Source organism: Pipistrellus kuhlii, unplaced genomic scaffold (genome assembly GCF_014108245.1).
Source record: "Pipistrellus kuhlii isolate mPipKuh1 unplaced genomic scaffold, mPipKuh1.p scaffold_m20_p_4, whole genome shotgun sequence".
NCBI classification, from domain to species: Eukaryota; Metazoa; Chordata; class Mammalia; order Chiroptera; family Vespertilionidae; genus Pipistrellus; species Pipistrellus kuhlii.
Window position 1 is genome coordinate 29,450,255 of NW_023425540.1, and position 121,896 is coordinate 29,572,150.

At 38.5% G+C, this 121,896-nt stretch overlaps 1 protein-coding gene across 3 annotated transcripts; it reads left to right on the forward strand.

Moving 5' to 3' along the window:
• Positions 1 to 28,585: 28,585 nt before the first annotated feature.
• Positions 28,586 to 117,216, forward strand: RNF180 (ring finger protein 180). Of its 3 annotated transcripts, none has more exons than XM_045571554.1 (7): positions 28,586 to 28,608; positions 48,685 to 48,819; positions 56,976 to 57,071; positions 58,720 to 59,679; positions 97,920 to 98,145; positions 102,181 to 102,309; positions 116,226 to 117,216. In XM_045571554.1, exons 2-7 carry the CDS (start codon positions 48,685 to 48,687, stop codon positions 116,423 to 116,425), a joined length of 1,746 nt encoding a protein of 581 aa, XP_045427510.1. In that variant the 5' UTR covers positions 28,586 to 28,608; the 3' UTR covers positions 116,426 to 117,216. The 3 variants fall into 3 exon arrangements, with proteins under 3 accessions (XP_045427510.1, XP_036266315.1, XP_045427511.1); XM_036410422.2 differs by lacking the exon at positions 28,586 to 28,608 and adding an exon at positions 29,364 to 29,552; XM_045571555.1 differs by lacking the exon at positions 28,586 to 28,608 and adding an exon at positions 29,364 to 29,552 and having other exon boundaries at positions 56,985 to 57,071.
• The last annotated feature ends 4,680 nt before the right edge of the window (positions 117,217 to 121,896 follow it).

The following is a 121,896-nucleotide window of genomic DNA, read 5'->3' on the forward strand; positions in this document are numbered from 1 at the left end:
ACTAATTGGCATCATTCCCACCAACAGTGCACAAAGGTTCCCTATTGAGATAGTCATTTTTAGCTATCTGAATGCTGATAACTAAGCAGAAAAAATATATTTGCAAAAAGTGGAGTAGCATTTAAACACAAGCAGAGTCAAAAGACCAAAAGCTCCTTAAAGGGTGGGTGAAGAAGCCTTGGCTTCTGGTTTCTTAATTCCTAGTTTTACAAGCCTGCCTGTATCTCAGTTTCTATATTGTTATGCAAAGTGCCGAGGTCCCAGATTCCAAAAAAAATAACCCAGAGGACTGGTGGTAAAGACATGGTTTTATTGTATTAGGATTATGCATGCACCAGTGGCTGCTGACTGGTGAAGTTTACCACGGTTCTGGCTGCTACTGGTGAGACAAACTGCACTAGGGGTGGCAAACTGGTGCTGTTGTTTTGCCACCACTTTTCCTATACAAGGTTTTATAGAGTACAGAAAACAGAAAAACAGGGCATGCAGTGGGGAGTGGGGATGGGGGTGGGGATAGGCCCCTGTGCAAGGTGTTTGAGATCAAAACACCAGCTGTTTACAATCCAGGCTCACATCTAGGCTCACAGATGCCCTTCACTATTATCCCCATAGGGTGGGAGGGAGAGTTGGAGCATGGGAAGTGGCCCAAGTTCCCAGTTACCATGCATACACCCTTGAGGCGCCTGTGGAATCCTTACAATTAATCTTCCTTCACTGGAACTAGCTTGAATAGCTTTCTTGCAATAAATATTCCCTGACTAAGCTGCTCAACCATCTGGGCCTAATTATCCTTTTAAAAAAAATTAGAATAAACAATAAACATCTAAATTTTAAAAATTTCTCTGGAAGTGATTATCCCAAAAAGGAAAGAGGTGGCCCATCCACTTACCTAGGTAAATAAATTCTGTGGTCTCTTCAAAAAAAAAAAAAAGAGCCATAATTACATGTGCAATAGATGAGCCGCTATGTTTCACTACTTAGCTGCCTACACAATCAGGGCCAAGAGACTGATACCAAGTAGCTACCAAGTCTGATATCAAATAAAACTCAATCCACTAAAAATGGAGATGGAATCTGCTGTTTGGTTTCCAGGTAGCTCATGGTAATTAGCTTTTCATTCTGTCAGGACAAGAATTATATTAAAATACCAATGGTTCTGTGCTTCTGTCTCCTATTTCTGTCAGGACATGTAGATAATTTTCACTAACAGAGCTTTCTATGTTGACTTTCGTGACTTCATTAGGCTTAGATGTCCTCAAATGTTAATGTACCAGAACAGAATTTGAAATAATTTCTTTCCTTTACCTCATTGCATTTGCAAGCATTAAAAACAGTCATTGTAATTGGATATTTGCAATAAGACCTCCCCTGAGACTACCGAATCAACTTCTTCTAAATCTAATAGTATCTGTTGTTTGCAAGCATTTTAAAGTTTCTAAGTCCTTTCCCATGTAGCATCTCATTTTGTCCTTGGTAGGAAAGGAATATTGATTATCTCTGCTTTGCAGATGAGGAGATAAAGGCCAGGCAAGGCCAATGCAGGCTCTTTCTCCCTTTGTCAAGTGTTAATTGACCCTAGAGCATGGTTTGACTTCTAAATTCTCTGTGTTGTTCATTTGATCTATGTGTGTATTCTTATGCCAGTACCTGGCTGTTTTATAATTATAATGCCATGGTATTATAGTATAGCTTGATATCCAGTATTATGATACCTCCAACTTTGTTCTCCTTTCTAAAGATTGTTGAGGCTATTTGGGGTCTTTTTGGGTTACATATACATTTTTGGAATATTTATTCTATATCTGTGGTATATGCCATTGGCATTTTAATAGTAATTGCATTGAATTAATAGTATTGCTTTGGGTAGTATGGACATTTTAATGAGGTTAATTCTTTCTCTCTATAAACTTGGTATATGCTTCAAGTTATTTGTATCTTCTGCAACTTCTTTCTTCAATGGATCCATAACATTGTCACCAATGTGGCAGGACCCTGAGTATTGTGGGACTTATAGCCCAACCTCTGTGTACATGTGTTTTACCAAAGCACTCTGAGCTTCTTGCTCATCAGATGTTTTTAAAATATTGCCATCAACATCTTGGTTGAAAGGAATGTCCAGTTCCCTTCTGATTATATTGTACAGCATGTGGAAGAGCTGGAGACAGATTGCGAGATAACTATTCAGTGTAAAGATGAATCACTTCTTCCTGATGGAGATGGAAAGAATGCATTCACAAGATCAATAGCTACAAACTATACACTAGAGACTTTGATGGGGGTACCACTTGGTTAGGTATATAGAAACCTACTGACGTATGTCATGATCCATCCAGTTTTTGCAAGTGTCACACCTGTCTAAATGGAGATATGGCTGAGATCACCATCCTTGCATCTTTTAAGTCTTTGAATATTGTGATAATCTCTGTAATATTCCCTGGAATGGATTATTCTTTAACTTACTGTAGTGGCAGAGGGAGGGCAGGGACATCTTCAAGGGCTTCTCTTTGGCCTTTCCTGATAAAATAGCTTGGGTTCAATGGGTCAAAGGATAAGTGTGAGAGTTCCATTATGAATATACACTGAGTGGCCAGATTATTATGATCTCTAAATGCATAATAATATGGCCATTTAGTATTTATATATATGAGGCCCGGTGCATGAATTCGTGCAAGGGTGGGTTCTGGCCAGCCTCGCTAGGGAGAGGGGACATAGGCTGTTGGCCAGCCAGCCTGCTGATCGAATTCCTGGTCGAGGGGACAATTTCCATATTAGCTTTTTATTATATAGGATATACAAGGAATGGCCATATTATTATGCATTCAGAGATCATAATAATCTAGTCACTAAGTGTATATTAGAGACTGGATACATGACCACTAGATGGGTCCATAGACCTAATGGACTTTATTCAATGGGTGTAGGTTAGAGCTCCATTTATATTAAACCCCAATGGGCCCCTATTCTAACAGGATGTCAGTGATGGTGCTTCAGTTTCCTGGTGTCAGTGTCAACTTAGACCCTGAGTCCACCATCCACCAGCCTTTAAATATTGTGGGAATTCTCTTTTTCTTTTCTTTTTTAAAATATATTTTATTGATTTTATTATTATTATTATTATTATTATTATTTTATTTATTTATTTTTTTACAGAGAGGAAGGGAGAGGGATAGAGAGTTAAAAACATTGATGAGAGAGAAACATTGGTCAGCTGCCACCTGCACACTCCCTACTGGGTATGTCCCTACCTATATACATGCCCTTGACCAGAATCAAACCTGGGACCCTTCAGTCCACAGGCCGATGTTTTATCCACTGAGCCAAACCGGTTATGGCAGGTATTCTCTTTTTCATTGTTTATTTTTTACACTAGCCTGTGGCGACAAGGATATTTGGGGAAAAGATTGCTAGAATCAAATATATACATTACTGTATACTTTTCCCTTACTGTTGTAGGATGTTTCCTCATAGGGATCCAGACTCCCCTTTAGTTTATAAATCCTAGGTGCAAGAGCTAATTCAGAGATAGAGACTGATAAGGAATAATGACTTTTCATTAATTTGTGACTTCAGCCTTCTGGTCATCCAATCTTGATTGCTTCTAGATATATATATGGTTTCAATCTAACCTTGGTCCAATCCATGCAGCTGTGGAAGCTTTAGACCAGTGTAGTCCAAAGAAATATACTGTATGCCACAGGTGTAAAAAGAAACAGATGAAATTATTTTGATATATTTTGCTTCATCCCAAACATATACAATATTGTCTATTCAACATGTAATCAGTATTTTAAAGATAATTAATGAGACATTTACATTTTTTTCTCAGTAAGTCTTCAAAGTTAGTGTGCATTTTATACTTCCAGCACATCATCTCAAATCCAACTAGTCATTATTTCAGGGGCTCAGTAGCCACATGTGGCTATAACTGTATTGGATGGCACAGCTTTAGGCTGTAAACAGCACCACAGAGATGTCCCACCTGAGTCAAGCCTGGCCAGTCAGTCAGTGACTACCTCTATGTCAGTCAGTCAGTCCCTGTTTTTAAGAAGGCTTCCCAATGTGAGCTACTCCCCAAAGCTGCAAGGGCTGGGAGATTGCAAATGGAGACGGAGGAAACAGGGCAAATCTAATACCTCTAGCGAAGTAAGTCTGCCAAGTTAAAAACAATTCTTAAGTTAAAATAGTGGCTCATTAGCTAGGAACTTGCCAGAATGCAAATTCAGAAATCCTGAACTCAGAAGGTGGGGAGCAGCCCTCCCGGTGATTCTGAAGCTCTCGCTCAAGACTGATAACCACGGAGTTAAATGCACAACCACCTTGAGAAGGCAACCTCTGCGTAGCACAGAAAGGAAGACATTACATATTGATGTCCTTTGACTCCTTTGAAAAGTCAGACTAGCTGTCTAGATGAACAACTCTGCTACTGTGTGCACTTTCCATGAGAGATCCAGAAGGGGCAAAAGGCCTTCGTATTTGATGTATTCATGGTTAGGATAGCACAACCTACTGCTTCTATATGGTAGAGTGCTTGAGGCTAGTGTTCTATTTTCAGAGTTTATAGGACAGGAAATGATTCTGAATCTTTACCTGATGTGTTTCTGTGGGAAAGTACAGCACAGTATGACACCTGCTGGTGCATCAGCCCTAACACATTGTGACAGAGAAATATAATAGAAAGGACAGCCATGCCTATCCCCTCTGCCAACCTGCCCTAGATTTGCTAAGATTCGTGGCTCTCAGCCAAGTTTCAAAGAACAAACTAGTGAGTAGGACATAAAATAAGTTCAATTAGCAGCCAAACACCGAAAAGTCATCAAAAAAGAGCCAAGATGCCCAGCATACATTGAAGACTCTCCCTAACATCAAATAATGAGCATTTTATGTATCTGATATTTTTAGTCCCTTAAATATTAACCATCAAAACTCAACTTGTTTATAACAAATAAGGCAAAACATGACAGTGTTTAGGTATTGAATTTAGTTAGTTCAATGCCAATTCCTATTCTCACAGTTGCTATCATTGCCATCTTGTTCCAATTCCAATCCATTTAGAAACTCTGCAAAAGTTGTTGCAAACATTTGCAGATATTTCTACTTTAAATGTTTAGTAAAATAATAGATAGATAATACAATATTAAAATACACTTTTCTATATATAATAACTGTTATGCACCATGATTCTATTCAGTACAGTGGTTCACTAAACACTGATAAAGCTTGCCTATGTGCCTTGGCTTTTTGAACAATTTTCAAGGAATAAATGTACTAAAATGCATAGCATTTAAAAGCTGTAAGGAAGAAGACAGACGTGTATGTGTATGTGTGTATGAGAGAGCATTTTAGGTGCTGGATTATCATCATGACCATTCCCTGGGATTGTACTGTTCGTGTGTAATGAATAAGATTAGAGAACATTGAGATCTCATTACCATCGTTTATCAGTTTCAAAGCCCTGAGCAAGTTTCCTCATCTGTGAAATAGAGATAGCAGTAGTATCCACCCATGTAAAACAGTTTGAACAGTATCTGACAAAAGATAAGCACTACTTAAAAATGTTAGATAATATTATTCATGAAGTGCCAGGACATATAATTAACTCTCTCATTTTTTCCTAAAGAAATGTATAGGCAAATTGGAAGCCAATTATTTTATAGTCTCTTAAGATATCCTTTGGATAAGATGGAAAAATAAGACTAAATGACAGTTCAATGAAGTGAAATCACTGAATAACCAAGTAATAGCATTTTGATTAGTGCTATCAATGGTGATATCATTGATCATGGAAACCTCAACTGCAATTTTCAGAATTCTCTATCTATCCCTATCTTGTTTAATATGTTATTAATGACCTGAATAAAGATGAAAAAAGCATACATACTCATCTAATAATCTGGCCACTCAGTGTGTGTGTGTGTGTGTGTGTGTGTGTGTGTGTACCAGGTCTATTATAAATATACACACACACAAATATAATAGGCCTGGTACATGAATTCGTTCATGGGTGGGGGATCTGGCCAGCCTGGTCATAGGAAGGGGACATGGGTGGTTGGCTGGCCTGCCTGCTGGTCAAACTCCTGGTCGAGGGGACAGTTTGCATATTAGCCTTTTATTATATAGGATATATAATAATCTATTAGATCATAATAATCTGGCCACTCAGTGTATGTATAACAGAATCAATAACAACAATAGCAATAATATTAAGATTTACATCTATATTCAGTACAGTTGTGGGCTATTTGTGTGCAATATCTGTAACTGGCAGGGTGATCCTTTGAAATTATTATTTGCTCCCATAGCTGGACATTTGTGATTATCTACCTTTCCTTTCTCAATAGCAGCACATTGAGGGAAACCACCTATCCCCTTTGAGTACCAACCTCAACTTCTGTCCCAGGGGTACATCATGTTTGTCTAAGCTAGTGGTTATCTGGATATGGTCCCTACCAACAGCATCAGTATCATCTGGGAATTTGTTAGAAAAGGACATTGTCAGACCTATTGAATCAGAAACTCTAGGGGTGGAGCCAAGAAAGCTGTGTTTTAACAAGCCACATAGCTAGTTTGAGACCACTGGGCTAAATAAGCCAATCTGATCATCTCATACCCCCTGTCAAGGACAGATTTAAACAGTCTTATGATAGAGTACTGGTCAGTGAGATGTGAGGGGAAATCTTAGGGGCTTTTAGGAAACCTTTTCTTCTTTCTTAAAAAGGCCTTTTTGGGAAGTGGAGTCCTCTTTTGCTGATGGACATTTTCATGCCTACTTGTGATGCATGGAGCTGTGACAGCCATGTGGAAGCTATGAAGAGAATGAGCCTGAGGAGGATACACTGAATGCAGCAAAATAGGAAACTGGAAAGAGCCTCAATGATGTCATTTAGCCACCAAATTTACCAAACTAAAACTGTCTTACCTCTAGATTTCTTGTGTTGGATAATATACTCTTATTGATTAGCCTTTTTACTGTGGAGTTTCTTATATCTGCAATCAAAAGTATCCTAAGCAATACCACATAATTTTACAGCAAAACAAACTGAAGCTCTGAGAGACTGAGTTACTTTCTCAAGCTCATAATTCAAAACTATTTCATAGACTAGATATGCGGTTATACATCTGTGTAGCATAGGAAAGGGCTGGAAGTAAAGGAGAAGAGATAAAGAGGTGAGGCTTTGCTTAATATAAGTTTGGATGAAAGGCCTAAGAAATTCAGATGTATAAGTCAATAGTAAAGCAAGCTATAAAAAAAAGAGAGGAGCTAAGACCGGTTTGGCTCAGTGGATAGAGCATTGGCCTGCGGACTGAAAGGTCCCAGATTCGATTCCAGTCAGGGGCAAGTACCTTGATTGCGGGCACATCTCCAGTAGGGGGTGTGCAAGAGGCAGCTGGTCGATGTTTCTAACTCTCTATCCCTCTCTCTTCCTCTCTGTAAAGTATCAATAAAATATATTTTAAAAAATAAAATTAAAAAATTAAAAAAATAGAGGAGAGAAGTTTAAGATAATCTAGGTCTCTGCCAGTGAAAGTCTAGGACAAGGCGGTATAAACAAGGAAGGAAGATGTTTGACTGTATTCACACTAGTTTATTCTAGTCTCACCTAGAATACTATGTTCAAATCTGGGTACTCCAGTTTTCATGGGAACATTGATAATTGAGAGCACATGTAGTATAATGTGATGCAGAGATTAAAAGATCCAAGAATCAAACTATATAATTTTATAGCCAAGAAAAGACTCACAAAAATATGTTTGTATTATTCAAGGGGCAATTAACAGACACTCAACTCACACTGGCTTATACATAATTTTTGGTTCAAGAATCTAAAAGTATCTAAAAGAAATAATATAGATTAAGGACAGCATCAGGTGATCTAGCAGCATGGTCAAGGATCTGTTTCTACCTCAAGGCTCTGCTTTTTTTTGGGTTAATCTCATTTTTAGGCAGGCTCTCCCCTCATGCTCTAAGTTCATATTCTAGCATTTTAGCATCTCCAAAATATGGAAAGATTCTTTTCTCTAGCATTCTTCATAGAAGTCCTGGTATAGAATACATTGAACTAGTTTGGATCACTAGCCTAGGACTGAAATAATCACTGTGGCCAGGTGAATGAATTATGCTGAATGAGAGGGTTTCAATTTTTTACTATCTCCTAGGGGGTGAGGAAAAGAAAGATTTCGCCTCATGATAAACTACATCAGTGGAGAACAGGATGAAGATAATTTTTCATTGAAAAATTGATTATGCTGAGAAAAAAAAAAACATAATTGGATTCTAGGCAGGCAAAAATAGAAGACCTATTCAAGAATACCTGTCCTAGAATATTTAAATGTCTGACAAATTAAAAATAGATTCAATTTATTTTGTGAAGTCTCACTTGAAGTAAGATTTAATGTGTAGAAGTTACTGGGGGACATATTTATAATAACACAAGAAAGAACTTTAGAATCATTAAAGCTGTCAACAATGAATAGGCTGCACCAAACAAGGAAGGTGCCCTATGGCAGGAAGTTTCCAGGTTTAGGTTAGATGGCCATCTGCAATTGGTGTGACCCAAGAGATTTCCCGAATTACGTAGGTAGGAAGGAAGTGTAAATAAAATCTAAGGCTCTTTCCAACTCTAAGCCTGTAATATATTCTATAAACATTAGAGTTGAAAATCATCTGTTGTCATTCCTTTAAAAACTGATTCAAGCTGGACTGGCATTTCTGGAAGGCCTCTGTCTAGGCTTATGGGAAGATCAGATGATAAATTTTTGACCAACTCTTCTGTTGTTATGGTAACTAGAGAAAGGGACATTGCAAAAAGAATTGGCTCATGATTGGAGAGCTCTTAAATAGCAATTGTTAGGAATGGGGATTTGATAGAATGTAACAAATAATGCCAGAAGGGCAGTCTAGCTGACCCATCATTTGGAGAAGAGAAGTCAGGATGAGATATGCAACCAAAAAGCATGACAGAATTTCAAATACAAGTCTAACATTTTTCAGAGTCTGTAAGGGGTGTGTGTGTGTGTGTGTGTGTGTGTGTGTGTGTGTGTGTGTGTTTATGGCTTCGAAATTTAAATACTGAGGTGGCTCCTACTGTCATCTGAGTCTAAGAGGGAAGGCTGCTCTCATTTGTCTGTGCCAGCTGGAAGCTGTGCAGACTCCTGTAATAACCTACTCCTTCTTCTTCGACGTCATTATATTTTTCCTTTTCTCATATGTTTTACAGGAATATTGGAGTTAGCATAGGATTCAAGGTATCCATTTCTAAAGCAATCCTGTCATAAGGACCACAAGTGCTTTTGGTGGGTCATAGATCCTTTTTAAAATCTGGTGGGTATATTCCCTATGCTTTACATCCCATAGTGTTCTTGATATGGCATTGTACATTTTCATGTCCTTAAGTCTTTACCATTGCTGACCTAACTTGATTTGGTAATAAAACACTAAATTAAATTATCCACAGCCATTAATTGTTTTATATGATTATTAGTCCTAGCAATTATTTTCATCTTGTAGTTTACTATTCCATCTGTGTTTTCTCTTAAATATAAAACATTGGCTGGCCCCTGAGGAATGTATATGTAACCTAGAAATTTTAGGGGGGGTACAAGAAAAGTTTTCTTGCCATAATTTTTTTCATCTTGTCCATGTCTCCTTGAATTTCTATCTTTTCTTCCTCTTCCTACTCCCGCGATGTGGTATTTTTGCACTCTGATGAAAATATCATACAACTTCTCAAATGTCTTTCTCTACTTTGTCACAGATTGTTTCAGAGGTGATCCTTAGGAGCCTATTCTGTTTGAACAAGACAGGCTCTGTTTAGAAGTAAAGGTGTGCATAGACCTTTGATGTGACCTGCTCTCTGACTCCTCTGGGATGTTTCATTCATTTCCTGCCTCACATTTATAGCTGGAGGGCAGAATAATGTGCACTATGTGCACAGTTTCACCTCTGTTCTCCTGGAGCAGCACCATTGCCTGCGGGTGTGTGACTCTGAACTCCAGCTCCAGAACGAGCCCCTCTGCCATAACTCCAAACCACTTTACTTGTTAGAATTACTCTGCCCAAAAGCTATGCTGCACCACTAGTTCTGAACTACGTACTTCCCCTCCCCAGTTCTTGCCCAGTTATTTTCTGATAGAAATATCTTGGATGGGCATGGTAAGTTAATAGGGAAGAATAATATTTGAAGGTTGAGGGTAGGACAAGGAGGCAGGCAATTCAGCACCTTTGGAGTATAGGGAAACACCTGCCTAATTTTCTGGGTGATTCAGATCCTGGGGCTCTGGGTCTAGGACTAGACAATAGTAATGGTAGCAAGGTTTTCTCTTCAAGTGCATTGTATTTCATGAGTCATAGCCCAGATATGCCATAAAAAGGAGCAGAACTCTTTTTTAAAAATTTTTATTGATTTTTTACAGAGAAGAAGGGAGAGAGAGAGAGAGCTAGAAACGTTGATCAGCTGCCTCCTGCACCCCCCCCTCCCCCCCCGCCCCACGGGGGATGTGTCCACAACCAAGGTACATACCCTTGACCAGAATCGAACCTGGGACCTTTCAGTCTGCAGGTTGACGCTCTATCCACTGAGCCAAACCGGTTTTGGCAGGAGCAGAACGCTTATCATATTGCCCACTGGTCTCAGTTTTTGGAGGTGATGTAATGTTACCCTTTTTCTTTTAGTGGAAAGTTGGGAGAGATGGAGAAATGCTATAATTGATGCTGCCGGACACATGCCATATTAAATGAGGAGTCATTCTTGTAGGAGTTTATCTCTCAAAGTGCCTTTGAATTTTAATCTCTTTTACTCAAGCACAAATCATTTTTCTGAACTTGGTATTATTCATGAACTTGATTACTATGCATAGCAAATTGTGTTTTCCAAAAATAACCACAAAAATATCTCCAATGCTCTTCTGCATTGTGTCCTTGATATTCCCTCATCAAGTAGTAAAGAGTCAACTTCTCTATCCCCTTGAACCTGAGTAAGACTTATACTTCTTAACCAACAAAATATAGCAGAGTGACAACGTTAAGGCATAGGCTTAACTTGGCATTTTTACTTTTTGTTTCTTATGTAACTTTCTCCTGGGGGGCTCACTCTGGGAATATAACTGCCATCCTATGGGAAGCTCAGGCTACAAAGAGAGGCTATATTAGATGCCCCTGTGGCAACAACCCAGCTGAGCTCTCAGGGGACAGCTAGAATCAATTGTCACCATGAGAGTGAGTCATCTGAAATATCTAGCCCAATTGAACTTTCGGATCACTCATGCTCCAGGAGTCATATGATGAATTAATATGAGAGCCCCAAAGAATCACCCAGTTGAGAGCTCAGCCATCCACAGATCTCTAAAATAATACTTTTGTTTTAAGCTGCTAAAGTTTGGGGTGATTTGTTAAGCAATAAGAAATAACCAGAACACTATGCTAAATGGAACCAAATAATGTAAATCATCATCTATTTTACTCTCCTCAAACTGATCTTGAGCTTTTCAATGATAATTTTTTGAAAAACATACCAGTATGCCAAAACGTCTTTGAGATTAAGAGTAAATTGAACTAATATTAATAGTATTGGTCCAAATAGTGTCTGTCTTGGGCATACTCCCTCTAAAGTCCCTCCTTCCTCCTCCTCCTCCTCCTCCTCCTCCTCCTCCTCCTCCTCCTCCTCCTCCTCCTCCTCCTCCTCTTCTTCTTCTTCTTCTTCTTCTTCTTCTTCTTCTTCTTCTTCTCTGCCCCCCCCCCCCCCTCTTAAAAACTTATAAGTTGTTTATTTCTGGAATTTCCCATTTAATATTTTTGGACTGAGGTTGACAGGAGAATCCTTCCATGTCTCTTCCAACTTCAGCTGGTGCTTGATGTTCCTTGGCTTCCTTGGCTTGTGAGTACATCACTCTGGTCTCTGTCTCTGTCTTCCTGTTACCCTCTCCTCTATATGTGTGTCTTGTCTATTTCTTTCTAACCAGATTATTCAAGATCATCTCCTCATCTCAAGATTCTTACCTTAAATATATCTGCAAAGGCCCTTTATCAAGTAAGGTAACATTATTAAGTTCCAGGGACTTGACATGAATATTGTTTTGGGGGGGGGTGCATTTTCTGGCCTAATAATTGGTATGGGAAGGAAGCTGAGGAAGGAAGTCCATATTGCCCTAAGGTGAGAGGGAAGGTAACTAAAGTTTATCATTACCAAGCAAGTGAATCAGTTATTGCATAGTGCTTCAAAAACAGATGGTAGTTTATGCTGCAGTGTGAGTTCTTTGCATAAGATTGATGACCAAGTATGGGATATTATCTGTATTTGCCTTCTGTTCGGTTGTTATGATCACTGACTACATATATTAGTGTGAGATAAATATAGACTAAATGGGTATTTGTAAATGTATTGAAATCAAGCTCAATTAAGGAGGATTACATGGATATTGACAAGGTTAATGTTGTCAAACAAAAAAGGATGACCTTTGTTACATACTTTGGAATTCCCATTGTGAATTAACCACATATTAGTTGGTATTTTGCCATTCTATCTATGACTTTATATCATCCCCCTCATATAATTATCATAAATGTATTTCTTATTTCCTTTACTTTAATTCTGATATTTTTCTCTGCAGTATTTTAGCATTATCCTGGTACTTTAAATAATCTAAACTTCTTACTTACCTACTATCTCTAAAAGAGAACTCATAAGAAAAACTCATAGCTCTTATTCTCTCACTAAGAATAATAAGAACTAGTTAGGTAAGAGCCAACGAAATATGCCAATAGTATTGGCAGGTAATATGTCTGCTGGCAAATGCACTAAAATACAAAGTCAGTTAATGTTGTCAGTTGTGTTATTAGATGTTTATAATGTAAATTCAATCCCTACTGACTTTAATTGTGCTATATCTGAGCCAAGAATAAACAGATAATTAACTTTGCCATCTGAGCTGTACATAGAATCCATTAAATACTTGTACTGGTCAAAAGAAGTTGATTTTGAAATATAGAGAATTACCATTTTTCTCTCTCTCGCTCTTAATTCTAATATTTAAACATTTTTTCTCATACACACATACATATACAGAGAGAGACGGACAGACAGATAATGGCTATGATTGATCTGCCAAAAAAATTAAGACAGAAAATAAAAAATGTCAGAATATAAAAAATAAAAAAAAATCATGCCCTCTCTAGTCTTAGAGAAGAAAAGCCAAATAGAAATATAGACAACATTCATTATACTGTGTTCCTTTCTAGTACATAAACTGATTATTGGGAATTATTTCCTGAGTCAAAAGCTAAGCATTTTTAAGAAAATACTAAAGCCATAAAATTAAACCATCACTAACACAGAGCATATTCAATTAGATTAGTGACACATGTAAATACTTGTAATGTAGAGGGTCCAGTTTTGCATGTGTATCCAGTCTGTTGAACAATTTGAACAAGAAACAGTTTTATTTTTAATCAACTCCTATTTTCATAAGTTATCTATGAGATATACTTTCAATGCTCCTTAACAACATCTCAGATATATGCTCATTTTATTGAGGATAGTTCAACTTCGGGTATTAAAAACAACATCAACTTCACATTCTGTCTTTAATTATATGTACACCAGCAAATACCAGGGGGTGAAATGTCAGTCTCACCTTCTTACAGTCATTTCTAATCTCTACAAGAAATGTTCTTAGGATCCCTCTGAATTGGAAACTCCTTTATATTGGTAGTTTGCCTGCACTGCCATAATAAAATACCACAGATTAAGTGCCTTATATAATGGAAATTTATTTTCTCATAGTTCTTACCAGCTGGAAGTCCACAGTCAAGGGGTTGGCCAGTCTTTCTCCTGATGGCCTTCCTCCTTGAGTTGCAGACTACGATTCTCTCACTATGTCCTCACATGGCATTTATCTGTGCACCCCTGATTTCTGTTTTTCTTCTTAGAAGATCACCAATCCTACTAGATTAGGGCCCCACCCTAATACTATCCCCAAATACTGACACATTGGGCGTTGGGGCTTTAATATATGAATTTTAGAAGAACACAGTCACTTTCTGCTCTTTCCAGAAACTTGCAAACAATAATAACTTTTGTTCTTTACATAGTCATCCTCTCCAATTCTTAGATACATTCAAGTCTCTAACACATTTAAAACCCTAATTTGTCTATACTCCCCATTTCAGCCACTTCCCTGTGATTCTCCTTTTTGCACATTCTCACTTCTCAAATCATTTTTTAAAACTTCACCTTCTGCTCATTACTCAACCTATTGCAGCTCATTACTCAAATTATTACAGTCTGCCATCCATCTCCACTAATCCAATACAACCTGTCTAATAAACCTATCGCTTTTGAACAGATTACACCACATTTTTATATTCATTTTTTACTTTCCTCTGAGTTTGACTACTGACCTTGACATTACCTCAAATTCCTGATGTTCATAAACTTTCCCCACAAACCTGGTCTTTTTTTCAGTATTCCCCAAATAAACAACTAAACGCACTTGTTATGCAAATCAAAATCCTTGTAGTCATCCTTGACCCCTCTTTCTTCCTCACCCCTCTTATTCAGCAATCACCAAATCCTAAAAATCTCATGAACCCCCTTCCTTCTGTTGGCACTACCAACACAAAATTCCCAGCTACCATCATCTCTTCTTTGTACTACTGCAATGGATACCTACGTGGTCAACTAACATCTGCTCTTACTACCCTCAAACAGTAGCCAAAACAATCCTCTTAAAATACAAATATTATTACCCCAACTCTTTTCTAGAAACATAACCAATTTTCCTATTGGTCTTATAAAAACAAACCTCCCTGTTGTTGCCTGCAAATGCTGTGCATGTCCACTTAATGCCATCCTGTAGCCTGAGAGAGGTGGTCCCTTTCCAGCCTCATTGTGTACCACTCTGCTTCCTCTCATTCAGAACATTCCAGCCACACTGGCCCTCTTTCAGCCCTTTGTTTGTTCCAGGCTTACTCCCAGCCCAGGACCTTTGCACAAATCGTTCTCTTGTCCTGGGAAACGCTTGTGTACTCCTTCTACTAGCATATGCATTTTCATCTCTCAGTGACATCATATGCACAGACTATTATGAAAACGATAGAAGAGTTACCAAACCTGTCCTGGGAGGAAGACAAGAAAGATTTCCTAAATCTTGGGCCTGTAGTCTGATTCATAAAGGAGCTGGGGCAGGTGAAGAGGGAAGAGGGAGCATTCATGGCAGGAAAAATAGGGGCAGTGGAACAGAGAGATTGATACGGTTAGAGCCAGAAGTGGAGAGAGCAGTTGAAGGGAGATGGAGTTGTAGAAGTGGAGGGAATCCGTTTACATAGGGCTAAGAGTATTAAAGGCCAGCCTGTATCCTGAGAGAGTGCATTAGACAGTGTTAGGGGAAAAGAATAATACAATAGATTTAGAGTTCGGTGAATTGTTCAGAGTCACCAGTTATGGAATCTGGACTAAGAACTCAGTTTTCTGACACTCAGACCAAATATTATTTTATAATACAAGCCTAATACATCAGAATAAGCTAAGGGCCTGTTAAAGCACAGATTGCGGGGCCCAACACTGGAGTTTCTGATTCACCAGATCGTTGAGTGGGTCCAAGAATTTGCATTTCTATTGTTTCCAGGTGCTACTGGTCCAAGGACCACACTTTGATAATCACTGCACTGGACCATCTCACGCAATAAATGGAGAGACATTCAAAGAAATTTAGCTCTTAAATGAATAAGGAAGAAAACCTGAGGCACAAAAATAGATAACCTAAATGTCATTTATAATTACTTTAGGAACATTTAATTTTTTTTTTTTTAGCAGAAAACATAACTTTGAGCTACAAATTAATCAATCTCCTTGCACCTCAATTTTCTTACCTGTAAAATAAGGTCATTGAACTCTAGTTCTAAACTTCTGCAATCCTACAATTTAGCTTCTTAATTATATTTTGCTAAGGTTTTTATTAAATTACTTTTTACTCTGTAAGTATACATTTGGGTACAAATAAGGAGAGGAGAACAGTTTAGGTGATTCCTGGGAAGTGGGTAAGAGAGGAATCCTATTCATAACTAACAGGAAGAACCTGACCATCATGCCGAATACACAAACCTATGAAAGATGGTCGTGAGTAAAATAAAAATAAAAGTATGTAATTTCTTCAAATTCCTGAATTTAGAAACATATATCACTCAGTTTTTTAGACATCCTCCTAAACGATTGTCTTTGTCTGAAACAAAATCTAAATGATTTTTCCCTTTACCAACCATCGGAAACTATCCGTATTTGCTAGAAATGCCATCTTATTAGCTAAGATTTCTATAGTGCGTTGAATTTTAAAGCATCACACAAATAGTAAGCAATGTTCAGGGTCTATGTAATATTCATGAGTGGGTTGTTTTTGTTCCAAAAGCAGCATAAAAGTTTTAATAAGATTTTACATAATTCTAATTTTTTTAAGTTTCACTTTTAAAAATTGTTCTTTAAGACCACCAGATTGTTTCTTTGTTATGTTTTTATTTCTTATTGATTTTGTATTTGGAATTAAATAGTATCCAGTGTTTTCTTGTAGTTATAGATTTTTCTGTCCATTTAATGCCTCTATATAATCATGTGTGTCATTCACATTAAATTTTCAACTAGATTCTAAGCAAATGATATTTACTTTGTCACAGCCTTGGGATTTTGTCAAATGTCTTTATTTATTGAGATGACTACTTTTTTATTTCATTTTGTTAATATGGTGAATTACATTGATTTTAGACTATTAAATCAAACTTGCATTCCTGGAATAAACCCTACTTGAAAAAGTAAGGGATTTATATATTGTTGAACTTAAATTGCTAAAATTTCATTTAGAAGTTTTCACCTATGTTCATGAGAGATAGTGATTTGTGGATTTATTTCTTGTCTGATATTGGTGTCAAGAAATGCTGTCCTCAAGAATGGCTGAGAATGTCACTTTCTCTTCAATGTTTTTGAAGAGTGTGCATAGAATTTTTTTCATTAAGACTTGCAAATTAACTAGATAATGATCATCAAACTTTAACTGGGATTAGAACAAAACACATAAAAGAACAAAACTTCTGGGCCAATGTTTGCCTAGGAACAAGTGTGGAGTAAAGCAGAGAAAACCACTGCAATAATTCTAGGTGGAAAGATTCAGCTAACACCAAGAACCACAGTGAATCTTCCAAATGGATCCTCGTGCCAACTAATACATGGAGCCAGACAGAATCTGCTCTTGCCAACAGAATTAATGTCCGACAAGAAAAATACTGAAGCAGCTATTTAAACAGCTTGGAGAGAAGAAAGAGTTCTTTTTTCTGTTTTACTTGAAGGCCCGAGGTATTAAATAGCTTTTGAAATGATATGATTTTAATTTATTCAATATAAAAGTGGCCAAAATGAAAAGCTTATTCACTTTGTTTAGTACTCCTTTAATATTTATTGTGCCGTTACTATATAACAGTAATTGTCACCAAGCATACAAAAATCATACAGTTCATGCCCTTTAGGAAATTATAATCGCGTAGCAGTAAGGATATGGAAGCCAATGATTATTACATCTCAGGGGTACAGAGAGGTAAAAGGAGGCACAATGAAAACACAGAATAGGAAGCTCTAGGCACTACCCAGAGACATTAAGAAGAGCTTTCCTGAGGGGATGACATATAAACTGAGTCTTTAAAAATATGTAGACATTCTGCAGTTGCACAGGGAATGTGGGAATAGGGATGGCATGGCAGGTACTCCACATTACAATCCTGTTACTGCTAACAGATATTTTTTAGTTGATTTTTGAGGAGAGAGAGAAAGAGAGAGGAGAGAGAGATGGCAACATGGATCAGTTGCCTCCCACATGCATCCCAACTGGGGATGGAACCCTCAACCTGGCTTTGTGCCCTTACCTGGAATCAAATCCATAAACTTTTGGTGGATGGGGTGATGCTCCAACCAGCTGAGCCACATCAATCAAGGTTGCTAGAAGATATTTTATTATTTTTTAAAAATATATTTTATTGATTTTTTACAGAGAGGAAGGGAGAGAGATAGAGAGCTAGAAACGAAATGTCGGTGAGAGAGAAACATCAACCAGCTGCCTCTTGCACACACCCCCACCGGGGATGCGCCCGCAACCAAGGTACATGCCCTTGACCGGAATCGAACCTGGGCCCTTTCAGTTCGTAGGCCAACGCTCTACCACTGAGCCAAACCGGTTTTGGCTGCTAGAAGATATTTTTTTTATTATTAAATTATTATCTGTGTACATATTTTAACATTGGGCTAGAAGATATTTTAATTGTGATGAATTAAGGAGAAAAAGTCAGAGGCAGAAGTAATTTATACAGGATACAGTCATGCCATCAAAGATCATAGGACTACAGAGTAAGCTAAGTGAACTATAGTTTTATAATAGTTCGATAGAAAAGAATACAGGCATCATATATCACAAGTCAAATGGTCAATTATATCTCAAATGAACCTGCATCATTGACATCCAAATGGTGTTCATGTTGTGAGTGATAATTCAGTTTTAGCAACAGCTTCTGCCATGTTGAATTCATGTTCTTCATTTGATCTCTTCTATTCTTTTGGCTCTACCATTTGTAAGCTATATCTCAAAAAAACAAAAAACAAAAACAAAACAAAACAATTATCACTGCCCTAGATTTGTCCTCTGATCTCCAATTTGCTATATGGCCAATAGGCATCTCAAATTAAACATTTCCAAATAACAACTCTCGTTCTCTCTACCTTCATCCCTCCAACTTGCCCTTCCCCCAAACTTCTCCATCTTAATAAATGACAACACCAGTCGTCAGTTTGCTCAGTCATCCAGTCTTCCTCTTTCACACCCTCATTCAATCCATCAGCAAATTCTCTACCTTCAAAATAGACTCAGATCTTGCCCATATCTCACTACATCTATTCTGTCATCTGGTCCAAGTCATCACTCCTAGCCTCTCAACTTGTCTGCCTGCTTATTCTTACCTACTCTTACAGTTTATATATCATATAATTCTCAGTGAACTATGCCATGTCGCCCTGGCCAGTTTGGCTCAATGGATAGCATGAAGGCCTGTGGATTGAAGGGTTGCCGGGTTTGAACCAGGTCAGGGGTACATACCCAGGTTGTGGGCTTGATCCCCAGTAGGGGGTATGCAGGAGGTAACTGATCAATAATTCTCTCTCATCATTGATGTTTCTGTCTCTCTGTCTCCTTTCTCTCTGAAATAAATAAAAACACATTAAAAATAAAATAAAATAATGCAATGTCATGGTGCTATGTTATGTCCCCTTTCTATACACAATTCTCCATTAGCTTTCAATCTGATTCAGAGTAACATACCCACACATATATGTGTGTATGTGTGCCTATGTATATTTACACATATAAAGTTGCTTACCAGGCCCAGTTAAGTGTTCCCACCTACCCTGCCACCCTTAACTATGTCTTAATATTCTGTCTTAGTCACTGGGCTCAAAGCTTCAGCCACACTGGCCTCCTTGATGTTCCTCAAACATATCAGCCAGCCATGTGCTTCAGTGATGATTGTCCTCTTCGCTATAGTGTCCTGTAGGTCTCAGAGAGTCCTTCCTGGCCTTATCTAATATGTAAATGCCACACCTTCTATGTCCCTTCACGGCTTTATTTCTTTTTATATAAGTCCTGATTCACCACATATTTTGCTTGTTTATATATTTCTTTTCTGTCTCCCTTTCTGTTCCAGGAGGGCAGATTTTTGTCTCTTTTTTTCATTGCTGTATCTCCAATGCCTGCTATCGCTGGCACGCAGAATCTGCTCAACAAATAGTAGTTAGTTGTTGTTGTTTTTTAACTATGTAGCTTTTCATCACACACTACATGGAATCATATAATACATTTCTAGGATTCATTAAACAAATATTTGTTCAGCCTTCAAACCAGAAGGGGGCAGCAAAGCTTTACCAGCTCAGCCACCAACCACCACTCTGAACCAGCAATTCAGAGGGGACAAATCATGGAAACAGGCTGACCAAAAGCCAGAGGATGAGCTGAGAGGGAAGCCAAGTTGCTGGTTAGGACTGTGTCCTCGCCAAGAGGCAGGGGGAGAGGCAGGGAGAGAGCAGACAAGGTTTGTCCAGCAGAATGAGACCCTCCCTGGGGCTCCGTGAAAGGAATAGATCAGTTGTTAGAGAACTTAATTTAGTGGTACAGAATTAGGCAAATTATCCCAGCAAAGTCAGGCAAAACTGTTGGTAGTGGCCACAGTGAGGTACCCCCCTCAAACACAAGCCTATTTGTCTTTGTAGCCAGAGTCTCGAGTCAAAATGCACCTAGATTTAAGAGGACAGGTGGGGACTTGTGTAGGTCCCAACAAGTATGGTACCCCTTCTCTGACATCTCATACTTTGTTAAGTATAAACAAAGATGGCAAGTACTTAAGTTATTACAAAAGAAAACCATATATTGGGGCCTTTAAATTATCAAGACAAGTTAAAATTGATCACAAATGGTCAGTAAAAAGATGGGCTTTTTCCATATTCTTACTAAGTTTAGTTCCTTACTAAGAAATCATCATTCCTTAGAATATATATTCTAAGGAATGATGATTTGAGGAGTCTAAAAACAAAGGCATATATAAAGCTCTGTACCTCATTTCTTTTTCCTCATGTTTCATTCACACATTCTTCTTGTCTTTCTTACATGACTCAGAGCTACTTGTTTAATTCAGTAGCACTGGCCATATGTGGATGGCTCCTGAGGGCTTGAAATGTGGCTAATACAACTAAGGAACTAAACTTAAAATGCTATTCAACTTCAATTAGTTTACATTTAAAAGCTCATACTTGATTCCATTGAGTATGGGTCTACTTGCAAATGAAAATGTTATGAAATACAAATTTTCAATTAAATTTAGCATCTGAATTGAGATAGTTTACAAGTATAAAGTACACAGAGGATTTTGAACATTTAGTTCAGAGAACATGTAAAATATCGTAGTAATTTTTATATTGATTGCATGTTGAAATAGTGGTATGTTAGAAATATTCGGTCAATTGAAATACACAAAAAAATTAACTTCTAATTTTTTTTTACTTTTAAATATATATATATATATATATATATATATATATATATATTATTGATTTTAGAGAGGGGGGAGAGAGAGAGAGAGAGAGAGAGAGAGAGAGAGAGGGAGAGAGAGAGAGAGAGAGAGAGAGAGAAACATCAATTATGAGAGATAATCACTGATTGGCTGCCTCCTGTACGCTAGGGAATCTCGCTGGAAGCCTGGGCATATGTCCTTACCTAGAATTGAACCGTGATCTCCCGGTTCATAGATAAACACTCAACCACTGAGCCATGCCAGCCAGATTTTTCTTACTTTTTTATTGTGGCTGCTAGGAAAGATTTGAATTACACATATACCGATCTTCATATTTCTATTGCACATTTTGGTCTAGACTCTAGAGCCTTCCTACTTAAACTGTGTTCTGTGCATCAGCAATAAAGGTGTCTGTCACTGGAATGTCTTAGAAAGCTAGAATCAAAACCTGCATTTTTTTTTAAATCCCTGAGCAATTTGTTTACCCATTAAAGCTTGAGATGCAATAATTGAGACGGCAACCACTAATCACCAACCACCCACCTTTCCTCTGATCTCTGGCATACAGAAGCTGCTCCATCAGCAGTGTGTAATTTTATAACAAATTTGTAGCTTCTCATTACACACCTGTCATTCCCCTCCAATGGCTGGGTGTACTGTCCTGACCAAGCGATCTGCCAAACAGCATCGGTCTAAAAAAGATGGTGCCCCATCTCCCCAGGCCTTCCCTGCTCTTCAGATACCCATATGCTACCCCCAAGGCTGTCACTCCACCTACTATAATCATACACTCAGACAATGCTAGAATTAAACAGTGACTATCATAGGTTCGTTGCCCTGGGAGCAGAGTGTGAGATGGAGTTTTGTAGTCAAGTGATTTATTCAGGAAGTGATCTCAGAAAAATATGAGAGAAGAAAGCATAATCGAGCAGGAAGGGGAAGAGGGAGTGTGTGGCGGGGGGAAAGAGTAAGCAAGGATCTAGTCTCCCTTGAGACCAGCTTTACTCTGATCCTACAGGGATGTTCTGGAGCCCAAATTGCACCAAAGTATTATTCCCACTTTAAAACAAGGGTAATCCCTTTTGTACTTTCAGGCTAGTCAGTCATTGGCAGAAGCTGAGGGGTCAATGCATGGCCTCCATACCAGTTGGTCCCTTTTATCTGAAATGTTCTATGGATGGGAGAAGCTGTGATTGGAGGGTGTACCAGCCTTGAAAGGGAATTCTTCCCTGAAGTCCTGCTACTCTTACAATTCGGTCCTGAGCCTTCCCTTCAGGTAAGTCCTCTGGCTGCAGAAGATGTGGCCAAGGAGGCCCCCTGATCCTCCTCATTCTTTGCTTTATATTGTTGTTCAATAGATAAAACTTTGTCATCTCTCTTCAACAATTGAATGGCACTTAGCAAGAGCTACCCAATGTCAGTCTTGAAATGTATTTTTATTGATCTCAGAGAGAAAGGGAGAGGGAGAGATAGAAACATCAATGATGAAAGAGAATCATTGATCTGATCCATTGCCTCCTGCATGCCCCCTACTGGGGGTCAAGCCCACAACCTGGGTGTGTGCCCTGACCAGGAATTAAACTGTGACCTCCTTCCTGGTTCCACTGGCCAGGCTCTTTTTAAATGTGGCTAATTTCACCGACAGTTTGAGTCCTTCAGGACCTTACTATTTCTAGTTTGATATTTGACCTCAAAGTAAATAATTACCTGTTTTTAAAAGATAGTATGGATTGATGGGGGGCGAGGAGAGGAGGTTGTGGTGGTAGTGATTTCAGAATGGAGATTTGAGACCCAGAAGGAATGGCTCTAATTCTGGAATTAAAATGATAAGCTTTGGCTAACTAAAAATAATATGCACACATGGTTACACAGCATATTTACATGCATATGACACACTTAACCCTATTTTCTGTAGCCTTACGTACCTCAGGCCCCTCCTCTGCTTCTTCAAGTTTGCCATTGAGAATGCCCACATGTGTAACACTGTAGAGCATTACAGAAATCACCACAAGCACAAGTCTGTCCTGCTGATGAAGGCTAGGGAGACTGACATTCAACAATAGCTCGTTTTGCAACAAGTATTTAGGATTGTCTTTGGGTTGTTTCCTACCAATTACTTCTACCTGGTGGGCCAACAGACACAGTACACTGAAATAAAGCCAAGGTCTTTTGCTAGAGGAATCCTTACTTTACACCAGTGACATTATCCATAGCTAGACTGTCTGTGGGAAACTCTGGTATTGCTGGAAGCTGTCACTCCATCTGGAGGGATGCTGTGCTATTTCTTACATTTTTCCTTATATCCTTTCCTACTTAAGAAAGGTTTATCCTCCATGTGTGCCCATTTTATCTTTTTACCGTTCATGCTACTATCCGTCATGATGAGCTGAGTGCAGAATCACGGAGTCACACTTCCTTAGTAAGGAGCTGAACAGTAAAGAGTTAGTTGAAAGAGCCTCATACATGGTAATGCTCGGTACATGCACTCTGTTTTATTTTATCTCTCCTCTTTTATCTTTTAATTTCATATCCCCGATCCCCTTATCTCCTCCTGGGCTCTTTCTCTACTGCAACGAAAATGCACAAAATGGAAGATGTGTGTCCTAGGAACATTCATGGCATTTATAAGGGAATTTCTCCTTTGAATCCCTGCCTTAAGCTATGAGAACACCTGCAAAAAGTTGATTTGAGCCACCAAAATATGTTTCAGTCATTTTTCTAAAAGACTGAATCCCAAACTCTGCCTCCATTTAAAAATCAAAGTTCAGGCTCTGGAGATTATTTAGAATTACCTTATTTGGCAAAAAGAAAAAAAAATCCTACAAATAAATGAATTAAACCAATAATCAGGTAACTTAATGAGGGTTTTTTAAATGCTGAAAATTTGCCTACTTTACCATAAACAACTTTTTTACTAAATATGGCTATATGTTTTCTGAAAATTGGTTTATGAACTTGAGAATTAGTAACTAAGCATGTAAAGATGTTGATGATAAAGAAAATAAACATGTTGAGAAATTACCTAAACCAATTTGATCATTCCTAATTATTAGGTACCTTTTGGTAGCCTGGTTCAAAGAGATCTGTAAGGACTAAAGTTCTCCTCCCCCAAAGTCTGGCTACCAGGAAGAATGTTACAATGAAAGCAAATCTCAGGCCAAAATTTGCCAGAGCTACACACACTAGAAAACAAGTAGGCAGAAGAAAATGTGGCAATGGAATGTTTGTCAGTCTTACAAAGGAGGGAAATTCTTACCCATGCTACAAATGGATGAACCGGAGGATATCATGCTAAGTGAAATAAGTTAAGACAAATACTGCATGATTCCACTTAAATGAGGTACTTAAAGTATTCAAAGTCATAGAGACAGAAAGTAGAATGGTGATTTCAAGGGCTGAATAATAGGAAAATAATTTAGTGGACACATAGTTTCAGTGTTATAAGATGAAAAGGGTTCTGGAGATGTTTGATGGTGATGGTAGACAACATTATCAATGTATTTAATACCATCAAATTCTACACTTAAAAGTGCTTTGAGTGGTAAATTCCATGTGTATCTTACCATAATACAAAAAAAAAAAAAAATTGAGGGAGAAAAGAGGTCATTAACCTACTCTGTAAATTCAGTGATGTCCTCTCCTTTAGTCCTTTCCAGCACTTTGCAGGAAAGATTCACTCAAGGCAGATACACCAATATTGTAGTCGTAATATTCTGCCAACCTTCTGGTAAGATCAGATAGCAGACTCCTCCAAAAATGTCTAGACAGGTAACTCAATGGAGTCCTTAGGTTTAGGGTCAAGCCATTCTCAACAGCATAGCCTCTTGGGATTGTTGGCTTTTTTATTTTTATTTTATTAAGGTATTATATATGTACATATCTTATTTTCTATCCATGCAAATGTGACGATGAAGTAGTTTTTGCCAGTCTGTCTATTTTGAACCCCACCAATAACATGAATGATCATTTCTATCATTATATACTAATTATTAAACCTTTTGATATATGCCCAGCTGGTGTTGCTCAGTAGTTGAGTGTTAATCTATAAACCAGGAGGTCTTGGTTCGATTCCCAGTCAGGGCACATGCCCACATTGCAGGCTCAATCCCAGTTGGGGGAGTGCAGGAGGCAACTGATCAATGATCCTCTCATCATTGATATTTCTATCTCTCTCTCCTGCTCTGACATCAATAAAAAATATATTTTTTTAAATTGAAAACACACACAAATCTTTTGACACAGATCAGTGATAAATCTGATCCTTCTGATACTGGCTAAACACCTCTATGGCGTGAATTCCTTATTAATCATTTCAACCATTAACCAAATGTCTTAACAGTAGGGACATTTATCACACTATTTCTCTACTTGCAGATTCCTAGCCCTATTACTGAATTGCCCTAAATAAAATCTTTTCAAATAACACATAGGTTATTATATCATGAAGCATTTTCAAGGCAAACAATGTCTACCTTCCCCAAACCTTTCCAACTAATGTATCCCCTTTAACCCTTTTTAATTTCCCAGTGTTCTTATCCCACCACCCCAGCCTGATATGTGAGTGTCTTAGGGAATGACTTCTATGTTAAGCCCAATTTTATGTTCAGTTCAACACTATTCTATTCCCTGTGGTTTCATTTAGACACTTAGAAAATAAATAGCCCGATTTTTTTTTTTTCTAGGCGGTAGGAATGGGAAAATGTTGTAAATATTTCACAGTAAAAATATTTGTTAGAAATTCCACTGTAAATTCATTTTAAATTTACTATCTCCCACTGCCCAATGGGAATGGGTCCCTAGTACCTGGAAGGCCCTTGGTTGGTGAGCTCTGTGAGGTATAAAAGTTTAGAGGTAGAAACTAGAAAACCCCTAAATTTCTCTGTAGACGGAAAAGAGAGATAGGAGAGATTGAAGCAGCTGAGAAAGAAAGCACTAGGCATCCCAAAACCAGGGTGGGTGTGCTGAGCAGAAACCTGTGGGGTGGGAAGGACAAAAAGAGGAGCCCAGTGATTGTGTGGCCAGGAACAGGGACCCAAGAAGGGACAACACAGTGGTATTTGGAAGTGATATATTGTGGGAGCTGCCAGGTGATCCACAAAACTACAACCATGGCGGTATCCTTGGTGTGGTTGGGTTTCTTGAGGAAATAGAGAAAAGAGCTGACCGAGAAGAACAGGAACAGCTGACCTCTGGGTTAAAGATGCCTCTGATGCCTTAGAATCCAGCTTTGAGTAGGAGGGGCTGAGAGTTGCATAGGACAGTTGAGGAGATGGAGCCCCGTTCTGTGCACACCTAGGATACGGCAGCTGGCTATTTCTGTACCTTCAAAGTAGGTACCAAAGCAGACGGACCATGAATCAATAGCAGGAGTTGACTAGATTTGCCAGAGTCATAAGCACATATGATTAGTGTAGAACACTGTTCCCTTAGTCATTTTGCAAGTAAACAGTTAAAGTATTTAGTACCTTCACATTTTATTTCTTAATCTCCCCCTCCACCCCTCATCTTTTCAGCTACCCAGTTCTATTTTTCCAGTTCTATCACCAAAAGTATGCAGAAGAAATAGTAAGGGACACATATACCAAGAATAAAAATCATAAGAAGGCACAAGAAGGGTAGCAAAAAATGTAAATTACATGCTAATAGCCCAGAGAACAGTCATGGCCTGGAAAGTGCTATTTTAAATGACAGACAGTATCTACTTATGAGGCAAGGTTTCCAAACCATGCTCGATTGGAAATTACTGTTGTCTAGTTCAATGATTACCAATATGGATAAATAACTGGGAAAGCAAATTACCAAATTTCAGAGGGCTCAAAATAAAAACAGTAGCTAGCACTCCATAAAACAGATCAACATTTTTGAAATATTGGCAGATTTGTTTTGAATATTTTTATTTTATTTTATTGATTTCAGAGATGAAAGGAGGAGAGAAACATCTATGATGAGAGAGAATCATTGATTTGCTGCTTCCTATTTATGCCCCTCCTGGGGAACAAGCTCACAACCTGGGCATGTGCCTTGACCAGGAATCTAACCATGGCCTCCTGGTTCACAGGTCGGTGCTCACCCTCTGAGCCACGCCACACCAGCTGGTCTAGTTTTAGTTCACCAGTCTTGTGCAAATTCACTCCCCTTTAGGACCATGGTTCTCAACTTGACCATACATTGGAGTCCCCTGGGCCCCACTGAAAGAGATTCTGATGCAGTCCTGCTGGGAGACAGCGGGGCATGGGTATTTCCCAAGCTCTTCAGAAGTTTGCAGTGTGCTGCCAAGGTTGAGAGCCATTGTTCTGAGGGCTCACTTTAGGTTGCTATATAAATGACAAATACCTGTCAATTTTTAATTTCTAACAACAAAACATTTTATAGTATGAGTATTCCTGTGCTAAAATTTTAGGCAAAATTCTGTTTGAACTGAGTCTCCTGTGTCCTTATTTGCCAAATTCGTCAGCCCTATCATTTCTCTGACTTTAATCTATGGCTTCATAGGAAACAGGAGGCTAATTTACATCCCTTAATTAGAAAGCAGTAAGACATTTGTCTTCTTTCAGGCCTGCTTGTAATACACTATATACCTATAAAAACTCATTTCTTTCTTTTTTAAAAAAAATATATATATTTTATTGATTTTTTACAGAGAGGAAGGTAGAATTAGAAACATCGATGAGAGAGAAACATCCATCAGCTGCCTCTTGCACACCCCCGACTGGGGATGTGCCCACAACCAAGGTACATGCCCTTGACTGGAATCGAACCCGGGACCTTTCAGTCCGCAGGCCGACACTCTATCCACTGAGCCAAACTGGTTTCGGCTAAAAACTCATTTCTTAACCATTAGAAGCACTAAGTTCAGCCAGTTCTTTGCTTTCACAAGCTGCCAGCATTTTTTTTCCTCCTCATGTTTTCCGTGTTTCCTTCCCTTCCAGCAAAGGAAGCTGAAAGCTCCCTTGGACTCTAAATCATTCTGACATCTTCCACTTCATCTTTCTGACTCCAGCTGGAGAAAATTATCTGCTTCTAAAGGATTGTGTGACTTGAATCGTCCACCTGGACAATCCAGGCCATTCTCCCTATTTGGGTCCATAACCAATCACATCAGCAGAGGCCCCTTTCCCGTGTTCCTGTAACAAATTCTCAGCTACGGGGTGTGGGGTGTGGACCTTTCAGGGCCTCTCTGCCTCGCACAGTGGTCTTGGGTGTCACCTTCGCTGCTCTCAGACCCCTCATCACTCCTCTGCTGCAGTGGAGCACATTCTCCAACTGTTTTTCTGAGAAAGGATGCATGAACCGAATATTTAAAACTTAGCATGCCTAAAACTATCTTTTGATCATCTATTTTCATTGCTCTGAGTGCAGAGTTTATTGCCGCTAACATGTCATCATCTACTTCAAGCGGCCTCCTGGCTCCCTGAATAAGCACTTTGACCTCAGTCTCCAACTCTTCCGCTGCCGCCTGTCCAGAGTGGAGGCAAGAGCACTGTAGTGGTTCAGTTCCGGCTGCGCACAGGTGGGACCTTGGGCCCAAGAAGGTGAGCAACTTGGAGGTGATGTAAGAAGGGAAACTCAGCCTTCAGGGTAGTGGGAAGAGCCTTAGGCATGGAGGTGGATCATGGAGGTGGACCCTGGAATAGACCCAGCAGATGATCTGGGAGCTCGGAAGCCCAGAGGGGCTGGGAGGCCGCGGAGACTGGGACAGTGGAGGCTGGGGTGGCGGAGGCTGGCACAGCCGCAGAGGCTGAGATGGAGGCAGGGATGACGGAGGCTGGGATGGAGGAGGCTGGGGTGGCGGAGGCTGGGATGGAGGCAAGGATGGAGGCTGGGGTGGTGGAGGCTGGGATGGAAGAGGCTGGGACGACAGAGGCTGGGATGGAGGCAGGGATGGAGGCTGGGGTGGCGGAGGCTGGGATGGAAGAGGCTGGGATGGCAGAGGCTGGGATGGAGGCAGGGATGGAGGCTGGGGTGGCGGAGGCTGGGATGGAAGAGGCTGGGATGGCGGAGGCTGGGATGGGGCAGGGGATGAGAGGCTGGGAGCGGAGGCTGGGATGGAGAGGCTGGGTGGCGGAGGCTGGGACGGAGGCAGGGATGGAGGCTGGGGTGGCGGAGGCTGGGATGGAAGAGGCTGGGGTGGCGGAGGTTGGGACGGCAGAGGCTGGGACGGCGGAGGTTGGGACGGAGGTAGGATGGAGGCTGGGGTGGCGGAGGCTGGACGCCGGGGAGAACTTTCCCACGGCCGCCGGCGCTGCTCGGGGTCAGGCGGCGCCGCCCACGCGGCTCGGGTCGGGCGCAGACGCGGGAGAGCGGGCGGCGGCGGGAGGGACCCGCCTCGGAAACCAGGCCGGCCGGCCCGCCGGCGCCGCTCGAGCGCTTTCCGCGGGGTTTGGCTCCTGCTGCTTCCCGTCCCGCGGAGCCGCACCGCCGCCGGGAGCCGCGATCCTCGGGAGCCGGGCCGGAGCCGGCGCGGGCTCGGACGCAGGTGAGGCCGGGCGCCGGGCGGGCGGGCGTCTCCCGCGGCTCCGGCCCGGCCCGCGGCGCTGGGAGGGAGGAGGGCGCGGCTGGCTGCGGGCCGCCCGCTCCGGTCCGGCCTGGGGAGGCGGCGGCGGGCGACTCTCGCACCTGCGGCTCCGGGCGCGGGTGGAATTACCGGGTCGGAAACGCGAGCCGGGCGGCGGGCCGGGGGCGGGCGCTGCGGGCGGAGTTGCTGCGTCCCTCGCCGCCTCCGGGAGCCGGGCAGGTGGCTCCGCGGACCCGACCCGCCGCCTTTGTCTGGTGCCGGCGCTGAGATGCGGCGGGCGCAGGTGGGGCTGGGGCCGGGGCTGGGGCCAAGGCCGGGGACGGGGCCGGCTGGAGCAGGATGGGGTGGGATGGGGTGGGATGGGGACGGGAGGGGTGGGGTGGGGTGGGGTGGGGTGGAGTGGGGGCTACTGTGGCTTAATTAGCACGGGCATGCTCACATTGCCGTCGTCTTTTAGAAATCAGACTATATTTTTATAGCATCTGATAGTTTTAAGTGCACGGGAGAGCATTCATTAGTTAACTTCAAAGGAGCACTGTGTAGGTAGGTTACTATTAAGTCGTCCCATTTTATAGACCAGACAGCTGAGGCTCCAGAGGAAAAGAGGTTATAAGCAACCTAAGCGCGGGGGTTGTCGTGAGAATTTGTCTGGCTCAGCCCGGGCATCAGCCTCAAATAGAAGGGCGCGCTCAGAGTGCCTGCCCCATGTTTATTTACTCCTTCATCCCCAAAACCTTCCTTAAAAACGGAGTCCTTTCCGACTCCCGACAATAGTACCCCTAAAGGCGATACTTAAAAGGCCAGAATCATTTCAGCTGTTAACTAGGGTCCGGTGGAAGTAAGGACTAAACTTGTTATGTCTTTCAGCTGGTTGGTCTTTAGTCTCCTGTACAAATACGTTTTCCATTGAGACCCAGAGACAGCGAACCTCAGAGCAGAGGCCCTGGATGTTTGAATGAATAAGTAAAATGGAGGAGGCGGGTTCCTAGGCAATCCCTAACTACTGAGCAGGCAGTTTTCTAAGTTTAGGAGAATAGTCACTTGGGTACTTTTAATGCAAGTGCATATTGTAAGTAGGATACAGTAAGTAAGTCACCTGTCACGTTGAGTATTAAGTTGGGGTGTACTTAATTTGAAAGTTTGAACTTCATGTAAATGTGAGTGTAAATCTTCATGATAATTTAGAACTGTAACATTCGCCTCCACAGTATGGGTTTTGCATGTGAATACAGCTGGGTCAACATGGCCTCATCAAAATACAGAATTGCTATTTTCAAAAAAAGATGTTAGCAAGTTGTGTGTACAGCAGATTTCCCTGATGACACCAATTACCAGATGCATTCATCTTTTTCATTTCTGGGTTGTTTGGAAATGTTATAATTATTATTTGTACTGTATGTCACATATTGTATCACTCCGTTATAACAAGCAGCCTAGAAGATATTGATCTGGTCCCTAAAAGTCATCAAGGAGGTTTATGATAAACGTATGAAATCCTTTTCTGCGGGAGCAGTTAGAAGTAGGTAATTTTCTGTGCAGTCTGTAACTTGAGAACAGGGGTAATACTGTGGCTACAAATATTCTACATTCCACTGCGTAATAAATGCATAATCAGGAGCTTATGAAAAGAAGGGGTACTCTCCTTTTGATACTTAAATGTTAAAAAGTTCCACCATTTAGCAGCCAGATCTCTTTTACGAATGGTAACTTTGAGAAAAATCAGATTTTGAGATAGACTATTTAAGTGAAGTACTAGTAAATTATCAGTTGACAAATAGAAGTTTCCCCTAGAATAGACCTTTCTAAGATGAGAAAGTAAATTTTTTTTCTTGTTATGTACTTAATTTGTGTCCAGATAATGGTCCATGCCCATCTCACCCCATCCATGAATTAGTTGTACCGTGCGTCTGACCCTCACTATTATCCCTGCCCTTCCTGCATCTGTGATTGCTGCCTTCGGGTAAAGGAAAGTTCGCTCAGGAAGGAAGGAGGCTCAGGGAAGCTATGAGGATATCTGTTTCATATGTAACATACATTTTCCCACTCAGTTTGGAAACTTAATAGTTCATATTTAAGGTCTAGTCAAAATGTCCCTTTATCAAAGCCCCAATAATGCCCACATTAAAATATCTTAATTTGGCCTTGTATACAATAAAGTGTAGAAAAATAGAATCATATTGATGAAATTTGAGTATACTTGGTTAACAAAGTGTTTTGTTGCTGTCTTAGATTTTAGAAAATATTTGGGAAATGGCATGAGTGGTAAGTCTCTTACAAAGCTAGCTGAGAATATTGGCATACTTACATTTTTTTAATCTTCTACTTTTCTATGTAGCCAAGAGAAATATAGGAGATTATTGTATAATAGAAGTGTCCTCAAGGTTTGTAATTTCTTTACCTTATTAATTCACTGATGGTTTAGTAGCCTGAAAAACCTTAGAAGCAACTTCAAAACTTTTTTTTTTAAGAAATAAAACACTTTCAATGTATTTGTCATTAAATATGATTTTAAAAGTGACAATTTAAAGAACGATTGAGAAGAGTCCCACATCCATCATGGGCTCATGGTTCTAATATCAGAAACAGAACAGAAAAAGCACTGAGCATATGGGAAACAGGTGTGTGTGTAGATAGATGGCTGTGTGTTACACCACTCACCTGCTTTGAGTCCTCAGCTGGAATAGCACCTTGACCTGGTGCGGCCCCACCAGGCACAGGCCCCCTCCCTTCACCCTCAGGCTCCCAGCGTGCTCACTGCTGCCCAGAGCTCCTGGGAACTGTCAGAGGTGCCTTTGAAGGCTCCCTCCCACAGCTCTAGTGAAAGTAGCCTTTTGGGGGTGGTGGTGGGGGTGTGTGGGGGGGTAGTAGGAGGTGGTTACAAAGCTGTTTTGGTTTGTAATAGACAAGGGTCTCAGTAATGGTCCATAGGTCACAAACACTCCTGTCCACTTCCACTGGGGATCCAGCCTCACCTAACCTTTCCTCATCCCGGACACCACCCAGGCCGTGTACTCATAGAGGCGAAGGAGCCGGGTCCTAAACCAGCCCAGCCCTGCCCTGCCCTGTCCTGGCCCAGCCCAGGCTCCTTTCTCAAACTGGGTGTCTGGGAACTCTTCCAGCAGAATGCCAGCCCAACTTGCACCTGCACCCCAGTAGGCTCCCTTGGTCTCTTCCTGTTTGGGGGCCGTTTTGGTCCAGGTGGCCTCAGAGGAGAAGTCCTCCGCAGGCCCAGCCAGCGCTGGAGAACAGCAGTCCGGCAGTCCTCTGGGGACTCACCTCTCACTCCCTGGAGGTGCAGGCCTCCAGTGGGGTCTCCAGTCCCCTGCTGCCTCCCTGCCACCATGTCCTCAGACTGCCTCGGTCAACACATTCTTTTACAATTGCTGAGATAAGCATGAGTCTTATTGTGAATGAGATTTGCCTGGCCTATTTAAAAACTTGTTGAAAAAATTTATCCAGGGAGCCAGAATTGAATGACGGACACCAATTTATTCAGCATGCAGTGAGTAGTAGAAACTCGTGGGCCAATGATATAAGTCAATCAGGGACTGTCTACCTAAATTTTATTTCATAAGCAAAGAAATTAAAACTAAGCTATTTTGCCATATTTTGATCAGATTTTTGGTTTTAAGATAGAGTTTATTTTTTCCCAGGCCATTTGTCTTCTGGAGGATATGTAAGTTGTATAATAAATATTAATAGAGCTGTACCTATTTGACTTAGAACCAACTAAGGCTGTGGAGTCCTAAATAAAGTTTTCCCTGCTTTAGTCAGACATTATGCATTTTGCTCACCAAACACCATACCCTTTCCCAACTTGCTCTTAGCTTCTGTTACTTTCCTTGCTCAAGATGTCCGTTGCTCTCCACTTTTGATGCTATCTAAATCCTCTCTATCCTGTAAGACCCAGATGGAATGGAAGTTACCGTTATCCTAAACTTGGTATCTCTAATTCCCATGAATGTTTTTTATAATTTTGCTATATATGCATGCATAATAAACAAAATACAACATTGCACATGCTTTAAAAATTTCTTATAACTTACGTTGTAGTTTTCACTACTGTGTATATTTCTGCAGCTGTTTCCTTATTTAACATACTTTGAAATTTTTAAATATATGTACAGCTTTAGTTATATTGCTGCATGGTGTTACATTGTTGGTGAACAAAAAAGTATTTGTCAAATCTCCTGTTGATGTACACTTGGGTTGTTTCCAATTTTTTGCTACTACCATAAAAGGTTGCTAAAAATGAACATTTCTATGTGATATAAGGCACATACAAGCCTAAAAGTAGGACTGCAAATCAATAGATACATGTTTCATTTTTACCAGATCTTGCCAAATAGCTTTCTGCTTTGGATGTTATCCTCTCTAGCCTTTTAGACCCAGATGGAATATCATTTTCCCACTTGGTATTGTTAGACTTTTACATTTTCCCCAATGTGATCAGTGTGGAATACTTCTTTTCATTTTCATTTTCCTGATTTCTGGTGAAGGTGAACATGTTTCTTATGATTGTTGGCCATTTTGGTTACATCTTTTGGGAATTATGCTTTCAAAGTCTTTGTTCATTCTTCTGTTGGATATTTGTTGTATTAAGAATGTTGTGTTGTTGCCGAAATCGGTTTGGCTCAATGGATAGTCCCGGGCAGGGGTCCTCAAACTTTTTAAAGTGGGGGCCAGATCACGGTCCCTCAGAGAGCTGGAGGGCCGGACTATATGAACTACTAATTCCTACTGTAACACCTCGGCTGCGCTCACTGCCCAAAAAACCTGGCGGGCAGGATCAGACTCCTCTGCGGGCCGCAGTTTGAAGACGCCATAGAGCGTTGGCTTGGGGACTGAAGGGTCCCGGGTTCGATTCCGGTCAAGGGCATGTACCTTGGTTGTGGGCATATCCCCAGTAGGGGGTGTGCAAGAGGCAGCTGATCGATGACTCTCTCTCATCGATGTTTCTAACTCTCTATCTCTCTCCCTTCCTCTCTGTACAAAATCAATAAAATATATATTAAAAAAAAAAAAGAATGTTGTGTTGTAGAATTGTAGATATTAACCATTTGTTTATAATATGTGTTGGTCTCTTCTTCCTGACTCTGAGTTGTTTCTTAATTTTGTTTGTATTTTCTTATACTGAAATTTAGAAAGATATTAATATTTTAACTTTATTAGTATAATTGTTTTTTGGAACAGTTTTATGACTCAACATATAGTTACGATCTTAGTGAGGTTTGCAGCTTTCTACCTTTCACAAATTCTAGGTTAGGTAGGTGATAAGTAAATAAATGAAATATGCCACATAATTTATCACTGAGCTATACATAAAATTATTCATCTTTAACAAATTATATGAAAGTTCCCTAGTCCAAAATGGCATCGGTTTGGCTCAATGGACAGAGCGTCGGCTTGGGGACTGAAAGGTCCCGGGTTCGATTCCGGTCAAGGGCATGTACCTTGGTTGCGGGCATATCCCCAGTAGGGGGTGTGCAAGAGGCAGCTGATCGATGACTCTCTCTCATCGATGTTTGTAACTCTCTATCTCTCTCCCTTCCTCTCTGTACAAAATCAATAAAATATTTTTTTAAAAAAATGGCAGACTCCAGGGTAGCCTTTTTTTCTTTTTTTCATTAGCGTACGATGAAGATGCATAATAAGATGAAAACTCACCATGAAACCAAAAAGCAAAAAACTCCTAGAACCAGGAGAAATTACATTAATTAAGAAATAGATTGTCCCCTATCGAGAGAAATTTCTCTACATCAGTACCTGCATGTCCCTGCCCTACCCTCTTGATACATATTGTCTGATATAGGCCAAAGGCTTCTTTCTGCCCATTACAGTCAATTCCCTCAGATACTTAGGTCCCCTACCAACTAGCAAATCAGGAAGACACCCCTCTCTGCCTCCATCACTGCTCTGTGAGACAGGAAGTGCTGGATTTGAATTTTCACTCTCTGTTCCCAGCAAATTCCAGAAAGCCTCAGGCAGAATATAGGGGGTTTGTGGTGGGCATTTAGAGAGAAGAGACATAGAACCCTGGTGATAATAAGTAGCAGCATTGTGGATAGAGTTTTCTCGGGGATCATGGTATTTCTTCCAAGGGAAACAGGCAGTAAATGGTGGTGCTGGATGCCCCTTCTGAAGAACAGGGTGCAGAACGGAGAACAGGTGGTGAAGGCTGCTAGACATAGAAAAACTAGACCCAGTGCTTTGTGTTTCAGCAAAGTAGTTTATGTGTCATTTTCCCCAATTGTCTCAAAAATATGTTTTTGAATCTGTTTGAATCGAGATCCAAATAAGGTCTACACATTGATATCTTAAATCTCTTATGTTTCTCCTTCCTCTTTTAAAAACTTCTTTTTGTTGAAAAAAAGTCATTTGTCATGTAGAATTCCCCACATTCTGTGTTTACCTAATTGTATCCTCACCATATTATCTGACATGTTTGTCTAGTCTTCATAAAGTGGTTTTTAGATTTAATGCTTGACTCAATTTGGTAATTTTTTTTTTTTTTAAGAATATATTGTAGATGGTGCTGAGTACTTCCAATTGCTTTACATCAGGAGGCACATGGTGTTTGGTTGTTGCTATGGTCTGACTGTATCCTCCCAAATTTAGGTGTTGAAGAGTTAATACCCACTTCTTCAGAAGGTGACTGTTTGGAGATAGGTCCTTTAAAGAGGTGATTAAGTTAGAAGGAGGCTGTTTGGTGGGCCCTAATCCAATCAGATTGCTATCCTTATAAATAGAGGACATTTGGACTTGGTTGGAGTATTATCCCATACACCAAAAGGTTTTGGGTTTGATCCCAGGTCAGGGCACATACCTAGGTTGTGGGTTCAGTCTCAGGTCAGACACATTTAGAAGGCAGCCAATCAATGTTTCTCTCTCACATGACATTTTTTTCTCCTTCCTTCCCTCATTCTCTCCCTCTCTTTTCCCCCTCTCTGTCCTCCTCTCTCTAAAATCCATAAGCATATCCTCAGGTGGGATTTTAAAAACAAAGACAGACATCAGGATACATGCCTAGAGAGGAAAGATCACATGAGGAACCATGATAAGGCAGCCATCTAAACCTCAGAAGAAAACCCAGAGGGCCCCTTGATATCAGCTTTTTAGCCTTCATAACTGTGAGAAAAATTCTGCTGTGAAAGCCACCCAGTCTGGGTACTTTGTTATTGTAGCCCTATCTAGCAAACTAATACAGTTGTCCTGTTTTTAATTATGATTATTTATTTATGACATTAGGATTGATCTTTGAATGCAGGTGGTAGCCGCTTTATATCTAAATACATAAAACCCTACTATGCAAATAGACCGAACAGCAGAACAACCAAACAACCGGTCACTATGACATGTGTTGACCGCCAGGGGGCGTGCACGGAACATGGTGGGCATAGGCAGGAGGCAGCAGAGCATAGAACATGGCAGCTATAGGCCCCAGTGGGATGGTGGAGCAGGTGAGTGGGGCACCAGACCAAGGCAGGGCACCAGTTGCTGTCATTGAGGGGAGCCTCTGATTGTTACTGAAAGTTATTTGCTCCCATGTGCCGTGGTCCCACCTGGCACTCACTCCTGCTGTGGCATCTGGCGCCAGCCTGATTGTTCAGTGCTGTCAGTGGGTGCTAGTGGCGGCTACTGGCCCTGATCGCCCCTTGGACTTTCTCTATCTCCCCCTGCTCCTGAGGGGCGATTGGGGCCGGCAGCCACCTCTTGTACCTGCTGCCAGTGACGGCTCCACTTGTACCTGCTGCTGGCGCTGGAGCGGCCACTAGCACCCACTGCTGGCACCAGCCCCATTTGCACCCACAGCTGGCGCCAGAGCCTCCACTCAAACCCGCTGCCAGTTCCCAGTGCTGGTCCTGATCGGCTGCCAACTCCAATCGCCCTTGAGGACTTCTCCAACACCCCCCCCCCCCCCCGCTCCTGTGGGGCAATCAGGGCAGCAGTTTCCACTTGCACCTGCTGAAGGCACTGGCCCTGATCGCACCACTGCTTGTGCTGGCCCCAGTTGTTCCACACCATCAGTGGGTACAAATGGGAATGGCCGTCAGCCTGTGGGATTGGCAGTGGGAGCAGGGCTGCTGGCAGAGAAGCGACCGGGGGCATGGAGGATGGGCTGAGACTCTCCCCTCTGCCCACTGCAGCCTTGTGGCCCATAGTTCCTTTCAAGGTGCATGAATTTGTACACTGGACCCCCTGCTATTCATTATAAAATGCTCCCTTCTTTTGTAATGTTTTTCCCAAAAAATTAGGGGTTGAAAGTGGGGTTTATATTAGTCATTCTATTTTATTAGCATGGTGAATCTATACTAAAAAATATTTTTTTCACCAACTATTTGGTTACCCTGAAATAGTCTATATAGCAAAGGTAAAATAGGAGCTTGATTTGGTTTTTCCTTCTATCCACTTTCAGATTTTGACATATCCAAATCACCTGAACATTTTTTTTTCTTTTCTTTTCTTTTTTTTTTTTTAATATATTTTATTGATTTTTCGCAGAGAGAAAGAGAGAGGGATCGAGAGTTAGAAATATCGATGAGAGAGAATCATCGATCAGCTGCCTCTTGCACACCCCCTACTGGGGATGTGCCCGCAACCAAGGTACATGCCCTTGCCCGGAATCGAACCCGGGACCTTTCAGTCCGCAGGCCGATGCTCTATCCACTGAGCCAAACCAGTCCTGGCCACCTAAGAATTCTTAAAGTGAAACTTTAGGAATTGAGTTTATACTACCAGAGTGAGCCAAGGACCCTTAAACTGAGAAACTTACCTGATAGGTATTCCTGTGCTGGTGATGTTCCTTGAGCACCTGGCAGATACAATATGAAACTGATCTTCCCAGAGAGACAGGTCCTCAGACAAGGTCCCATACTTGTGTCAAGGCAAAGATGAGTTCATTTTCCAAAATTACAAAACTCAGGAGGAAATGAGATAAAATTAATAGACATAATTAAGAAGAAATTTAGACCCCTAGAAAATTTAAGTGAAACTAGGGCATAATCTTGGATTCTCTTCTTTATCCATACTTACAAATAGATTTCTCCATTTTTGTGGCTTTAGAGAACAATCCCACATTTAAGTCTCTTGTTCTGACAGTCTTTAGAACTCCAAATTCTTGAATCCAGCTGTGTACTTTTTAGTTCTTTTTGACAGTTGAATATGCATCTCAAATTTATATCCAAAACTGGAATCCTGATTTGCCCCTCCTATGTCACTTGAATCCTTCCCCATATTAGTTGATGGCAACTCCATTCTTACATAGTTTATTCCAAAAATGTTAGAGCCAAATTTGATTGTTCTTTATCTTGGACTCCATATTCAATCCATCTGGGAATCCTTCAGTATATGTCCAGAACTTGACCATTATTTACCACCACCACTGCAGTTACCTGGCGTGAGCCTTATCTTTTGGCTGGAATCCTGCAGCAATATTTTCCCATTAAAATGCAGTTTATCTGGTAGAAGAGTTAACTAATAGTTTTTATAATCATACTTCTGCTTTTTACTCAGATAATTTTAATTAAAACTAAATCTAAGCCATTGAAAAGGTGCTACATTTGCTTATTTTTTCTTTTCTAACTTTTATTATGAGTAAGAGTGTACTAGGGAGGGGGCAGAATTTTGTGGAAGCACATGATATACTAGGACAAGTATTTTGATTCAGCCAGAATCATACAAGAATTTAAATAATAACTTAGTCTTTGGGCAGGGCTTTTCCCCCATTTAATACAGTAGAATGTACTTAGTGGGAGGTTTGACCTATTAGAATTTCCTATCAATGCTCAGAGTGAGAACAGTAGCACTAGTTTATGTAATTCAGTTCAGCAACATATATAGTCACTAGTGGCCCAGTGCACAGATTCATGAACATTAAAAGGAAATTAGAAGAAATATTTTAATATCATTCTTCACCCTTTCTGTATAATAGAAGCATCAACCAAATTCACGATCAACAATGACAACAACAGATTGAAACACACTCGTGTGAGAACTTCATTGCACATGTGCTAATCAACTTAGCCTTTTATATATATAGACACACTTGCTTAATTAGGCCTGCTTTCTGATTTAGCTAAACGTTTCGAGCCCAGTGAAGCATCCCAATTTCTCTTTCAGGTAATTTTCAACAACACAGTAGTAAATATCAACATGAAGCAGATTATCATTGTATATCACACAGGGATAACACAGGGTAAAATATTTAACTGCAGCAGTGTTTGACTATATTCTGTATAGTGAGAAAACCTGAAGTCATTTTCAAGGTCCACCATTTCTTCTTTTCAGTTGGGTCAAGTTTCTAAGCTTTCTAAATTTCCATTTTCTGGCTAATAAAAGAAAATAGAATTCTACCAAGTCTCCTATCTACCTACTCCAGGACTTCTGTGAGAATCAAATGAGATGAGGCACATTAAAACGCTTCACAGACATTTGGTTAAAGTGTAAAATGTTTGCACTGGCTATCAAGCAAGTCAAGTTCCCAGGCTGAAGAAACTCCAAGGAGGCTAGTTCTAGGGAGAGGAAACTGATGTCATTACCTGGTGCCCACAGCAACCATTGCTGGGCTGGGCTGGGCTGGGCTGGTCTGTGGGCCACATTTTGCATTATGGAGTCTTAGCAGGATATGTGCTTGCTAATGCCCATTCTCTGGAGCTTACAATTTAGAGGAAGAAACAAATGTACACATTAGTATAGTACTGTGGTAGCACAGTGACTGGAGGACTCCACAGAGTCTTAGGTGTCAGATGAACTATCCAAAGGAATGTTTTTTCACAAAAGAGAGAAAACAGTAAAAGTACTAAGAGCTTTAAGTCCTTTTTGAGGGGGAGAGTGAACAATGATGGGATAAATAAGTAAAGTAAATAAGCCCAAGACTCTTACCTTCCAGATTAGTGCTTGTTCTACGAGGAGAAGCCTCCCTCTTTGTTGTCTCCATTATCGAGCAATCTTTTGCAGTAGCCTAATATAGCTGACTCTGTACCCAACAAAAGCCTCTCTGTGTAACTACTCTTTTTCCCAGAAGAAAAAAACGAGTTTGAAGTCAGGCCAGTATGTTTATCTTTGCTGCCACTTTCTCATTGAATCTGTTTTTGATTATTACTTAAAGATATCACTTGGATTGAAAGACTGCAGTGAGCATTCAAGACCATGTATCTGAAGATGTTTATGAGAGAAAAAAAAGGGAAAAGGAAAAAATTTGAAGAATAAAGAGATGGTATTTAATTATGTAGATTAAGAAGATGTATGAAAGGGTAGGAAGTAACTGGCAACTATCGATACAATAGCATCAAATTATATTACCTTTCCTCAAGGTTAAATATGCATTTCTAAGAGGCCAGTAAGCCCAAGAGAGGGAGAAGGAAGGTAGGTGAGAGCTGATTAGATGGTGATGTGGTAGTTTTAACCATTGAATATTTTCTTATCAACAAAAGTTGTGTGCTTTCCATAAAAGATATATCTGGATATGAATACCAGAGTGTGCTGTGCAAAATCACTTAACAATTTGAAAGCTGTTGAAGTTGACTTCAACATTTTAAAACCCCCAAGTGTGTATTGGTGATTATTGAAGAAGATTGAGATCTCTCTGTATAACTCATGATTTTAGACAGTTGTAGAGTTAATAAATTGGAGGCCTCAATTGCCATTTTAGTTACTGCAGCTGCCAAGTCTAGACTTATAGAATTGACAGCTTAGAAATCACCTGATCCCATCTCCTCGTTGTACATATAAAGTATCTAATACCCTTGACAAAGATCGAAAGCTAATGTGAGAGGGATCCTGAATTACAGGCCACCTTTTACTAAATAATACATGTTCTAGAAATATCTATGGAACTACATAAGGCATTTAAATTATACAGGAACCTAATAATATCTCTAAGAGCCTGTTTTAATATAAAGTTACTTTTTTGGTCCCGATGAGTTCTTAAATATTTCACAAACAAATGTGGTGACTTTCTCTTGCTATGAACTCAGTCATTTGTATTTTTGCAGTTTTACACGAACTATTGATTGCAGTGTTATTAGGACTTCCTTCCAGTGGGTTTGCTTGGATTTGGGCATGTTTTACTTCAGGTCTTCTGTGTTCATAACACATTTAAATAAAAAATATTCAGCATCAGCAGGGGGAGCTGACATGGTATCAGTTCTCAAAACAATACTTGTGCAGCTATTCCCAGCAGTTATTACATACTAGAGGCCTGATGCACGAAAAGTGTACACAGGTGGGGTCCCTGGGCCTGGACAGCAATCATGGCCGATCAGATCAGGGCCTTCAGGTTGCCTGCTGGGGCCTCCCTTTCCCAGCTGCCAGCTGCTGGCCAGTGCCTTCCTTCATTCTGCGTCACCCTTTTGTAGTCAGCGCACATGATAGTGAGCCATCAAGTTCCTGGTCAAACTCCTGCAAGGACAGTTTACATATTAGGCTCTTATATATATGGATGATGTTCTGTTCATGTGAACAATCACTGATCCTAAAGCCCATGTCTGCAAAACAGCTGTGGATTACTTCTGTGTCCCGCAGAACAGTCTTACTTTAAGAATATGCTGTTCCTTTATATTACAAAAGGAGTATGCCTTCTCATTTCATGGAAACGTACTGAAGTGATTAATTATGCACCAGTGTAATGGCCACAAATAACAAACACAGAATGGTGCTTTTACGCTAAACACACACACATACAAGCAAACAAAACAACAAGGTATATATACATTTTAAATTTAAGTAACCATATTAAATTCTCAGTCAGTAGTACAATATCCTGTTCTGCTGGCCATTTTCTCTCTGATTTTAGTAGTTTTCCCCCAACCCCAAATCCTGCCAGAAACCAGTAGATTTACTTAACCTTACAAATACAAGAAAGGTGTATATATTTTTTAAAATATTCAAAGTTCCTTAGATAGTTCTGTCTTTTATTTTTTCTATTACCATCATTGCAACAGTAAGGCTGATGACAGTCTGTATTTTTCTCTACAGCATCATTCCTTTGTAAGAGCTAATGACTGGTTTGGTTGTACTTGTACATTAAATAGGAAACTCATCTCACCAGCATTAAATGTACATTAAATGTGCTCTCATTGGCATTTATTCATAGGCCTCCTGCTTTTACACTAATCCTCAGCAGTCTTAAGAGCTACAGATGCTGCATCATTTAGGTGTAGTAACATGGCATTCAGAGTCAAGGCTGACATTATCCCTTATCTGTAGTGCAGTTTCATTAATTTTTTTCTTAAAGAAAAAAAAAAAAGACCAAAATTTAGAAATATTTGCTCTGATATGGTTTGAACTAGCTAAACCAGTTTAGTGTTTAATATTCTAATTAAGTATGCATTGTTCCTTTCACACTTTTACCAATTTTACCTCCCTTGGCTTTTAATCTTATATTTACCTTCCAATTTTTAAAGAAATGTACAGATAATTGATTAGGGAACTTCAGAATTTTTGGCCATTTTATTTTCTGATTTTTTTTTCTTGTTCACTTATAAATGACTTTTACCTTTTTAAAAAAAATACATTTTTATTGATTTCAGAGAGAAAGGGAAAGAAAGATAGAAAGGTAAATGATGAGAGAACCACTGATTGGCTGCCTCCTGCATGCCTCCACTGGGGATTGAGCCCACAACCCAGGCATGTGCTGTGAACAGGAATCAAACCATGACTCGATTCATAGGTCAATGCTCAACTACAGAGTCACACTGGTTGGGTATGACTTTTACCTTTTGAGAAATTATCAACTCAGTATTTTTATTCTTTCATACCAGAGTTTTTATTCTATGCCTTCTGTATCAGAAAAGATACACAATAAAACAGCATTTTAATAATGTCAAAATTGTGAAGCTTAGGTTCTTTAGATACTATTATGGAGTGAATTGTGATGCACGCTCCACTCTCCCCCAAATCCATATGTTGAAGTCCTATCCCCTGATATGCTAGTATTTGGAGATAGGCCCCTAAGGGGGGTAATTAAGTTAAATTAAGTTATAAGGGTGGGGTGCCAATCCAATAGGACCATTGTCATTATAAGAAGAGGAAGAGAGCAGAAGTGCACATGCACAGAGGAAAGGCCATATGAAGACACAGAGATAACCAGCTGTCTACAAACTAGGAAGAGAGCCCTCACTAGATCCCCAAACTTTTGGCCCCCTGATCTCACATTTCCAGCTTTCAGAGCTGAGAGAAAACAAGTTTCTGTTCTTTAAGCCACCTTGTCTATGGTATTCTGTTACAGCAGCCCAAGTAAACTAATATAGGTATCATACTGATAAGATAGACATTTTTTTTTTACTTTAAAAAAACAAATGTTAAATTTCAAAGGAAAAACTATTTTTAATTATCTCAAGAGCCAAGACAAATGCAAACTTACCCTTTTCAGTTAATAAGTATTAATAACTTTGAGCATATAATGTTAGTATTAGACATCAGAATAATTATTTTTAATCAACAGAATTTATTTTCAGAGCAGTTTTACCTTTAAAACATTGATCAGAACCCTAGCCCGTTTGGCTCAGTGGATAGAGCGTTGGCTTATGGATGGAAGGGTCCCAGGTTTGATTCTGGTCAAGGGCATATGCTTGTGTTTTGGGCTCATTCCATTGTGCAGGAGGCAGCCAAACAATGACTCTCTCTCATCATTGATGTTTCTTTCTCTCTCTCCCTCTCCTTTCCTCTTTTCCTCTGAAATCAATAAAATTATACTTTAAAAATAAACAAATGAAAAACATTGATCAGAAATCTCCCATATAATCCCTCTTATACAATTTTTCCTATTATTAACATCTTGTGTTAGTGTGATACACTTTTTACAGTTGATGAATTAATACAGGCTGAGGCAAAAGTAGGTTTACAGCTATTCATATGGAAAATAATAGAATAATAAATAAATAATACAAAAGTAAACTTTCCGGTACTCACAACTGTAAACCTACTTTTGTCCCACCCTATATTGATGTATTGTTTTAATCTAAAGTTCTTAGTTTACATTAGGGCTTAGACTTGGTGTTGTGTAGTTCTTAGAACTTTTAGCAAATGTATAATGTCATTAATTCAACATTATAGTAACATAAACTAAAATTCTCCTATATTCAACCTATTCTTGCTCCCTCTCTACCCAAATAATTAGATGTTCATATGTAAACTTGATGAAGTTGCTGGAAAATACTAATTTAAATTTGTTTTTTTATTTTTTTTATTCTGATAGAAAAGTTAGAATATTCACATTCAAAGTTCTGTGAAGTACAAAATTACAAATCTGTTGTCCGGATGACTTACAAAAACTTTACTGTCGTAACTTGTGACACAAAACTTGAATTTTTGCAGCTTGAGCTGTGAAACTGCTTGCAGAGCATAACTTTGTCCTTTTGGGCTCCAGAAAGGCTAGCAGCCTCCTCCAGGCTGATTGTACTGTTTGATAAATTATACTCCTTACATCATTGTTAAGTAATACTCTCTGTACTATGATTGTGTGATAAAGACAGCCTTTTTGTTCTCTGGGCCCGAGCTGAAACTAGGTCTTACAATAAGCATGAGACTGCATTCATTCATTATATATTTTCTAGAGGCCCGGTGCACGAATTCACGCATGGGTGAGGTCCCTCGACCTGGCCAGCGATCAGGGCAGCTGGCCAGGGAAGGGACCACAGGAGATTGGCTGGCTGGCCGGTCGAGTGGAGGGAATGCGGGAGGTTAACCAGCCGTGGGAGGTTGGCTGTGGGAGCGCACTGACCACTAAGGGGCAACTCCTCTGTTGAGCATCTGCCCCTGGTGGTCAGTGCATATCATAGCAACCAGCCAGTCATTCGGTCCTAATGGTTGCTTAGACTTTTATATATATAGATTGTACTCATCTCACAATCCAAGTTTCTTGTTCACTGGGTACGCCAACTACGGAGAGTCAAGATGCCCCCACCAATCAGAAATGATGGAGTTTATGGTCTTGTAGCCCCTAGCAACCCATCTCTTTGATCAACAGCTCCTAGGAACTTTTGCCTTTATAAACTCTGAGGTATCCCTTCCATTTTGGAACATATGCCCAGTTCATACTAAGAATATTAGGACTTCATTTCCTGGTTTGCAAATCATTACCTAAATATACTCTTTAAAAAGGTATCTCTAGATTTTTGTTTACAGTCCCGATGGGAGAGGTTTACTTTATGTTAAATTTTTCTGTCTTGTCCTATTCCCCACTGTTCAGGATTTGTATTCCAAAAGTCTTCATTCACATTTAACCATTTCTTTGGTGGTGAATGGCTGGGACTGTTATTATTAGTCAACACAGTAAAATAATGTCAACACAGTAAAATAAAAAGCGCAAATAACATTTTGTTATTTGCGCTTTTTATTTTACTGTGTTTCACTAATAACACAAAAGCAATAATGAATAAAACTTCTGGTCCCTTCACAGATTCATGGCAGTGGTGACAAAGTGTATCAGTAGTCATTTAATTCTTCACATGCAATTAAAACACTATTTATTGCCTTGGCCAGTGTAGTTCAGTTGGTTGGAGTGTCATCCCATAAACCAAAGGGTTGTGGGTTTCATTCCCAGTCAGAGCACAAACTTGGGTTGTGGGTTCCTTTTCTGGTTAGGGTGCACAGTAGAGATAACTGATAAATGTTTCTCTCTCTCCCTCCCCCATCCTTTCTTTCTAAAGTCCTTTACCATATTGAACCTCTTATTTTAATATAAGTTCTCTGACAGAAGCCACTTTCGATTTCCCATAAATATATCACTACTAGAGGCTGGATGCACAGAGATTCGTGTAAGAATGGGCCTTCCTCCCCCTGGCTATTGGCACCACCTTCGCTCTGGCCTGGAGCTGCCTTTCTGCCTTGGCTCCAGCTGGTAGCTTCCTTTCTGCCTTTCCATGCTCCCCAGAGGCCTGGAGCTGATGGGGCAGTGTGAAATGCCTCTGTTGTTGCCATGGTGAGGATGCAAGGTCCCCCCCCCCAGCTGCTTGGCACCTGAGTATGCAAATTAACCCACCATCTTTGTTGGGTTAATTTGCATACTCCTTATTGGCTGGTGGGTGTTGCGAAGGTATGGTCGATTTGCATCTTTCTCTTTTATTAGTGTAGATTGTTCTCCTTTCAATCTTAGTTATGTATAAGCATAGCTTTATTTCTTTGCTTGAACTTCTCAGGTTCCTGCAAAAGGATTTCTATTTGGTTTGTTCATTAGTTGGCAGACATACTTAACACTTGCTATGGCAATAAAACTTTTTTAAGTTGAGCTTTCTGCCAGACCTTGTTAATTTGAATATAACAAACATTGGTTGAGTGTCTTTTTTTGATACCAGAGATACTATGTCTGATTGTAAGAAAAGAGAGACATCAGTCGCCAACTGGTGGTCTGCAGATCACTGTTGTCTGTGAGGTCTGGAAGGTTGGCAACCGCTGTAATAGAATACGATGCTTTTTAGAAGCTCACAATTAAATCAGTAAGACACAAATACACAGAGATAGGTGCAATACTGCATGACCAGTGCTTCTGTACAGGTGTGTTCACTTACTGTGGGAGTAGTTGTGTGTGTGTTTTCCTGGGAAGCAGCTATAAAAGAAAAATTTCAGCTAAGGTGAGCTCTGAAGATTAGCAGATACAGAACAGCTGCCTAGCAACCTGAAGGTCAGAGCTGGATTGACTGCAGCAGGGCATGCAGTGCTCTCTCAGGCAGAGTTCCTTATCTCCTTTTAAATGAGGTTAAGATCCATCTGTGTTTCTTCTCTTGTAGTCCTTTTAGCTGTTGCATTGTAGTTCATTGTTTCTGTAGTGTATTTCTGTCCTCACCCTGCCCACACTCTGGGATTACCTGGGGTACTTCTTTAAAGTGCCCATTCCTAACTTCCTCCTCATCTCAAGAATAAGTGAAACTTTCTAGGAGTGGGCATCACTATTTCTTAAAGCTTCCTAAGTGATTCTAATGAGCCAGGGTAGAAAACTATTGATACTGTAGCACAGCGAGCACTAATGTGACAGAAAATAAGGTTTATTCATCTTTGTGCCCCTGGAGTTGGACTTATTGTGGCATATGGTTAGCTCTTTGTAAATGTTTGTTGAATGAATGAAAAATGAAAGAGCTAACAAATGAGGAAATGTGTCTAGGAACAAGGCAGTAGACTCTTGTGGGTATCTTAATAAATGAACATTTCCTTTCTTTATAATGAACAGTTAGCAGGTCAGTTATTGAATACACTGCATCTATTTTGGAATTCTTATTAGTGTGAAACTTTATAAGTTGGTCTAAATCACAGCATTGATATCAATATTAGGTATAAAATAGACTATAAAATTGGTAGATCTGTTATCTAAGTTTATTTGATTACACGTGCTACAAGATTGGTTAACTGTTCCGCTGAGTATAATATGCAATCCCTTGCATTCAGTATAAGGGATTTGATTAAAGTAAGTAAGTTTAAATTTTCACAAAATTAACCACAACTCAATAAATCTTATTATATTTAAAATGTAATGCTGCGCCAAAACCGGTTTGGCTCAGTGGTAGAGCGCTGGTCTGCGGACTGAAGGGTCCCAGGTTCGATTCCGGTCAAGGGCATGTACTTTGGTTGCAGGCACATCTCCAGTAGGGGGTGTGCAAGAGGCAGCTGGTCGATGTTTTTCTCTCATCGACGTTTCTAGCTCTCTATCTCTCTCCCTTCCTCTCTGTAAAAATCAATAAAATATATATTTTTAGAAATAAAATAAAATGTAATGCTGTGGCTATTCTAAATGTCTTATTTATAGGAATATTTATATTTTTTGTTATGATTCTTTTAAAGCCACTGCAATAACTTATTTGACTCTTCAACAGTTGCCTCTTACCACTTTTAGTAACAAATGGAAAGAAATAGTAACTGTTCTGCAAAGATAAAGTAAGCTGGGAGTTACTAACATGGTGCATCATCATAATAATTAGATGGAATTTCCAATCCCAGACATTGTTTACAGAGTGCTTCCTAAACCTAAACTCAGGTAACTAGAAGGTACCTCAATAAATAATCATTCTGCTCCTCCGTATGTAGCTAATGCTGTATAAAAGGTTTAGAAAATCAAGTTTAATGTGACAGTTTAGCATTCTAACATTAATTTATTTCCCCACAGATGAAAAGAAGCAAAGAAGTGATAACTAAAAATCATAATCAAGAAGAAATAAATGTTCTTCGGTGTTGGAAATGTAGAAAATGTATAGCACGTTCTGGTTGTTTCATGAACTATCTTGAGAATCAAGGGCCTAAGGTCAGTACCGCTAAACTCTAGTTTAGTTTCCTAATGTAGGAGTTGTGTGGCCACCCACACGGGCACACATTTCCCTCCACACCCGACTTAGCTTTACCCGCTAAAAACATTTCAAAGTGCTATTCAACAGGCACCTCCCCTTCCCCAGGTACAATTAATTTTACCTCTAGCTGCTCGCATTAACATGACCTTAAAGTTTGAAGTGTAATATCATAGACATAAGTTTAGGTAATAATAGTCCGTATTTTTATCTCTACCAGGAGTGAACTTTAGTCATCACCAAACAATTAAATTCAAGATCCTATTAAGAAATGGAAAACCTATTGTATTGTATTCTTTAAATATTCATCATGAGCCTAGAAGAGAACATTCATGTAGAATCAAAAAGTCAATAAAAACACCTGAATAATGTTCAAAAATGGTTACCTGGTTGCCCTGATAAAAATAAATATTTCTATATGCTTTTTAGTTGATTTGAAGAGAGAGAGAGAGAAGGAGGGAGGGAAGGAGAGAGGGAGGGAGGAAGGGAGGGAGGGAGGAAAGGAGGAAGGAAGGAAGGACAATTGGTTGCCTCCTGTGTGCACCCTGACCAGGGATCAAACCTGCAACCTGGGTATGTGCCCTGACCAGGAATCGGACCTGCAACTTTTTGGGTGTATAGAACAATGCAGCCACACTAGCCAGGGTTAAAAATAAATGTTTTTAACTCAACAAAAGTAAAATCCCTAAACTTCCCTAAGAGCAATATGAAAAGAAGCAATATCTAAGAGGTATAAAATAGACAGTAATTCATGGGTCCTACAGGGAATTCTCAATTCAGCAGAGAGAGTGGCTGTGATCACCTATCATTGTCTTCTTTCTCTTCTTCAAGAGACACTCAGGTTTTGTTTGTTTTGCCTCAGCCACATTTGTTCATGGTTATTTTCTCTTCATCTAACATCCTCTCATTGTCTGAGGTATTTGTGTTTTCTGTAAAATGTCTTTTTTTTTTCACCTGCTCTTTATTTTTGGAAGTTCTTTATTCTAAACACTAATCCCTTGTTGTTTATTGTATTAGCAAATAGCTTTTGCCAGTTTATATAACTTATATTTCTCTCTTTATGGTCTTTTTGATGAACAGCTCATAACATAATATAGATGAATTTATTAATCATGTTCTTTATATTTTTTACTTTTTGTTAAGAAATCCTTCTATACCAGAGGGGAAGATTTGTTTCATTTAACCTGATGCTGACATTACAATCCAACATTATGTAGGGATTCCCCCTTTGGGTCTCCCTACCCTGAGCAAACCCTGGGCTTTTGCCTCATATGTGCCACACCCTGTCAGATATGACCTGACTCTCAGAACTGTATTGAGGATTAGAAAGCTGGGAAACAGCATCCATAGCTTTTGTCCCCAGGACCGTATTCCTTTATCCTGGCCCAATGCCAGGAAATGGGAGTCTCACACTCTGTCTCTCAGCCCCCACAAAACTGGGAATTGGGCACTGGAGTTACTGTAACTTTTACTGCAGAATGACCAAGTGTTTCCAAAAAACAAGTTTGCCTGAAGTCAGCACAAATAATTATCGCTTCTGCTTCTATAGTATTGAGCAGGTGCATCAGCTTGGTGGAAGCTAGGTCATGTGTGGAACTTGAGCTGTAAGGAAATCTGAGACATTTGAGCTTTAGTTTTCCAGCTACTGGCATGTAGTCAGACATGTGACAGGGAATTTAGAATGGAATTTCAAACAATCTACTATGTCTACAAGGAGAAAAGGGGACTCCTATCACACCTTCCAGTCAGAGATGCATGAAATGTAGCAAGAACCAAACCAAAAGCAAAGTAACAATAAAAGACAAATATATATAAAAGCTTAAGTGACCACAACAGACTGACTGGTTGACCAGTTATTATGATGTGCACTGATCACCTCCATGCAGGATCTGCCTCCTGATGGTCATTGTGCTCCCTTTGGCCTGCAAATCTCCTGTGGTCCCTCCCTCCATCTCTCCCCTTGTTTGGCAGGCCCTGTTCGGTAGGCCCTGTCCAGCAGCCAGCAGGCCCCAATTGGGACTGAGCGAGATGACCCCAATAGGCCTTGATCTCTGGCCAGGCCTAGGGACCTCACCTGTGCATGAATTTTGTGCACTGGGCATTTAGTATAAATATAAAATAACAGAAATGGTCTGTTATGTGTGATGTCTAGGGCCATGAGGAGAATGGTGTCCTCAATTTTAGTTTCAATGTACTTTAGGACATGTCAAGTTTATGTGACCTCTAAAACATTCAAATATAGGTTTGGGGGGGAGGGTTCTGTTGGTTCTGTGGTATGGAATTTAAAATGGATCTGAACTATATGGGTGTCGCCACGTATAAGAGGTGAGTGAAGTTTCAAGAATAGATGAGACCATCATACAGAGTGAATGAAGTGAGAAAGAAAAGTTCTTAGGAACATTTAAAGGATGTACAGAAAAAAGAAGTTCACAAAATAGGGAGGTGGGAATGGCAAGAAAGATAAGACCAGGAAGTAGGATACAGTGTAATGAAAATTAAGGGACAGATGTCTTCCAGAAGGAGGTATTGGTTAGTAGATTTGAATGTGGTGGCAAGATGTATAAGATCAGACAGTGCCTTCAGTGTGCATGCTGTGCACTACAGAGTTCTAGAGGATGCTAGTCAGTAAAAGGTGCCCCAGATTTGTACAGAGTGTGGAGACCCTGAATGAGAACTAAAAGTATGCAAGAGTTGTAGCAAAGAGGAGACCACTGATCAATGTTTATTCTAGTGTGAGAGTTGTAGGGGCAGATGCCAAATTCCAGAGAGTTGAGGAAAATGGAAACTGGGGAATGGAGCTTACTATGAAGCTCTATAATAATTTGGGTTATGACTCTTTCCATAACCAGGCTATGAAGTGTTTCATTCTTATATTACCAATACAGTGATGGCCATAAATATGATTGATGAATATTGAATCGATCATAGATTGTATAGTTCCTCCTTTACCTTTTTGGCTGGATATTTTGCTCATTTTCTTTCTGGCTTTATTATCCTGCTGGTATCTTTTCTTCATTGGCTGTAATACTGAAAGATGTTCTATTTGTATTGCTGATTTCTTCTATACTTAGTCTTATTACTTGCTAAGAACTAAATTGTGTCCTCCCCTGCCCCAAATTCATGTATGGAAGTTCTAACTCCAATATGATTGATTCTGAAGATATATCTTTGGGAGATGATTAAGGCTAATGAGGTAATAAGAATGGGACCCCAATTTGAAAAGAGGCTATGGCCTCTTATCAAATGTCTCTGTGTCTCTTGTCTCTCTCTCGAACTTTCTGTATTCTCCCCTTCTCCTCACCCTCTTTCTCTCCTTCTCCCTTACTCCATTCCTCCCAGATGAGGACACAGAGTCTGCAATCTGAGAAGAAGCTTTCACCAGAACCTGAACATGCTGGCACTTTGATGTCTGACTTCTGGCCTCCAGAAATGTGACGAATGTATGTCTCTTGCTTAAGCCACCCAGTCTGCGGTATTTTGTCAGGCACTGGGGAGTCAAAGAACAGAAGGGAGATATTCTGTCCTTGTGAAGCTTTCAGGATAGGGATCCATCATACATATTACATTTTAGTTATTTAGGTAGCAAAAATGAAAAGTATAGGGAGCCATAAGAATAGGTATAGACAGAGGATTGGACCTACTTAATGTTAGGGAAGCTTTTCTGAGGAAGTGACTTGTGTGGAGATAAGGTAGATGAGTAGCAAGGGCAATCCAGGGGGAGAACAGTCCAGGCTTTAGGATCAGCATGTTCAAAGGCCTGTGTTGGAGAGAATGTGGTGTATCCTTGGAACTAGAAGAGCCCCATAATTGGCGCTGAGAGAACCAGAGGGAGTTTGGCAAGGTTTGAAGCTAGAAAGATGAGTATTAGTTAGATCATTTATGGTCTTGTACACCAAATTAAGGACTTCGATCTTGAAGAGCTGGGAAGTCACTGAAAAGGAATGACATAATCTTTGAACTTTAAAAAACAATTTTGGCTATTGTGTGATGAGTGAATTAGGTAGCAAGAACGGATGCGAGGAGATTGCCCTTAAGTGAGGCTTTAATTTTTCTTTCATTCATTCCCTTTTGAGTAAAAATTTTTCACCTTGAGGTACCTTCTCCAAATATAAATAGAAAAGCCAGGCAGTCCAGCAGAATGTGGTTTCTTTACATTTGTAATACTTTACTTTAAACATTTCATTAGTAATGTTAATTAAATGATATTTGTGTTACCTGATCTTTTTCTGTAGTGTTTATAACTGCGGTAGTTAAATAATATATTTGGCTCACTTTTAATGAATTAGTAAGGAAATGTTATTGCTAACATAAGAAATATCGTGTTAAACATCTTTCAAAACATATTAAATTCTTTGTATCAGTATTTTACATTTAACATCTGCTTAATTAAAATCTTAAATATTATTAAATGATAATGCATAAAATTTGTAATTTTAAAATTAAGTTCTATACAGAAACTAAAAGGTCTCCACCCTTAACACAAAAATAGAAATAACAGTGCATTAGCCCCACCTGCTGTTCGAACAAAAAATTTCATTTTCAAAATATTTTATCAACATTTTTCTGACAGCATTGTGCGAAATTGTTACTTTTTCATTCCTTCCTCTCTTCACCCACCGTGATAATTTTCAGATGCGAAAATTTGTCTAGTAGAATTTCTAAAATCCTCATAATACAGTTTTCTAATTTTCAGCTTAAATTTTTTCCCCAGGAGATAACCTCTTATTCCTCTACTATAAAGCTTTCTTCAAATCAGGTTGCTTCCAATTTAATAAATCATCTTCACATACACTCATTAGAACTTGTTTTATCATATATTTGTGTGACTTTTAAAAAATTAAGTGACTATAAATTTACAAACTTAATAGTTGCTATGTCCCATTTTACCTGTAAAATTATATTGGAAGTAAATAACATGAATGTCATCTACATTATTTCTCTAAGACTTTGTGCTTATAAACACGAGTGAAGTAGTTGTCAGTCCATTTATAATGGAAGCTTCTGTGTTTACCCTGGTTGTCTCTGCCCTATAGGCTTCCAGGAAAGGGAGCAGAATGCTAGCCATGCTTAACCCAGCCTTTTATACTCCTCACCTATACCAATTGCTGTAACTGGTTTTAGTCTTTTGTTGTTGTTGTTGCCATAAAAGTATGCTTATATTAATATTAATAGTTCTCAGATGAAGGAGATTGGGTTGGGGGTCACATATCAATCAACTGTGGAGTGTTTTCTAAACCTACTTCTGTATACGTTGGTGCATGTTCTTGGTTAATTTAAAAATAAATTATACCCCAGGGTTTTTTGTTTGTTTGTTTTGTTTTGTAAGCTTAGGGAAGAATAGTAGCATTGTGCCTTAAAAGGTACTTGGACTAAAGATATAATTATCATTGCCCTCGGAACAATAAATTTGATGACTTCTTTGGCATAGGAAGCTTAGTGGCTGAGCACAGGAGTATCGAAGCCAGGCTGCCGGGATGGATATCCTCGTTTTGCTGCTTGTCTGTGACCTTGAACAAGTTACATAAAAGTTGCTTTATTTCTCTTGTTTCTCCTTATTTGTAAAGGAATAAAATCCTTAAGCAATGCCTGGTCACAGTAGTAACTTTTTGTTAACCTAGTAAGAATAAGAGTAAGTACATTGTAAAACCTCTCCCGCCTACCTAGAACTCTAACTCCAACATTTATTCTCGTAGGAATGTTCATGTAGCATTTGTGAAATTTGTAGTAGATGCCCTGGCTATCTTAGTTTTCTGAGAATTTTTTTTTTATCATGAATGAGTATTGAATTTTATCAAGTGATCTTTCCATGTGTATTGAAATATTCTTCACACTTTTCTTCCATATTGTTAATATTTTAAATTATATTGAATTATTTTTGCCAGTGTTATCTATTTTTTCAAAAAACCAACTCTTGATTATGTTTTTCTTTTGTCTTTTCTATATTTTATTCTGCTCAAATTTTTTATTATTTTACTTCCTTTGTGCTTTATTTGTTCATCTTTCTCTAGTTCCTGAAAGTGTGATGTTAGATTATATAAAATTTTTCTTGTTTTTTGAAGTAGGCCTATACTAAAATTAGCTTCCCACTCAGTACCTCTTTTATTTATTTATTTATTTATTTATTTATTTATTTATTTTTAATATATTTTATTGATTTTACACAGAGAGGAATTGAGAGGGACAGAGAGTTAGAAACGTCGATGAGAGAGAAACATTGGCCAGCTGCCTCTTGCACACACACCCCCCCCTGCCCCCCGGGGATGTGCCCGCAACCAAGGTACATGCCCTTGACCGGAATCGAACCCAGGACCTTTCAGTCCAGGCTGACGCTCTATCCACTGAGCCAAACCGGTCCCGGCATCAGTACCTCTTTTACTGCAGCCTCCCAAATTTGGTTATATTGTATTTTCATCTGTCTCTATGTATTCTTTAGATCTCTTATTTCTTCTTTGACCCAATAGTTGTTCAATAGCATGTTGTTTAATCTCCACATATCTGTAGTTTTCCAGATTTCTTGTAGTTTATTTCCACTTACCTCTATAGTTGGAAAAAATGCTTGATATGATTTTAGTCTTCTCAAGTTCATTGAGACTAGTTCTGTATCCCAAAATATGATCCATCCTTGAGAATATTCCATGTGCACTTGAAAAGAATATTCTGTGGTCTAGGAATGGAAAATTCTAAAAATAATAAGTTCATTTTTTCTGATGAATCATTTAAGGCTGATATTTCCTTATTGGCTTTATGTTTGGATGAGCCACCATTGCTGTCAACAGGGTATTCCGGCCCCCTACTTAATTGCATTTTTGTCAGTTTTTTTCCTTTATGTCTGTTAATAAGTGCTTTATATATTTGGTGCTCCTAGGTTGGGTGCATATACTATTATATTGGCAAATGATTAATTATCCCCTTTGTCACTATAAAATTTCTATCTTTGTCTCATGTTATCAGTGTTTTTCATCTTGGCTACTTCTATCAAGTTTAATGTTGAATCGTGTATAATACTTCTTACTCCAGCATTTATAGAATCAATATTTTATTTTTATTTGAATCAATTTTTAAGTGAAATTTAAATTTTACAAAATATAATATATTCACTCGTTACAACATTCATGGAAAAGTTATTTTCCTTTTAGGTACTTTTTTATTTACATATATTAGGCTGTCTATGCTTTTAATATCATAATACAGAATATATGTATTTCTCTTTCACCTGCTTTTTCAAAGAAAACCAAACAATATGTATTAGATATATATGTTATTGGTACAAACAAATCTACATCACACTCTTTGTAAGTCACGGTACTATTTTCAGTGAGAATAGAAATTGGTCCTCAGTAGCTCATCTTCTTCACTTACTGTGGATGCTTTTCATTTTTTCTAGGCCTTTCCAGCCACCCTACAATGTTGTGCTATTTCTATCTGCCCCAAATACTATTGGCTGGAGACACACATACTTCATCTTCACTTCTAATAGCTTCCCAGAGCCTTCCTGCTTCTAGTTTCCACCACTTGGGCATGGACCATTCTTTGTGTACATATCTGTTATGTACTTGGATACAGTATGCTACATACTGTATTTCCCTCATTAATCTTTCAGAGGTTCCTCTCAATTTCTGCTTCAATGAAATCTCCCTATCTGTATTTTCTAGTTTAGCTATTAATTTAAAGAAAAAATTTTTTTTAATATCTTGTATAGGTTTTGTGGTTTAACAGGGAGAATAGACCGGAATATAAACTTACGTTGCCAGTTTGAAACCAAGAATTAAATCCCTCTCTGCCTGAAATGTCCCTGTTATCGTCTTACGAGGATCTATGATAAACTAACTTTTGTAGGTTTGGCCGACACTTTAATAGATGAACTCAGTGAACTGGAGGGCTTTTTTTTTTATTCACAGGCAGTATTCCCTGAAAATACTTCTTCTTTTCTTTCTTTCTTCCTTTTTTCTTTTTCTTTGTGTGTTTGTTTTTGGAAATGGGAATGAAGAGAGGAGGGCAGTGTCTTATTTCCTTTCTGGTTAAAATTGAACTTACATTTTTGTGTTTTATTCAAATGAAATTTGTGAAATGAATTTTGATCTGGTAATAACTAATACCATGCATTTTGATATAATAGGATAGTGATGACTCAGCTGATAATCAAAATACCTGTCGTGTGTGGCACATGAATATAGAAGCCCTTCCAGAATGGATAAACCGCCTACTACAAAAAGTAAGTTCCCCGAGTCAGAGTGAAATTAGGAATGTACTGCCTTCAGTGTCCTTATTTTAGAGCTATTTTTTAGATGCATTATTTCAACAGACATGGAAGGCTATGCAATTCTTTTTTTATTGTTATTATTACTTTTCAAAGGAGACCTGACTTGAGGTGAACACAGCACAATATACAGAAGCTGTGTAACTCTTGCTTATATTTATGACTTCTTCATTATCACTGGAGTGCTTCAGCACTTGTCTTCTCAAACTTTGCGTTTGCTACTTCTCCTGGCTTGAAAGCTTTTCCCACAGATATTCACCTGTTCTTTCTCAAGGAGGCATCGCCTGACCTCTCTATCAACTATCCTCACTGTTACCACTATTCACACTCCTTTCTTCCATCTCTGCTCTACCTACCTATCTATAAGTTACACAGACACAAACTATAAGTAATATATAGTACTTTAAATATGCGTAAGTACATCTTACAAATATAAATACATGAATTATTATACACATTTAAAATGTAATGTATACAATGCATGTATATGCACTCTTGTCAATTGCCCAGCTCTCCATGAAGAATGTAGGCTCCATGAGGTCAAGGCTCTTTATATTTTTTACTGTGTCCCCAGCACGTAGAACTGTGTCTATTGAGTGAATGAAATATCCTATATATAGTATTCATGTAGGCATAATAAAATAAACTGGGTAATTAATGATTTATTAACTCAGTAAAAATCAAAATGCCACACTTTTAAAGATCTTTAATGAAATATAAGAGCAAGAACTCATCTTGTTAATAGTATGGAATCATTATTTCTCACAATTCAAGACACAAATCCTAGAAAACTATAAATAATATGAGTTTTAGAAAAATACAATTGTCTTTCTCAACACTGACTACTTTAACTTTTTTGTGGCTGTTGTTAATGGTAACATTTGATAGCTAGCTATTCCTTGCATCCATTCTCACATTGTAACGATTTCCTGGGGAAATGCCAGTGTGGCTTGTACGTGTCCTGAACTTCACAAACTGTATTAGGACGCAGCAGATGTCTCACTGCCTCTGTTGAAAAGATGATTTTAAGCCAGCCCTTCGTTAATTTTGAATCTGAGTATGGAAAGGGCTCCCTCTGATGTGTGCAGCCAGTATCTTTGGGTTGCCCGGAAGAGCTTCATTCTGACAGTTGGGGGAAATTCCCTCCCACAGTTCTTGGTATGCAAGAAGTGTATCAAAACAGACACTTTTCTGTGAGATTTTACTTGCAAATTAAGCTCTGTAGACTGATGTGCTTCCTGGTTCTGTAGTGTATTTTTCTTTTCATTAGCTCACACTGTATCCATATTCAACCTCTTGTTTAGGAGATTCATTTAAAATTCTTAGGAGTATTGTTTCAATGGACATGAAGTGCAGTATGTTATCATTCTAGAACTTTGGAGCTGCTCATCTCTATTAGAAAGCTTGTTTCCACTGACTATTCTGTTTACTAATCAGAAAACAGAAAGCCAGCCTTTTCTGTGGCATAGAAAACTCTCATGTGGTTGGCTTAAACACATACACACACACACACACACACACACACACACACACACACACACACATTCTTTTTTTAGTACTTTACAATGAACACATTGTCTTTATCTCCCTTCATTACCTGTAGGCCCAGTGGACAGTGGGAAAACTGAATTGCCCTTTTTGTGGGGCCCGTTTAGGGGGCTTTAATTTTGTCAGCACTCCAAAATGTTCCTGTGGCCAGCGCGCAGCGGTGCACCTCTCCAAGAGCCGGACCGATTGCCAGCCAGCACAGGCAGGCCGACTAATGAGACCATCACCGAAACACTTGTCACATCCTACAGCTCTGTCAGGTGGTGACAGCGAAGCTCTGCTGACGGGCGGCGCCTTCAGAAACAGAAATCGCAGGCTTTCAAACATGGCCCAAAAGAATAATGGCCCCGGGAGGTTAACAGAAGCGCTGTGCCTGGAGGTGCGGTCGACGTGTGTTCAGATGAAGAAGGAAAAACTGCTCTTCAAAGCATCCGATTCAAAATACCAGCTTTTTGTCCCGCAGCTTGTGACTGGCAGATGCACCAGAAGAGCTTCCCACAGAAAATCACAGAGCTGGGATCTGAGCACCAGCGAGAAGCTGACTTTATTACCCACATTCTATGACATGCGTAGTACGACTATCGCCTGCCCCAGACTAAATGAAGCCCAGCCTGAGGACCTTTTGGACCTGCCTTTAGAATCTAGTAAAAATAGCTGTTCCTTCCACCTATCATCAAGTTTTGATTCCAATGTGCTGCTGCAGAGGTTTTCAGCGGCTCCCCGTGAGACCCAGACACAAAGAGGAGGAGAATTCCAGAGCGGTCCTGGAGCTTCTGCCGTGCGCCCTGACCACGCTAGTCCTGGCGGCCTGGCGTTCCTGATGGACTTGCCCTCCGCCGGCAGGCGCACGCTGGAGGCCTCGGACCCGGAGGAGCACCTCTCGCCCCTGGACATCCTGCGCTCCGGCAGCTTTTCCCTGGGCGCCATTCATCAGAGGCTCAGCAAGAGAGAGAGGAGCAAGTTGAAGAATCTGAGGAGGAAGCAACGAAGGCATGAAAGATGGTTGCAGAAGCAGGTAATTTTTTAAAAAGAGTTTACTAAAAGTTAGGTTCTACATTATAAATGTTGGTGCTTGGGGAGGAGCTAATTTTGAATACCTTATATAAAAGAATTGGATTTTGATCATTTTTGAAATGATATTTCTGGGTGAACTTAATAATTATGCAGCTGTCTTATAACTGACATGTTTATCTCTATGTTCACACATGTTTACAAAATATTCTTTCGTGGATTTTCCCCCAGTACTGTTAATATTTTAGAGGTACAGTAATGTTCATGATGTTGAGACTAAATTGTCAAATACATTTTAAATTTATTCAAGTTAAGATTTTTATTTCGAGTTAAGTTGAAACAAAATAGTTGCTCTAAGAAAACCTGATCTAGTGACATTCATTGTCTTTCATCACATTTAGCTTTAATTGGTATTTTCCAGGACCTTATTTAAGTGCCCACATGATCCAGGTATGGTTAACTGTGATGCTGTGAACATAATCTAAAGCAGGGTGGGGAAGATCTGCAAAATCATTAGGTCTGGCCCTGTCAAGGCATTAAAGGTGAGTTGATTAAATGTTTGACCAAATATAGCAGGCTAATTTTTAAGTTGAGAATTTTGTGAGCCTGTAGAAGATGTTATAAATGTTCAAATGGCCCTGGGCAGAAAAAAAGGTCCTCCCACCCCTGATCTAAAGGATAAGTTACCATTACTGTAGTTCTGTGTGAGAGCATGCTTTTCTTTGGTTTCAACTTCTGTACCCAGAATGGTATGTTCAAGGGTGGGGAGTGTGAAAGGACTAAGCAATAAATGTTAGGTGCCCAGGAAAGCAAAGTCAATGGATGAAAATTTGGATGTTTGAGGACTAGTATATTTCTACATAAACTTTATTTTTGCAAATTGCCTTTATTATTTTACTTGTTCATAATAGATGAATTTGTGCATGGGTGAGGTCCCTTGGCCCGGCCAGTGATTGGGGCCTGCCAGTGGAGGTGGGGTGGGGGGAGAGGGACCATGGGAGGTTGGCTGTGGGAGCGCACTGACCACCAGAGGGCAGCTCCTACATTGAGTATCTGCTCCCTAGTGGTCAGTGCGTGTCACAGCTACTGGCAGGTTGTCTGGTCATAACAGTCAGTTAAGCTTTTATATATATAAACTAGTGACCTGTAGTGTGAAATCACAAGAGACCCAGGACCCTTTCCCACTTCTCCCCATGCCATGGGACCACCCCAAGTCCCAGAGTCCCACCCTGCATTGCTGGAGTGCCGTGGAACGGCCCTGAGTTTTGTAGTGCCGCCCCAATGCCCCACCTCTGGGCCGTATGCACACATGGGATCGCAAAAACCCTGGCAGAAGGAACGTGAAGTGGATGCCGGGACTGGGCCGTGGAAACTCCAGCAGAAGCTGGGTGGAATGGCTGCCGGGACCCCTGCGGAGCCTCAGGAACCCTGATGGAAGCTGTGCAGATGGCCACTGGCCCCACCCCTACTGTGCACACAGCTTTCTTGTGATGGTGCTATGGTGTGAGGGCTAGTTTGCATATTACCTCTTTATTATATAGGACTAGGGGCCCAATGCACAAAATTTATACACATGTAGGGTTCCTAGGCCTGGCCAGTGATCAGGGTCTATCTTTGGAGCGACCGGTGGGGTGTTTGGGGGTACCTGCCTTGGCTGGCCTGGGGTCTGCAGGCTGGGGGAAACTTCTGTGTTGAGTGTCTGCCCTTGGTGGTCAGTGCATTCCATAGCGACCAGTCATTCCACCGATGGTTCAGCCGTTCGGTCAATTTACATATTAGGCTTTTATTATATAGGCTAGTAGTCCTTATTCATCGGTATGTTGAATATTAACACATTACAGACCAGTAGTTTTATTGATAGCTTTACCCAGTGGACAGATACGTTTCTATTGAACGAGTACAAAAAACGTTTTACATAAATGTTAAAGGCACGCTTTAAAATTAAATACCCATTGCATTTTGAAGTCGCTTATTACATATTACAAGCTAATATCTTTTTAAAGTATGGAACTTTGTAAAATTTAATAGTTTGTATAATATGAAGCAAGAATTCTTATGATCCATCTGCATTGTGTTAACAGTGTCATCAAAGCTAAAATGTGGAAAGCTGCAACTTTACATAATAGTTCATTCTTTTAAAAACAGTTAAGCAAACTCATTATTGCTTATGATCTAGTTATAGACTGAACAAAATACAATTACTGCTTTAAGTGCTTTAATTAGGTTATGTATTTTTCATTTTCCAATTAAATAGTATAATTACAATAATAGGCAATAGTTTATTATATTTTTGACTGGTTAACTGACAAGAATATTCCAGTTTGGTTTATTTGCAAGTGATGATCTAATGTGACATAAAATCATACATTGTAGAATGTATCAATGACCATATTTAGCACCATTATAAAATGCTTTATAGTTTGATCTACTGAAGCTGTAAAATTAAAAAAAAATTATTGAAAATTTGACTAAAACCTGTATACATTGGAGATAGTCATATGTTAAGTGAATATCCAGAAAGAACACCTTAAAAGCAATGTGAGACCAGTGGTTGTAGCTCAGTGGTTGACCACGGACCCAGGAACCAGGAAGTCACAGGTTTCATTCCCAGTCAGGGCATGTGCCTGTGATTGCAGGCAGGCTTGATCCCCAGTAGTGGGTGTGTAGGAGTCAGCCAATCAATGTTTCTCACTGGTGTTTCTATCTCTCTATCCTTCTCCCTTCCTCTCTCTCTAAAATAAAAAACAAACATATATTTTTTAACATGTGGAAGGCTCTAAAATAACTCTCTAACAAATAGACTTACATGTAAAAGAAATATTAAAATTATACTTGTGCTGTATTGTAAGTATATACAGGTTACATATTTGCAAATTTTAAAATGTGTGTAATTCTTGGGTTGGGTACTTCTGAAAACCTCAGCTATCTTACTAATCATTTTCCAGCTAGGAACACTTTATATAGAGTTTAGAGCAAAGCAAGACTACAGTTAATGGTTTTTCCCCCTCTGATGTTTACTTTCATTCATTCATTCACACACATGTGATTTAACACATCTGCTTAGCGAATAAATGAGTCTTAGACCTGTGACAGGTCAGTGATATGCTGGTATCCTAATAGGTTTCTTTGGTTGCACACAGCTACTGGCCAGTGTGCAGGAGGCAGCTGATTGATGTGTGCAGGAAGCAGCTGATTGATGTTTCTATCTCTCTCCTTTCCTCTCTGTAAAAAATCAATAAAAAATAAATGTTAAATAAAAGAAAAAATAAAGATAAAATCTAATAGTTTTGCTAATTCAAACAATACGTTACATTCTATTGTAGAAAGTTATTATTTGAGATGAATTAATAGCTTAGCTATTCAGCTCATCTCATATTTAATAAAGATTCATTAATTCTGTAAGCATTAATTAACTGTTTGGTATACCACGCTTTTGTGTATTTCAGTACAGATCCTGTCCTTTTTTTTTTTTTTTTTTTTTTTACCTTTTTTCATTAAATTATTATCTGTGTACATATTTTAACATTCCCTCCCCCCCCCCAAACATACTCTCCCTCCCCAGAGTTTTGTGTCCATTGGTTGTACTTATATGCATGTATACGAGTCCTTTGGTTGATCTATTATCTCCCTCAGATTTCCCTACCCTCCCTGCTGTAATTTGATAGTCTGCTTGTTGCTTTACTGTCTCTATATCTATCTTTTGGTTCATCAGTTTATAATGTTCTTTGTTATCCATAAATGAGTGAGGTCATGTGGTGTTTCTCTTTCATTGATTGGCTTATTTCACTCAGCATGATGTTCTCCAATTCCATCCAGGTTGCTGCAAATGATGAGAATTCCTTCTTTTTTATGGCAGCATAGTATTCTATTGTGTAGGTGTACCATAGTTTTTTGATCCAATCATCTGCTGACGGACATCTAGGCTGTTTCCAAATTCTGGCTATTGTAGATTGTGCTGCTATGAACATAGGGGTGCATATATCCTTTCTGATTGGTGTTTCTAGTTTCTTGGGATATATTCCTAGGAGTGGGATTACTGGGTCAAATGGGAATTCCATTTTCAGTTTTTTGAGGAAACTCCACACTGTTCTCCACAGTGGTTGCACCAGTCTGCATTCCCACCAGCAGTGCACGAGGGTTCCTTTTTCTCCGCAACCTTGCCAACACTTGTTTGTTGATTTGTTGATGTTGACCATTCTGACAGGTGTGAGATGGTACCGCATTGTTGTTTTGATTTGCATCTCTCGGATAATTAGTGACTTTGAGCATGTTTTCATGTGCCTTTTGGCCTTCCTTCTGTCTTCTTTTGAAAATATTCTATTTAGGTCCATTGCCCATTTTTTAATTGGATCATTCATCTTCCTTTTATTTAGTTGTATAAGCTGTCTGTAGATGTTGGAGATTAAACCTTTATTAGTGGTAATATTTGCAAATATGTTCTCCCACACAGTGGGCTTTCTTGTTGTCTTGTTGATAGTTTCTTTTGCTGTGCAAAAGCTTTTTATTTTGATGTAGTCCCATTTGTTTATTTTCTCTTTAGCTTCCATTGCCCTAGGGGCAGTATCAGTGAAGAAGTTCTTTTGGCATATGTCTGAGATTTTGCTGCCTGTGGATGCTTCTAGTGTTTTTATGGTTTCCCGTCTGATGTTTCATTTTGAGTTTATTTTTGTGTATGGTGTAAGTTGGTGATCTAGTTTCATTCTTTTGCATGTATTTGTCCAATTTTCCCAACACCATTTATTGAAGAGACTGTCTTGATTTCATTGTATATTCGTGCCTCCTTTGTCAAATATTAATTGAGCATAGTGATTTGGGTTGATATCTGGGTTCTCGATTCGATTCCATTGATCTATATGTCTGTTCTTGTGCCAGTACCAGGCTGTTTTGAGAACAGTGGCTTTGTAATACAGCTTGAAGTCTGGTATTGAGATTCCTCCTACTTTACTCTTCTTTCTCAGGATTGCTGTGGCTATTCGGGGTCTTTTATTGTTCCAAATGAACTTTTGGAGAGTTCTTTCTAGGTCAGTGAAATATGCCGTTGGTATTTTAATGGGGAGTGCATTGAACCTATAGATTGCTTTAGGAAGTATGAACATTTTGATGATGTTGATTCTACCAATCCATGAACATGGTATGTTCTTCCATTTGTTTACATCTTCCTCTATCTCTTTTTTCAGTATCGTGTAGTTTTCCACATATAGGTCCTTTACTTCCTTAGTTAAATTTATTCCTAGGTATCTTAATTTTTTTGGTGCGATGGTAAATGGAATTGCTTATTTAGTCTCTTGTTTCTATAATTTCTCTGTTCGTGTATAGAAATGCCATAGATTTCTTGGCATTAATTTTGTATCCTGCTTCATTGCCAAATTCATTTATTAAAGCCAATTAGTTTTTTGAAGGAGTCTTTTAGTTTTTTTATGTACAATATCATGTCATCTGCAAATAAGGATAACTTTACTTCTTTTCCCAGATCCTGTCCTTTTTTTAATGTGGAAGATAAGCATACAAGGTTTTGTGTTTTTTTTTTTTAAGTTTTTGTTATTAATAACTATTTTAAAGTTTAAATAATTGGTTGGAAAATCTAGATTTCTGACTTTCATTTGACATTTTAAATTATTTGTTTTTGTGCAAACTAGATATACTTTTGTAGCAGGTACAATTATAGAAAATGTTAATGACACCACAAAAAGTTGTTAAATTTTTGAAGCTTAGGAATATAAATGAGATTGATATTGAAGCAGACCAGTTTTCATTGGTTTTGTTCAGCAAATGTTAATTAAGCATCTACTTTGGGGAAAGACAGTGCTTAGCTACATTCAGCCAACAAGCCTTTTTTAACTCAGCATAGTCTTTTTGGTTGTGTTTTTTAAATTATCATCATGCAATAAAGTTGATTTATTCTTAGAATGCAGTTCTATGATTTAAACACATGTATAGATTCATATAACAACCACCAGGAGGGGGGTACAGACAGTTCCATTACCCCAAACATCTCCATTATGCCTTTACCATTGTGCCTTGATTATATCTTCATAATCGTACCCTTGTCCCACCTCTAATTCCTGAAAATCACTGTTCTATTCTCCATTACTTTGGTTTTGCCTTTTTGTTAATGTTGTAAAATAATAATATAGTGTTATAAAATTAGAGTCACGCCGGGACCGGTTTGGCTCAATGGATAGAGCGTCGGCTTGGGGACTGAAGGGTCCCGGGTTCGATTCTGGTCAAGGGCATGTACCTTGGTTGCGGGCATATCCCCAGTAGGGGTGTGCAAGAGGCAGCTGATCGATGACTCTCTCTCATCGATGTTTCTAACTCTCTATCTCTCACCCTTCCTCTCTGTATAAAATCAATAAAATATATTTAAAAATAAAATAAAATAAAATAAAATTAGAGTCACGTAGTATATAATGTTTTGATACTGGCTTATTTTACTCAGCACAAATGCCTGTGAGATTCATACAAGTTGTTGCATATATCCATAGCTGTTTTTATTGCCCAATATTATTCCATTGTATGAATTACCACATCTTACCCATTCAGCTGTTCAAGGATAGGTGGGTTGTTCCAGGTTTTGGCAATTATGAAAGAGTGGAAACCTGTTTTCATTTCTCCAGGGCCGTGGTCAGCAAACTGAAGCTCGTGAGCCACATGCGGCTCTTTGGCCCCTTGAATGTGGCTCTTCCACAAAATACCGTGGCGTGGGCGAGTCTATTTTGAAGAAGTGGCATTAGGAGAAGTTTAAGTTTAAAAAATTTGGCTCTCAAAAGAAATTTCAATCGTTGTACTGTTGATATTTGGTTCTGAGTTTGCCGACCAATGCTTTAGGGTAAATACTCAAGAGTGGGATTGCTGAATCATATGGTAAGTGTGTATTTAACTTTATAAGAAACTGTCAAATTGTTTTTCCAGAATGGCTATTTCATTTTGCATTCAAAGCAGCAATATACGAGAGTTCCATGTGCTGGCATCCTTGCAAACACCTGGTATTCTCAATATATTTTGTTTTGTCATTCAACAGCTACTTTAGTAATATCAAATTGCATTTCTCTAATGCTGTTGAACATTTTTATGTGCTTATTTTTCATTTGTATATATTCTTTAGTGATGCATCTGTTTAAATCCTTCCGTAATTTTTTTGTTGTGTTGTGTCCTTCATTTTGTGTTGTAAAAGTTCTTTCTATCTTTTGGATATAGTATTGGATATGTGAGCTGCTGGAGAGTTCTGAGTAGCTCCAGGCTGGGCTTGCAGTAGGAGCTAAGTAAATAGTTGCCGAGTCGGTGAATTGAACAAATAAATGATGTATTCAAGTGTTTCAGGTCTGGTAAAAGATTTAAGGGTAGAGGCTAACAGTGCTTCTTAACCCTGCCTGGCTGCAAGTTGAAATCCTTTGAGGCTCTTAAAAGTGCCATGCTTGAACTCTGTCAGATTATGCTTTGGCTGGTCTAGATGGCACAGCACTATGTGCATTTTTGTACATTAAATAAATATACCCTTTCAAGTGATCCCATTGTGTAGTCAGGGTTGAGAATTATTGGAAAGAAGATGATCAACAAAAAGGAATTAGTGCTTTAAAACTGAGTTGATAGAATTCTTGACAAATGATTTGTTAACAAGAGCAAAGAGATTTAACCTGGTGGCTGTAACTAGGAAGCAGGCGGAAAAGGAAGACAAGATATTTTGACTTTATATTTTCCAACAACCTAATATAGATCTTTGCTTGTAGTAAAGACATTATAAATGTCCATGTCCAAGTACATGTATTCATATAGCCTGTCTTAGCCTGGTATTAAGAAAATGAAAGTTTAACTACAAGCAAGGGGCGGGGGTGGTGGTGAGTGGTGATAGCAGCTGTTATCATTTATTGAGCTTTTCTAAATGCTGGATAAAGGGTGTTTTACTTGTGTTACCTGATTTTCATGAGCTATGAGGTTGCTGGAGCATGAGAAAGCTCTGATGATGACAGGGTTTGGGCAGCTGGAGAGGAGCAGGAAGGCACTGGGGAAAGGGCAGCTGGGAAGTAGGAGACCTGCCAAGATGCATGCTCTCCTTTCCCAGGCTTTGTGTAAGGCCAGCTTGTTTGGGGAAATAAGCCAGTCCCAGAGTGACATCAGGAAGCCAGTCCCAGAGTGACACAGAGAGCTGGAGCTTATCACCTAGGACTGGGCGTAGAGCTAGCTGGGTCTGACAGTTAGAACTAGGCTATGCCTTCACTTCTCTTAGCCTGTGTGCCCTGGAAGGACTGTGCCTGATTTACATTCTAAACCTTCCTATTTGGCTTCATGGACCTCACTGCCCATCTGCTGTCTCGCTCATTGCCCCACTTCAGCCCTGTCAGGGTTTAAAAATTACAGTCCCTTGCTGGTAGTGCCTCTGTGTCCTGTTCAGTCCTTAAAACTTCTCTGATGCTGAGATGTTATTCTTGTCTACTCTTCTCACACCTGGGAACCTCACAATAGCAGCTTCCATGTGCCCCCAACCTGGGGAGGTGTAGTTGGAATCCTCGCCCTCGCTCTGCATGACCAATTGTAATTGCTGTCACTTGAGCTTTCTTTTATAAAGTAATATTTTATAGCTAATGTTCAGTTTTAGAAGCAATATAAAGTGTTAGGAAAAGTATGGAAAACTGAGAAATACCTTTACAGATCAATTGAGTGGTTATCCAAGATTGGGAGGGAGAATATGATCTGAGGTACTGTGTTGGGGGCTCCAACTCTATTGGTTGTATTTTAGTTCTTCAGGTGGGTAGTATTATCACAGCTGTTACCTTCTGTTTTATTTCATTTCATGTATCTCCAATATCTTATAATGCATCGAAGAGTCAATTATAAATCATACTACCCTAATAATGTCATTCCCTTTTTATTCATTAATTTTGCTACAAAATCTTAGATCATTCATTTTTGTTCTCCTGGTTGTAAAGTGGCAGGCTTCAACAGATGGTATAGCAGGTATTCTTTTACCTAAAAGGATCCATTTTTTAACAATGCTTTTATAATACTTCATCAAAATAAAATTAATATTTAATAATCCATGAGCAAAACTTTCCAGTAAAAAAAATACTTACCGGTACCTGTTCTGCACTGGAATGTGCTATTTGCTCCAAAATTCTACACTTCTAAAAATCCTCACCAGAGGACATGTTCATTGATATTTGGAGAAGGGGAAGAAGAGAGAGGGGAGGAGGGGAAGGAGAATAAGAAGAGGGAGGGGAGGGAGCATCAGTCAATTGGGGCTCATGATTTGAACCCACTAACTCAGTATGTACTCTGACTGGGAATCTAACCCATGAACTTTCAGTGTACAGGACAACATTCAAACCAACTGAGCCACACTAGCCAGGGCAAAATATGTCTTAAGAAACTCTGTGAAGTGCTAGTTTGTAAAGGTGACATGGATCTTCTTGTTTTCCAACACCAGAGGGCACCAAATTTTCTCTTATAGCAAAACAGTCAAAATCATTTCTTTCTAAATGAAACACTAAATGAATTTCATGTTCTGGGAATAGCATAATTTTAGTCTCTTGAGAGATTAAAAAGAGTGAGTTGTGCTTTGTGAGAAAAATCTTACAAATCGTAGTAAGACTTTCTCTTGCTGTGATCAGCTAAGACTCTGCTGGTGCTTTTACTGGGCTGCCAGTGAAAGGGGTATTTATTCTGTTTGTTAGAGGTATCGCTGCCTGCGATAAATTACTCTGAAGGAGCTATGGATACGCCATCTGTTCTGGTTTTCCCTTTTAAGTGGCATATACAGTTTTCTGGAAATAGGCATATCCCCTAAATTCAGGATAAAATCAACAGCAAATCTTGTGCTATAGGGTGGAGTGGGGTGCTGGCAGTGGGGAGTGAAATGATGTAAGCCAGTAAGTCATCTCCCTCAAACTGTAGCCTAACAACCAAGCGGTCCAGGCTGCCTATCACTACTTCAGCCAGTTAAGCAGAGGCAAGGTTAAATCATATATGAGCTTTATTCCAATAATGTAGGCAGTATGGGAGAGCAGCAGGTCATCCACAGAAATCTGCTCTGCACCCCACCATAAGCCAGCTGCTTGTAACATGGAACGCATCGTAAGATCGGTGTGCATGCCCTGGCTAGCCTGTGGGCCTCTACAGGGCAGGGCCTGTGTGTCTTTCATCCTAATACTTCACAAGTCCAGCTATCAGGTGCGCAGTTGAATGTGATATAAAGTGATTTCTAATTTCCTCATCCTTTTCTTTCATGACTGAACTGGAATAGTTTGTTAAAGACCACTCATGGATCTTAAGTGCTCAAATCATGAAAAATAACATAACAACTGAGAACAAGTATAGTTGAGTGCGTTCATGTTGAAGCGGGAGGGAGGGCCTTCTCAAATGGAATATTTACTCTTTAGTTTTATTATTAATATAAGGAAATTCCAAAAATAAAGTTCTGTCTTTCAAAGCCAGTCCTAGGAGAATGGGATTTGAAGTAATGATAATAATTTGGTTTTTATTACTTTCAAAACCCTAAATTCTGAAACTGCTGTTTATTAGCTGTGTGATTAAAAAGAAGACTGCTAGGTACTTTCGACATATTATTTCTAATTTGTACAACAACCTTTTCATGTAGGTATGCTTATTTTATAGACAAGGAGACTGAGGCTTGGAGAGGTAAACTATTTTAATGTAAGTCATTTAGCAAGTAAGTGGTAGCATAATTGGCAAGAAAACTTTTGTTAATATTTTAAAATAATCACAAAAATGAAATGTATTCTTTAACAATATGTTGTAATTGAATAATATTTCAACTATGACATATTGAAGGGATTGTTATTGACATGAAGACAATTTCTAAATAATAGTCTATAAAAGATTATTTTGTCTATAGATTTATTATCCATTTCTTTTTTGAATCCAACCACCACTCCCCTCACCCTAACACACTCACAGACTGGCACTCAGCAATGCGATTCTGCTGGGCTGGTGCCAGCCGCCTCATTTAACAGGATGTCTCTCCTCTGCTGACTGCTCCTGAGTGTCTTCCTTTGAGTTACTGATATTAGAGATGGTGATGTAAGTTTTTCTTTTTAAGGCTACTTTCCTGCATTTGCATTTCTTTATGTACAAATTAGCATATACTGGTATATGTAAGAGTTCCTGTCTGCTCACATGTTTCTCATGTTCTAATTTTGTAAAATATTTACTTTGGGGTTTTTTTTTTTATGTATTGTGTAAATAATGATTTACTCCATTTCTCATCACCTATGTTCATTCTTGCTTTTAAAGAAGCAAAGCATCTTAAGAACGGGTACCTTTTCAAATCTTACTTTCAAGTAAAACTTATTTTATATTTTTAGCATTTATTAGGATATGTGCCTACATTAGGCTTGTTTTCATATTTTATAGTTTTCTCAGAAATGTGTTTTTTCTTTCTGAAAAGTATCTAAAAAGTTGTAAAACTAAGGTGATTTTTTATTTGAAAGGTAAAATTTGAATAACTGAATGATGCAATTTTGTTGTTGTTTAACTGAGGATCAGTGAATGCTTCAACTCATTAAAATAAACATATTCAGCCATGTAGCCCTGGCCGGGTGGCTCAGTTGGTTGGAGTGTCATCCAGTACACCAAAAAGTTTGGGTTTGATTCCCCGTCAGGGTACATACCTAAATTGCAGGTTCGATACTTTCAGGATATGTATGGTAGGCAACCTATTGATGTTTCTCTCTCCCTTCCTCTCTTTCTGAAATCAATACAACATATTCTTGGATAAGGATTTTTTAAAAATTCAGCTATCTATAAAATTAGGAATCTGATAAAGATGAAATTTGCATAAAATTTATTGTTCAGAAATAAAATCTTAGAAGTACTATTAAGGGCCAGTTAATTTTTGTGAAATCAAATGCATATAAATATATATATGTGTGTGTATGCATGTCTATGTAAAAATACTTTTTTATGCAAATAACGATTAGGAACATTTCCCATGAGTAAAGAAAATCAAGATCATGGATTTTAAAGTCGAGCTTTATACTACAGCTAAATTAATTATAGTATTTGAAATAGTTGCAATCTTTTGGTAGTTCCTTGGGGGCCTAAATTAATACTTACCTTTATCCTTTACATTTGTGGAATTTAATAGGGTTAGAACATGCCTGAAGATAGGTGCACCCAATGAGTAGGTTGGCAGACCTGGGGATCATACCACTGTATGATTCTTTCATGTTGAAGGAATCCACATGAGTGTTAGGCTGTCTAGACAGGCTCTTCTCAACAGGTGAGACGGGGTTGAAGGTGTGCAGTAGGCCATGCTGGCTTGTAGTAAGTATGAAACATGTCCAGAAAGAAAAGGAGAAAATAGTTACTAAGGTGGCAGTAAGAGGTGGGGGAAAGAGCCTGGTGACACAGAGGTCATTCAGGTTAGGGTCAGGGAAGGAACCAAGAACCAGAGGAAGGACTCAGCTTCCTGCCCTAGGACTCCTTTTCCCAAGAAGACTGGGGTGAACAAGGCAGCATCTAACACACCTGAGGAGCACAGTAGGGTTCCTGGCCAGGTGGCAGTGGGAGGGTAAGAGGTCACGGCCCCTATTACAATTGGACTACATGTTGAGAGGGCAGGGTGGGGCGAGGATGAGCTCTCAACTCCGCCCTGCGGGGCGGAGTTATCCCTAGCCCTCACCCAATCAATCAGGGTTAGCTGAGGCAGTGACATCACCACCTACCAGAGTAAAACCCCTGGACTGGGAGAAATTCGCTCTCTCTTCCGCCATGCTGCCGCGTGGGTGGGAGGGGCCCATGCTAGCATGGAAAAAGGCTCTTTTGTTTATTGCATCGGACTCGGCTCCCTGGTGTGATCCTTGGGGATCACGAAGTCTGGGCATAACAAATGGGGGAATTCGTCTGGGATCCCCAGCCAGGACCATTAGGGAAACCTCGATCCAGAGAGCCTGACTGGCCGCAGTAGGTGTGTGTGCGCGCTCTGGAGGGACGTAAAACCCCTCATGGAATCGGTGCCCGAAGACGCCTGGTGGACGCACCATGAAGGCCATGGGCAGGAGGATCAGAAGACTTTCTGACCTCCCTGGAGGGCCCTAGAGGGACCCTTATGGGGAGAGGAATGAATCCTCTCCAGGACTAGGTGAGCGGCGTGAGCCGTTGCCTCACCTGCGGAAACCTTTCCCAGGTCTGAGTTTGGTATCTGTGGTCGACATGGCGCCCCAGGATGGAGCCGGCAAAGTGTGGCCGGCGTGGCGGTGCGGGGCCTCCTGGCAGCGTTGGGTGGGAGGGGGGGCTCCCACGGGGCTCAGTCTGCGCGTTGGAGCGCAGCTGGGCAGTGGTGGCCTCGCTCGGGGAGCAGGCACCTGGGTTAATTTGCTGGCTGCCTGGGGAAGGGGAGGCGGAGCCGGGAAGCCGCTGGGGCGACCCGTGCTTTCTCTCCGGGGGCTGCCTGAGTAGCGTGGCTGGGGCTGCAGTAGCAGCAGCCTCGCTCTGGGGGCCTGGGCCTGCATGGAGGCATCTGGTCCCTGGTGACATCAGGTACTGGAGAAGAGCTCCAGGGCGAATCTCTGTGCTCAGTAAAGTGAAAAGGCCAGTTCAAAACGAGTGCGCATAGTTTTGGGCTTTTCTGTGTACAGAATGAGCTTTAAACGTGGTGGAGATAACTGGGAGATAAATTAAAACTGGTTTCCCAAGACATTGTAAGCAGCTTTTGAAATTCCCTGCCATGAGGCGCAAACTAGATGGTAATGGTAACAAGTTTACGTGAATGGTGGTGAATGGCCGGGAGTCTTCAGCTAAAGAATGTGTTCATTTGCATTTGAATGCTGAAAAAAATGTGTTGCTAAAACTTTACCCTAAATAAGCAGGATGTATTAAAAATGTAATGTTATTAATCTAAGAAATGCCAAATTTATTTGACTTGCCAGCTTTAAAAGTTCAAAGTATAAATTGAATTAAGAAAAGTTAATTGCAGTAACTAGATGCCTAGAATATGGCAGGCTAAACTGTATTATAGGTGTTAAGAATAAGCAGTAAGATCTCAAGGATTGATTTATTCTCATTTGTCAGATGAAAAAGTATGTAATGCTTACACTTAAAAAATTATTTTAAGTCAGTGATGCAGTATTTTTTAAGTCAGTTTTTTTAAAGTAATGTTTAATGTAATATATGAAACTTTTATATTTGATTTGTTTGTTTTGCTTTTCTCATATGCCATTGTTGTTGAATTTGGCTTGTACCTGCATCTTGTATTTTGTTTAAACTTTGGGAATCATTTTTGGTTTCAGTCATGTGTATCTACTTTATAGATTTAAGTAGACTTCATCACAAATGTTTATAATTTAGAATTGTGTTAAAACAATGTGAAAACAATTATTTGTATGATTTAACCCCCCGCGACTGCTTGGACAATTTTCACCCATGTTCTGCGGGGGGAGTAGAGGAGGCTTAGAAATGCAGATAAATCTATATCTGTAGGGAAAATGTGGCATTTTACATTTCAAGCAGCTAGAGGCCTGGGAACAGTACTGGACCTGCTCCCTCCTCCCTTGCCTTTTCTTTAAAATTTGAGGCATAGTTATATAGAAAGAAAGTTTAGAAGTTAATTTGAAATTAAAAGGCTAGCAACTAATAGGAAGGAATTAGTATGTTTATTGTAGAAAGCAGGGAGCATCCTTGGACATCAAAGAAGGACTGTGGACCTCAGAAGGAACATGTACTGAAGGAATGCAGCCGCTGAAATGGACAATGGGCCTTTGAGGAGCTAAAGAAGGCTCTCATCTCAGCAGCTGCCCTAGCCTCACCAGACATCGCGAAGCCCTTCCACCTCTATGTGAGTGAGGTAAGAGGCATTGCCAAAGGGGTTCTCACTCAGACTCTAGGTCCCTGGAAGAGACCTGTTGCCTATCTGTCTAAGAGACTGGACCCTGTGGCAGCAGGGTAGCCAGCGTACTTCCAGGCAGTGGCCACCACAGCATTGCTGGTGAAGGAGGCAGATAAGCGGACTCTGGACCAGGAGCTAACCTGGATGGGTCAGGCTTTTCTCCTGGACCAGCCCTGTGTCCGGATTCATAAGACTCTGGCCATCAACCCTGCCAGCCTGCTTCCAGATGATGATGATGGAACCCATTCATGGCTGCACAGAGGTAACAGACAACAAGGTACTGTTCACGGATGGGAGCAGTTACGTTCAGGATGGGACCTGATATGCAGGAGCGGTGGTAGTCACCTTGGACCACACCATTTGGGCACAGTTCCAGAACTTTTGGCCTTAATCCAGGCCCTTTGATGGAGACACTGTGCCATCCACAGAGGAAAGAGGGTTACCAACTGCAGCCAGAAGGAATTGGCTGAACAGAAGCAAGCCACTGAAGGAGCAGATGGTTGATGGACCCTCCAGATGACAAGACTGTTGGTCCCAGAGGCTCTAGGTCAGAGTTGCCCGGTGAAGTGTCACCAAGACTTTTGAACTTCTGTGAGGCAGAGTTGCTAGAAGTGCTGTCTGTGCACAGGTAAATGCTAAGCAAGGTAAGGGGATCCCCCCCTGGGAATTTGGGTCCCAGGGAACCTCCCCAGGAGAGCATTGGTAGGTGGATTTCAGAGATTAAACCACCAGCATTAAGGTCTAGTTTTTATAGACACTTCAGATTAGGTTGAGGTATACCCCACTATCAGATAACAGCCCCACCTTGGTAGCTAAGGTATCTCAGAGTTTAGCTCTAGCCTTAGGACAGGTGAGACTCTGGAAAAGGGGGTTTAACTAAATGTGTCTTAGAATCGGTGAAAATTGGACCAATCCCCTGTCCTTTGCCCTCTTGAGGGCCAGGTGTACCCCTTACTGGGACAAGTTTCCCCTTTTTTGGGAGGAGATCATGTATGGTAACCATTTCCTTGCTCAAGTCCTTACAGGCTCTGCAGTTTGCTTGTTCCAGATGCACTGCCAGTGCCCACCGCAGACCCTATAGCCCCGGAACTCAATGTGGGTAAAGAAATTTGCTGCCCAAGGACTCAAAGGGATGCTGCACTGTTATCCTGAGCACGCCCACTGCTGTTGAAGTAGATGGCACCCAGACCTGACTACATGACTCCCAGCTCCTGCATGGCCTGGATCCTGGCAACTACAGGCCAGGAGGAGAACTGATGCCTGCAGGAGGGGAACTGGACTTCAGTGAGGACAATACTGATGGGAACTGTGGTACTAAGGGTCTTGGTAACTGTATTTGTGGTTTATGCTGAAAGAAAATAGGCTGAGTCAATGATTTGACTAGGCACATTAGACAAGGGGGGAATGAGAGGGCAGGGTGGGGCGAGGATGAGCTCTCAACTCCGCCCCGCAGGGCGGAGTTATCCCTAGCCCTCACCCAATCAATCAGGGTTAGCCGAGGCAGTGACATCACCACCGACCAGAGTAAAACCCCTGGACTACGAGAAATTCGCTCTCTCTTCCGCCATGCTGCTGGCGTGGGTGGGAGGGGCCCATGCTAGCATGGAGAAGGCTCTTTTGTTTATTGCATCGGACTCGGCTCCCTGGTGTGATCCTTGGGGATCACGAAGTCTGGGCATAACACATGTAAGGATAGATTAATTTGATTGATTCTGTTACAGAATTTACCAGGAGACCGAAAAATATACAGGTGTACTTGGAGGTCCAGGATAACCCCATTTACTTTTAGATGTTTCACATACTAATACAGTGACTAAAGGGATTGGTTCTCCAAATCCTGAGTAAGCCAATATGGAGAAAGCTTTTCCCTTTATACCCTTTGCCTGTTTTCTGCCTGTTTCCTAACTACCAGGCTTTTGTGGTGGGCATCCACAGCCCCTCCTGAGTCAGTCAGAAGGGGGAAGTTAGATTGTATCTAAGTGCCTGGTCTGGGTGGTGCCAGTGACCTCCCCTGTAGCTAAACTGTTACATTCTTTGCTTATGGCCCCTCTGTAAATTGGGAGTAATTAGGAAAACAGCTCTTGCTAGACCAGATTGTGGAGAAAGGGGCAGTGACTTAATTTTAAACTATCAAGAATGTATATTAGGTTACTGGCACAGATTCAGATTGCTAGGCCCTCCCCCCCCCAAAAAAAAAATGCCTTATTTTCTTCATCAATTCTATTGATTTAATTGATTTTTTAAATATAGTGATGAATCAGTATTCCTCTGACCTTAAAGCTTGAAGGTATTCTCACATTTTGCATGTATAAGAATGGCTAAAATAAAAAGAAATAGTTTTTTGTTTTTTGTTTTTATGCCGGGAGGCTACATGATTATTGTTAGAATTTCTTTTTTCAGAGTTCTTTGAACTCTTTTGACCTGAAAGATTGATTTCTTGACTAAATAGATCTAACTTTGTTTCTTGACTCAGTAGTGAGCTAAAACCTGCAGTTTGAGGGGCATTACTTTGAAGACAAATTGTGATTGTGCTTTTTTAAATTTTTTAAATTCTCAGCCAAGGCTATTTTTTCCATTGATTTATTTAGAGAGAGTGAAAGGCAGAGAGAGGGAAATATTGATTGGTGGCCTTCCACACAGGCCCAGACTAGGGCTGGGGATAGAGCCTGCAGCCCAGGTAAGTGCCCTTGACTGGAATCAAACCCATGACCCTTCAAGACTCAGGGCCAATGCTCTATCTACTGAGCCAAACCCCAAGGGCATGACTGTGCTTCTTTATCTTGGAGCCTGCATTCTATGCTGCTGCTCAGAACAAGTCAGTTTACAAATATTAAAAAAGTCATTTGAGCCCTATCCAGTTTGGCTCAGTGGATAGAGAGTCAGCCTGTAGACTGAGAGGTCCTGGGTTTGATTCTGGTCAAGGGCACATTGTCTAGGTTGTGGGCTTGATCCCCAGGAGGGGGTGTTCAGGAGGCAGCTAATCAAAGATTTTCTCTCATTATTGACGTTTCTCTCTCTCTTCCTCTACCTTCCTCTCTGAAATCATAAGAGTATAAATAAAACAAAATAAAAGTCCTTTTCCTCAACAGTGCACAATACTTCTCAGGAGAGTAATGGAGTAGCACTAGGCAGAAAAAAAGTACCATAGTTCAAGTGAGGAATTCAGTTCAGTATGGGTTTGTTGTGCAAGATCCTGCCATGTGTCAGGAATTCTGCTAGGCACTGGTGTACAGAAATGTATAAATATTACCTTTTTCTTGGAATGTAGGATATTAAAGCAAGAAATTTTGAAATAAAGTTTAATGATGAGAATCTTATGAGGATGGAGTGGGGGTACAAAAGAGTAAGTGATTGGTTCTACCTGAGAAAGATTGAAAATGTTTTGTAGGTTTTGAGAAGTGCAAGTTGGTGGTTACAGAATAGTCCTGGGGATGTAATTACAGCCTACGGAATATAGTTAGTAATATATTAATGATATGTAAGGGGCCTTGTGGGCACTGGAAATACCAGAGGACCACTCTGTGGGGTAAGGACTGTCTGGCCACTGTGCCATACCATACATCTGAAACTAATACAGAATAATATTGAGTGTAAATCAGAATAGAAAAAAACAACAATTAAGTCATGAACCCAAAGATTATAATGACCTTAATCATAAGTACTTGAGGTACATTATAAAATAAAATAAAAAAAGATAAAGAAACATAAAACATGTTACACAGGGGACATAATGCCTAAGCTGAGTGTGGTAAATGAGATCTTCCCTTGGAAGAGGAAAGGTTTTTGCTGGCTATACAAGGTGGTGAGAGCAATATGACGAAAGGTACAGAGGCATGAATTAGCCTGGCTCTTTCTTTGAATCTTACGTAATTCAGGAGGACTAGACAAAGAGGGGGGACTCAATGATAGACGTGTAGTCCATGCTAAGAAGACCTTCTGGCAACAGAGAGGCCCTGACAACAGGTTTAAATTTTAGACAGATTACTCTTCTGAGCATACTGTGGAGCCTGAGATAGTGGCCTGGAAAGCAGGAGATCAGAAAGTAGACTAGCAAATAATCTGGTAGGACTCTAAACAAGAGAGCATTTATACGAATGGATAGAAGCATAAGAGAAATGCAATTTAAGAAATATTTCTTCACTATTAAATGTTTACTTCAAAGCTGAATTAACCAGAGGTGTACTAATTAATTATAGTAGGAACTGAAATTTGATCATTCTTAGTTATCCATTGAAGCACCATATCTCTAGGAGAATTGTCTCAGCCACAGATTACTATAATTTTGGCTGAGTTGATATTATTAATTAACTAGAGGCCCATGGGCAGCGGGCCTAAGCCATCAGTCACACAACATTAGCGCTGCTGCTCCCAACACCTGCTGTGCTTGCCACCTGTGAGCTAGGCTTCTGGCTGAGCAGTGCTCCCCCTGTGGGAGCTCACTGACCACCAGGGGGAAGCTCCTGCCTTGAGTGTGTGCCCCCTGGTGGTCAGTGCCCATCATAGCGACCAATCTTTTTAATATTTGGTCCATTTGCATATTAGCCTTTTATTATATAGGATAATATGTTTATATCTTCTGATTTGTTCCTAGAAAGATTTGAGGAGGAATGCAAAAATGCATATATAATTATATTTTTAAGGAAGGAAATATGGAGGATAAGCAAGAATAGCTAAAATAAGAAGGAAATATGGAGGATAAGCAAGAATAGTTAAAATATGGGTGAAATTAATACACAAAATTTACACAGCCAGTACAGTGAGGGAAATGACTTTGATACACAATTCATGAAATAAAAACTAGTTGCTTTGGAAACCAGTATTTTTAGTACTGCTGAGAAGTCATCTCCCCTAAGCCTCTCATAAGCAGGACTTTGAAGTAGAGAACCATATTCTCAGTAGCTTTTCTTGTAGTAAGTGGGAAAATAAATTTTGGAGAGCTGTTTATAAAATGAACCTCTATGTAAGACCATAGCCTCATGCTAGATCTGCAATGACCCAAAGTGTCCTCAAGATGTATAGTTCTCATCCATTCATCCAGTGAGTGTTTGAGAGCCTGTTATGTCATGTTGTATGCCAAACACTGGGGATACAACAGAGAGCAAAACAGGCATGGCCCCTGCCCTTGATGGAGCTCAGTCTATCAGTGAAGATATCAAACAGGTAAATGCTATACAATGTAAAGAATGTTATAGTAAGGGAGGTGTGGGGTGATTGAATACATATAGCAACAGGGCTTAGGGGTCCCAGACATAGTCCCTGAAGAAGTGATGTTGTACTGAAGGAAGCAGGGTTAACCAGTGGAGAAAAAATATTCCAAGCAGAATACCACAGGGAGTTCAAGGTTATACTATCTTGCTGATATTCTAGTCACCAATTAAGGACAAGTCCAAGGTAGAGATAGTGCCCGAGTATGATAAATAATTTAGATTTCTTAAAACTTGGTAAATAACAATGATAACCTTTGAGTAATCTCATCTCTTAAGGTACTTTACAGTGTCTTAATTTATTCTTGGAATATAGTCACTATATGTCCTTATAAACTTATAGAAAATTAAAGGTATCCTGATGTAAGAATGGTGTGATTTGTTTTCCACGTACTCTAAAACCATAACTGTTTAAAGGACATATAGACTGGCTTATATAAATGACAACAATCCAGGAACAGGCAGCATGAGGCATCACCAGTGGTCAGTTATGTAGTGCCTACCTCATCACACTTTCTGCATTAATTTACAGTTTCTGCTTTTCTCCTGATGGCACTCTTCCATTTCTTCCTGTTCTTATAACCTGAATGTTTCTATCTCCTGCCATGTACCTAAAGAACTGCTCATATTGTTTCTCTCTTTCTGTCCATGTAGACTATCTATTCATTTATATATTTCTTTATAACTAGATTTATATTGATAAACTTTTAACAGTTTAGTCTTTACTATAATACAGCAGGAATGCAGGCTTATTGAAAAAAAAATACAGAAAGCAAAGAGACAAATGGGAAATAAACTCTGATCCCACTAATAATAATTTATATTAACCTTTTTATAAATTTCTTATCTATATTTGTTATATTATCTGTCATTCCTTTATACAAAATGAAGCCAAATTGTATCTTAAAACTGCTTTTCTCTCAGTAATTATATAATACCTTCTCATGTTAGTATATATACTAGTACTCCTGCAATGTTTTAAATAATTGAAGTCTTTAAATTAATTATCAAAAGGTATTAAAATATATGTATATATTTTAAGTTTTTATTGAATATATTTAATTGTTAGGCAGTGATTGAGCATATTTAAATGGCATCCTTATACTTAATGTTATTATGTGTGTCCAGCATTATCTCTTAGAGTAAATTCTGGAAGTAAAGTGATCCATCAAAGGATATGCAGAATTAAAGCTGTTGGTAACTTATTGCTAAATTGCCTTATGAAAAAATTATCATATGCTGTCTAAGTATCTGTTTATATTGTGGACTTTTAAAACATTTTAAGTCTTCCCACTTAGTGAAGCAATGACATTATAAGATAATATTAGAAAGTAAAGTTAAATAGATTAAATAATTTTAAAATTATTAAAATAGCATTGGGAAATCAGTAGAATTCTTTGAAGTATAAAAAAGTGTGTGGTGGTGTAGGCTTATCTAGTGCCTATTCTAGAAATAATATTTCTAATTTTATAGTATTCTGCATTTACTCTCCTTTAGCACATGAAACAAATGGGATATAAAGAGATTAAAAACTGTCTAAGTTCAAGGTCTGTGTCTCTCCAGAGAAAAGTGCAGGGTGCCTTCCTCACAGTGATTTTTAAGTGATTAAGTGACACATGCCTCATGCATTAGAAACTTTCAATCGTGACTGCTGCTGTTGAAAGAAAAGTAAAATAAGAAATTTAGTAAGCCCTTGGGAGTTGAGGAAGGTGTAGAATACTGGGAAATGAGGTTGAAAGACAAGATGATATTATCTGTTTTCTTTTATGTCTCTTGTTACCCTTCCCTCACCCAAGTAACACGGAACAGCATAAACTACTATTCCAAACTTTCCATTTGGACAGGTTGATTCTGAATTTTATCATCTCCAGTGACTTTGAAGATTTTGGCAACACAATGATTTTACTAGATCAAAGGGGGAAATTAAAAAAATCAAATTATTTAGAGGAGTTATTTATTAAAGATAATGAAATTCACTGGTCAAATTTAAATTCTTTAACATATATTTGCTCTGCGTGTTTTCAAGTTTAAATGTAGAAAGTAAATTTAATTTTGTGTCTGTACAGTATACATAAAAAGTTTTGTTTTGTTTCTTTTATTATATAGGACATGATAAGGTTGTCTTGTTTCATTTTTTTGCATGTATCTGTCTAGTTTTCCCAGCACCATTTATTGAAGTGACTTTCTTTACCCCATTGCATATTCTTGTCTCCTTTGTCATAGATTAACTGACCATATAGGTTTGGGATTATTTCTGGGTCCTCTTTTCTGTTTCTTTCATCTATAGGTCTGTTTTTATGCCAATACCAAAGATTTCTATGGCCTTTTGGTGTCATTGGATATCAGGTAGTATGGTACCTCCAGTTGTATTCTTCTTTTTCAAGATTGTTTTGGCAATTCGGGGACTTTTGTGGTTCCATATAAATTTTAGAAATATTTGGTGTACTAGTTCTGTTAAAAATGCCATTCATATTTTGATAGGGATTGCATTGAATCTGTAGATTGTATCATGCACCCATTGCCCAAAGCAATGTCTTTCTGTCTCCATTTATCCCTACTTTGCCCACCTCCACCTCCTCTACCCTCCTTTTTTTCTGTCACTACACTTGTCTGTGTGTAAATTTTCTTTTAAGTATTATATTTTTATCATTTAAAACATTAACTTCTGGTAAACTCTTATATACATATTATTTTCAAAATCTTTAAAATAACATTGAGTTTCTGTTTTCTCTCCAATTCTGTATTCAACTTTTTTTAATTTATTTTTTTAAAATATATATTTTATTGATTTTTTTTTTTACAGAGAGGAAGGGAGAAGGATAGAGAGTCAGAAACATCAATGAGAGAAAATCATCGATCAGTTGCCTCTTGCACACCTTCTACTGAGGATGTGCCCGCAACCAAGGTACATGCCCTTGACCGGAATTGAACCTGAGACCTTTCAGTCCGAAGGCCGAGGCTCTATCCACTGAAGCCAAACCGGTTAGGGCTGTATTTAACTTTTAAAATTTAACATTCTAGAATATTAAATATTCTCAAAAATTATGTTACTGTATTAAATATTTCTCATCTATATCTTCTTGTTGAAAGCTTAGGTTGTTTCCAATGTTTGATATATACTGTCATCCTTAAATCTAAATTTTTGTTTCTGAATATCACAGCTACTTTTCTTAATCTAAATTATTAGAAACAGAATTGTTCAGATCTTGGTTAAGTTCATAGTATCAAACTGTATCCTGAAAAGATTGAACCATTTTATCTTCTTACCAGCAATTTGTGAAAATTCATTCTAGCCATGTACAGAGTTCTACCTTGCTTGCTGTTGGACTACTTCAGGGTATTATTGCTCGGATTTAGACTCTTACATCTACGAGTTATCTCCATAGTTCCTAGACCTCATATGTAGGCTTGAGTGCCAAAGCAGAATTACTACTATAATGATACTATCTCAGACGGGCATCAGCAAGAGACCAGTTTAATCATTTTTTTAAAAAGCAGAAGTTGCCAACTCTTACATCACGGTTACTATATGACAGGATCTGTTTTAAGCACTTTACCTTTATTGGCACATATTAATCCTTGCCATAGCCCTTGTAAAGGTTATACTGTTATTATGCCCTTTTACAGGTGAGGAAACTGATTCACAAAGAGGTTCAGTCATTTATTCAAGATCTGAATTTGAGCGACATAACTAAAACCAATGTATTTATGCTCAGGAAAGATTTATTAATTTGCTTTCATTAAGCTAAATGACATTTATTTTAGGTACAAAAAAATTTCCAAATTACTCAGAACCTACTACCTGTTTGCATATATTTAAGTAGAATAATTTTGCACATATTATAGCCATTTTTTCTGTCCTTTCTCTAAACAATTTCCCATGTCAATAAATATAGATCTATATCAACATTTTAGTAGTCATGAAGTATTTCATTTTATAGATGAAATAAAATGGATTATATAGTTTGTAGATATACCATCATTTATTTAATTGGTGCCCTTCTTTGGTCACTTTGATAACAAACACATAGTTGTTGGCTGATATAACTTATTCTGTGCAAACATCTTCAGTTTTGTAATTTCTTAGGATGATTTTTTAGAAATGACAATTTCTAGGTATGTGTTGCTTAACATTACATCCTTGCTCCTGTCCAGTTGCTACCCTATCATTATCGCCTCAAAGATTGATAACTTTTAGGTGGACATCCCAGTTTCAGCCAGGAAGATGAACATCTCTGTGAGAGTTCTCCATGTTCTTAATATTCAGATTAGTCTCTTTTTTCTCATACTTATATCAGCTGACATTTTTATGATTTGAAGGATTATAATGGTGATTGGTGTTTTCTGGGTGTTTTGTTAGTTTAATTTTGGTTTTGAAGAAATTACCGTTGCTTCTCCTACCAGTAAAACATAACAATATTTTTTAAAGAAAAGATGAGTGTTATTTTTTCTCATGGAGTTAAGGTCTCCCAAGAGTATCCCAGGAGTAGGAACTTTGTAAATAGTATACTTTGGGTTTTGCTACTCAAAGTCAGGTTCATGGACAAGTACCATCAGCATCAACAAAGAACCTTTCTGCAAATGCAGCATCCCAGCCCCATTCTACCTACTGAACCAGAATTTGCATTTTAGTAAATTTCCAAGTGACTCATGTGCTCTTACTATTTGAGAATCATTGCTTTAGGCTATTCTGTTCCCAGCTCTTATTCGTCATTTATACACAGCTCACTTTGCTCCTGGTAGTTAATGCTTTTGCTGTATGTTGCACTTTGCTATCTGCTAGTAAACACTGGCCTTTCTTTGAAAAAACTTGCTATTTTCTATGTGTCTAGCTCAAAACAAGTATCATTCCATAGTTGAGTTAGAAGCTGTTCTATTGATTTTGGCATTTTAGAGCTAGCTGAATTATTAATTTGGCTTCATTTTGCAGACAGAAACATTTTAAAATCAAAGATCTTGTGAAACCTAATGCCCTCTCTCATGAAGCGGTTAGCCTTCTCTTACAGATAGCTAGTGCTAATGAATTTTTTATAATAGCTATAAATAAGTAACTATCATCCTAAAAACAAGCATTATGTTTATCTGAATACTTTGCAAATTTATTGTTTCAAAGAGCGCAAATGTACATTAAAATGAGAAACATGATAAATGTTTTTCTTGAGATTACAGTTGTTTGCTAAAATAACAAAATACATTTTTAGATGTTATCTTTTCAAATGCTACACAAAACTGCTGAAGTGCTGCTCATCCATCAGAACATAAAGGTATCCTTCACTCTCTAAACTCAGGAACCAAATAGACTTGAACACATTTTTTGAAGATACACATTTCAATTTAAAATTGGTCTAAGGCAGTGGTCGGCAAACTCATTAGTCAGCAGAGCCAAATATCAACAGTACAATGATTGAAATTTCTTTTGAGAGCCACATTTTTTAAACTTAAACTTCTTCTAAAACCACTTCTTCAAAATAGACTCGCCCAGGCTGTGGTATTTTGTGAAAGAGCCACACTCAAGGAGCCAAAGAGCCACATGTGGCTCCTGAGCCGCAGTTTTTTCACCAAGGGCCTAAGGGATATTATTTATATACTAGTGGCCTAGTGCACGGTTTTGTGCACAATGAAAGGAAATTAATTAGAATAAATATTTTAATATCGCTCTTTGCCCTTTCTCTATAATAGAAGTATCAGAGATAAAACAAAATTAATAAAATGTATGTGAAAATAATATGTAAATTGATTAATAAGCAATAACAACATGATATAACAACAACAAAGACATGATATAAAAACAAAAAAAATTAACTGATAAATTGATTAAACTTATTCTAATATCCACTGTATACCACCTTAAGAGTAAAAACTCAGAGAGCTTGACTAATGTCCTTTGTGATGAAGTATTTACAACTTTAATGCTATATGCTCTTCAAACTTGAGAGAAAGCAACATATAACTGACCATGTCCAAAATGGATTCAGGTAGGAATAGTTCTACTCTTGGAGTTTGTTTTTGTGATTTATTAATAGTCTTCACAAATGCTGGCATCACAGGAAACTGTCTTTGAAAATTTAAATGGGAGGCAGTGTCAGATAGGGACTTCAGAATATCAACAAAATCAACCAAATTCAAGATCAACAATGACAGATTGAAATACACGCATGCAATTGGTGCCAGTGAGAGCTTTATAGGTATCAAGCATGAGCAAGTCAACATTTATTTTTAAATTGCCAGTGTGCGTCATATATACCAGTTGGTCGGATGGAAAGTCGGCCACTTAGCCTTTTATATCTATAACTAGAGGCCAGCATGTGATTGAAATCATGCAAGGAGGTGCCTTGTATCCCTCTATGCAAGGAAGCACCCCGTGGGGGCCCGGGACCCATGCCTGACTTGTAGCATTCCCCAGTGCCCCTGCCTGTGTCTGCTCTCGGGCCACCCAAGCCACTGTGCCGGCTCGGGCAGGCACCCCTGCCTCTGTCTTCGTCTCTGCTCCAGGCTGCACCTGCACGTGAAACCTCCTTCTGTCTGGTCATGACCTGTTATGGAGTCCCAGCCTAATTTTCATATTACCTCTGTCTATAGAGAGGTAATAAAAGCTTACTATGCTAATTAGGACACACATCCTTCCAGATGAAGCTGGGGCTGCGAGGGAAGCCTGAGTCCTGGGTGCCTGCCAACAGCCAGAGAGAAGCTGGTGCCAGTAGCAGGGGGAAAGAAGGCCTACTCTTACATGAATTTCATGCATCAGGCCTCTAGTATAGATATAAAAGCCTAAGTGACCGTTCAACCGTCTGACTGGTAACTATGATGCACAGTGACACCAGGGAGCAGATGCTCAGTGCAGGAGCTGCCGAGCTGTGATGACTTGGCAGCTGTGGTTCTTAGGTGATGCACCCAGAACCAGAGAGGAGGGAGCTAGATTCCAGTGTGTGTCACCTGAGAACCACCCTCTCACAATCCAGGACCCCTCGGGGTATGTGATCCCTGCAGGCCAGGCTGATGGACCCCACCTGTGCGTGAATTTGTACACTGGGCCTCTAATGAAAATTCATGCACTGGAGGGGGTGTCCCTCAGCTCGGCCTGCCCCCTCTCACAGTCTGGGAGCCTTAAGGGGTGGGAAGCAACCTGGCCGTCAGGGGAAGGTGATACTTCCCTCACACTGCTGCTGCTGCCACTGCCAGCAGCGCAAGCCTCAGCCAGCTCTGGTTACCTGAGCCTCAGGCAACCCTGGGTGGCTGAGCAGCCAACATCTGAGGCTTGCCATCACCTCGGGCTGGCCCTGGGCTGATGGGGTTCTGAGGGCAGGTCTGGCTACACCGTGCATCTGCCATCCCCCTGGCTGGGCTAATAGGACTGGGGGACTCTGGCAGGGCTGAAGGGACTAGGTGTTGCCATCTTGTGGCTATGGGTAGCACCATCTTTGTGATGGCATGATGGTCAATTTGCATATTCCCTCTTGATTAGGTAGGATATTGGCTCCTCCTTCCCTATAAAGTTATTACAATTTACAATGTGTGTGACATATGATAGAAGGGATAATTTCCTGCTGCGAGAATGAACCTATAAAATTATAGGCAACTAGCAGCTATAAACATCAGAGTCCTCACTGAAAGGGATGCTGTGCCCTCAGACAGTTACCTGTTATCGACGCTGTATCACCTGCTTTCCGTGAATTGTAGTAAAGGTATAAGATGTTTCTGCTACAAGTTTAACTACCCTGTCCAAACTTTTAAGAAAATCTTGCTACTAACAAAATTTAAAGAATGCAGAGTTGAAAAGCTATTAATTCAAAATTATGGGAGGAAAATAGTAACTTGGGAAAGGGATAGAGCAGATGAATATTTTATGTACCTATACAAAAATAGGACCACATGCCCATGCCAGGACTTTTCTTTGCTTTTCAAAAGCCACCCAATGGTAATACATCACAAAGAAGTTTAGAAATATTAAAAGGGGCTTTATGCATCTCCATAGAAAAGGTACAGTGGAGATTTAGTAACATGTCTTCAGAAATTAATGACTATGTAGTATAAGATTTTATTTCATCTTGCATTGATTGATTGCAGCCTTTAAAATACATTGTACACTGAAGCAGAGTGTGTGTTTGTGTGTGTGTGTGTGTGTGTGTGTGTGTGTGTGTTTTCCACTTATTCACAATGTATTTCCCTGCCATATTTTTTTCCATTAAATTGATTAGGATAACATTGGTTAATAAAATTATATAGGTTTCAAGTGTACAATTCTATGATACATCATCCCTATATTACATTATGTGCCTACCACCTAAAGTTTATTCTTCTGTCACCATATATTTTACCCCCTTTACCCTTTTCATCTGTCCTACCTGCTTCCCTCTGGAAACCACTGTACTGTTGTCTGTGAGTTGTTTGTTTTCTTCTTTGTTCATTTGTTTCTGTCAGTTTTGTGTGGGTTTTTTTTTTTAATCCTCACCCAAGATTGTTGTTGTTTTTTTTTAACATTGATTTTAGAGAGGAAGGGAGAGAGAGAAAAAATCTGTGTGAGAGAGAGAGACATCAATCGATTGCCTCCAATACATGCCCCAACTGGGGATTGAACCCACAACCTAGGTATGTGCCCTGACCAGGAACTAAACATAGAGCCTTTTGGTGTACAGGACAATGCTCCAACCAACTGAACCGCATGGCCAGGACTATTGCTTCCAATTTTATATCCCACATACAAGTGAAATCATGGTTTTTTACTTTTTCTGACTGACTTATTTCACTTAGCTTAATATTCTGAAGATCTATCCATGCTGTCCCAAATGAAAGTATTTACTTAATCTTGTCACTTTTCACTTTGACACTTTGGACTGGACAATTTGTTTGTGGACAAGGTGCTGCCTGTGCATTATAAGACATTTATCAGCATTCCTGATGTCCGTACATTAGGTGCACAGGCACTGACAGTACTCACATTCCCCATCATTCAGTCATGGCAGTAAAATGTTTCCAGTCTTTGCCCAATGTCCCCTTTGGGCAAAATCACCCCCATTAAGAACCATTGTTCTAGACCAGTGGTCGGCAAACTCATTAGTCAACAGAACCAAACATCAACAGTACAGTGATTGAAATTTCTTTTGAGAGCCAAATTTTTTAAACTTAAACTTTTTCTAATGCCACTTCTTCAAAATAGACTCGCCCAGGCCATGGTATTTTGTGGAAGAGTCACACTCAAGGGGCCACAGAGCTGTATATGGCTCTCGAGCTGCAGTTTGCCGACCACGGCTGTGGACTAATTTGCACCCTTTATGAAGGACAGAATACAGATTTGCAGAATGTTCACAGTAGGGAAATATGAATACCATAATCTAATTTTTGTAGGAAAAAAAACTCATGCACACACATCAAAAACAAAATTGAAATCACATATAAAATACTAACAGTGGCTATCTTGGTTATCCACAGTAAAGTGTGACTTGGGGTTTTATTTCCTTCATATTTTTCTTGCATTTATTATTTTTTAATTAGAACAGTAACGTCCTCTATATCATATTCAATCATTTAGGTGGAAGATACAATGTCTTAGTTTGCTTTGGTATTTATAACAAAAATAACGTGGGTGGATTAAACAAATATTTGTTTCTCACAGTTCTGGAGCTTGGGAAGTCCAAGATCAAGGTGCTGGCAGATTCATTGTCTGTTTAGAGCTTGCTTCTTGGCTCCTCACACGTTGGAAGAGGCAGGAGACTCGGTAGGCCCTCTTTTACAGAGACACTGACCCGTTTCTAAGTTCATCCCATGGCTTAAGCACCTCCCAAAGGCCCCACCTCTAACTACCATCACATCAGGGGTAAGGACCTCAACATATGAGTTTGGGGGGACACATGTAGTCCATAACATACAATAACTTGCACAAATTGGACAACATTTAAAAATTTAATTTATAATATTATACACAGCATTATGCTTTAAAGGGTTAAGTAACTATTGTATGTGAACTGAATTTTTATTGATGTCCATGGATCTAGAATAAAGTATGTGCCTAATATTTTCTCTTTTTCTTAACCAGTATAAAGATAGTTATAAACTTGAAGTACTATTTTAGTGAACTATATTGTTCTACTTTCTGCCTCTTATGTTACTTATCAAAAAAGCTTGCTCATTCCCATAGGGGAGGTTAAAACTAGGACATCCCACAGTAGAAACAATAGAGTAAATGAGATGTAAGTTTCTTTAGTCACATGTTGCTGACTAGTCTAAAGAGGCATAATGTGTCTCAGTTATTTCTATCTTTATAGAACTTGGTTTTATTTAAAAATAATAATAAGTTGGCAATCTTAGCTGTCTTTTTTCTTTACCTCACTATGACACAAATGAAAGAGAACATCCACATTTCAGGAACATCTCCAGATTTACACATACTCTCTTACTCCCCATCTATAACCATTCCCCTTTTCTCTCCAATGAAGAAAGAAAATTAGAATGCATATAGATTTAGAGTATGAGGATAAGAAAACAGAATAGATTAAATATAAGGAATTTAGAAACTAAATTGCTTGTAAACATTGCTAATTTATTAAGCATATTAAAATAATCCTATTCATTCAGTTGATGCTGAGTGAGTACTACATAGCAGGCAATGTATCCGGCACAGAGTTGACGGTCTCATGGCAGTGGCACACAATAACCAAGCTCTCATACACAAATAGGTAAAATTCAAATTACAATAAATGTTATAATGGAGAAATGCATATTGCTATGAGAGCACATGACTGGGGACCTATTTTATTTATTTATTTTTAATATTTTTAGTTCTGCAAGGACCTTTATTGGATGGTAGCCTTGACCAGTGTCGAACCTGGGATCCTTCAGTCTCCAGGCCGACGCTCTATCCACTGAGCCAAACTGGCCAGGGACTGGGAACCTATTTTAGATTAAGGAGTCAGAGATGGTTTTCCTGAAATTGTATCTTTATAGTTTTAGAGTTCAAAAAAGAGGCCAGGGCTAGAGTTATAAATCTGAAAGTCATTTATATACAGGTACTGGCAAAAGCTATGGGTCCATTGCCTAGGGAAATTATATAGATTAGAAAGGAAAAATGAGGAGGCAGTTTAGAAATAAGCCTTAAAGAAATCCAACTTCATAGGAGATAAAAGGAAGATGTATCAGAACACCAACCAGGAAGAATAAATATTTTATCATAAAAATAAAGAGAAGTGACAGATATTTAAAGACATTTTTAATTTTTAGGAAGAGAATTATCAACAGTGTCCAATGCAACCAAGAAATCAAGAAAGATGAAAACTTAAAAATACCTATTGGATCTAATAACAGCTAAAAATAAGTTGAAGACTATTTGCAAAAATGGAAATATTTATAAAATAAGTAGAGACAGTTTATTTGAGAAGTTTGGCTCTAACAGAAGGAAAGAGAAGGAAGGTGGTAGCTAGAACAAAATGCAAGATGTGTGTGTGTGTGTGTGTGTGTGTGTGTGTGTGTGTGTGTGATGTTAGAGCCATTGGAGAAAGAGAAAGAAAGCTTAGATGCATGGAGAATTTGAAAGGAATGGTGTCTGGTGGAGGTTTTAGTAGAGTCATATCAGAGCCAGTGGCTTAGTCAGAAAAGACCAGAATTCTTCCCACAGATTTGACACTGGCTGGCAATGGGAACAGCCTGCCTAGAAGACTATAATACAATTTAATGATTAGAGAAACATATAGAGTGTTATTTAAAAGATATTTTTAAAGAAGTCTTGCTTTTAGTGCTGAATTAGATGATTTTCTAAAATTCCTTAGATTCCTATTTTGTGCTTAGAAGGACTCAAGGAAGTCTTTACCTTGTCTCTCTAAGATAAGCTAAGAATCGTAAAGATTGTTTCCTTTAGCGATGTTTTCCAGTTCACTAAATCTGTCTTCCTTAACCTGGCTCTTTAATATTTACAGTTTGCATGTAGGTTCTCTTTCAAATTCACTTTTTGTTTTATTATATTTTTTATTATATCTTGTGTTTGCCTTATTGGCTATATTCCTTTTTTAAATTCTCTTTTAACATACTTATTTTTAAATTTTTTATAGATTTTTTCAGTTATATGTAATTATAAAAAGGTGAATTCTTCCATTCATACATCTACTTATACTTTCCATTGGCAGTTTGTTTTCTGGCAGACTTTGTAATTTTTTACTGTAAGCTTACTTTCAGTAGAAGTTGTTTCTGTGTGAATCTCAGGGGCCCTGAATTTTGGTGCCAATTTTGTGATTGACTTTGCTGTGGTCTTATGGCTTCCACTAGTTTAAGATTTAATGTTATTTTTTCTATGCAAGGTTTCCCAGCTTCTTGGGAAGTACTAATTCAGACCTCACACCCACAAGTAGTGCAAGTTTGACATGCTGGTATTCTCTGCTGACTCTCTAGAGTAGCTTGCTCTGTACCATATTCCTCAGACCAAAAAGGTTTTCTAGTTTGCTGCAATACAAAGAGCCTAGATATTTGACTCCTAATCTATATCTTCAACGTATATATTAGGTTTTTGAACACTTTTTAAAAAATTTAAATTCTTTATTGTTTAAAGTATTACATGTCTCCTTTTCCCCCCATTAATCTCTCTCTGACTGCTCCCATCACCCAGCACATGCCCTCACCCCTCTACTGTCTGTGTCCATTGCTTATGCTCATATGCATACATACATGTTCTTTGGTTGATCTGCAAACTGCAGCTCACAAGCCACATATGGCTCTTTGGCCCCTTGACTATGGCTCTTCCACAAAACACCACAGCGTGGGCGAGTCTGTTTTGAAGAAGTAGTGTTAGAAGAAGTTTAAGTTTAAAAAATGTGGTCCTCAAAAGAAATTTCAACCGTTGTACTGTTGATATTTGGCTGTGTTGACTAATGAGTTTGCCGACCACTGGGTTAGGGGATTATGTACCGTATTTTTCGGACCATAAGACGCACCGGACCATAAGACGCACCAGTTTTTAGAGAAGGGAAATGAAGAAGAAAAGATTCTGAAACAAATAGTGTCCTAAAATATTTTATGTGCATTAAAACCCAACATCACAGTCATAAACACATGTAATCAACCCTGTAAAGTAAACAGCATTTAGAACCATTTTAGAGCCGGGCAAGCACACAGAGACCACACAGAGCCGGGCAAGTAAAAAAACTTTTTTTTAAAAGTATATGTGTAGGCTATATTTGGACCATAAGACGCAGGGACTTTTTCCCCCCACTTCTGGGGGGGAAAAAGTGCGTCTTATAGTCCGAAAAATACGGTATTCTCAAATTTTTTTCGGGTTTGCAGTGGCCCTGCCTACTCTGGGCATTGGTCTCCGTATCCAGGTTTTGACTGATAGGCATCTTCCCTATGTTGTACCAGTTTTACTGTGTGTGCATCTACTAGTATTTCCCTTTGCTGGACCCCTTCCCCAGTGATCTGCAGGGAACAGGCTGGTGGTTCCCTGGGAGTGCGAAGTTGCAGCTTCCTGGTGAAGCTGCCCAAATGACATCCATAATATCCTGCCTTCTCTTTGTTCCTTTCCTGTTATTAGTCACTAGCTAATTACAGAAGCTAGTATATATTAGAAATGCAAAACTATCAAATTTTGAATATGCATTTGTGCAAATTTGAAGTTATATTCTGATACTAGAAATACAGATTCTTATGACACAGTGACATAAAAAATTACATTTTTTAAAGAACCATAAATGAAAAGAATTCTGTAACATATATGTCTGTATATTTAGAGTAGCTTACATGTACCATTTCTTCATTACTGCTATTGTCTGTTAACTTTAATATCTAAATTTTTTCCGTAAATAGCATGAACTTCATATCAAATATAAGGAAAATGCAGTATAATAAGATTTATAGAGAAATGTAGGCAGACTTGCAGTTTATGTGAAGAGGTTAAAAGATGGAGGGAAGAATTTGTTCTAAGAATGAGTCATTGTCCACAAAGTCAGGTATTCAAGAAATGTAATTTTCAGTATTTTTAACTAAACATTATTTGTACATAATAAAAATGTAATGGATACTTGCTGAGTGAATGAATAAATGATTGAGTAAATTCAGGGTTTTTTGAGCCCTCTTTCTATTGGAGATTAGAAACTAAATTTTAATCAATACAGGACTTTTTCCTCTCCTTTCCTTCTAGGTACGTGTCCTCAGTTTCTAGGTCAGCATAATAAAAGGTGGAATGAATATTTACCATGATTGACACCTCCTAAGCTATCTGCATGGTTACTTTACTTTCTTTCTTGTATTGAGTGACTGATTGACAGTACTGTAACTGTCCACTCAGTGCTATAAGTCAGTGCTATCTTTTGCTCCTTCTGTCTAAATGTGAGAGAATTCTGTGACCTTGCTTCCACCTTCAACTCTATTCTAGAGATTGGAGTTTGTAGGCTTCCCTGCTATCAAAACCCAAAATCTGATGGAATTTTCTGTCCTGTCCATTATTCTCTGATTTAGGTGAATATATAGCAGAGTGCTCTCTCAGAGATCCTCCAGATTCCTGCCCAAATCCCAAAGAATCTTTAGTATATATTGAGCATAGGAGATGGGGAAAGGAGAAGCAGGAAAAAAACTCCTTAATTCTATCATTTATACTCAGGATCCTGGGCTTTTAAAAATCAAATGCCAAAAATTTAATAATTTCTTTGTTGTTTACATACTGCTGTGCCATTCATTCCTTGAGGCAGTCAAACATTATCTGTTTCTGCTTGATTGGAGAAGAAGGGTCATGGATCACAAGGTCTTGGAACAGAAAACACACTGGTTAATATATACAGTAGCGGCCAGTTAGCTCAGTTGGTTAGAGCGTGGTGCTAATAATATATACAATAAATGGAAGAGCTTTTTTTGTTGCAAAGATACAAAGAAAACGAAGAAGTAATAAGGCAGGAAAAGAGGCCCAAGAGGTTTAGTAAAGAAGAGAGAAGACTGAAAGAACTCTTTACTCTCTAAAGTAATGAGTGACAGGCTGTGGTTTTGAGCAGCTGCATTTAGTGGATCTGAAACTGATTGTCAGCAGTGAGGATTGGCACTGGCGGCTGAAAAATGGCTTTTTTTTTTTTTTTTAAATAAATATATATAAACTTGTGTTCACTCTCCAGGGTAGCTCATAGCCCAATGGGACTTCTCACCTGCCTGGAGGCCAGAAACAAGGATCTTTGACTTCATTTTTAAAAACTTCAAAAGAAGTAGAGAAGTGCATATCAGAATAAAAATGTGAACTCAAAAGATATGATTAAGACTTAGGGTAAAAAAGTCAAAATTACTCATAAAACCAGTGTCTCCTCCTCTACCAAAATGAAAATTAGCTCCTGCTAATTTTGGTTTCAAAATATCTTAAATTTTCAAGGCAACCACTCTGGTTTAGGTCCTTGGTATCTCATTCCTTAATTACTGCCTCTTTTTGCCACTTAGGACTTAAAAATATTCTAGAGGCCCTTAGCACTCGCCTGGCCTATGTGGATGGGGCGGAAACTGGCTCTCCTACATTTCCTGAGGGGTCCCAGATTGCAAGAGGGTGCAGGCCAGGCCAAGGGACCCACCAGTGCATGATCAGGGCCAGGGAGGGACTGTGGGAGGGCTCTAAGGCATGTCTGGCCCATTTGACCCAGTCCGAAACAGCCAGACCACAGCAGCAAGCTAACCTATTGGTTGGAGTGCCTGCCCCCTGGTGGTCAGTGCTCATTAAAGCGACTTGTCTGATGGAGGGACAATTAGAGTATTATATAGAGTTTTCTTTTTTATATATAGATATATATATATAATTTTTTCTTCTTTTTTATTTATTTATTTATTTAAATTTAAGTGATTTTTTACAGAGAGGAATGGAGAGAGATAGAGAGTTAGAAACATTGATGAGAGAGAATCATCAATCAGCTGCCTCTTGCACACCCCATACTGGGGACGTGCCCTTGACCGGAATCGAACCCGGGACCCTTCAGTTCCCAAGCCGACGCTCTATCCATTGAGCCAAACCGGTTTCGGCTCTTCTTCTTTTTAAAGAACTAGTTCTTAGGCCTTACTTGCTTGATATATTCACTGCAGTATTTCTAGTGCTTTGTGTATCCCTGCTATGTACTGAGCTGTGTCCTCCCAAAATTCACGTGTTGAAGCTCGAACCCCCAACAAGATCGGGTTTTTAGGAGATAATAAAGATTAAATGTGGTCATATGGGAGGGCGCAGGCGTCCTCAAACTTTTTAAAGTGGGGGCCAGATCACGGTCCCTCAGAGAGCTGGAGGGCCGGACTATATGAACTACTAATTCCTACTGTAACACCTCGGCTGGGCTCACTGCCCAAAAAACCTGGCGGGCCGGATCAGACTCCTCTGCGGGCCGCATGTGGCCCGCGGGCCGTAGTTTGAAGACCCCTGGCTTAGGGGGTGGTCACATAAGCTTGCTGGCCTTGTAAGAAAAGGAAGAAAGATCTGTCTGCGTGCACAGAGGAAAGCTGTGTGAACACACAGAGAGAAGGCGGCCATTTGCAAGCCGGGAAGGGAGCCTTCATCAGGACTCACCATATGTGGCACCCTGATCTTGGGTTCCCAGCTTGAAGAAAAAATAACTGTTTGCTGTTTAAGCTACCCAGTCTGTGGTATTTTTGTTATTGCAACCTGAGCAGACTAAGAAAGCCTGAAATAATGCTTATTAACTCAATAGATATTGATTGATTGAGGGGGAAATTAACAGTGCTGTGTTCAGGAACATAATGAAACTTCTCAGGCTAGCAAGAAGTCTCTACTGTAGGCTTGCGGATCATAGTCTCTGTCACCACTGCTTAGTTCTGCCGCGGTAGCAAAGAGCAGCCCTCCCCAGTACAGAGGCAAAGGAGCATGCTGTGTTCCAGTGAAATATTGTTTACAAAAGCAGGCAGCAGGCTGTCTTTAGCCCATAGTCTATCACTTGCCCAGTCCTGATCAATAGCAACCGACCCACCTTATCTCTCCAAGGAATATTTCTCCTTATTGGAAAAACCCTGTGCAGTCAGACTGACGGGTGCCTCATCCTCGTTCTCCATGGTTTCTCCATATTTCCCTCTTAACTCAGATTTCCTTTCCTCTTCCCCGTTTGTTCTAATTTCCAGTCTTCCCTCCAGGTCCAGGGGTCAAGAAAGAGCAAGTAAAGCATAGTCCATGCCCACAACCGTTATATAAATGCACTAGAGGAGGAAATATGTATAATAGAACAAGCATGCTTGATGTAGAAGTATTGTGAAGGTATCAGAAGAATAGTAGGGGCCTAAAGGAGAGGAACATTTTTATAGGGGGCAGAGTAATGGAAGCAGTGTGATCAGGCATCAGAGAGGAACCAGGAGACTGGGAGAAAGAGCAAGTCCACAAAGAGCAGGAAGGGGAGTAAGAAGAGAGAAAGAGGAGGGAGGGAGGGAGGGAAGGAAGGAAGGAAGGAGCTAAAACATGAAAAGATGAAATAAATTTATTTAGGTAAAATACATGTGTACCTAGGTTAAAAATAAGAGGAAAAGATAAATATCTGCTGATAGAGATATTCATGATATGTTGATAAGTACAAAAGTAGCAGTGTGTTTATGTGCACTTGTGCTTTTATATTTTGTGTGAAAGGTGTGAAAGGTCTTAACCACTGTTGGCTCAGGGATGGTTGCTTGTGAAAGGTAGGGAGTTAGCAGGCGAGTGGAGAAGGTTATTGTGATTTTAACTCTAAATAACAAACTTGTCTGACAGGAGCAGCAGCCTACACAGACTAAGACAATCATTATACTTACCAGGAAATTGAGGGTCAGAGTGGTTGAATAAAGTTAAGGTCACAATAACTTATTTAAGCCACTGGTCTGTTTGACTTTACAGCTGGAACTCTGAACCACTTCTCTACACTGCATCCATAAAACTTCATGCTGTGGTGGGGGTAGGACAGATGGAGAATCTGTAATCCTGGATCTGGTATACCTAACACTTAGTAATTAGTGCTGGTTACATAGAGATGCAGGTGTGCTTAATGTGCTTAGGTATATATTAGCATTTAGCATTATATAAAGATAGTGAAGATTTCTGAGTTTTTTCATGTGTTTTCAGTTTTTTCTTACTTTACAAGGTAGTATTTCTGTCAGTTTGAATATGTCACAGAAACAAATGTTATATGCTTTTCATAAATATTTTCATTCATTTTAACAAAATATAAAGTCATTCTCTCTTTTTTCAAGGAAATTAATCTCATGCTGAACTAAGAAAAATTGTTTTTTGCTTATGTTTTGCAGACTTTGACTAATGACATGAATACAGATGATGAAATTGAATATGTAGAAGAAAAGGAAAGCTACATCTGTGCAGTATGTCTGGATGTTTATTTCAACCCATACATGTGCTACCCTTGCCACCACATCTTCTGTGAGCCCTGCTTACGGACTCTTGCCAGAGACAATCCTGCAAGTACTCCCTGCCCACTGTGTCGGACAATTATTTCCAGAGTCTTTTTCCAGTCAGGTAACTTCCCTTTCGTTAACATGATTGCTTCTGTATTCTCTTTGTTCCAGATCTTAAGGTATTTTATAAACTATTATGAGAAAGTTATTAAAAATCATACACAATGTAACATAATTTGTTACTCTCCCTCCATTTTATGAAACAGTGCTTGCCCAGCTCATAGAACTCTGTTAGAATTATAGGATCATAGGTAAGAATAGTTTCTCATAGTTAATCCCTTACTCTATGCTGAGGTCTTTTCTAGAACATCCTAAGTAGCTATTTTTTAGTCTTTATGTAGACTTCTCCAGTGTCAAGGATATTCCATTGAAATTTGAAGCAGCCCTATTGATTGTTTATTCCTCATATCTGCCTTCCACTATTACTCATTCTTTGGCCCTTATTTTCTTTGGAGTATCAGAGGATATATCTGCAAATATCTGAGAAAAACTATTTTGCCTTCCCCCACACTCCAGATCATCTCAACCTTCTTATTGTTCTTAAGGTCTTTCTTCTTGAATGAGAAGGAAGTAAAATTGGATCAAGGATTTGTTTATTTGATTATCATTCAAAGAGAGAATAGAAAACAGTATTTAAAACATACTATAGATACAGAGACAAAGGAGTATTGAACAGATTGTCAAACTTCAGCTGGAAGGCAGGGGAGGGTGAGGTGAGGGAGGTAAGAGATCAACCAAAGGATTTGCGTGCATGCATATAAGCATAACCAATGGACCCAGACACCAGGGGGTGAGGGCATGTGCCAGGGTGTGGGAGAGGCCGGGGGAGGGGGGCGCTCAATAGAGGAAAAGGAGACATATGTACTACTATTTGTAATACTTTAAACAAAAAAATAAATAAATTTAAATAAAACATACTAATGAAAAACCTAATGAATGTGGATCATAGAGAACTGCCAAGAAAAGCATTAAGAATGACAGAGGTGAGCAGAGCTAATATTTACTGAGTGCCGTACTACAGTGTGCTAAATGTTCAGGGAAAGAATGTCTATCTCCACATTCTCGCCTCAACTATAGAGGATTTGATGGGGATCAAAGTTAACTACAGTAAATTGGAGAAAACATATGGTACATTTTTCTCCCTTAAGAAAATCCAAGGACCCACCTGCAAGGGAGAATCAGATTTCGAAGATAAGCCCAGCCAGATGCATGACAACTTGCAAACCTGGTTTTAGGCTCAGTAATCAAATCATGAAGAGAAAATAAAGCTACACCTCTTTGATCTGCCCAGTGCATGTAGACTGGAGCACAAAATCCCTGAACTGAGCTTGGGCAGACCTGGGGATGAAAGGAGACAAAAGGGCATGTCAAGCATAGTGACTGCCCAGTAGAGAAATGTGATTGGGACATTAAGCTGTCATCAGTCTCACTAGGAAGATTACATTCTCTTTTAATTCTTAATTGTTTCAAGTATTACACATGTCTTCTTTTTCCCCCATTGCCTGCTCCCCTCCTCCCTTGCCCCCGCTTTCCAAGCCTTCACCACCCATTGTCTGTGTCCTTGGATTATGCATATACGCGTGAGTTCATTGGCTGATCTCCTATCCCCTCCAGCCTTCCCTGCCTTCCCTCTGGGTTTGAGGGTCTGCTAGAAGCTTCTTTGTCTCTGAAACTATTTTTGTTCTCTGTCTCTGGATCTATTTTTGTTCATCAGTTTATGCTGTTGATTATATTCCACAAATTAGTGAGATCATTTGATAATTATCTTTCTCTGACTAGACTTTCTCCATGTACATCCATGCTATTGCAAACGGTGTTTTTTATAAAGCAGCATAGTATTCCATTGTGTAGATTAGGGGTGTCGAACTCAATCAGAGAAGGGGCCAAAATCTAAAATCCAGCCTAAATCGTGGGCCGAATGGTTTACTGAACAGTCATAAACTGTCATTGTGATGGAAACACAGCGGAGTGCAGTGATGACAGCGCGGTGCGGGCCACATTGCAAGGCCTGGCAGGACGGATTTGGCCCGCGGGCCTTGTGTTTGACACATGTGGTGTAGATGTACCACTGTTTTTTAATCCACTAATCTGCTGATGGGCACTTAGGCTGTTTCCAGGTCTTAGTTATGGTAAATTGTGCTGCTATGAACATAGCGGTGCGTATATCCTTTCTGATTGGTGTTTCTGTTTTCTTGGGATATATTCCTGATTATATTCCTAGATACTGGGTCAAAAGGGAGTTCCCTTTTTAATTTTTTTGAGGAAATTCCATACAGTTTTCCACAGTGGCTGTACCAGATTGCATTCCCACCAGCTGTGCACGAGGGTTCCTTTTTCTCCACATCCTCACCAGCACTTGTCATTTTTTGATTTGTTGATGGTAGCCATTCTGACAGGTGTGAAATGGTGCCTCATTGTTGTTTTGATTTGCATCTCTCAGATGATTAGTGACTTTGAACATGTTTTCATATGTCTTTTGGCTTTTTATATGTCCTCTTTCGAAAAGTGTTTAGAACCTTTGCCCATTTTTTGATTGGACTATTTATCTTCCTTTTGTTAAGATGTATGAATTCCCTATAAACTTGGAGATTAGACCCTTATTGCAGATAACGTTGGTAGATATGCTCACCCATGCAATGGGCTTTCTTGTTGTTTTGTTGATAATTTCTTTTGCTGTTCATAATGGGCAGATCACTCTTTCTTTTCTTGGGAAGAACAAGTAAAGGATGGAGACAGTAAAGAAAGCAGTTCCATGAGAGGGCAGGAGCTCACTGGAGGTTCCTCATTTCTGGCTTGTATTGATGTGGGGAAAGTGGTTCTTTTCTAACACCAGATCCCTTGTTGGGGTATTTTGGGGTGAAAGAAGTGAAGGTACCAGTGACATCCCTTTCTCAGTATTATCTCTGGCTATCTGTATAAGAAAACATTTACTAGAAGCCTGTTTTAGTAAGAAGCTTTTAGACCATTTACACAGCAATTTAGACAGATGTTGTCCCGCCTTTCATGATCTAATTTAACACTGATAATTATTTTAAAATTGCTTTCCCTAACATCTTAAAGCAATTATGATTCAAGTGTCTTTTGATTCATTTATCAAACAACAAGGCTATAATTACCTTTATTTTCAAAATCAGTTTTTTTCTAATATAAATCATATTGAGAATACATATTCCACTGGAATAAGTATTTGGTTGTGTACTGTAATATAGAAGCTGTCAGTAATAAAGGGACTTTCCTACTTAATTATTTATACCCTACCTCAAAAGAATTTGAGGTGCTTTAAAAGATATAATCAATGAAATAGCAGCACAAGGAAATGTAATAAATGGAACATAAAGACCAGGTGAGGGTGGATGGGCTGATAAATAAGGCATATGGCCCTACATTATAACTACAATTAGATATGAACTATTTGGTTTTAAATAATCTGGCTGCCTAAAGAAAATTAAAAGTATGTACACAATTAAATGATTCTTATGATTCATGAAAAGAAACACATTTCCTAAAGGTGAGCAAAGGTTTTTCTGGCACTTTAAAGGGAATTTTTCATGTGATTTCTCCTAAAGGATACATTATAATAGAAAAGCTAATATTGCATTTGCTCTGAGGGTTTTTGTAAAGACATCACCTCCTCAGTATTCTCAGGTTTTGCATCTGTAGATTCAACCAACCATGATCATTCCTGAGTCTCACATGATTTTACTCTAGCTATTCTATTGCTACATCCCTAACACATTATTATTTCCCCCTTCCTTCATGTGCCTTCTATTTCCATCTTTTAGTCTGCCTTCTTCTTGAGGGCAGGAGATATGTTTTATCCATCGCTGCATCCTCCATGTCTGCTGAGTATCTGATTATCTGGCGTAGAAGCTTCACAGTAGATGCATGTCCTATGTTGACATAATCAAAGTTGCCACAAATGTTAATTTGGGAGAATTATGTTTGGCATGACTTATAAAGAAAATTGATTCTAGTTTCGCCTTCACTGTCTTAAAGAGATGACTATATTACCAAAATACTACAACAATTATTTTTGTGTCCTTGCCATTTTACTCAAATTAAAGTTTAAAAATAGTTTGCTTTTGCTTTATTCCAGAACTGAACAATGCCACAAAAACATTCTTCACTAAAGAATATTTGAAAATAAAACAGAGCTTTCAGAAATCCAGCTCTGCAAAGTGGCCCCTACCGAGCTGCAGAAAGAAAGCATTCCATCTTTTTGGAGGTAAGGAAAGTAATTTTCTTCTAAAAGTCTGCTAACTTTGTACAAGCTTTCTTTTTAAAGCTGTTTTATTCCTGTCTTAACAATGTTACCAGAAACATATTTCTGAATTGATAAATTATAAGGATTTTGCTGAAAGCTACAGGCATACATATGAAGATAATGCAGACTATGCAATACGAGCAATAATTGGGAGAAGCTCATTAAATTTACTTTGCCTGTGGTCAGTAATGTTTAATGTGTAGGTAATGAAATACTTACAGTTGTCTCACAACATTAGGACAAGTAGGAAGTGGCAGAGCCTTGTCTCAGAGGCGTGCAGTGGACTAGGAAGACCAGTCTCTGTGTTTAGGTCTGTTTGATGTAGGGATATCATTGAAACTTCTTTTGTTTCTGTCTTCTGATCTGTTAGATGGGAATAATTATGTCTGCCCTGTCTAGTTAATGGAGTTGTTATAAGGATCAAATTAGCTAATGTGAAAGCACTTTCTAAATTATAATTAATTGCACTACATAGATAGAAGGAATTATCAAAATAAGGGCAAGGCAATCTATAATACCTTTTCCACCTTTGAGAATTTCTTACTGTTTACACAGTAACAAATGATCATACAATATGAATTTAAAATATAATTTCATCTTTTATAAAACCATGTTATGTCAGAGAATGATCCATTGTGCAGTTTTAGTACTTGTCCTTGATGATATTACAGCGTCTGGGTGGGAAGGGTTGGTTGTGGGATATGGAAAACTGTGATCTTCAGGGAATGGGAGGGACTTTTGTAAAGAAGATGGATAATAACACAGCAAGGACATCAACCAAAAAGAGAAAGAAGCAGAGCCTGAATGCTTGAGTTAATAAAATAAACTGATTTACAAATTCCCTAAGGTTTAAAGAAAGTAGTTTAAGGATCAAATATAACTTTATAAAGTGGTTTGAATGAAGAAAGAAGTTTAAGGACATTATATAAGCACATATATTTTAAAGTGGTTAGTATCTGTAGAAACTCATTATCCACAGAATTGGGATAAAAATATTTTAAATGTATCACATTTTGCCCCGAATATGAAATCAAATTTTAGAAAAATCAGTCTTATTTAAGGGATTTCATACTAAAGAGGAGAAAATTTATAATATGAATTATTTGTTTTAAAATATTCTTTTGTATCCTACCTTCCACCATACATCCAAATTTAAAAAAAGAATGAAGCACCTTTGTGATCACCCCATAATTTCCTCCATCTTTTTGTATTTGTGGGTGCTGACACTATAAAGTACTTTTTTGTGGTTTCATCTTATTTGTCCTCCACACAGGCATTCCACAGAACTCAAGTTTTTATGGAGGAGGTTCAAAGTAGCTTTATTACGCAACCTAACAAGCAATAGGTTACTGTTAGGAGCTCAGGGGGAGCCCAGCTGCCAGGCTGTCAAACTGAGAGAGTTAAGCCTTTAACCCCTTGGTGCCATGCAATAAGCCGGAGTCTGAAACCAAAGGAAATGCCAAGTCTCCCCTCCCAACAACCCCCTCCCCCTGTTCCATTTCCCTGCTGGAACCACACGCTGGTCCAAGCCCAGGAGGACCAGCACAGAGGTGGGGATCACCTCACTGCTGAGGGAGTTCTGATCCAAAGGCACTGGCAGTTTTATGGACCCTGAGGTTTGTAAGGGCTTTTGTTGTCTCTAAAGGATATTTTTAGTGGGAATGAGGGGGTGGCAAATGAGAAGGGCTAGGAGTGGGAAAGTACTGGGTACTAAGAATTAGAAAAAATGTCTTCAAGGTTTCCCCCTTCTCCCCTGCAGAGAGAGCTCAGCAGAGGTGCCTGGAGAAGCCCTCTGCCCATGACCTCACATAAAGGACCTGGGTAGGAATGCAGGCACTGGGACTAGGATGTCAGTATGTGAATGAGCATCAGTGGCCAGGGGGACTTGACTGCAACTCTTTCAGAGATGATATGCCCTGGCCTGCCATCCACCAAGACTGGGGCGGGACGGCACCTCTCCCCTGTGAGGCCTGCCAGGTAAAGCCTCGGTAATTGCCACACACAGGATTTTAGTCACACCTGGACTCCTCCCTTATCAGGGTTACTGTGCCCCTTCTGTATTTCTTTGTTTGCTTTCTGTTCCCTGAATTTTGTGTCTATCATTTCTTTCTATAAGTATACATGTGTATACTTAACTTCATTTAATTTTGGTTGTTTCTGAACATTTACCATTTTAATGAATATGTTCTTCTATATATGCTTTGTCACTCAGCATCATGTTTCTTGGATTCATCCATTTCAGGAAGTGTAACCCCGTTCATTTATGTTTACTGCTATACTGTTGTTCATGGTGTGGGTATGGCACCATTTATCCATTCTTCCTGAGGATGAGCAGCTGAGCTGACCAGGTTTTTGTTATAAACAATGCTGCTATTACCATTGTTTCATGTCTCCTGGAGCATAAGACTTCCTCTAGAATAGGGGTGTCGAACTCAATCAGAGAAGGGGCCAAAATCTAAAATCCAGCCTAAATCACGGGCCGAATGGTTTACTGAACAGTCATAAACTGTCATTGTGATGGAAACGCAGCGGAATGCAGTGATGACAGCGCGGTGCGGGCCACATTGCAAGGCCTGGCGGGACGGATTTGGCCCGCGGGCCTTGTGTTTGACACATGTGCTATAGAATGTATTCCAGGGGAAAACTATTGGGTCATAAGAAAAGCACATCTTTAATTTACTTACACCAAACCGTTTGCCTAAATGACTCTACTGATTTATCACCAGTTTTGTGTACCACATTTGATAATTTTTCAATCCTTCAGCTTTTGATGGTCTGAAAGGATAAAATGAGATCTCATCAGCATTTTTAATTTCTCTAATTACTAAGAGGAATTGAACATACTTTTATATGTATATTGGGCAATTGAGTTTCTTCAGCTGTGATACTCATTTATGAATTCTGTACATTTTTCTATTGTTTGTGTTGTGTTGATTTTTGAGAATTTTTAAAATATTTTTGGTGACTCCTTTTTCTGCTAATTATATGAATGGCAGCTGTGGTCTTTTTACGTTATATCTTCCAATGACTTATAGTTCTTCATCATCTTTCTGGTGTGTATGAGCTCCTTAAGAAATTCTTTCTCCATTTCGTGTGTGTTTTTTAAATAGATTTAAAGGTCTTTGGAACTGATTTGTGGTAGTGATGTTTTTATAGGATTAGGGGAAGGGAAGTTGCTTATGTGGTAAGTAGGATCCAACTGTTTGGGGGATTTTTCTGTTTAAATTTTTTTCTAACAACCATTTATTGAAAATAATTTATTTCCCTACTAATCCACATTGCTAATATGTCATCTTTTAAATTTCCATTGTGTGGGTCTATTTCTGAGATATCATTTTGTCTTAATTGCTAAACTTTTATGTCTTGACATCACCTTTTAAAAACTTGTTTGTTTTTTTTATAAGAGAGCCCTGGCTTTTCTTTTTTTCTCTTTGAGTTTTAAAACTAGCTTGTCAGGTTCTATGAAAAACTATGTTGGATTGAGTGAGGGAGGACCTAGTCAATGTATTTGTCAATTGAGGGAAATTTGATACCTTTAGTAATAGCTTTCCCTATCTACTCACTGTTTTTTTTCTCCTTTTATTGAGATCCTCTAAATCTTTGTCTTATAGTAAAATCTTTTCATTTTATTTACAAATGTCATACACATTTTTAGGTTAGAGATATTCCTATGTATTTGCTGTGGTGTTGTTTCCTTTTTCTGAACACTGAGTACAGAGGAGAGTTGTTCCAGTCCTACTTCATTTATGGCATACCATCACCACTAGACTGACCCCAATCCTACTTTCCAGGAGGTTGAGTTTATTTAAGGTCTTTTTGTTTGTATTCCTATATAATGTGTACTATTGTTTTCTGTGCATATATTTTTAATTTATGGAAATGAGAGGGATGAGCCTGCCTTTGTATCCTTTTTTTAAAAGAATAGAGCCACGCTGGTATTTTACATGTATAGTTATATTGTATTTGTAGACTAAAATTGCCATGCTGTGAAAGTTTGTGTTTTTAATTTTCTTCCCTTTTTGTTATATTTTGAATTTTTTTTTCTTTTAGGTTTTGTATGAAAGAGTTTAAAAGGTTTGATTCCCACTCTGTTTCTTTCCTTTTTTCACTTAGCATTAGACTTTTAGATCCATCCAGGTGGCTGTGTACCTCTAATCTGTGGGTTCTAATTAATGCTCTACTGAGGTTTGTATCTACCTTATTTTTCTCTCTATTCACTGACTGGAACCCAAAATACCTCTAACTCCCTGCCACTAAAATAACACTAATGATATCGTAGTGTGGACAGTGTGAATATTTATTTGGTGTATAAACTTAGGAGCAGAATGTCTGGGTCATAGAATATGAATATAATTAACTTCACTACATAGTGCCAAGAGTTCTCCCAAATAACCAGTATAAGTAACAGTATGTGGAGGTTGGGAAAAATTAGAACTATGGGAAATGACAAATTTGGCAGAGAATGGGAATTAAAAACCTCATTACTATTTTATTTTGCATTTTTTCTGACCTCTAATAATTTGAGATCTCTTCAAATGCATGTCAGCTTGTTAGATGCCTCTTTTGTAACTGCTTTGTTCCTCTTCTTTACCCATTCATCTATGGATGTTCACCTATGTTTCTTCCATATCTTGACTATTGTAAATAATGCTACAATGAACATTGGAGTGCATATATCTTTTCAAATTAGTGTTCTCATTTTCTTTTAATTCCCGGAATTGGAATTGTTGGGTCGTATCGTATATCTTTAGTTTTTTGAGGAATCTCCATATTGTTTTCCATAGTGGCCGCACCAGTTTTCAGTCAGACCAACAGTGCACAAGGGATTCTATTTCTCCACATCCTCACCAACACATTTTATTTCTTCATATTGTGATGGTAACAGCTCTGATGGTGTTAGGTGGTATGTAATTGTGGTTTTGATTTGCATTTTGATTTCCATGATGATTAGTGATGTTATCTATTTATAGGGTTTAGGGGGCTTTCAAAGAAAACAATCATATCTGTAAAGACAATTTTATATATTTCAATCTAATATGCATACTTTTTCCTCTTTTTTCTTGCTATACTTTCTAAGCTAGGACTTCTGTTTGATTTTCCATAAAAACAGTGATGGCAGCATCTCTGATTTGAAAAGGAATGCTTTTATTTATCAGTTAGTAGAAGTTGCTGTGTGTTTTGAGGTTTTAAGAAAGCTCCATTCATTCCCAGTTTGCTAATAGTTTTTGTTGAATGAATTTTTAATTTTGTGAAATAGTTTCATCATTTTATGGTTATTAATCAGTTTTTTAATGTTACAGTGCTGTTGTATTTCTGGGATAAACTCAATGTAATCATTTTTGTGACTTTTACTTCTATATTTATTAGTAAGATTGTCTCTGTTTTCTTTTTTCATATTCTGTTTTGTCAACATCTTGAGTCAGTTTATATAATTTATCTTTTTGTTAGGAATTTGTTCATAGTTTTTGTTCTAAAATTTGTTTAAAATTTTATAATGTATATTTTAATCTCACCTCTATTTATAATTATATTCTCTTTGTAGTCTTACTTACTCGTGCCCTGTTTTTTTCCTGATCTTGCTAGATACTTGTCAATATTTTTAAAAAACCAATTTTTTAAATGACTGAATTGTATTTTTTCTCCTATTTCATAACTTCTGCTCTTCTCTTTGGATTTATTCTGTCCTTTTTATACCCTATTAAGGTGGCATTCTAGATTAATTTTTATCTTTTTACTTTTTAAAAATTATTTAAAACCATACATTTTCCTCAGTAATTTTATACATCATATGTAATATTTTGTTATTCTTCATTTCTAATTATTTTTCATAAGAAATTAACTACATTTAATTAGATATTGATTGTCTTTAAAAAATGATATAAATTGAGATATTTGAAAACTGGGATGGTGATTTTCATAGTCATACCACACTATTCCACTTGCCATACCATCCATGCCATGTTAATTGTGTCCCTAAGAAAACTTCTGCTCAGCTTAGTATTCTGAGATTGGTAGAAGGAAGTAGTACATAGGGGGATCTTAGAGGAAAGGATAGACATTCCCATAGATGCCTTTGGCTCTACAAAATTAGTGTCCCTTTCACAAAAACAAAACATTTTGACATAGTTTTAGACTTCTAGCCAAAGAAGTTTGTATAAACTCTCCCTGAATTCATTCAGCTATTGAGCTCACTCACTTACCTCGCATGGACTCATTCCTTCTCACCCTACCAAGTAGTGTCTCATAGATATTGATGAGGAAACAGATGTGCTTTAAATTTTTTTCTTAAAATACATACTTATGTATTTCTACATAAAAATAGTAATGTGAAAGGAATGGAAACATTCTACAGTAGGTAAATGGGAGCTAGCCTTTACATCTCTTCTCAGGTACCAGTTGCACTGATGGCTCTATAAATCCTAGTTCTTTTCCCTGGAGTGTCTACCATTTCCAGGAATTGCATCTCGGTTACCAGTATCAAGTTGATATAATTGCAGCCATGTTAGTTGGTTCCCTAAAGAAAAATGACATAAGTATATAAGTATACCTATAATATTAAAATAGTACATATAAAGCAAACAAGCTAACAGATTTTACTAAGATCTTTATGAAAAAAAAATAAAAATAAAAAAATAAAAAATATATATATATATATATATATATATATATATATGAAAAAAAACTTCCATGCTGTTGAATTCTTTTCTAAATATACTCAAGTCAGCCAAAACCAGTTTGTCTCAGTGGATAGAGCATCAGCCTGCAGACTGAAAGGTCCCAGGTTTGATTCCGATCAAGGGCATGTGCCTTGGTTGCAGGCACATCCCCAGTGGGGGGTGTGCAGGAGGCAGCTGATCAATGATTCTCTCTCATTGATGTTTCTAATTCTCTGTCCCTCTCTCTTCCTCTCTGCAAAAAAAAAAAAAAAAAAAAAAAAAAAAATATATATATATATATATATATATATATATATATATATATTTTTTTTTTTTTTTTTTAAATATACTCAAGTCAAAGAAATTGGGGAAGGGGGTTCCATGATTTAATATTTCATGCACTAAAGCATGCATGCTAAAATGCTGGCGTCTGATATATATTTAAGACAAATCCATCCATTTCTTGTAAAAGCCTAGGGAATTGTTTTTATTTGATTGTTGATTTGCCTGAAGGTGTTAGATTGATTCTGCAAGTTTAAACATGCGTAGTATAAATGAAACAATATCCATATGGAAAAGAATAGAAAACAAAATAGTACATGCTCAACCAGCAGGAATTTGAATATAACCCAGAAATCTGTCTTCCCAGAAAATTTGAGGTAAGTCAGAGAGATTTTTAAGTGTGCCCTAGACTTGGTGTGCTGCATTTTAGCAGAGAGTGCATTAAACCTCCTCTGAAATGAACAATTTTGTTCACTTTTTTTTTTCCATGAGGGAAGAGAAGAGCTAAGGTTTTGTTTTGGTTTTGGAAACAAAACTGTTCTGGGTATTAATTTCTGTTGTTTCACACTTAAGACCTTGAATGAATCCCAAAGGCCCTGGTCATATCCCAGGCCTCTTAAATCAGAACCTCAGGAGATGGGCTCCGAATAGCAGCAGGATGTAAAGCTGCACAAGAGATTCCACTGTGCAGGCAAAGTGCCAAAACACATTGAGAAGTGGCTGGGACTTGTGACTGAATCACAGAATTGCAGACTCTGGATGTAAAGGTACAGGTCTTCAGGCAATAACCTCTCTGAATTATTACGAAGAATGAATTAGATAAATACAGCGTTATAAAGGAGATGAGTGGTGTTTGTGTTACACTGAAATGATGTTAACTCTGGCAGTACAGTGATGGTTTAATAGTGCATAGCAATTATCCATTTGGTTTGGATAGCAAATACAAGTTTAATTGAAACTACAGTGTAAATATAAGAAATCTGCACAAATTAAGTTTAGCCAATATGCTGAAAAACACCACCTCTCCACGAAAAATGTCATGGGATTTGGGAGACCACAAAGTGTTTAGCACTTTAATATTAAATCTAAAGCACTAACTCCATCATCTGTTAAAAAAAAAAGTCATACTTGAAAATCTATTAAATGAGGGTTAGCAAAGAAGTACTGAGAGAGGAAGAGAAGTTCCAGGAAGACGCAATCCCAGCTTCTCTCCTTTGGGGACATGCCGAGGACACTCACGATCTGAGAATATACTTGAAAGTTCCAGGCCTTTTTTGCCAACTGGTGGAGCTACTGCTGTGATTTATACTGTATACCAAAGCTTACCCACATCTGTCATTTTTACAGTGTACACGAAGTAGACTTATTTATTACTAGAGGCCCAGTGCACAAAATTCGGGTGCAGGAGGTCCCTCAGCCTAGCCTGCACCCTCTCCAATCCGGGACCCTTTGGGGGATGTCCGACTGCTGGTTCAGGCCTAAACCTGCAGTCAGATATCCCTCTCAATTCTGGACTGCTGGCTCCTAATTGCTCACCTGCCAGTTCACCCCTAACTGCCCCCTGCTGCTGGCCAGGTCACCCCCAACTGTCTCCTCCGCACCCCAGTCTAGTCGCCCCTCACTGTACCCCCTGCCAGCCTGATGGCCCCATGCAGTCTGCTTGTTCAGTTGTTTGGTCGTCCCTCACTAACCCCCCTGCTGGCCTGGTCATAGGCAGCCATCTTGTGAGGGTCAATTTGCATATTACCTCTTTATTATATAAGATTGCTTCAAACAGGTGAATATTAAATGAGATATATGACCACAAATTCCAACACTTATTAAGAGTATTGGCTCACTAAATTAATAGGATAATATGGAAATATTTATCTGCACCAACAGTTATCAGGCTTGTGTTATAATTAACCAAAACAGTTTAGGATATTTTAAACAGAAACTTCACAACTGTGCTGGCAATGAAGTAGCTTTTATTAGCAAAGTCGTATTCTACGTACAGTACATGTTTTAACTTCTCTGAAATTGTATTGTAGTAAATTCAAGGTTTTGTTGAGAAATTTTAGAAATTTGTTCACTACTGCTTTGTGAACAATTCTATATTGCTTATCACTTAAAATCTATACTGTATTTCTAAAATATTTTATAGGTAGATTAACATAAGGTTATATATAAATTAAAGATGTATGGTATAATCTGAAAATATATCTAAAAACATTTAGTTTATATCCCATTAATTTTTCTTTATTACTGCATTTAAATATCCTTTTCCTAAAATAGCAAAGAGAGAAAACAGTAACATATGGCATAGGGCTGGTTTTTCTGTTTATTACTTTTTTACTGCTCTGAGAAAATGGAAGGCCATAAGGATAATTTCTCAAAACATTCCAAAGAGAATTTTAAAAATGTCTCTTTAAAATGACTAGAAATTTTTAGTTCACTCTGATATATATGTACAAATATTTGCTTTCAAGTCATTTTATTCTACATTATTTATATGATATGTCCTAAGATTTCACACACAACAAAAAATAAGGTTACTGCTTTAGTTTAAAAGAGATTATACAAATGCACACCAGAAACTTATGTTTATGTTGACCAATGTCTCCCCAATTTAATAAATAAATATAAAGAGATTAAACAAACAACTCATGGCCAAATCTGAGGCTTTTCAAGCTGATTTGTCCTGATACCAAGGCCAAATATGGACACTACAAGAAAATTAAACTACTGGCCAATATCTCTGATAAATATAGATCCAAAAATTCTCAACAAAAGTAGCATACCAAATTCAGTGGCTCATTAAAAGGCTCATTCACCCTAATCAAGTCAAATTTTTCTGGGATACATGGATGGCTCAATATGTGAAAATCATTCAATGTGATAAATCACAATAATAGAATGAGAATATGATCATCTCAATGACTCAGGAAAAACACTTTTCAATATTCAACATTTGTTCATTATAAAAACAAAGCAGGTATAGGAGAAACATGCTTCAACATAATGAAGGCCATACATGACAAGTCAACATCTAATAATATAGGGTGGGGCAAAAGTAGGTTCACAGGGATTTGTAGGGAAAATAATACAAGAATAAACACTGTATTTGCATACTCACAACTATAATTCTACTTTTGCCCCACACTGTATCCTCAGTAGTGAACTCTTCCTCTAAGATCAGGAATAGGACAAAGGTGCCCACTTGCCACTTTTACTCAACGCATATTGTAAGTTCTAACTAGAGCGAGGTCTGAGAAAAAAAAAGGCATCAGAATGGGAAAGGAAGAAGTAAAATTGTCTCTATTTACAGAAGGTTTTTTTAAATGTAGAAAATCCTAAAGCATCAACCTAAAATAATTTTTTAACTAATCAATGTAGCAATATTGGAAGATACAAAATGAACATGCAAAAATCAGTAGTGTTTCTATACATTAACAACAAATTTTCTGAAAATACAGAGTAACAAAGGCTGGTGAGGATGTGGAAAAAAGAAAACCTGTGTATACTTTTGATGGGAATGTAAACTGTACAGCCACTAGGGGGAACCATAAGGAGGTTCCTAAAGCAATCCTACTTCTGGGCATATGTAGCTAAAAGAAACAAAAATGATTATCTTGAAGAGAGATCTGTGTTTCCATATTCATGACAGCATTATTTACAATAGCCAAGGTATGAAACAACCAAAGTGTCCATTGATGGATAAATGGAACCCTCAACATTTCTGGTTGGGATGTAAAATGATACATCCCACTATGAAAACAGTTTGTAGTTTCCTCAAAAAGCTAAGCATAAAATTCACCATATGATTCAACAGATGTATTCTTGACGATATGCCCAAAAGAATTGAAAACTGGAACTCAAGCAAATACTTGTAGCCACTGTTCTTTGCAGTATTACTCACCATAGCCAAAAGATAGAAACAAGCCAAATATCTATAACAAATTAATAAATAAACATATGTGGTACATACATAAAATGGAATATACTCAACCATAAAGAGGAATGAAGTTCTGATATGTGCAGCAATACCAGTGACTCTTGAAAATATTAAGTGAAATAAGCCAGACGCAAAAGGATCAATATTGTGTGATCCCACTTATATGAGATATCTAGAATAGTCAAGTTCATAGAAACGGAGAACACATTAGAGGTTACCAGAGACTAGAGAGAGTAGAGAATTGGGCCGTTATCCTTTAATGGCTAGAGAGTTTCTCTTCGCGGTAATGAAAAACAACAACACTGAAATAGTATTGATTGTAGCACAACTTTGTAAATGTAATTAATACCACTGAATTGTATACTGAAAATGGTTAAAATGATAAATCTGTTATATATATTTTACTACAATAAAAATGTTTTTAATAATGACTTTTCTGACTGGTTACAGAAACAAAATATTTAAAATTTTTATAATTTAGCCTAATTTTATAAACTATATTAAAAATTAGGTGTTATAGAATTATAATCTGCAACATATTTAACTTATTTAATATAAAGTTTAATTCTGCAGAATTTATATATATTTCTCTCTGCAATCCTAAAGTGATAGGTGATAAAGACGAAATTTAAAATCCATTTTTGCATTGTTTTTGAGGATATTAACAAAGTAACTCTATACTTACCTGGGATTACAGAAATATCACTCCACCTCTGCTAAGGCCTACTTATATCAATCAACTTTTGGCACATCAAAATTCTTACGTAATATGAATACAGAGCAGAATAACCCTGTATTTCAGCCTTTGTCCCATTACATGAAGGATAGGACATATCTCCTTTTCAATACTAATTTCAGGGCTCTGAGTTATAAATAGTGTCTCAAGTAGTTTTATAATAATATTCAGTTCCTATTGAAAATACTTTTGAAAGGCTTTATTTGGGACAGTCTCAGATTATAAGCTAATTATTTATTCCCTTAAGTACATCCTTTTATATACAGGTACCCTTTCAACAAACACATATTAAATACCCACTATAAACTCTATGCAAATTGCTAAAATTTCAAAAATGAATATCTCAAGAAAACTGTTGACAATCTTTCTGTCTTTGAAAACATAATCAAAATAATGTAGGTTACTTTATGGGTTTTGATAGCAAATATTAATTTGGACCATATTCTCTGGGAAAAATAAGTCATGGCCTTGTTTTTTCTCAGATATGAGAGAAATTGTGAGATAAATTATGTTTACAAAGTAAAATTTATGGAGAAGCAGGAGTACATGTTTGAGATTCTGGAAGGCTGGTTCTTCTCTAATTCTTCCAATTGCATGGATGCTGGACGGTTTATTACTCACAGCAGTAGCCAGAGCAGCAGCATTTGTGATGTGCTCTTCTCTTACAGAGTCTTACCAATAGGGCCAGATGCTATCTGCACATGTGGTGCAGTGCATTACCATGGAGAGCTCTAAGCTTACAAAACTCAAACATTTCCTAACAGGCATTTATTGTGCTGTTCTTAGGCTACAAACCAAGCCTTCACAGAAGGATATAATATCTCCCAAGACTATTTGTTATAGAAATAATTCTCAAAAACAATACAGAACAAAGGCAGTCAGTACTCTGCTTGCAAGATATAAAGATATCCATGGAGAATTGTCACCTCACTGCCAACATGTTTTATGAAGCCAATAAAATCATGATATACAAACCAGGAAAAAATAACATAAAACAGAAATTATAGACCAATCTTCCTTACACAAATAGGCATAAAGATGTCATAAAAATATACAAAACTGAATTCACTGGTGCGTAAAAACCAATATCATGAACACATGAAGTTTATCCTAAGTATGTAGGAATAAATAATTAGCATATTATCTGAGACTCTTAACCAATATCATGAACACATGAAGTTTATCCTAAGTATGTAGGAATAAATAATTAGCATATTATCTGAGACTCTTATCAAGCCTCTCAAATGATAAAATGTTGGAAAATCTATCACTTTATTTATAACTTAAATAGACCTTTTAAAATACATTCAACATCTTTTAAAAAAATCCTATTTGAATTCATCACATTAACAGATTAAAGGGGGGAAAGCAATATGAACAGCTCATTACCCTGTTTCCCCGAAAATAAGACCGTGTCTTATATTAATTTTTTCTCCCAAAGTTGCACTAGGTCTTATTTTCAGGGGATGTCTTATCTTTCCATGCGCTAGGTCTTATTTTTGGAGGATGTCTTATTTTCGGGGAAACATGGTAGATACAGAGACACTGTTTTGACTGGACCAGATAATGAGTATGGATAATATTGGCACGAGAATCCAAATTTTCTGATTGCTTGAAGAGAGTGATTTTCATTGCACTATTGTGTAGCCAGAAAAGTATGAAGTATGTGTCTTTATTGTGTAATTCACTTTAAAGTAGCATAGCTAAAATGTACTAATAACAGTGAATACTCTTTAAATCATGATAATACCAAACTAATTATTATCAGTTTATTACCAATAGTAGGATGTACTTAAGTCTGTGTAAAAGTGAATTCCTAGTAAAGAAGCTTCTCACTCCAATAGAAATCTATTGTTGAAATGATATATTAAAATATCTATGTATTGCCCCAGGCAGGGGGTTCAGTTGGTTAAAGCATCAACCCATACACCAAAAAGGTTTGAGGCTTGATTCCTGGTCATGGCAATCATTTAAGTAGATGTATAATTAGAAATTTATAAAAAATTAAAGCTCATTTTATTTTAGCTTTCCTAATTATATTTAATTAGCTAATTTAGCTTTGCTAATTTTACTGTTCCTACCCTTAAAACCCTTAACTAAAAGAGACTTCTCATAGTTATCACTGAAAAAACTGTCAGGAATAGGCAAACCACTCAGTGAAATTTCAGTATGCTCAGTTCATGGTACCTGTGTTCATAATGCAGCATCCTCTCCGATCACATACCTGAATTTAAAGAACTTTAAAATAACATGTTCATGCAACTTCCAGGTTTCCACAGACGTGCAGCTCCAGTTACAAGGAGGCAGTTCCCACATGGGGCACACAGAATGGATTACCTGCACTTTGAGGATGATAGTCGTGGTTGGTGGTTTGACATGGATATGGTGATCATCTATATTTATTCAGTGAACTGGATCATTGGATTCATCGTTTTCTGCTTTCTTTGCTATTTTTTCTTTCCGTTTTAGGAATTTTCACATCTTACCACAATTGAACAATCACAGATAATGTAGATAACAATTAAACATTTTTAAGTGTGCTTTGAAATTTTATAATGTTGTATTATATAAAATGTGGGTGTTTATAGAAAGTCTGAAAATAAGTAACTTATTAATGTTTTTCATGTAACAGATTAAACTTTATCTGTCTAGCTCTTAGCAACAACGCACTATGAATGTCATAGTTATTCATTTCAGATTTGTGGGCTCTAATTTTATAGTGTCTTTTTTATACTTATCTTCATTGTAAAGTCTGAGGTTTTCCTCCACTTATAAGTAGTAAAAATACAAAATGAAATAATTTGGATAGATATCAGAAAAAAATATTTAGTCATTCACCACTTAATCTCAGGCATATTATATGCATTAAAAATAAACCATATTCTCTGGAACTAATCTAACAGGGTATATTCCGTTTTGGTTTCCAGTCATCCCTAATAATGTCCCTTTCTATTACTGAGAAAGCAGACTATCCTTTTTTTTACAGACAGAAAAGTAGCTTTAGTGCAATGTTCTAAATTATTATAAGAAGAGAATAGTAAATATTAAAAGAGACTCTCACCAATAGAAACTTGGAGAGGTATATTAACACTTTTTGAATTACAAGATTACTCACCCAAAGAAATTTAAAAAAAAATTTTTTTAACTGATTTTCAATAGTCTAAGACAGCAATGCATGTCCAAAATGTAATCAACTTAATGATTCATTTAACTATAAGACTGTCAAATGTATGGTAAATGTGCAATAAAGAGTGTTTTTTTACATTTTATTATTGTTATGTGATTTAATGTCTGGAATAAAGACTTGTGGAAATAGGCTTATAGATTTATAGAAATATTTCTCTGAAATTTATTTTTATTTCCTATTACAATAGCCCTTGGAATTAGTTTTTCTCTTATTAAAAACAAATAGGAGATCTTTACTATCCCAGTGTGGGAAGGAATTAGTACAAGTATCCCAATTTTAAGAGTGTAAAACCTGGAACACAGAGAAGTAAACTTACTTATTGCAGTCACTCGGGTAGTCTTTGTGTAATCTTGGACAAAAGATTTTATTTGGAAATATTCACCCAACATTCCTACACTCTCATGTCAGATATCTGTTAATGCAATATATGACATTAATAGACATATTCAGTAAGTGAATCTCTCAGGGCACTAAAACAAACTGGGATGGGTCAGGCTTCAATAGTTCAGTCTATGAAAATTTTGGTGTGATTACTTAAAACAATAGTGAACATAAGACATCATAAAATTCACAAAGTAGAAAACTACAATTTAAAAACAGTTCAATTTTTGCTCTTATATCATAATAAAATATGTAAATTATGCTTGCAGTCTAGTGACAGGTTACTAATATTTTATTAAAACAATGTTGATGACAAAGCTCAGTATTACCTTAATAATGGATATATAGAATCTCTATTACTCAACGAATGATGAAAGGGAAAACATTGTCTTCCTAAAATATATGTTAGGGCTGAAAGTTTAACAAAACATATGGAGAGCAATATTTAAAGAATTTTAAAATGAAGTTTGCTGCAGTCATTTCCCATGCAATTCCTGGCTTCTAAGCTCTAGCAAATGTGCCTTCATTCACTTCTTAATTACTTAAAAAGTTTAATTGTACATGAAGTAAAATAAGTAGTATTATATATGCATATTTCTCTGAGAAACAATGTAGCTGCTGGTGTCCAGCTGATCAGGATTGAGCAAGATGGGGGAGGGGGAGAGACATGCCCTGGAGCCCTCCTGTGGTCCCTTCCCAGCCCAAACTGCACTGGTGGGGTCCTTCGGCCTAGCCTGCACCCTCTAACAATCCAGAACCCCTCAGGGGATGTTAGAGAGCCAGTTTCTGCCCAATTCTTCAGGTCAGGCCGAGGGTCCCCAATGGTGCATGAGTTTGTGCACTGGGCCTCTAGTATATAATAAATATATATTAAATAACTATAATATCCTTAAAAATATAGTCTGAAGGAACATTTTAAATGGATTGACTATATGCATATTGGTTAATAATTTGTCCTGAGAATTAGATCATTTGGCATATTAAAAGTAAATGTGGAAAATTATAAACTTGTCATTTTATTTTAAAATATTTGAAATTTTTATACAAATGGAGTTTACAACTAAATATTACATACATCGTGTCCTAGGGCTACTGACTTATGAGAAGCCAGACAGAACTGAAGTTGAAATGAAACCATTCTGTTATGTATCACACATTCAGTAGATGATTGATAAATGTATAAATACATGAATGAGCTTTACAGTGGAACAGAAAATTACATTTTCTTCTGTCCTTCTGCACTCTTACCCATGGATGGCAAATATCTGACATGAGTTGATTTTTTCATACAATTACATAAAACTAACTTTCCAATAAAGAACAAAAGAAAGGAAAATCCTAAAACTAATCAAGGAATACAATATTTGCCTTAATATTATTTAACAATTTTCATTTTTTCAGCTATCACTATCAATAATTTTTACTTTTACAGCATTTAATTATGGTGAAGGTTAATTTTAAACTTTTTCCCACATTCATAAAAAATATCCAGATTGAAGTACATTTCTGAATACTTTCAGCAAGTGATTTATTTTTTCATTTTAAAACAATTCAGCCCAGCTCATGTGCTCAGTGGTTGAGCATTGACCTATAAACCAGGAGATCATAGTTAGATTCCCAGTTAGGGCACATGCCCGGGTTGAGGGCTCAGTCCCAGTAGGGGGCGTGCAGAAGACAGCCAATCAATGATTCTCATCATTCATGTTTCTATCCTCTCTGATGTTAATTTAAAAAATGCTTTTAAGCCGGGACCAGTTTAGCTCAATGGATAGAGCGTCGGCTTGGGGACTGAAGGGACCCGGGTTCGATTCCGGTCAAGGGCATGTACCTTGGTTGCGGGCATATCCCCAGTAGGGAGTGTGCAAGAGGCAACTGATCGATGACTCTCTCTCATCGATGTTTCTAACTATCTCTCTCCCTTCCTCTCTGTATAAAATCAATAAAAATATATTTTAAAAAAAATGCTTTAAAAAAATTTAAATTCACAAACCAACACCAATTCACTTTATATTTAGCAGAAGCTAAGTAAATTTAAATCAGAGAAAACATAAAAGGAATCAGAATTTGTTCATACAAAGTATTGTGGGAAATAAGCATTTCTATTTTTGACAAAGAAGGTACTTATGGAGATTCCTAGTCACTTCATCCTAAACTGTACAAATAGGAAGTTATATATACTTGAGTTTATTTTCCACATTAGCATCAGATTATTTTGATGTTAAAACATAATTTACTCAGTATACAAAAATACCATTTGTATTTCTATACACTATCAATGAACAGTACAAAATTGAAATTAAGAAAACAATTCAATTTATAGTAGTATCCAAAAGAATAAAATACTTAGGAACAAATTTAACAAAAGAAAGGTTAATGGTTATAATCTGCAACTACATAACACTGAAGAACTAAAAGTTAAGAAATCCTGTGTTAGTTTGAAAGACTTAAGATGACAATACTTCCCAAATTGATCTACAGATTCAACACAATCCACATCAAATTCCAGATGCCATTCTTGAAAAAATTGACAAGCTGATTCTGAAACTCATATAGAAGACCCAGAATAGCCAAAAGAAACTTGAAAGAAGAGAACAAAATTGGAAGACTCACATTTCCCAATTTCAAAGCTTACTACAAAGTTACAGTAAACAAGATAGTGTGGTGTTGTTGATAAGGATAGAATTATATATCAATGAAACATAATTGGGATTCTATAAATAAACCCTTAGATTTGTGGTAAATTGATACCAGACAAGGATGACAAGACAATTTAATGGAAAGAATAGTCTTTTCAACAAACGGCTCTGAAATAAATGAGTATCCATAGAGAAAATAACGTTGGACCCCTATATTACATACACATACATACACAGAAATACCCAACATGAATCAAAGGCCCATAGGTAAGAGCTGAAACTATTTTAAAACCTTCTTGGGAGAAACATGGGCATAGCTAAATTCCTGAATTAGGCAGTGGTTTCTTAGTAAGGACAACAAAAGCCCAAGCAACAACAAATTAAAAATTGAACTTAAAAATGAAAAAGTCTTTGTGTTTAAAATAACACCAGAACGGAACCAAAAAGACAAACCACAAAGTACAAGAAAATGTGGACCAATCATGTATCTGATAGTAGATTTGAATCTAAAAGAGACACAACTCAATAAAGTAAATAACTAAATTTTTCAAAGGACAGAGAATATGATTAGATATTTCACCAAAAGAGAAATACAAATGGTGAATTGGTATATAAAAAGATGCTCAACATGAATAGTCATTAAGGAAATGCAAATCAAAACTACAATGAGATATTACCTCACACCCACTAGGATGGCTATTATATAAAAAACAAAAAATAGTAAGTGGAGAAATTACAACCCTCAAACACTGCAGGTGGGAATGTAGAGATACAAGTCAATTTGGGAAATAGCCTGGCAGGTTTTCAAAAAGTTAAAGTAGAATTACCATCTGACCCAGCAATCCTATGCCTAAGTATATATCCAAGATGAATGAAAACATGTCCACACAAACACTGGTACACTTATTTTCTTTTTTGCTCAATCACTCCACTCCCACAATACCCCATTCCTCCCCCGACACACATCAGAGCTGCCTGCTCTCTCTCTCTCTATTTTGCTTGATAGTTCAGTTTGTTCATTAAACTCCACATATGAGTGAAATCATATGATGCTTGTCTTTCTCTGACTAGTTTATTCCATCATTAGACAAGTGGATGAAAACAAAAACAACAACAAAAAAGAGGTTACCGTTTCGATTCCGGCTCAGGGAACATGCCCTGGTTGCAGGCTCGATCCCTAGCAGGGAGCATGCAGGAGGCAGCCAATCTCAATCTCTCTCTCTCTTGCTTGCTCTCTCGCTCTCGCTCTCCCTCACTCTCTCTCAAATCAATAAAAAATAAATAAATAAATAAAAAAAAACCACCTTATTTAATGTTGTGGTACTTTTACACAATGGAACACTGCTATGAAAAGGAAGAAAATTTTACCCTTTGTAACGGCATGATGGATGTGAGTGAAATAAGCAAAGCGTTTTAATGAGTGGAATGCTGGATATCTTCAGGAGGCTCCTCCACATTCACTCTCATTTTGTACCCTGCTTTGGGCTTTGATAAGCCCCTCTATGAACTACACCAACTGACTCCTTTACCTATTGGCTTCCTGTTAGATTAAACCGGTGGTTGGCAAACTGCAGCTCACGAGCCACATGCAGCTTTTTGGCCCTTGTGTGTGGCTCTTCCACAAAATACCATGGCCTGGGCAAGTCTATTTTGAAGAAGTAGCATTAGAAGAAGTTTAAAAAATTTGGCCCTCAAAAGAAATTTCAATTGTTGTACTGTTGATATTTGGCTCTGTT

What these genes read in the sequence shown, in the direction of transcription:
- RNF180 (XM_045571554.1), top strand. Translation starts at nt 48,685, where the DNA reads ATGAAAAGAAGCAAAGAAGTGATAACTAAAAATCATAATCAAGAAGAA. An exon ending in TAAACCGCCTACTACAAAAA is followed by an intron (nt 57,072 to 58,719) that starts GTAAGTTCCCCG and finishes CATTACCTGTAG; the next exon opens with GCCCAGTGGACAGTGGGAAA. An exon ending in CAGAGTCTTTTTCCAGTCAG is followed by an intron (nt 98,146 to 102,180) that starts GTAACTTCCCTT and finishes GCTTTATTCCAG; the next exon opens with AACTGAACAATGCCACAAAA.